Source organism: Planococcus citri, chromosome 1 (genome assembly GCF_950023065.1).
Source record: "Planococcus citri chromosome 1, ihPlaCitr1.1, whole genome shotgun sequence".
Lineage (NCBI taxonomy): Eukaryota > Metazoa > Arthropoda > Insecta > Hemiptera > Pseudococcidae > Planococcus > Planococcus citri.
This window is the reverse complement of record NC_088677.1, coordinates 46,490,803-46,612,698: the sequence shown is the minus strand read 5'-3', so window position 1 is coordinate 46,612,698 and position 121,896 is coordinate 46,490,803. Positions and strand designations below refer to the sequence as shown.

General features: G+C 35.7%; 1 protein-coding gene across 4 annotated transcripts; it reads right to left on the bottom strand.

The window, feature by feature from the left end:
- Positions 1-511: 511 nt before the first annotated feature.
- LOC135832321 (optomotor-blind protein-like) lies at positions 512-107,398 on the bottom strand. 4 transcript variants are annotated; one of them, XM_065345491.1, is made up of 9 exons: positions 106,194-107,398; positions 46,554-46,667; positions 44,333-44,486; positions 37,430-37,489; positions 9,362-9,508; positions 6,739-6,815; positions 2,846-3,009; positions 2,132-2,407; positions 512-2,030 (listed from the first exon to the last, which is right to left on the bottom strand). In XM_065345491.1, the coding sequence occupies exons 1-9, from the start codon at positions 106,685-106,687 to the stop codon at positions 1,348-1,350; spliced, it is 2,169 nt and encodes a 722-aa protein (XP_065201563.1). In that variant the 5' UTR covers positions 106,688-107,398; the 3' UTR covers positions 512-1,347. The 4 variants fall into 4 exon arrangements, with proteins under 4 accessions (XP_065201563.1, XP_065201562.1, XP_065201565.1 ...); XM_065345490.1 differs by lacking the exon at positions 46,554-46,667 and adding an exon at positions 46,378-46,491 and having other exon boundaries at positions 106,194-107,397; XM_065345493.1 differs by lacking the exon at positions 37,430-37,489 and having other exon boundaries at positions 106,194-107,397.
- Between the last annotated feature and the right edge of the window lie 14,498 nt (positions 107,399-121,896).

Genomic DNA, 121,896 nt, shown 5'->3' with positions numbered 1-121,896 from the left:
AATATCTATCACGTAACTTTAAAATACTTTCGCTTCTGCTTCCCCCCTCCCCTAAAAAAGTAAGTTCAAAATTGAAACCAAAATTAAGATTTGAACGCGCTGAAAACAGATTGAAGTAGGTACTATACTGCTCATTCCCAGAAGTCAGACGAAGGACGACACATTTTTTAAAAATTTATCTATTCACAATCAGTAGAGCTTATAATTACGAGTATCACTGCCGATCAGGCTTATTTTGAATATTGCTAAAATGTTGTACCATTTGAAAATAAAAACGAATATTTTTTTCTATGAGTAGGTATCTTTTGCTTCATTTTTGCGATATTTTTTAGGTTCAATTGAAGTAGACAGATTCTATCCTTTTATAAACAACATAGAGAACGTCTCATCCTCTTCGCAAGCGCAGCCATTCAACAAAATGACAGTAACATCATGAAAATGATGAAAATTCGTATATTTACGAACAAAAACAAAATAAACCAAAAAAAAAGGAAAAAATACACACTCTAAATAACGAATGAAAAGAATTAAAAAGAATTTATTACATTACGACAAATAACATCTTATTTACTACAGGGTAATCATCTAACGTGGTTTACAAATACATGTTATTGCTATAAAATTCTGTATCGTTTCATTGTATAATGAATCGGATTAAGGTACAAAAAAAACTATTGTACATGTACACAAACAAAAAAAAAACAAAAAAAGGAAAAAAATAAAGAAAAGAAAAAAATACAAAATACAACATTCAACGCGGCGAAATAAAAATTATTCGTTTATTTATTGCGTTATTTCGTAGCATTTTTTTGATTGTCTAAAAAAAACAAAAAAAAAACGCGTGATACAAAAAAACATGATTTTGAGTTTATTTTTTTCAAAAATATTTTCGATGGGAAAATAATCGCGATTGAAATTGCTTCAATTTCAATAAAACGTAGGTAGATAATTTTCTTTGAAAAAAGTTAATGTCGCAGGAAAATTCAATTTAGGCTAATTGACTAACACCAGTTTCGTAGAAACGGTGAATTTTTTCTTTTTAATATAAACGACGATTCATGATTAAAAGGAACTTTTTAAGCTTACACCACTATCTACTTAAAATATATGAAAAAAAGTATACAGTATTCAACGTAATTACACGAATTAAATTTAATATTTGCACTCGGCCGTTTTATTTACAATTTTCAAAAAAGAAATAAAACACGAAAAGAAAAAAAAAGAAAAATAAAGAGGGAGAAAGAAGGAAATAAAAATAAGATATTCAACATCGTGAGCGTAAACAGGCGCGCGAAAAATCGTGAATTATAAATACCTGACTAACGATTATTTCGCGTAGGTAAAATTCTACTTGCTGTTGCCATTGACGTCGTTGCTGCTCACGCTGTTTTCGTCCGAAGGTTTAAAATTAATGAAATTCGACTTGGATTCCAAACCGTTGACCATCTTCTCGATGCTTTTTAGCTCATTGAGAGGCGAATTATTGGACGCGGACGATGATAATTTAGGCGACATGAGTGATTTATCAGACTTGGGAGATACGGATGGAGATTTGACTTTATTGCTCGACTGCAAAGTCGGACTCGACGGACTAGATCCTCTATTCGACAAATTAGGCAGTACCGCGTCGAACGCCGAACCGATCGATGAATTACTGGTCAAGCCGGGCGGTACGATGGGTAGCGAGTAAGGCGCAAATCGATGAGCACCCGATGCCAGAGCGGCAGCTTTCAGATGATGATTCTGCTGCTGCTGGTGGCTGTTTAAGGCGTGGTAAGCGTGACTGAAGAACGGATTCTGAGATGCGAGTGCTAGTTGCGCATTAAATAGTAAACTAGGATTCATACCGGTTGCCGGATGCGTTCCGGCACCGGTTCCGAATAGAGGAGATGAAGAAAGTAAAGGATTAGCGGCGACGCCCGGATACAGTCCGTGCGGATACAGGTACGGTAATAAATTAGGCGGTGGATGTATAGGCGGTCCTACTGATATGTCGGGTGATGGGTAATCGCTCGATGAATGATGTTGACCTAAAGAAAGACAGCAATTGACATATGCACATTAGCGTCATTCGGCAAGCAGATACAATTTACTTACAACTTTAATTTCAACAGGGTAAAGTTGAACTTACCGGAAGGACCAGGGACGCTGGGTGATCGTTCCGGCGTTGCCGACGGAGACGAATGTTTGTAACCAGGATTAGAACTGCTACCGGGACCGGATTCCGAACAGCTACTATCAGGTTCGCTGTCCGGATCGGTGTGTTGTGCTCCGCTTCCCTGAGGAGGAAGTACGAACGGATGAAGTGGATGTTGCATAGCACCAATTCTTCGTCTTATTTCTTCGGCTACGAACGAATCGTTGGCTACTGCTGCCGCCGCCATTGCTGCTGGTAGCGGGAACCAACCTGCAACAATACAAAAAACAAACAACCTTTAATATCGATGTGTGACTAAGAACGATTTTTTTTTTAGGAAATGCCTCCTCTTTGAGGGCCTATTTCTCTCCTCGAAGGGCGCCTCTAAAGCTAAAAATGTTTTCTGGGGACCACTTTCAATTCAAAATGAAGATCTCCACTGAATACGGTCAAAATCCTTTGCTTTTTTTTGCGATCCACCCTAAAATTTCAACTGACAATGCGTTGATGAATTTTCAGGTTTTCTAACAAGCGGAATCTCCCACGGCGGAGTCCCGTAGAATAATTCCCAAAACCTCAAAAAACGAACATGCAGAGACGAAAGAGGAGATGGGGAGAAGAAAATTCAAAACGAAACATTCGCCCAGTATAAGCATAGAAAATCTATATGTATCTATAAGTAGGAATTGTCTTATTGCAAATAATTACCTGGATGTTGAGCTGCCAGATTGTTGGCTGAATGTAACGAATGCAGCGGAGATTCAGGGCTACCGACTACATCTAATAATTTATCATCGTCGTTATCAACGCCTCTCGCACTTTCTGGCCTTTTTTCGTCAGAACTATGCCTTTGGGCTGCTAGTAACGCTTGTCTGTAAATCACATATAAACACATCAATAAAATCCATCTTCTTGTACAACTCAAGTTAATCGAGAATAAGAACTATATCTAACACGAATCATACGAGTATGAACACATAACGTTTTCAGACTACCAATAGGTATCTACGAGCATCGACCGAAAGAACGAGTATAAAGGCACAAGAGAAGAAAAAACCGCCTAATTAACTCGACGCCGCGCCGTAAATACCCTATAGCATTAATAGTTTTCCTTATTTAAATATTCACATAGGTATAAAGGTAGGCAAGGTATACCTACCTACCTATCTAGTATAAATAAGTTACACACAGACACACGACTGATATCTACGGTGAAATTACGACTCTCCGGTATTATAATTTGAACCACCCAGCTAGCTTTTCTCCATGGTCTGGATCTACGGTACGAGTATTTATAAAAGCGAAAAGAAAAGGAAAAAAACTTAACCTAAACAATACGGAAACGTCGAAGACAGGCCAGAATCAATATGAATGTTAAATAGACAATTGAACGGCGGCGGCGTGACAATACAATCCACGTAATCGTGCATTATTACAGAGACAGCAAATTGAACGAGAAAGGTTAACTCTCAGCATTTTCTTATATTGGCCTATGCGACGACCCACAACATACTCGTATACATGCAGGCTGAGGCGATTCAGTATAGGTACGTAGAAGCTCGATCCTGGTATCTTAATTAAACATGAACTAGACGCGTGAATGCGTTAAAGAGCGATTTTTTATACTTAGATACATTATAAATATCGTGACCGCGTGTGCGAGGCTCGCGCCTAGCGCGAATTTCAGACGCGCCTTATAGCTCGAAAATTACTACCAACCGAGCCTGTCATCATTTCACTAACACTCAGTTACCTTACAAAATGTTAAACCGAAAATAAAACCACTGGCCTGTAAAGAACAAATTAAGTCGAGTGAACTCTTATTAAAGGCTTCTGACCTTTAGTAAAACGCCCTTTTTTATACGTCAACCCTTATTTTATCACTCGTCCGAGTCCGTGTTGTATCATTAGTGGCTTTTGGCGGTGAAAAAAAAAGATACAAAATTACCTCTCCGCTCTCGGTACCATTTTTACGAATAGTACACACTATATATACGTATTTTCTCCTTCTCAAGTAATTTATACCTAACTGTCAACACTCCCTCGTTCGCGAATAATTCGTTTAAGGGTTGTTTCTTTTCAACCTTTTTTCGCTTCTTCTTTTTTTTCGCCTCGCTATGTACGCTCGACGCGGCTCTGTACTGTTTTTGTACCACGTAATTATATTCTATCTTTATCTTTTTCGAATTACTAGCTGCAACTTGCTCGTGTGTTTTATGGACCAAGTAATTTCATTACATTGGGTGTTTTATATTGCACATATTACAAAAAGAAGGATCTGAACTGAAAACAACGTGTACCTATGTACTTACCTATACCTATCTATTTGGTAAATTAGCGAAACGATATAACAATTTCTCATACTGATTAGTTGATCTCTGAATGGTTTAAATCGATATTACGTAGTACCTACCTACTTATATAGTTATCTACATCTGAAGAGGAAAATATAAAAATGCTACCTCTCCAGCACTCCAGCAACGAGATTTCAAAATGACCGAGTAACCAGCATATGAAAAAAAGAATCATCCGTGTTTATTTTCTAATGGGCAACACATGAAAATTGAAGTTCGAAAACGAAAGAATTTGCGAGAAAAAGTAAAAAAAATTGAAACACCCAATGACGAAAGTGAGGAAAGACGAAAAAAAGGGAATTTTCATCAACTTGATCAAAAGGACCTGCCCTAACGTAACATAATCTGAGGAATGAAGAAGTTGAATTTTGACGGACAAGAAGTCGTAAAATGTCAGCATTCGATACAATAAAAATATACAAAAAAATAATAATAATAATTATAATAATAACAAACGTGAAAAAATGAATTTCACATCCACGTGTCTTTTGAAAGCGCAAATTTCTCTCAGAGGAGAGCTTAGTTTTTACTTAACTAAGTAAGATTGGGCAATTTTTCCCTGCCTCTTCGCTAACTATACGGATCGAATTTCAAATATTTTTATCGAAATGAAGAAAATTCCTATTTAAAACTCCAATTCTTTTGACTTTTCATTTCGTCACCTCGAAATTTCACTTCGATGATATTATCGATGTAATTTGATGTTTTTCCCGCCACTGAACTATCACAAATCACACTTTCTACAATATGAAACTCTCTCTCGTCAACTCAAGTCGATAAATAGGTACTTTAACAACACAAAGATAACCTAAATTTCCGCCTGTCACGATGACAAATTTTTAATTGTTGTCAAAATAAAATATGTTATATAGGTACCTATGCGAGTAATTTCTCCGAAAGCGATTTTTCACCAATTTCTCAGACGATATACGACCATAATGTATACTCATAAATGGGTAAGTATACCTATATTGTATTGATTAATCGCCATCAACGGAAGCTCCATCTGTGTGAGGAACCACTTAGGTATCCGTTGGTGTATAAATTCGTGCAAACGTTTAATTTAAAAATCATCGTAAAAAAATGAAAACACGCCGCCGTGCCGCGCCGCGCTGCACCGCCGCAGTAACTCGTTCCGAGCCTTCTATAAGTTTTACACTTATAATTAACATATCCGAATGTTTGACGTCCGCGAGTAAGTAATTAGTTGGGAGAACACATTCAGTCATTTACTTATGGGCACCTCACCTACGTAACGTACAATAACGTAGGTCTAGGTACCTAAGGTATATCTTGTTATGATATGGTATATAAAAGAGGTGGAGCAATATACCAATAAGATTAGACTCGAGCTCAAAGATGATGTGGCTAGACCACCCAATATAAAAATCAGAACCGCTTCGGCTTCGTGTTCGTGGCACTATATACACGATGGAATTTTTTTTCGGGGAAAAAGCACCGGTAATATTTCTATAAGTATACATGATCAATGAGAGAGAAGGCGCCATTATACGAGGAAAAATTAATTTTCGAGCACGTATCTATATGTATACTGAAGCTCGAGCGTGTAGAGGTAACCTATCGTCGAAAACTTCATTAATTTCGCGCCACGCCGTTTACATTCGACGTTGTTCGCGCCTTTGTATATGTATATTGGAAACCTTAAACAAGCTAAATCTTTCGTGAGTTGAATAATTTACACGGTTAAGTCAACTTTTGACTGTAAAACCAAACAATTTCTATGGTTGATTTACATTTTCACTTTGAACTTGGGTATACCTAATGGAGAGAGACGAGAGGTGTTTCTACGCTTACAAAGAACGAGATTTACTCGTCTATAGGTACGTACAATGTGTAGGCACAGTGGCCAACCAGTCGATCGCGTTACGTTATTTTTGTCAAGCGAATTAAAGCGTTATACGCTCCACCCAACACCATCCAATCCGACCAACAACCAACAGAAACCAATGAAATGAAAAGTAGATCACCTCCAATCGTATTTTCTATACAATTTATAAGCATAAATTGCATACCGTTGTATCTATTACACATATCCCACAGGTACCTATCAGTAGAGCAGAACCCATGCCATTGATATAAGCAATTTTACCAAATACCTATCTTGTAGATATCTGTCGTGTCTCGTGTTTTTAAATTTTTGAAATGTAAGAACAGAAAAAAATCAACTAAAAAACTTAATAGTATAGGTAAATTAAATTTAGATACGTAGATGATGTGTCAACTTACTTTTTCTCTCTTTTTCCAGCACCAGTGTCTCTGAAACCTTTGGCAAATGGATTATTGTCTATTTTTAGTTGCGTTATCTGTAACATAATTAAGAAAATCGATTAATATTACACCCGACGAAGATGTCTTTTGAATACAAATTCTGAGTATAATTTATCGTCGAGAGTAGATTAGTAGATACTTATAGTCTACAGACTCAACATGAGGAAGGGGGACTTCGGTCCGCTTAGTCTTATTCTTTAAAATGTAAAATGAAGAAGTTTCATGATTGCTGGTATTCATTTTTTTTTTAAATTTGAGTCTACTATTCAGGCATGGGGTTCATTTTCGCTCCCTTGTATTGTATACCATACTACCTATTATCTTCTATGGTCTATGGTCTTTAAATACTGATACATAACATTATCTTCCACACATATTAAATAGCTCTGATAATTCTCGAAAACGCATGAAGAATATAATCAAAATTCTGTGAGAACATTGAGAAGAATGCGAGACAGTTATGAGTGACTTCCCCCACATATAAACCATTAGAATGAAATGATCACATGCCTAAATTTCATTTCTCAAAAAATCGTCTTTTCAGGTTTACAAAACCCAGGCAAATTAATTCATTTTTCCATGTTTTAGTTTGGTAGGTATCTAATTGGAGCTTTGATCATTAGATTTTATTTTCTTTGTGAAGTTTTTCGAAATCTCGTCGAATTTTTCGGGGTTTGTCCCATATTCAGTCCATAATAAAATAATTAATTTAAGACTCAAAAAATTGATTAATTTCGCTTTTTACGTTTCATGTAGCCATTTCAAAGAAATTTTTATCCCTAAATTTACGGGGAAAAAACTCGCTCTTTATGGAGTTATAGATCAAAATTGCACATAGGTAAGTACTTGGACAACAGGCAATTATTCTCAGCAGAGTTGATTTTTTTCGTTAATTACTCAAGTAAGGGTAGAGGCATCCAAATATGGACCACTTTTTTTTGGAGGATTGCCATCTGAAAACTATAGGGGGTAGAAACCTCCACAAAGGCTTAAAATGAATTTCCATCCTTCCACTAACACTGTACAAAACTTCAGGGGCGAATAAGGTCAACATTAAGTATGTTTTTTTTTTTATTGTTGAGTGACGAGTGTCAAAATGACAGTTCGAAATTTTGGACGCCTAATATGGACCACCTATAAAATTTTGAAATAAACATACTTTTACATTTTTCAAAACGTCATATTTATTTGTAGAAATGAACAAAAAACGTATTTTAAGCAGTGCAGGTTAATTTTGAATATTTTTTTTAAATCGTTGAATGACGAGTGTCAAAATGACTGTTCAAAATATTTTGGACGCCTAGTCGCCTAATATGGACCACCTAAAGAATTTCAAAATAAATATATTTTTATGTTTTAAAACATCATATTATTTATTTGTAGAAATTAACAAAAAAAAAGTAGATATTTTAAGCATTCCTTTTTTCAGTGGCTGTAAGAAATGATGAAAATGAGTAAAAAAATTCAATATCACAGGTGGTCCATACTAGCGCACCCCATAAAAAAAACTTTTCACCAAAAATTTCTGTACATACCCTCATTTTTAACAAAAACTGATTACTCCAGCAGAAATTACGTCCTTTTTTGATATTATAAACGTCAATAACACTTAGAAAATTACACTACCTACATATATCTACATTTTAATAAAAGTTGAAAAACACTCTAAAAAAATTTTCTGTGTCTCAAAACAGTTTTTTGTAAATTTCTCAGCGAGTTTTGACTTTACAGTTGTAATTTTTGTCTCATTCGTTTTTTTTTTGGTGAAAAATACATCGGAAAACATTTTTTCCTGACAGATTGCACAAATTACCTAAGAGAACGGGTGCTGACTGCATGCTGGTCCATAATTGGTGCCCTTACCCTTATGGATACCTACCTACTTGATTTTTATTTTTCATTAAAAAAAAAATCCTATTAGGTGTACCGACTTATTTTTTAAATGCTTCTAATTTGACCAAATTCAAAGACAGTTATGTTCAATTTTGAAAAATAAAATTGATGTATACGTATCTACCGTTATTTTTTAGCACCTATACGTATAAGATTCCTATTTGTAAGGGGGAAAGGGGCACACATTTCAATAACGCTCAAGGCGATAACAGCTGGAGCTACATGGAGAAAAATTTACGTAGTATAAAGTGCTATAGTTGTAGTAAATCACCTTCATTTTTGGCATCATAGTTAAAAGAACTATACTTGTAGTTCCTGAAGTACTATACATGTAGTACTCCCAAATCATTTATAGTATTATTTACTATAAGTATATCATTTTTTACTACAAGTATAGTACTTTCAATCGCTACACTTATAGTAAGTTTGACTATAGTGTCACAAATGAAGATAAATTGCTACAATCTGTGGTGCTTTGTACTAGGTACTTATTTTTCTCAGTGTAGTTGATATAAGTATATTAATCATGATTCATGAGATATGAGACCATTTCACAGATTTCAGTAAAAAAACTTATGTTAGGTACGGTACCTCACGAAAAAATTATAAAAATAATTTTATAGCTAATTTACGTACTTATTGATAAATGGTAGGTTACGTTTACTTAATTGAAATAAGATATACAAACCTTTTCATTCTGATATGCAGTAACAGCTATAAATTCGGTTTCTTTAAAAACGTACGTCCTAAATGTAGAATATGGTAACTTTAAAATATCATTTGCTCTCACTAAATGAAATCTCGGTTGGTATTTGTGCATGGAATTTAATATAGTCTGAAACAGAGTAAAAAAAAATACGCGTACATTAAAAACCTTTCCAAATTAGGTCTCGGCATTACACAGTAAAGCAAACAACTAATCACAATATTCAATTTAACTATTACGCTAACTTGAAGCATAGGTAGGTATAATATTCTAAAGAAGAGACAATCAGAAATAAAAACCTAGGTATAAATACGCTTATTAACCTTTGATATCGATCAGACCTACACCATACGAGTACGATTGAGTATTACACGGTAATAAAAATGTGAAAATAGCCACGGTAAGATCGAATAGGTTATAGGACTGGGATGCTTTTAAAATACTACAGCTGTACTACACTCCTACTTACGAGTCCTAATAACGAGCATAAATTTCTCGATTTGAACTTGTCGAAAAATCCATTACAATCACATGTATACCGCGGTAGCAGCTTTAAATAGCTGGCGATTGTAAAATTCGATAATATTGACGCTGACGGTGAATCTTATAACCTGTCACCGGAGCTATATTTTACTTCGGCGAGTGAAACGATGGTTTTTTTTTTTTGAAGATACACGATAGGTAGGCTATATAGGTAGGTATATACATAGGTATAGTAAATACTGTTTAATTAAAAAAGATAAAAGAAATCGATGTCATTACAAACTTAGAAAAGTATATAGGAAACTGATTAATGGTACACCAGCAGTTCGCATCATCGGTCGATTTTTCAATCATTTCTGCACATTAAAAACAAAAAGGCCATAGAACTCCTACGGAGCACGGACTCGACGACAAAACTGGCGACAAAAGCGGTGAAGTTTTACGAGTAGGTATTTCGTATTTCTTTTGGTCAGCAGCTGAGCAGCTGGACCATTCGGTTCACCTGATAATGTTTTTAAATCCTCAACACGTGCCATTGGTATTTCCTCGCGAGACGCTTATCAGATTTAACTACGTCAACGGTCATTGAAAAAGACAACGCAACAGCACCCGCAGGTGTAGCACTGCTACTCTGTACCCTTTCCTATAAGCTCTTGGTGACTAGGTATAGGTAGGTATAAAAACAAAAACAAGACAAAATGATTATTCTGCGGCGTCACGGCACATTCGTCATATAATTTACGAGCTCGGTTTAGTACGTACGTACATACGAATGCGGCGTTAACTCGACGTTGTAAGCTTTAATGTCTTTGACACTTCATTTGCAAGTTAAGTGTCACCGTAAGCATGCGATCATGAGGCGAAAAATAAAAAATACCACCGTTTAGACCGCTATAAAACTCTTTTGCCGTAATTAACGTTTTGGAGAACGGATGTTACACTTTTCCAGCTGCCGATCGCGCCATTATCTGGTTATAGTATCGACTTTTTTTTTTTGGATTTGGATGTACACCTACATTTATGTGGATGAGCGAGAGCATAGGTAAAAAATTGAAAAAAATTGAACGTCGCTCAATCTCAGCTAACGTTATCGTAAAATATACAGTTTAGGTAATCGTCGCGAAGAAATCTTTATTAATGAATTTATAACTGTTCAACTTCACGGTGGGCGCTTCCCGAACCATTCAATGTTGACGAGAAATTAATACCGATTTAATAGCTACTGGTTTCCCTCATCACCGTCATCATCTCATCTCATCTACATTTCAGCACCGGTAGCATTGGGAAATTTTTTTATCAATGTGGTCGATATAAAAGAATTCGTAAATTACCGTTTAGCGGTATATTAAGTCTAAAAAAGCACGTAGGTATTTTTATTCAAAAAAAAAAAAAAAAAAAAAAAAAAGGCAAAACCGATCTTATCCCAAAACGCTGTGATCCTCATCGCACTCTATAATGTACATACAGTGTGACACGCAAATCAAACTCAATCAGAATAGTTATTAAACTAATGCGAGATAATGAGATCGTTTTATCTGTGTTGTGTTTCATACGCCGAGTGCCGAGAGCTTTCGAAATTAATCTCAACAATTCAGATTTTGGTAGGTATCATATATTGGGTGTTCACAAAACAATAAAATAAACCGGTAGAAATTTAGGAGGAAACTAAGTAGGTATTCATTTTGATTTGAAAAATGCAGTTTAAAGTACCGGTAAATTAAGTAAGAAATTATTCCTTGAATCTGGTTCAATGATACTCGACTATACGGTTTCCAATGACTTTTTGGAATGATCCCTCAAAATAAAATCGCAACACAGATACGATCAAATTTTAAGTTTTGTCCACTCGAAAAACAACCAGATAAACTTTTGAGTCACACTGTACCATACTACCATATACCATTTCTATACAAGCTACAGCTAATGATATGTAGGTACGTAACAGTGAATAAACACGTTCAACATTTGGTGTGTGTAGGGAAAATTTAAATGTGACGATTTGAAAAAAAACACGTGTTCGGATTCGAGTACCAATGAATTTTTCTAACACCAGTTCGAGAATTACGATCTATTGGAAATATTTTCTTCAAAAACCTTGATAGGTACCTATACAAAGATCCAATTCTCACAAAAACTGGAAAGTGTGCACGTGAAAAGATATTTGGTGCACAATGATTAGTCGATCAGTTTGTGTAGTCGTCGTACTAAGCAGCATTCCAGTGTAAGTTATCTCATTAAGGAACTAATATTGACTTTGAATATCTACGTATAAGCTTAGGCCTACATCTACGTTGAGAATGCTTCAACGTCGAATTCATTAATTAAAATCTACCAGTCGATATTTGTCATCAAAGACGCGGCAACAAGATCGTAGATTAAATTAGTTTCGTATGTACTTAATCCAATACTCGGTCGATAAATTCATCGTGAGGGAAGGTGCAGATGAATTTAGCACTTCGTTGATTTCAAAATTAGCAAAAAGTGTGAACGAAAAATTTTTATTCATGAGCCGAATGCAAATTAATATTATTCATTAACCTTCAAATTCAAACATAAGATAAAAGAAGGCTACATCTAGGCTTTTTATTATTTCGTTGACGATATTTTATTAGCTGAAATGTGCAAAATTTTCTTTCAAATACATACACCCAACAGTTCGGCAGCTATTGCCTGACATATCATTATAAATCATTATTAACTAGATAATTAAGTTTATCAACTTTCAACATCAAGCTTTCAACATATACAGATATCTCATTAACAGATATTCGATCTGATGTATTAATTACTTCCTTGTTTCCTAAAATTAGTATATACTTGGTAGGTATTACTAGGTACCTATCAATTCTAACATGTTATTTTTTTCGCATTCACTCATCAGCTGCAATACACAAAACACGATTGCAATATGTGCGATAATTCGCCGGTAGCTGATATACCCTTGGTCTTTACACATAGAGTATAGAAATAGGTACTTACGAGTAAACATGTGTTATGGTAGTAGGCGGAGATCTAATATTGTGGAAAGCTTCTGTGCGATATCTATCCACCTCCGCGCTTTTTCCCCTCTTAATTATACAAATCGCAATAATGTTATATGGAGCGGAAAAAGTCACATATAGTTGTTGAAACGTTTCAATATATGCCGAAGCCTTTTTTTTTGGTCTCGGTGCGGCCAAAGCAATTATATATGTAGAATGGGATGAGTATAAATTTCTACGAAAGTTTTCAGCATAGTATAGCTACTTGGAAGTGTTTTGGTGCTATTACAGAAGCACTTAATCTAATTATTCGAATTACAAAAAATTATACTCCTGTTTATTTTTTTTATGAACGTTTATCAGTATTAGTCATCATTAACACGAATGAAATATTGCTTGATTTCCTATTTTAAATTCCAGAGATCATAGGGGTATCAGAAAAGATCAACGCATAGAAATATATCTAGTAATTAAGTTACACATAAATTCAACATTATACTTAGTTCGATTAAATTATATTCGTGTAGATATCAAATATTTTGAATTTTGATCAAAGAATATATCTAAAAACTTCACAATAAAAGCCCCAAGAACAAATTTTACTCAAGATCAGCAATCCGCGTTCATTCTTTTAATGTTCTCATCTTCTAAGTATTTTTTTGGGGCAAATTTTACTCCAAAAAACGTACAGTTTAGTTTAGATAGTTTAAAAATGCACAACCTCATTTTCAAGATATTTAAAATTTCAAGAGATTCGTATTTTTCTTTTCCTCCCTTCCTTCACCTCTTGTGGTGGCTCCTTGATATTCTAAGCAGATGAAATCCCCAAATTTTGTTCTTTAAGCAACCTGAAATCTGCATTCGTTGAAACTATATGTAAGGTAATCCACCTCAGAAAGACAAAACTGGTGTGTTGGCTGTGTGAGCTTCGATATAATCCCAAAGGGTGGTGTCTAGACGTCTTATAAAGCACAACCTAGCAAACCTATTTCTACTCTCGTCTACTATAAATCTCACACCACACCAGCAGTTATCACCTTGTCAATTAAGTGCTACCACGGTGACCAGACAAGCATCTAAACAAAAAAAATTCCCCCAAAATTCAGCCGCACAATAAATCATTTTATGTCGGAAATAAAAATTTTATTCGGATGCGCCGCGCCGGGGTGCGCTGATGTCGAGATGGACGATCGTAAATTAAGCGCCGCCGTTTGCGTCGTAAAAAAGTTTAAGTATAACGATGGAAATCGATCACGATTCGCGATAATTAATCCGCACCTTCGTCCGTTCCAATAATCGTGATAAATTTACTAATTTTTTATCCAGCTTTTTATTAAGAAGACCGTGACGACAATGAGTATACACAGCAAAGAGCGAACATTGACTGTTATTACCGAGTAATTTATCGTTTAACGAATTAACGCTTTTATCGGCCAAAGAACTGGTTTTGTTTGGGATTCGGTCGATTTCATTTATATACCATCTCAAAACGTTCGAGATGACGCCACTTTAACAAATAAATAATAATAAAGAAAAGAAAAAAAACCTTTGGTCGAAGGAGAGAAAACCAATGTACGATGAATTGACATCGTGTTATCGTCTTTTTTGGCGAAGAAGGGGTTTCAGTTTCCTTAATAATGACCAATTAATTTCGTAGTCACTTGCTTGAATCGAAATTTGACGATCGTGAAAATTTATGACGCCAGGTGAACCTCGCGAGCTGGAATTGCGATGATTTTTTTCTGTTTTTTAAACCACAAAGTATCCTAGGTAGATTCTCACAAATCATTAAGAACGTTATTCAAACATAGAAAAGGTCAAAAGAATACCCATTTTATGGTAACTTACACAAGTAGGTACACACAATATGCATTGTTCGCTGAATTATAACAACCCATTGAGCTTTTTAATCGTCGAAATATGTAAAATAGAATAAATATTGCAGACATATTACGAAATATTACAGGTGTATAGGGTATCAGAATAGACAGGTAAGCATCTAATTAAAAATCGAGACGTGATTTACGTAAACGATTTCCTCCCAGTGTCCATTACACTTAGGATGCGTCAACTCGTATGTAAGTTAGGTATGCATTGTGTTGCAGTAATACTAAAGTACTTATACCTATACGTAAAATTCACGATGATCATTTCTTGAAATTACGGTTAATTGGTCCAAAAAACAGCGACAAGTCGTTTATTATCAACACATACGTGCCGAGGTACCAACCTAATTATCTTTACGCGCTCGTTTTATACTTATGGCTGCGTCTATATTAAAAGCTTATTACCATACCGCGCCAGCGCCAACGATTAAAAATGTAATTCCGAGAAACGTCTCTCGACGTGTCGCCGACATGGCACAAGGCTCAGTGGCGCATCCATCTCCGGCGTTAAGCTCTCATTACGTAAAAAAAAATCGACGCATAAAATCCTGGTAGGTGGTACTTTGCAAGGTAAGTACGTATTTACGTAAAATGCAACCGAGGAACTAAAACAAACAGCTCAGATTCGAGGAATTTTTTCGAGTTGAAATTTATACAAGATGTGCCATCAAATGTCAACGATTGAAGCCAGAAAGGGGCGGTAGTGTTATTGAAAGTCAAATGAACACGAAGCATTTTAAATTTGTGAAAATTATCTCAGAATTCCGAAATCTCACCCTAGGTAGGTAGATTACTTCTGTTATAGGACAGAAATTACTAGCTACGCTAATCAGCCCATTTTGTAGGTATCATTTCCTGCTACATTAAATTGGTACTGGCAACACTGGATTTGAAATTTTAATAGCTGCGAATAATCAGATAAGAATTTGTACTTCGATGAAAAAAATTGACAACGAAATTTTATTCACCCATTTCCCATTAACAAAATCCTTCTATAATTTCAGATCAATCGCAGTGCTTTTTTAATTTGAAAAAATTTGTATTTCTCTTTAAAACCCAACTAATCCTTCAAACCGGCAAGGTTGAAATCGATGGGTATTTCCTTTTGCAGTGAAATTGAAATCGAGGAAAAATACATAAGTGTATAAATGAACAGAGTAGTACATACATGTATCGGCAACTAGTTTTGGTATTAAAGTAATATTTTTAGTACCTACAAGCATATAAAATGTTTCGGCGGACAAACGTCATGCAAAATAAATATGAAATTAAAATGAAGAACCAGTTCAACATGGGCGTAATACCCTTTAATAAAAAATTCACCGAATACATAATATAATACAAACACAACACTCGTATTTTACGTTTGTAAAATTTTCCTAGCTCCGAAAAAAGGGCGGCGAGCTAACTTTGCTAATTAACCGCTCAAAAAAAATCTCACGACTGCACTTATTCTGATAAACCAATGAGAGAACTGGTTATTTAGCTGTAAGTATCGATAAAAAACCAAAATTTATCTTAATGTTCGCCAAGTATTGTGCTCACTGCTCATAATAATCAAACTGTCGCAGACTGATCCGTTATTCTTAATACTCGTGCAGATAAAATAACAAAAAGAAGAAGTGAAATAAACGAGAAAAAATTAACGAAAAACCATTTAAAACTGATGTAGGATGTGGGAGTGTGAAATGAGAAGCCCAGAATTGAGCTTATATACACGCATTTATAAACGAGCCGAATCTTCCATTGAAGAAGATCCAATTATCGTTATGATAGTTATCGTCGCCACCACCACCGCCGCTGCTGTCGAGCGAAGTGAAGAACGCGTGTCAACCACACGATATGGCAAGCTACCTGCTTCGATTAAGAAACGGTAATTATTGTATTAATTAATTAACCCGCGTATCGTGTATTAAATGAGTAAAACGTCGTTTTTGGCTGCCGAATCGATTATTTTATATCTACGTCAAATTAGGCGACGACGATGCGACCTAAGCGTGAATCGAGTGTCGTATACGTCTCTGAAAAAATGTTCGTACTAATTGAACCTCATATGTTGATAATTTTATGAGGTTGGGTAACCTGCAGGTATATGACGAGAGATTTTTTTTGGAGGCGTATTAACATGTACGATATAGTTTTTTAATTCCCTCGTTCCATTTGTGATTGTGATTGCAGTGTTACCAAGTTCGAAAATATGACGATGAGCGGAAATTCTTGTATAATTTTATTTTTTATCACCTGAAACTATACCAAAATAGAAGAAGAAACGCATTTCGTTCGAAATACAGTCGTGATATTCAAGTAGCAACCAGGTCACAAATAGTTACCCACCTATAGGTAGATGTGGGTTGTGGTTGTAATTCAACGCAGGCCAATTCAACGAAAATCGATGAGATATCTTTGCTGATAAAATGTTTTATTTGAAAAATTTGAACAATATTTTGTATCTGAGTGTTCAAACGAGAAAGACTACATTGAAATTGATTAGATTCAAAATATTATGCAAACGGTGTTTTTTCACTTTTCCACGTTCAAAAAAAAAAAAAAAATAACAGGGTCGCGATAAGTAAAATAATTTTTTAATCGCCAGCAGATCACCATTAAAAAAAATTGTCCTCCCCAAAACGTTCAAAAATAAAAATTAAAATTAAAAAAAAACCAATCGCAAAATTCGGATTAAATTCCATCATGTTTTCATTCGACAAAAATCATCAGTTGCGACGGAAGGTGAAACGAGCGGTACAATTTATAATACGCTACAACACGTTAATAAAATTGCATACCCTAAACGCCTCAAATCTGATACCAACGATATTCCGTAGACTGTGTCTGTCTGCGTACGAGCCCGTTAGTAAAGTTACCCACTCTCATCGATAGCACCTAACTTTACACCTCTCTCGCTGTTCTAGCTCGACAGATAGACGATTTAATTTAGCAGTTGTTGGATTAAAATATGAATTACATTCGGAAGCACTACATCTGCATACGTACACCCATGAGACGAAATATGCAGCGAAGTAAGAAAGTTACATATTTCTACTTATTACTTTGTAAGATTATGCCATCAGAGTGTCAAATGCTTCCTTAATAATTAACGATAATTGACGTTAACGGCTCTCGTATGGTAAACGATCGAAGTAAATCAACTTTTGTACGTGTATACTCGACACTCGCACTTGTACTTGCGCGCATACCACAAACCCGATTCTTTTCTACCACAAAAAAATTTCGAATAAGATATTTTTTTTTCTCGAAATGAAAAAAAAAATCAACGATATTAAACGTCAGCATGCGGTAAGTGTAATTATGTAAATTAATAATTAAATCGTTGACGAGCGATGCATTTGATTTGCATAATTATCAAGGCGTGCAAACTACACGCACTAATTTATAAAACATTTTATCGTCCGACGTCGCTCGTCGTCGTTCGCCAACACAACCGATTTCCTAACACGGCTGAGTATATAATTGCAATTAACAAAAGAAAAATAAATTAACGCTTTAATCAGTGCAGTTTCCGTATTAGATTCTGTCATCACTCTTAGTGCATATTCGTACACATAGTCGTGGTACGCTTATTAACGTCGATAAATTTTCTTACAACAAAAATTGAGTTTCCGTTTTCTCCTCGGATTCGGGTTGGTACTAAATCTTGTAATTTATTACGAAGCGAATAATTTGCCTAAAATTGACGCTGACGGATGGGAAATTGAGGGAAAATTCTCTCTTCATTCGGGTTTATGTTTGATAAGTGAACTACTTTTGACTTGACGTGGACTAAAATTACGAGTAACTCGAGCTTTTATATGGCGAGAAGAATATGTGAAAATGATTTCAGGACCATTAAAAGTGTTGAAATTCTCATTGAAAAATGGACCGGAGGAGGAAGGGATTACTATACTTACCTACAAACTAAATAAAGTAACCCAGCAATGCTATTCACATAAAAAAGTATTAGTCCACATTTTGAAGTCAAAAATAATTCCTTGGTTGATAAACCAATTTCGACCCATCGACCCTCCTCGCCATTTCCTTTTCTCGATCCAGAAGAATTTCACTTTTCTCCCGCCAATTTGAAACTGTAAATCTAGAGTACGCAAACCTATTATTTTTAGCAAGTAAAACCAGTCAGTCGTATTGGACATCCCATCAATTGATAAAATTCCCTTCCCCGAAAATTCAGCACTGTATGGGATTTAAAATGTTTATTTTTATTGCAGTTTTTTCTTTGAAGGACAATAACAATTTAATGAAGGCTATTGATTATGACGAAACCAACTACAATGTTTCTGAAAGCTCAAAATGATATATGTACTTAGTAGGTATAGGTTCAAATTTTAAGCTTTTTAGAGTTTAAGAACTCAAATAAAAATCACATCGATAGATAACTAGAAAGCTTTGATAAAAAAATTGAGGTTGTATAGAGGGTGAACACTGAACAGTAGATGTTTTTTCGTACCTGAAGCACTTATGGGCTCACACAATATTTTGTGCAATTTTAATTTGAAATTTTTTTTGAAAAATCAATTCTTCAAGCTTCGAGCTTTAATAACTCAAAAACTTGAATGAGCATAGGTATAGATCTTTGAGGTATGAAAAACAGTTCTCCAGGAAAAATTAAGAATTTGCACTCGTAATTTTTCTCCTAAAATTTTCTAGTCCCAACATCTTTACTCTTTTGTTCATTTTTAAAATTTCAAGTTCTGATTTTTTCGCTGCAAAACCTGGCTAGATGAAAACAATTATTAAATTTTATTGCGATTCTGCGTTTTGCCAGGGTTACGGTTTAAGGCAGGCCTGAAATTTCCAAAAGTTGAGCTAGATGATCGTTTTGCCGGTCGCTTTTCACACAACAACACAATGATGTATGTTAAACGGAAACGCTTATAAATAAAGACATATCGTAAAGATCAACGTATGGAAATAACGGTCTAGCTTTTGTTTCGTAACTGCCGATGCGTTCAGATAACTAAATACGCTTAAAATTGTCGGTTTTTCTGCATGGAAAAAAATACCGTGTAGATACATGATCGAGATAGGTGAGAGGTGCGAGGCGCTGCGAAGGTGTAGAACTGCGGAGGTCCGCTTCTGCTGCCGCTCGACGACTGCGAGAATAAAATACGACTACGTGAATGTGAATGTGGATGTGGATGTGGAAAACGATGGAAATGAAGTGGATGTCCGTCGACTGGATACTGGACGAATTCGAATTCGCCATCGAGTCTCGTAAATTATGCGTCGTATAGTCGAGGTATCCACAGAGGCGAGCATCGAGTCAGCAGCTGCATCGAATTAAATAATTTTAACCATCGCATCGTATGGTTTTCTTCAGTTGGTCTCCTCGGTGGCGACAGCGACAGCGAGCGGCGCGGCGCGGCGGCGGCGTTTTAGTAGTACCTCTACCTATATGTATAGTATTTTTCTAGACTCTCGCACATACAGTACGCTTGCACGCCTCATTCATCGTCTAAATCACGTTCTAGAGTCTCTAATACCTACGATTTGTTTACCGGAGATGTACGTGTTTAACTCGGTTAACAAGTTACAAACTTGTTTTCTCAAAGTGTCAACTATGTAGGCAAAATAGTATTAGAATAAGAAAAACGTACCTATGTAGTGCCTACCATACAGACCTACGCATAAGAACATACGTAACGTACATACTACATATGTATGTATACCATGTAGATAGTTATTACACATCGACTCGAGCCGAGCCATCTATGTAGGTACTTGGACGTATTTCGGGGTCGATGCGGCGTCTGAGAAAAGAAGATCGATGCGCCAGCGGAAATGTAAACAAAAACAAAAAAAAAAAGAACGCCTCGACCGACCAAACAGCCTAGCTGTCGAGTAAAAATGGTCACGAGCTTTTTAGCGATTACGTGAGAGCGTCTCATTAACGCAACTCGATCACGATGGATAGGCAACCAGCACGTCGCGCCGCGCCGTGTATACGGATATTTTTAGGGCGTACATTCTGCAACTTATTGTACGTCTTTGCGTATACGCGTTGTATTCGACATTTATTTAAAGGGGTTGTACTCGTACAATGGTTCTGCGCCACCACACATATACCTACGTGCATCATTCCGCAGACACGGCGACGAATATTAGGACAAAAGGTGCCTCCAACCTCAGCGTCGCGTCGCGTCGCGCTTCTGTCAAACTCGACAAATACGAGTATCCGCTGCTCAACCCTTTTCGACGTGTAATTTCGAATCGACCTCGTCCTTAATACGATATAATATTATATTTGGACGTATGCTTGACAACGAGATCGACGACGCGACGCTTTTACTCGTCGTAGTGCGGTAAACACACAAAAAAAATTGGATCGCATTGTCCACTAATGACAAGTGAATTAACCCGTGTCCAACGATGTCCGCGATTACCGAAGAGATAAATCCGCCCCGCGAAACGCGATGATACCTCGACGCTGCTCGCGACTCGATTTAATCAAATTGTACACCATATTATAACACGCCACCGCCGATGAAATTACCTCAAAATTACCAGCTACCCTTCGACTTGTTATGACGTTTTTATTTGTAAATAAATTACGCTGATCGTTGTACCGATCGCGACAGCTAAATCTATATGATACCGCGAGTGACGTTTCCGTCTACTCGTACGTTGCATATCTCTCATTTGACAAGTTTTCTCGCGTGTCATTTGAACAAATCGCACGGTTATTAATTTGTTTCACTGTCCGTGGGTATTCGAGCTACGAATTTCTTTCCAGCAGAGTTGAAGAAATTTGCAGATGATATCGGTGGCAAAATTTATGCGAAGCCTAATAAAAGTATTGCCGGGCGTTCTAAAAGAGAAAATTGCAAACATACTACCTACACTGGTCAAAAATATGCATTTTTCTGTTTTTGGTGAATTTTGAAAATCAAAATTTTCCCAAATCGACCAAGGAATTGTTTTAGAGCCTCCAGAAGTTTCATCAAAAATTTACTCAATGAAGTTGAAAAACTGAAATTTGCTATTCATGTACTCACCTTTTAATTTCAACATTCTGTTGCCTGTCCATATGAAGTCCAATTTCACTATATTCATTGGTCGGAGGGAGGCGCGGATCGTTCAAAAAACCAATTGAGGAGGGGTTGTAACGGAACGAAATTTTAGTACACTGAGGTAAACCTCAAACCCTCTATATGCGGACGTTCGTTGTACGAAGCTGTAAATTATTTTGCTCGAAATTCGCTATAGCATTTCCACTTCTAGGTACCTTACACGAGCTTCTCTTTTAGAATGGAGTGTGTGAGTTTCTCTCGATGTAAAAGTAGAGTATAATCGAAAACGTGCTCGCGATTGCAAGTTTTTGGTAAATTGATAAGATTCGTACACTATAGGTACGTCAATTTTATAGAGAGCATGGCATGTACTCGTATTCGTAATCGTATTTCGTACTCGTATGTGTACGCTGTACGTTGCCGGTAACATGACGTTTAAATTAGACGTTTCGTATTCGTATAGTACTATAATCGGTATCTCGCCTTTCTTCGGTGGAATTGTGATACTCGTACGTAAACGTATATATGTATAGGAGAGTAAGTTACAGTACACAGAGGCGGTGTGGTCTTTGAGAAGGCACCGATTCCCACGGTGTGTCCGTATGTCGCACAGCATTGAATCGTCTCTCTCCTTGGTACATTACACGACCGGACACGACCGTACTATCATAGAGTCGTCTTCTACGTGTTTTGCTTATCAATCAGTAGTGCACATTATTCCCATAGTTGAACGGTCGTTTAATTCAATCGCCGTGTCGTACTATTCATTACACATAATATGAGTTGGTAATTTGCTAAACGTGCAGGTTGGTATTCGGGACAAATTCGATAAAAGCTATGTGGCCATCCGAACACCCCGCCAGCGCCAGCAACCACTATAAGATGGCGGTCTTTAGGGTCTCTGTGAGTTGCACATTGTACACTGGTTAAGTACCTCTATAGGTAGAAGTGGGCACTGAGCAGGTAGGTGGGTAGAGGGATAGATATATTTTTGTAATTGTGTATGCAGAAAATTACATTTATTACCAGTATATTACCGCACGCACGCTTAGCCTTTCAAAACTGGATCGTATATGTAACGCGTTTACGACCCATTAATTAAATCTGCCACAAATGAGAATTTTTTTGCCATTTTTAACGCTTTTACAATGTACAGTGTAGAACCAGATGAATATATACCGACGCGGGCATTGTTAAGTACAGAGGTGCACTACCGGGGCATGGAATTGGTCTTATTGTACAGGTTTTACATAGACTGGCCAGTTTTAATAACAAATTAAGTATGCTCGGTCAACCAAAATGTGGTAACTGGTGAGGTAGTCGCCGCCATTATTTTTTAAAGGTTTTTTTATTCAAATTTATCCAACTGAAATAATCAACAATTTGAGGAACGAATCAGACAGACTCATTGGGACATTTTTTACTCAGCACAGCCGGACTGCTTTTTTGGAATGAACATTGAATAACATGCATGCAAACTTAATTCGAAAAATGCCATTAGTTACCTATTGCAGAATTAGTCCCTGAAAGACCATTTTTTTGTTCACGTTTCCATTGAGCTGAACGATCAATGAACGAAAACATCGGATAAAAAAAAAACACATTTGAATTCAGAAAAAAAAACATTCAAGTGAAAAAATTTGACGTATCGACCAACTCGACCAGAATTTTGATGAAAATAATTTAACGCTTACAATTTTGTAACACTGTACTATTTCAAAAAATGAAAGCAAAATTGCTACTTATTTTCACATTGGATTGCTTTTCGCGGCCAGATGCAGGACAATAATAATTTAACTACCCACCATAAGTAGGTAGGTAATAACTCTTATGTAAGCAGGTTTAATCTAGATACCACAGTAGTTTGATTTCATTTTGCTATACCATTCGTACCCTATAAATTTATTATACCTATGGCGAGAATTTGTACATAAATTTCGACCCGACGACCGACGAGAGGGTAACCCATAAGCAAATCGCAGTTCAACTTTGACGGCAGCGGGAAAAAAATAAAAAAAATAGGTATATACGTACACACGGCACCTAATAAATTTGCACCAACACCTAAAAATTTCAAACGCCTTAATTTCCATAGCTTGCGACAAGAGGTTCGTATACCTACGTTCTAACGCTATTATAACTGCTTAAAAATTATCATCAAATTTATGATATAACGCATACGGTTTCTAATTAAAAATTAATCACGCAACGTTGAAAATTTAATACTACCCTGAAAATATACGACCGCGTGAAAACAACAAGAAACACAAACCCTGTCAGGCGATGAAATTAAACGATACATAACACATAAAGTTTCGCTTTTAACACGAACTTATTATAAAAACGGAAATGTCGCCCAAAACAAAACCATAAAAGCCGTTTAAAGAATAAATTTTCCAAAGTAATGAACCGAAACTTTGCAGAGAAAAAAAAAGGAGGGGTTATCGGAAAAAAATCCCGCAGACACTCGCCATCATATAATTTAAGGTGCTGACTCTATGGTTGACCGCAAGCCGGGCGCATGCTTAAGCGACGCGCCCTTCCTGCTTCCGCGATCGTTCGACACATACGCGTCTTCTTCGCGTTCCGCGTTTTCACTCCGCTCCGCTCCACTCCACTCCATACCCTATACCCTGTCATCTGCATCGTGCGCCTTTTTTCCACCACAATATCATCAACCGAGCCGCCGATACGTCAAAATATCGAAATTTCGTTAACGCATACGCGCTCCCATCTCCGCAATCGAACTTACCTACAGGCTATTTCATATTTTTGCTGAGTGAGCTATAGTCACTCTATTCGCAGAAGAGATATTTTACGAACGTGCGTCGTCATCCGAGCTTTCATCCAACGATCGTAAAAAAATATAATCATTTTATACAGCTTTCACCGTTCACTCCGATTACTTATCCTATAGCTTTGGTTAAATCAAGTATACATAGGTATCTACATATACAGGGTGGACAGTGGACAGAAATATCGTGAATCCCAGAGAAAGTTTTTCATTAAAAATATAGGCTTGGCAACGTGAAATAGATGCATATGGTTGGTGGAAAATTATCACCTCAGTCCAACAACCATATCATTATGCTACCTATTATTATTATCATTCACTTTGACCAACCGAAATATCAAGCAGAAAACTTTTTTAGGGGTTCGCGATATTTTTGCCCACCCTGTAGGTACTACCTACCTACATATAGACATATAGGTAGTGGAATTATTTTCACATAATGTAGCAGTAGCTAGCAAAAAATTGATTTTTTCAACCATCAAAGTTCGTTAGGGTACCATATAGATACGATACTCCGAGCAATGGAAAACTTCATCGCGGATTTTATTCTTCGTATAGATTTTTTTTCAATTCTCTCTATCGCGAAAATGAAAACGCTACCTTAATTGGTGACATCGCGATATAAGGGGGGTTTTCTAAGTAGCTTATACGCAATTTGTAATTAATGATGGCGACGAGAATGAAAAGAATTCAGCTTTCGATGACAATTATGAAAGCCCGATGAAGCAGTCACAATTTTTCAGAGAGGCCTCAGACAGCCAATTTAAGGGTTTCTCGTGAAAAAAATTTTCAGTTGGCATTTTCAAAATTTCCGGTACTTATCTATTTTCACTATTCACACCCCCTTTTATAAATCAGTTCAAATCGTCTCTGGATGGTGTGTGACGTTTCAACTGGATATATATCAAAATAAAGAAAAATAAAATATTCCCAAATATAATTCACTAGGTAGTAAATTATTCAGAAAATTTAATACTTAACTACAACGAAAAATTAAAGAACTTTTCACAAAATAATGTCTTCCATGTACTTAGGTACCTATACTTATTGAGAAATTTCAATTTCCTAAAACTGGCTTCTTTCATTCATTTTCATAGTATGAGCTCAATAAAGTACTCTACGCACAAAATATCTTACCAATATGATTCTTTAGTTTATAATGCATATTTTTTTCATCTTACATCTTGATCTAGTACGTATTAGCTTAGCGCAAGGAAGAAGCTTTCCCATTTTAACAACCGTCTGACGGCCATGGTCTCCCATACCATATTCGCAAATGAATAAATAAGTAGACAGGCAGGTAATTTGGCCAAAATACACCTCTCGGTACAATGGTAAATCGCACGCACATTCAATAAACATACCCATGCTAATTCGAAGAAAAGCACAGCCGAAAATGATAAGTACAATAATGGCGGAATTTCGCTATACCGAAAAGACATCAGAGAGAAATCCTTCTTTATGAATATACAAAGTAAACTCGGTACACATAGCATGTATTGCGAGGTAATATAAACAAAAATTATTTTCAGCTAGTTAGAACAGTTGGTGGTACAGAGTTGGTAGGAATTTACCCTTGTATAGTTGGTAATGAGCCAATCAGCGCATTGTAAAGCGAGGACAAGTTGAAATAAAACAACATTTTAAATCAACCCCTTTACACCATTTCTATGTTACTCCATACATAGTGAATTATGAAGAAAGAGAAGAGAAAAAAACTCCACACACAGACACACATGCATATAAGCACTGCATGCAGAAAGAGAAATAAAAACCTAAATGAATGCTGCGAAATGAAATGGAGTTGATATTGCAATTTCAGCACAGTGTACGAATAGATGGAAGGGTAGGTAAGTAGGTACATGGAACTAAGAAATTATTCTTTTGCCATCTACAGCAGCACCATTCATATAAATACCGAGTGTCGGTTTAATTAGTATGCTTTCGAGAGGCTCGGGAAACTTTTCATATAACGAACGAGTTATCTATATACGCATGTCTGTTTAGCACACTCAAGTCTCTCTTTCATGTACCTACACAGGAGAAAAAAACGCACACCATTACTTCCCGCATTTAATTTATCGAAAATATCGCGGCCATCGCTGAATTTCCAATTTCACCTTCGTACCTCTGCATTGCACCAGTCTCTATGGTGTATAAAGTTTGTTTTCCAATCGCACGTTGCAATTAATCAAAAAAAAAAAAAAAAACTATATCATTTTAACTGGTGGATGACTCGAACATCGTCGTTAATTGGACGGAAGAACTATGTCGATATAATTACTGCCATCAGTTAGGTATTATGAGGTAGGTAAAGGTAAAATAAATGGTAGTTATATTATAGCGGTATACCGCAGAACTGTGGTAATTAATCATCACCATCTTTGCTGGTTAGAGACTTGGAGCTTGAAGAAGGTTGTTATTCTGTCACCAAATTTGTTAATTCATCAGAGAAGGAGAGCATCAGCTGTTGATAACCAGCGCCCTCCAGAAATTACGATGGAACCACCTCACGGTATTTTGACCACTTCTTACCAACTTGAGCTAGGTATGAATAATTTTTGGGAATTTTTTGAAAATCTCTAAAATTATTTTGAAGTTGAATACTGATCAAATTAAAGTTAACTGAGGTCTCCTGAAGGTTGAAGGGGGCTGACAGCTTGAAATCAAAGTTTGGCAAGTGAAGTGTTATTTTAAGGCACCTCCTGACCTTTTCTCGCTAAAAAATCAATTCACGAAAGAAACTTTGAAAAATGTAAAAACTGATCAATGAATTTATTTAAATGGAAAATTAAATCCCCCATAAGAAAAAAAATTGCACATTTTGAAAATTGTGTTCTCAATTTTTGGATTTTCAATTCTTAGCAATGCCAAAAAAGAATGCTTCAATTTTGACGATGGACAAAAAAACGTAGGTACAGAACTTAGGTATTTGTGGAATTTTTCTTCCTCAGCAAGATTCTGTAATCGATTTTTAAAATTTGAATGAAATTTAAATCGATTAGTTACATCCAGCCAAAGTAGGTATGATGATGCGTGCAGGATTCATGTTGTAAGTATGGCTTGCCTCAAGAAAAGCATACAACTTTAGGAAGGGAGAATTGAAAAAATTAGTTTGTAATTGAAAAGCTGCATGCATTTTTCGTTGGAAAAAGGATTTTCACAGCAGGTAATTTTAGCTAATTCGTCTCATCAGCATTTTTTTTTCAATTTGACCAACCATTACGTACTTACTACCTACTCATATTAGAATAAGAAAACATCGCATGAAATGTATAAAAGTGAAATCCAAACACTCATCTTTGAACAACCACGACGACCCGGCCAATCACCTTCGATCAAAGACACTCGTAGAAGCTCACTAAAAACCGACCAATTTGTGGCTGGACGCGGTGGCGGTCCACTTTGCCATATACAATAGGTTATACAATACGAACACAGCAAGCTAGAAGGTAACCAGACCATGAAAACACGAAGGTATATCTAAACCTATAGCTATATGTGAACTTCTGGAGACATTTAAATTAGCAGATTCCTTAATTATATCTACGTAAAACGCGTGTATCCGTAAGAAAAAAGGCCCACAATACAGACTTCGGTACGCGCTGTGTGTGTATGGTTGAGAAGAATTAGACTATAAGATAGATATATAGGTAGGTTTCGTTGTTGTGCTGAGTGTACGAGTGAGTGAATTCACCCTTTTGTTGATTTTTCCTTCGATTCGGCGCGATAACTCAACTGCAGTGGCTGCGCCGCCGCGATAATTTGGCTAAAAGGTTGAGATCTCGAGCCGCCGTCTGCTGTCGGCCCACTCCATTGATGTTCGGCCTTGCGCTAATATTGACAATAACACGCAGGGATTTCGGCCTTTTGACAACATATTATAAATATAATTCAAGGCAAAATGCGTACCTAGGCACTGCGGTGGTGGCGTTATATGTACTATACCTACCATACCCCTAAGTTACTTGTATGTATAGTGTTGGGTTTGCGATCGGTCTGCTACTACCTATGCATCGAAAAGTAAATGGAATATCAATTTACCAGGGAAAAAGTGAAAGAGTGAGATTACTGGGCGAGAAAACTTTTCGATAGATTTCGATATAAACAATGGGATTAGAATGGTATCGCGTACAAACTGCATCGTCGTCATATCGTTTAAGGAACTTCAACAGCTGTATCATCGCAAACTACCATGCCTATATGTATAGTATGTATCTATGCTATATAAGTATAGATTTTATGTGGAAAATAAACAATAAAGTTTCACATGTTTGGCGAACATTTCGGTATAGGAAGTTAGCTCGGTAATACGATATATTTATGTACTTTATACTTTATCCGGGACCCATTTTCCCATTTTAAAAGTATATTCAAATGTAAACACGGTTTCGCTATTTTCATCAAATATCAACGTTATGCTAGTTAATTTTTAATCTACGCTATAAAAATCGAAACAATATAGGTGAAAGTATCAACAGCTATCGGCTTCGAGACATTTACTTTTTGTATGTATAGCTAACATGAGTTTTAATTGAAGTTTTTTTTATTACCTTGAATTTTTCAATATTTTTCTACTTACAAGTAAAAGGGGAAAATGCGTTGGTTGCGGTAAACGATTGCATAGTAAATGGGTAGGTAGGATACGTTGCAGCATTTACGATTTACGTGCTTATACGAAATGTTTTTTTAATGATGTTTATACTTAATTACCTACGTTTTGATAAACTCAAAACATGTCCATAACGGATCGCACCAAAAAAAGAAACTTCAAATTAGTCGATTAACCATCTCTACCAATGTGTACCTACTTAGTTAGTAGATGGCCGCAAGCAAATTCTGAAACAAATCTGTATTAATTTGCCGCGATGTGATACGAATGCTGTCATATGTATTTGGAATTGCCTGTTGGCATCCATAAGCGTATAAAGCACGAGCATGGTGCCTTATCTGTACCTACATATGTACTTGATTAGGTGTTTGTATACAGGAAGGGGGGTCCTAAATAATTATGAAGTGGAACCTTTGAAATTACCCTTGATCGGATTCTGCTCAAGTTGGAAACTTGGAAGAAAAATGAAAAATTCATCGTTTACGAACGCATCAATGTGGAAAACTGAAATTTGTTTCAGAAGTTGATTTTTCAAAGCATTTTCAAGTATAGGATTTTTTAAGAAATAAGGAGTTCAAAAATCTAAAAATTCTCTGAGAGCTCTTGAATGGCTCAACTCAGGATGTCACGGTCTATTATTGGCTATATACGAAAATCGTGGAAGTCATAAAAAAAAAATCATGAAAATCATGAATTTTCATACTGACAATGAAAATCATTTATGATTGATCTTGATTTTTTTCATTGAAAAGTTTTCAATTTTATAAACATCATCCTACAAAATTTGGTTTTTGATTTTCTTACAGAAAAATTGACTTTTTTGACTTTAATTACAAATACTCGTTAGGGGTGTTCGAGCGCTTTCCAGCAAGTTACAGAAACCTGCAGCAATTACAGAAAACGTTGAAAAATTTTTACAGTTTTTTTTGTAAAATTGCATTGCGACAGTCTATTGTCCATTTTGAGTCTTTCATGAGCGCTCAAACCCCCTAATTTTTTACGTTTTCTGTAAATTCTGCAGCGTTCTGTAGAGCGCTCGAACACCCCTAATAATGTATAAGTATGCAAAATGAACAGCTCCAACTTCATAATTCTCAATCATTACAATCAATCTGGGTAAGTCAAAACTTGCGTTTTTTGTTTTTGCTTTTTATTCTTTGTTTGTTTGTTTTATTTTTCATTAGAAAATTCAATTTCAATGCTGTAAAACTAGCCAAGGATAAAAAAGTAAAATTCAGCACCCGAAATTTTGCTACGTCAGATTTTCTGAATGTTCTTCGACTTTTCTCGTTCCATTTTTCAATGGTAGGTATAAGCTTCAACTTTTTTTTTTTGCTAACAAAGGAACCTTCACAATTTACATAAATTTGACTGACTAAAAGCCATGTCATCCGCACCTCAGCACCAAATTTTGAGCTGCTCACATTAATTTTTCAATTTTTGTTGAATGTTTGAAAATGGTAGAAAAATTGTGCTCATTATTATGATTTTACCACGGGTGTTAGTTCTCAAAAAGAAATTTCGGTTTCGTTCTCAGTTTTTGAAAATGAAGGTTCTGGTTTCGGTTTTACACTACCTATAGACAAAAAAATAATAGGCCCTATGGTTTTTTTTTTGTATGTACATCTAAACACAAAATTCTGAAAATCGGTTTCCATGCTCAATCCAATCTCCCCCACCCGAGAACTGATTATTATACTAAGTATTTTCGCACCAATCTGAAACTTCCAGCAAAAGTTCACTTTTTTCAGCCTTTTAAGAGACAGAGAAATTCGAACGATTTTTGTGGAATACTTCAGATTGTTTTCCAACAGATGAGAAAATAAAATTATTTGTTATCCGCCGAAGTCGAACTTGTACATAACAAAGTTTCGGCTGCTGAAATTAATTGCAGCACCTTCTGGAGCAATTGCAATGTTCGGCAGAAAAATTCTAGCTTTACTTACTGAAGGCTATACCGATCTCGAAAATTAAGCCAGTGAATTTGCGGTGTAAGGAGGAGAAGGCGGGTGGGGTAAACTTTAGCATATAAATCAATTGTGGAATTTTCATTTCCACTTTTTGAATAATGAGAAAGTGCAGCGTCAGTGAGCTTTTCCGACTATTTTCAAAAATTCGTCAAAATTTGAAAAAACTATTTCTACTGCTCAAAATTTGCTTAGGTGAGTAGGTGGTGACATGCTCTTTCAGTGAGTCGAACTTCAGATCGACGGAGGCTGAAGGATTGTAAAAGCGTGTCTTGAGAGTACCTAAGATCTTGCAACTTGAATATCTTGAGCACAATAAATTCAAATCAGTATTTCCTTATTCTAGAGTCCAAATATGTATTTGAATGCTTGTATAGGTAACTACTTAGATACACTACCTATGTGGATATTTAGGTATAGGTAGGTATACATAATATATGATATCGCTTTTCGAAGTCACCAGTGATCCGTGTTTTTCGTAAATAAAAAACAACAACCATGAGTCATATGCCATCATTGTCAAAGGTAATTTGTTTTGTTCCATTTGGCAACGAACTAAATCTAAATTTTAATTTTTTTAGTTAAATTTTGTCACGTTTGAACAACCTGCACATGCATTCGAAACTCTGTTGATGACTCATCAAGGTATTCTCAATTCTCAACCGAAAAACCCCCCTTTGACGGTCAAATTACGCGATCGGGATCACGTTCGCAGATATATGAATGAATTCCCAGCACAGACGCAGTCGGCACTCAAGTATATCTGATATTTTGTATATTTACATAAAAAAGAAATTATAAGACGTAAAGCACGAAGACGCACGCTTTGAGCTGGAGCAGCAACGCAGGCGACGACGCTGGTCGCTGGGACAAGACATCTAAATACGGAGGCACAGGAGGCACAGGAGGCACAGGGCACAAATAAACGAAAACGTTTTTCTTTAAATTGTCCGCCAAATGTCCATTAAACGAAATGAAATTTTGGACACTTTGGGCGCGCCGCTACGTTTCACCGAAGACGTCGTTTTTTTTACACGGTTCAACAAGACGGACGTCTTACAGCCACGCCTTTAGGGCCAGTTAGGGTGTGGCTAAATCGTATTATCTTCGTGTTTTACGGCGCTCGTGTAACGACTCTTAATCTTTTTATATATACCGCTATAGGTACGCTTTTCTTTTATCAATTTTCCTCTACGACACACGTACAAAAATACTACATACGTAGCTTTCTCTCTTACCAATGTATTTCGGTGTAAAACTCTCCAAAATAATAGCGACCGCTGTCCCATTTCACGCGTGTAGCACTTTCGTTCTACCTTTTACGCCTATTTTCTTTTCTCAGTTCTAGGGTTCATGGGGGTTTTCTCTCTTAACTATAGCCTTATAGGTATATGTATACTCGTATACTGTGAGCTAAAGGCTACGTGATATGCGTGTTCGCCACACATAACATTTATTTACTTTTTACTGTTATTTTTTTTCGCGCAATTTTACCTTAAATATATGACGTGTGTCGTCTGCGGAACCGCACTAGCAACGTTTCGTATTGGTTTTTTATGACTTTTTTCTCTTTTTTGTGCGACTCTTATCGTAACAGGGTCCCCAGTCATTAGACATCGTGCACTATATGACGATAGGGGGTCGTTATTTTCCTATATATTTTTCACGTAAAATAGGCATATCTCTCGCTCAAGGTGTCGTATATATCTCTTTTGTGTTACGTATGCTTGTTTTTTTTCCTATTTTTATTTATATTACGCTAAATCCGTGAAATTGCCTAATGCGTGCCCTGGGCAGACCCGCACCCTAATGCGTGTATTCGATTAGGCAATAAGATAAACGTAATTCACACTGAAAAAATGTCAAACATTGGAAAATCTTTACATGGTCTATATGAGTTCTAAAAATTTTCAATTGTCTAAAATATATAATTTTTTTGCGTTACCTATGCCAAATTATGTTGGAATTAACATCGATGGTACGTATGCGCCAATCGACCATCTGTAGGCAAATATTTCACGATTGGCCAAGAAAATCCAAACACCGGGGGCTCAAAAAGTATTTGTGACCGACCAAACGGCCCCTGTGCTAGCGGAAAGCCACACAGGAAAATGCCGCGAACATTATTGTGAAATGTGCATTTAGGTTGTTTGAGGAAAAGGAGCGTTAAAAATAAAGACCACATCTTTTTTAAAAAATTCTTCATTTTTTTTTTTCTTTTACTTAGATTTGTTCAAGGTACTTACATAGGTAAAGGTATACCTACTTATTCAGTTTTAGGGAATTAAATTCAAATGAGTGAGTGCCGATATAGTTGGAAATAACCAATCTGAAATTTTGAAGAAAAAAAAAAATCAAATGCTGATTTCTTGGTCAGGTTGTTGAAACAACTCCAATTATCTACCACATTTTTCGCGATAAGTAATTTTGGTCGAATTCCCCAAATTTACTTTTTCTTTAGAAGTGATAGGTACTTACTAGGTAGGTAGTAGATACTCGAAATTCAAGGGTGTTTAGAACTTTTTTTGTCACTAGATCATTGTGTAGAGCAATTTTGTTGAAATAATTTTTACTTTAAGTAAGTAGATATAGGTATTTGATTTTCGGAGAAAAAATGAGAAAACCAGATTTTGGAGGGGCGGAGGGGGGTGTCACCCCCTACCCCTTCGCGGGTTTTGCCAGCATTTCAAAGTCGAAGAAAGAAATCAAGGAAGAGTTAAAACCCCTAAAGTCGAAAATTTCTGATGTTCAAGGAAACGAGGAGACTACAATCCTCTTCAGTCAATTACCTAAAAATTGATTCCCGACAAGTCATGCTTTTAGAATTCATCAAAGTCAAGTTTTTCGTAGTAATTTTTAAGTACAGGTAAATCGGTACTGTAGTTAAAAGTCACCTTTTCACTAATCGAGTTGCATTGTTGCAATTTGTTTTACAAATCCAAAACCTGAAATTTGGGTGATGATCGAAAATATACCTAACGACAATATTCTCTTCTATACCTACGTTGATACAAATGAAATAAAATCTCTTGAAAACATAAGAATAACATTTACCTATAATACAGATATGTTTCTAAATAAGCACATTTCGAAATACCAACACCCTTCAGCCTATATGTACTAAAAAATTCGAAATGAATTCGTATATTTTACGTAAGCAATTCCAATAGTTGAAAAATGTCTACGGTTGCGCGATATAAATCAATCCATATCATAAATTAGGAACGTACGCGTGCAATTTGAAATTTTATACGTGAATTTATAGCCTCGATCTTCAAAACAAACTTTTCCAATACGGCAATACATTAAAAAGTTTATATAAAGATGGAAAACATCAAGCTAAATGTCTAAAGATGCACAAATGTATAAATTTCAAACTTGAGGCAAAAAAATTTTCTTAAGGCTTATTCAATTTATTTATGCGAACACAAATATACATAAAATTAATATTTTCCATCTTTCTACGGTTCCGTTTGTCATATTTTTTGCATTTCGTCTTTTTTTTCAAAACTTAAGCATACAGTATAGCAATACATACATATACAAACCAATTTCTTTGATTTTTTTTCTGAAATTTATTTCGAATTTATTGTTAGTAAACAGATGAATATTCAAATGTTTGGAAAATTTTAAAAATTTTTCTCATCATTGGTAGGTATCAAAGCTTTTTTTGGATGAAAATATTCTAAATGGAGGACGTCTGCTGTTGCCACAATTTTGTCAAAATATTTGTATCCCATTGGGATAGATAATGTGTTAATTCGCATTTGGATAATTTTCACCTGTTGGTCAATTTTATTTCATTAGGTAACTAAGGCAAAAGACAAACGTCATGTCTGTATGTGTGAAAAAAACAAATAGAGAAGATTTTAAAATATTTTTTTCCTCAAAACTCGAAATCATTCTGAAATTTTTACACGACGCTTTCTTGTAGCCGTCCATATTGTAGGTATCTATGCAGGGTGGTCTATACATATATACAGTAAATAAGTCAATTTACTATAGAAAAATTCTTTCAATGAAGTACCAAAAGTTCAGTTTTCTAGCAGATGTTCCAAATACTTACTCGTATTTAAAGACAAAACCGTACAGAAAAAACATAACTTATCACACTTTAACTAATGGTGGGGAAAATTTCATATTCTGAGATTTTGTTCATCTATGTATGTACCTACTTGCATTTTTTTCTTAGGATCCTTAGTTTCTTTTTTAAAAAAATTTCCGATACGAAAAAATTGTTGAAAATTTTAAATTTCCATCATGAATGGGTTATCATACGTATATTTAATAACTTCTGCTCAAAATACATTTTAAAACTGATTAAAGCCTTTTAGGGGAAAAAATGAATCACAATATCTATTGGTAGCAAATTTTATTCTTCAGAATTTTGTTTCTCTTCAGTTTTTTCCTCAAATAATAGAAATTTGAAAAATCTTTTCAATTTTTCTTTAAGCTACCAAAAAATTGATTTTTAGTAAAAAAAAACTAACAGTTTAACGAAAAAAATGAAGAGAAACGAAATACCTAATAGAACATTACAATATGTACGTAGACGTACCTATTAATATATGTGCATTGACTTTTCCCAGAAAACTTTGTTCTAGACCTATTTCAAGCAAAAGTTGAAAAAGTTCATTTTTGAATCTTGCATATGTGACGCGACCAGCGATACCATACCATAAGTCGGAAAACTTTTTTTTGAGATAATCGCGTTTTCATGGAAAAAGTCAGAAAATATCAAAAAAAATTTTTTTTGTCGATTCATATACTATGAAGCCTATACTTTGGAATGGGTGTACCCACCGATCTCAAACACGTCGTTTTAGTGGTGAAAAACCGGTTTTACAAAAGTGCTTTTCATAAAAAAATGTCAAAAAAAAAAAAAAATATTATGATGTAAAACCATTAAAAGATGAAGAAAATCAAAAAAAAAAAAAAATACTGTTCACTGGTTTTTAAAAATGTTACAAAAATAACCCAAACTTTCAAAAACGTTTTTCTCAGAATTTTGGTTTTTGAATTTCAAAAAATATGCAACTTTGAAATTTTGCAAATTTGTTAGATTTTAATATTTTGAAAATCTGTTTGCACCATTGAAAAGAGGAAGAAAAACACTACCAGAAACCACAATAAAACGAAAAAAATGTTTGCCGACATATGGTATGGTATCGCTGGTCGCGTCACATATGGACTATACTTATCCTTTGTATTATGAACACCTCCCCCCCCCCCCCGAAAACCAACAGAAATTTGAACAATTCATAAATACGTAAGAATCTGACTTCACATTTCTTCCCATAACATGTGATTAATTTCACTGGTAGGTAGGTAGAGGTACAGGTATAGGTATATACCCAAAACCAAGGCAATCGAATGAGCAAACCCCTAGTTGAAAATTCTTCGTACCTACGCGAATAATTCGACGACTACGAACCTCGCACGTCTACTTCGAGGTAAACAATCCTAAGTAAACTTTAGCTCGTAAATTAACAGCAAGCACAATATAACTATAGCAATATAGTTTGAGAGAAGCAAGAGGTACACGTTAAGTTTTCCGGTTTCCTGATTCGCAGTGCCAAATAGAAGAGTCCATCTCTTTTTTTTCCTCCGCTTTTTTTCCTATACTGAAAACTTCAAATGCCATAAAAATAAGCCTGATAAAAGTTGTAGTGCAAAAGGTGGAGGGGTAGGAGGGGGCAGCAGCAGCGCGGAGCACGCTTACGGACTAGTGCGTTTAAGCTAGAAACTCTTTTTAAGTTAGCGAGTATATCAAAGGATGCCATTAAGTGAAGGATAGAATCCCTTTATCGAACTTAAGCACGGAATCCCTTCGGGAAATTATAACGAATACACATATCGCGGTATAACGTATTTGTTAGGGGATCCGATCACGATATAGCGAACGCCCCGGAGAATTGTACGTTACACGTTTAAAGATATATCCTAGCATTTTCTTTCGTCGTACTTCAAATTCCATACGTGTATTCGGCGGCGGCGGCGAAAAAAAAATACCTACTCCATTGCGCAAATTTACTCTCTCTTTTTCCCATTCTTTCATATCTAGATATAGGCTATACCGACGCGTGCATAAAACCTAAAATTAATCATCCGCACACCCCCGCGTATAAATAAAAATATACCTACGTAGTTAATATAGAAAGATAGATAGAAGCATTTCGATGTCCGAAATTAGATACCGTAGGTCTATATTTATAAATTTATAAACCCCTGTAACCTGTGCGATTTCTTTTATATACTTTTTAAAATCATAATATAAATATGTGATAAGAAGTGCAATTTACCGGAGATTCTGTTTCATTAATTCTACTCTTGGTCGGGTTAGATTGAGTCGCCATCGCATTCTGTGGAAAAAAAATCCAACAATTTTATATTCGCCATAATATCAACGATTTCAAAAAGTATAACGTTTAGATAAAAAAAATTTTACGCGATTAAACCCTAGGGTGGGAGAGGAGGATTGTGGCGGACGGAGGACAATTTTGGATATCATCTATCTACGCACGAAGATGGTATATACGAGTACCTATGCATAAAAATAAGTAGCAATGTTATTTCGATTGACAATGGGAGAAAAAAAGAAGAAAAAACCGAACCTCTAATGTAACATACGTATGAGTAGGTGTATTATGGTAACTGTAGTTACGCGTAGTAAAATATCGAGACCTACTAAGTGTTTCCTTTCGAAAAGAAGCTCTTTTCTTTTAATCAGATAAATAATAATCTTGTCTAGATAATGCAATTACTCGATGTCCGTACACGCGAAACAAGAACCAAAGAAAAGTGCATATATTGCGCGCACGTCACATTGGTTCACAACTTGCACACCACATCACATCACACACAACATGGCTCGTGTCTATAGGTACCTACTCTGCTATCTCGAAATAACCCGCACAGTAAATTATTGAATCTATATTATTCTCTTAGTGAAATTAATTTTCCAAAAATGTCGCACGAGTATCGCCTTGGGAGAAAATAAAGAAGCACCTCTAACAGGTACACGTGTAGGTAGTACTCGTACCTATCAGGTATAAATACATTAACAATACATAGTACGACCGAATCGGAATCTCCTTCGAGACAATAAATTAATCAAAATAATAACCCAACACGCACTTTTCGTGTATACGATAAAAATTACATACCTACATCGAATACAAGCTTTCTGAAATATTGATAATGATAACGAATGGTTCCCAAATTTAAAATTAATTTCTACCCCGTACATCTAACCACCTTCTTATAAGTACATAGCATTAGTAGGTAGGTATAGAGGTACATCACATCTTTTTGCAAAACCTATAACTATATATGTATAGTATACTTACATACTTTTTTCGCGAAAGAATATCTTTTTATTCGATATATAAGAAAGGAGATAAAAGGGTGAGAGGAGAGTCTGATGTTTGCATATACATCACAGGACTCGACGAGGCGAAAAAGAGAACATCGTTTAAATTTTAACGCTATGTAGTTAGGTACGTTATACCTACCTATTCGTTACATGAAGATATTTTAATCGTATTACATACTTAGCTTTTGATATTCTCTCTCGCGAGTACGTACGAGCAGCGCCGGGCACACAATTCTTGCTCGCGGTGTTACCCCAGCCTTTTCGATTTTTCCAGTAGCGTATATTCGCCTCGCGAGAGCAGAAGGTTAGGTACATAGGCTATTATAAGCTGCAGTATAGGCTCGATTTTTCGATCCCTCCTTCTAACCTTATACCACGAGAGATAGATAGATACTTATAAATCCGTCATTGATACCAAAATTTAACAGCTGTCTCCTCTGTGTGTCTATTATTTCAATCGCTTTCCCTAACCAATCTCTTGTAACAGTATCTGTGTGGTTGAGCGTTTTTCTATCATATTATAATTTCATTAGGTATTATGCAGTGTTACCATATTTGCCAAACTTTTATACTGAGGTTTGATTTGAGGTTTTAAGAGGGTGTTAGAAGAGAAAAGAAAATCAAAATTGAAAGATAGTAACTAAGCTATAGGGATCAGTCGAGTGACTTGAAATAATGCATTAATGTATATTTAGGATCCGTTTTCAGATCTATCAGAAAGGAAAAAATGAGTCTCGAAGGTGAACAAAAATATCTTCCATTTTGTGAAAAATTGACAGAAACATGAATAGAGAAGAAATATGACAGGTTGAGCTCATTTTTTTTAAAAAAGGGCCGCTTGCATTTTAGTGACCTTTACTTGTTTAGTTCGTCTCATTTTGATCTTATAAGTATGTACCAACTTTTGAAAAAAATCGAGCAGTCTCAACGCAACCCAAAACACTGAGAAAGTCCCACTCAACGAACTATTTAAAAAAAAATTTTCTTGTAATCAAAACCTTACAGAAAAATGGGAAAAATTAAACTCAAAAAATTTCAAATTTGAGCCCAAAAAATTTTGGACAGTCATAACCATAACTCTTAAAACATATAGCTGTTTTTGTTTTTGATGGCAAATATTTTTCAAATGATGCCAACCGCGAACATTTTTTAAACATATAGGTAGAGGTACTAAACACTTGAATTAAGTATGTAATATAGTTTTTTAGAAACACGATTTTTCTATTTGAGCTTGAAGTACCTACTTTTATTTTAGTAAATTTTACATTTTTTTGTGTTTTAATTTAAATTTAGAAAATAAACTGAAAATTTCTTCTTTGAGAATTCTTTTTATGATCAACGTTTGCGTTATTTTCACAATAAACTCTAATGTTATCTCAATGTTGGAAAATTGTTTGTTAAAATTTGAAATGCCTTCATACGCTCAAGCGAGAGAGCAAGCCAAAAATTTTTACGTCCTTAGATGGAGAGCACTCTCTCTAGCAAAATGTATTTTAGTTTCAAACACACCGGAAATAAAATACCAAAATGAGAACCTCTGTGATCCCCATTAAAATACATAGACATAAGGGTGAAGTCGCCCAAAACTGACCACTTTTTGTAAAACCGCCACCAATTGAAGACTATTTCACTTCAAAACGTGGTAAATGGCTTAAAATGTAGGTTGAACCTTCCCCTAACACATATCAAAATTTTGGCGTAAATGAATAATCCTTAATATGTTTTTTGAATTTTTTTCCAAAACAACTCAAAAACAATTTTTCAAAATTTGGTATCCTAATCCCAACCACCTCCAAAAAATTAGGTACCCTAATTGCGACCACATTTGAATGTGCAGCAACCAATAAAATATTATTTCACATGAAAATACAGTAAATGGCTTAAAAGATAGATTGAGCCTTCCCCCAACTCATATTAAAATTTTGGGGTTATAGAATAATTCTTTATGGCTTTTTGGAATTTTCTTCCGAGACACCTCAAAAATGACTGTTTGAATTTGGTACCCTAATCCCAACCACCCTGAATTTACATGATCTCATGGGTAGTCGGGATTAGGAGACCCATATTGTTTTACACTTTTGTAAACATTTTCTATACATACCTACGATTGATTACAAAAACGGCAATACCATCAAAATCTCACTTTTATCACGATCACAAATATTATTTACCACCACAAAATTAGTTATAACAAGTTGAAAATTTTAGGCGAAACAAAAGGTGAAAAACAATTTTTTGATCATGGAATTTCTTCAAATTCAATTTATTTTGCGAGTTTTGGCTTTACAGTGGCCGGGAATGTCTCAAATTAATTGTCTGTGATAGAGGAACACGTTTATATCACTTTTCAATAGGTAGCGCTAATAACAGACGAGATATACGTACATGGTGGTTGGTATTAGGCACTGGGCGGAATAGGGGTGTTTTACACTACCCATTATAAATTCATTTTCTCTTTTCTCCGACGTTCACGTCCTATATCTACACTGAATTTCTTTCAAAATTGTCAAATCAAAACTTACAGAGGCGAGTTTTTTTTTTTGCAAAATTAAACGTTGCTTATAAAGATGAAGAAAACGATTCAGAATTTGTAAAAGTTGGAGTAAGGAAACAAAAAAATAGTATACGCAGGCTGAGAATTTTGACTTAAATTGATTAATTTTCAATATTTTCCGGGCAAAATATTCTAAAATTTATTCAGGCGGTTCCGCTCATGCACCTGTAATTAACTATGTATAGCCTACGTTCTAACTATAGTCACCCTCTCGCCCCACTTCTAGTAACTAATAGAATAAGTACATGTTTAAAGCTCATAGTGTGCATTCTGGACTCTGTAGAAACAAACAGAAGTATTACCTACTTTTCCGTATCAAATATAAACCCACACTCATCCCTATCAAAATGACTGTAGCACCTACTTAGTTCAAAACTTGTCTTCATTTGGAGAGAGTAGAGAATGAGATCAAATAGCCTTTTTTACAACTCCAAAGTAAATTTTGAAAGATTTTATTTTACTATGTACATTTTTCAGATTTTTCCTGAATCAAAGAACCGTCATTTTATTTTTGTAAACGATATCTTGTACTCGCATGATTTAACAATTTCATTATTTTTCATGTACAACAAACTTTGAATCTCTTCTGAGGAAAATTACTGCTTAATCACATTACCTCCTCCTCCCTGGCTGACTTTTTTTTGGTACTACCGACTAATGGCCATAAATAGTCCGTATACTCAGGGAACTTTTATCTATATACTCGTAGATATCTGTAATAAGAATAGCTAAGCATGTCATAAAATGTACCCTTACGGCGTACATATCATTTTCAATGGAAAATTTCAACCATGTTGGCCTTGAAACGCATTAATTAGGTATCATTTCAAATAAAATGAACTTCCACTACCCAATAGGTAATACCTATACTTAATCTGAGATACATAGGTGCTACAACGTAACAAAATTCTCAAAAATGACCAATTTTTAAGCAATGTGCGCAGCTCTTGTACCGGAAATTTTTATAAATGATACGATCAACGAAAACCATCAATTACAAACGATTTTGGATGGAACCTTTGTCGAAATACGAGTAACAATTCATATCTTACAAGTCCAAACAAAACCAAGTACAGATACCTCGTATATGTACGAAGACTATAGCACACGATACGATGATGTAGGATGTTGGCAAAATGCAAATGAATTTTTTTCACCAATATTCGCCACTTCCTTAGAACAAACAAACAATACCTTGTATACGTAAGCGAATAGGTCGGAATGCTCATTAATTCGTTAACCCAACCTCCTTTGGCGTTAGTAGTTTTGTACTAGAAGACAAGATAACTTGTTCTTTGAACATTTTACATACTTGTGGCTGAGCATAGAGCGGCGGCGCTCAATAGTGATGGTGATGGTTTTGACGGATCGTAAGTACACAAGAGTATAAGTGTAGCTATACGATTATAGGATTGATGAACGCGATGGCGTGGCGTCAAATAGCTTTTTCTTGGGTGGGTTGATTCATTCAAATTCAAATATGCCAAATGTTAGTATGTACCTACCTACCTATATAGTAAATTGCACGAGACTAACGAACCAACTCACCAACGTGGAGGTGAAAAAAGAAAGGAAAGGTATAAAAAAATTCACTTGGAAGTACCTATACTAGATACTTACTTATGTACATATATACGTGAGTCGAGCATTTTATAGATTGATTCAATAAACAATATATATAGGTAGGGAGAGGTACGAGTAACACTGCTCTATAAATCTTACATGTGCAGTGTGCGTATTGCGTTTTATATGCGAAAGTAAACACGAAACTACCAGTCTTTCGATTTTACGTATGCGAAATTTAGGTGGACCCAAATACGATACTTTGAACTTACTCACTGGGCTGGGAAATCTGAGAAGGTACAATGTAATATTGCACCACCTGTTCATAATGACGCTACTGGTTAAGCATAGGTATAGTACCAAGGTATACATAAATAGGAAGTGCTATAGATTCACCTACCAGCCAGAAGCAGTTGAAGAAAAAGGGTAGCTAACAGTACAGCAATCAATGGAGTCTTTTTTTGCAACCACGAAATGCCTAGTTTAATAAATTGCCAATTTTCTGAACCGCTGTTTAAGTAGGTATATGAAATTTCTCCGAGATATGAGGTCGATTAACTAGCTCGTTGTCGATACAAATACGAAAGAAATTTGCTGATTCGACGTGTAATCTACTCGAAAATCTATATAGCGACTTTAGCGAGCAACCGACACGACAGAGTAAGCGGTTGCGGTATCTAATCGGCGTATTTTTTATCATCGTATGCGTACCTAATGAAAGAGACAGCAGGAAGGAATACAGACGCCTTGTTAAAGCACACATAAGTCGTTTTTTATTAGCCATTATAAGCAAAGTAAAACGTTTAATATTCTACGTTAATTGCCTGTTAAAAAAAATATTATGAATTATCTTCGCTTGTGAAAATTTTACGATCGTGTTAACTTATTGATATACGAGTACGCGATCATGACGATTATGGGGATACGAGAGACGAACAAAATGTTCAAATTAATATCCACCATTAGAGAGCTTGTAAGAGTGGATCAGAGACATACAAGCATCTTCGATATCGATACATGGAAACAATATACGAGTGTCAAGTACCATAAAGCGGATTCGACTATTGGTTACTTATAACGGTTCAAATCGATCACCAAAACGCGATTTACCTACGTATTTTTTGGCCGATATCTAACCTAGATTTTCCTCCACGAGACGATGGAAAAGCTGTCTCGAATCGAGAAAATTCACGTCATCGATACCGAATGTTGGGTCACAAAATGAAAAATAATGATCAACTGGACCGCAAACGCAAACAAAATGCTCGGGCTCGCGACGACGGACGATTATAAGAGCAGGGCACCGACGACGCGGTACGAGTGAAAGTGAAATGTTAACACGGACAGACACATCATGACGTACATCCCCCTCGTCCACTAGAATGTCGCCAGGGTGTAGGACAGAAATAAGTGGCTTTTGTCGCATCTTCTAAGACCTTCTTTCATCTGGACAATACGGTAGTTGAGTGTCTTGTCTATCTATTATGTTGGCGCCTATAACAGCGTTAACTACCCAGGGTTTCCCAAAACGGCGTGATATCCATATAAATGTATACTATGTATGTGGTTTAACTCGTATTCGGTATATGTACAGTACGTCAGGCGTTGGTGTAGGCTTAGAAAAGGCTTAAGAATACGTTTACAGTTTACACCTATCATGCAAGCGTTAGTTTTTCCATTAATTTAAAAGAAAACGAATAAAGAAATACTTACAAATCCGTGTTTATCCGAGATATTATTGGTTAATTTTAATTTATGAAATGAGACGACTTTCTGCATCCACTGTTCACCCGTTGATGGTGAATCCGGATGGATATACATTCTTTTTGGCATTTCTGGATCAGCTTTTCCCGCTACCATCCATCTACTGCTCCAACATAAATCGTAATGCATTAGTATATCTGGGTACCAGAATAATGACTTACTACAAGTAAATAAATTGATAATAAATAAGTAATCATTAAGTAAGCAAGATGAATTAAACTATTAGGTAATTATTCAAATTGCAGAAACATGGTCATCGAATCATGATATTTGATTGAAACATTGCTGGGTTTTGTAAAACTTCCAACAGTGCAGCCATCGTTAGCGAAAAATGGCCGGATCTGATCAAATCTGGACATTCCATGGATGGATCCAATTCGACCTGGCCAGATTTGATTACATCCAGGGGAGATCTGATTAGATCTGACCACATCTGAGTAGGGATATGCATTTGATCAGATCTAATCAGATCCGAACATTCGCTGGATCCCATCCCATTAGACTTGACCTGATCTAATTAGATCAGAGTTTTGACCAAATTAGATCAGCTCAGACCTGATCTGATCGAATCGTGTTCCTCAGTAAATCTTCGAATACTTTTACAATCAGATCAGTTTTAAATGTCAGTTTATCAAAAAAATGAATTTTAGCTAGGGGAAGAGGAATTGAAAGCAAGAATTCGGTAGGTACCAATTAAAAACATGGAATTTTCTGAATAAAACGATGATTCGCCCAATTTTAGGTCCCAATTTTCAAACTTTCAGGTAAGTAGGTACATGAAATTTTTCCCAATTGTACTTTGAATACAAGAAAGCATTTTAGTGTTGGAAGGAGGGGTGGAGGGTCAAAAAGTGAAAATTACCAATTAACTAAAGGTTCAAAACTTAAATTTTTCGAATAAAAAAATTTATTCCGCCAGTTTTACGGACTGACATAAAATCAATCGAACACGGTATGGGCACCTATAATTAACAAAAAGCATGTTAGCTTTCCTCAAAAGTGGGCAAAATGGAAGCCCAAAATTCGATGTTCATTTCTGCAAATAAATATTATGTATACCTCATACCTACTCGATATGTACGGTGTACCTACATTACTAAAATATACTGCAAACTAAGTAATAAAACAAATAAAATTGAACAATGCAATTTCTTTGAGAAAAAAAAACGCAAGAAAGATGTGAGCAGGTATCAGCGAATTTCATAATTTTTTTCAGCTGATACGTACATAACATCACTTTCTGAAAGAGAAATTCGCTCTCAAAGAAAAAAAAAAATGGAAAATCGTGAAGATACTCGATTGAATGAACGAATTTTTATTATAAATTTTTCAGTTCGCATAATTTAGAATTCAATTTCAAGTGATTTGATATTATTTTAGTACTGTAATTCAATTCATTCGAGAAAGAAAATTGTCCAATTTCGTTCATTAAAATAATTACTTAGATTTAGCTAAAACTAACTACATATATCTATCTAATAAAATTTGTTTCTCATAAGCTACAAGTAATTCAAGGCTGGCAAAAAAAAGATTTCCCACAGATCACGAACTCGTATCCGTTAAAACGTAATCGTGTTTGCCAACCCTGTACAACTTCGAGTCTGCAACATTATACACACGAGCATGGTTAAAATTTCGCAAAATTAGATGAAAACCCCGAATAAGTAAATCTACGAAATACGCAGTAGAAAAAAAATCAATTCAATTTAAAGGAACTAAGCAGAAAAAAAACAGCTCAATACATTACCGCATAAAACGTATAACGTTGCAGACTCTCGAAGTATAAATATTACAGGGCTTGCAAAAAGGCCATGAATTAGAAAAAAATTCACATACTGACGCGATTTATTCGCGCGAAACAAATTTACAACCCGATTTACACGGTACGACTAAGCCACTGAAAAGAAATTTTTCTCTGTTCAAATCCGAGAGGCCGAGAAACAAAATTATAATTTTACAAAATTTACCAGCTATAGAAAAATGAGACCAGGTACCTGTTGTGAAATTTATAGCGGCAGTCGTCAGCAGCTACGATGTCCATAAGGAGTATGTATTTGGCCTTTTTGTCAAGCCCCATAACCCGCACCTTGTAAGCGGGGAACATACGCCTAAAAGAACAAAACAGAAAACCAAAACTTAAAATAAAAATAAAACAAACATTTTATTGTACCTGTTGTGAAACTTATAACGAAAATCATCCGAGGCTACTATGTCCAATAACAGGATGTATTTCGCTTTCAGATCCAACCCAGATACTCGAAATTTCATTTGCGGAAACATTTGCCTGCGAAGTAAAAATAAAAATTCCTAAAATTTACTAGTTTCGTACCATTAAAAAACTTCCACGACAATTCGTCCATCGTCGATGCTATAAGTATGCCCAAGATGGACGTTTAAAGCCCCCGAAGTCATCGTGTTATCGAAGACTTAGGTAATTTCATAATTGAGGCGTCAAGGTATTCTCGTACTTGGGTATGAAAATTGTACACGAAAAAATTCCAACTCTCACGGTTACGCCCTTTTTATGTCATATCTAACGCTTCCAACGATTTAGTAGCCTAATCTACCATCTTAATGGTTTTCGCGCTATACATATATCTCAGGTAATGGTATAGGTATATGTACAAATTTACGAATAAGTAGTATCGAGGTTTATTCTTATGGTAAACCAGCTTTCAACTCGCAATAATTAAAATAACAGATTATAAGCGCGTCAAAGCTTACCTAAAATACGCTGGTCATTCTCATATAAACCCATAGAGTGCGCTGGCACAAAAAAAATAGACAGAAGAGAAGCTATAAAACAACCCTATCATTCCATAATCAGATACAATCCATCCCTTCAAGAACAGAATAGAATTAGGTAAGTTCAAGTACGTACAAAATATGTATTAACTAGGTAATTCTGTCGAATAGACCGTTTCCCTCGATAAATCACAACAGGGTCCGGTTTTGGTTTTTTATCAAACCTTTGGGGCGTTTGAAAATAACTTTATTAGGGACCTTAAATATCATGTTTTGGTTATACGTAGTTACAGTTCAAAAAGTTCCATCGATTCCAGGCTTATGCTTTGGTTTTAATTTCGCATTTAATCAAAACTTAAAATATTTTCACTTAGTCTCATTATCAGATTCAACAGCCCGAAAACAATGTCAGTTTTTCAACTTCATCATAGGTTTCAATTTCAAATGAAAATCAAAAGTTACAATCAAATGCTACTAACTATAAAAAATGAAACAAAACGAAAAAAAAACCGACTACTTATACGAAGATTTTGCGAACTCGTGCATATAATTTGTACACAGTATTTTGAAAATCTGATAACAGACCTGTCTACACTCCAGCAGCAGAACCACCAGCACGCATAAGTCACACAAAACCTTAATACGGCGTCTATTCTCTCATTCTCAACTAAAAAGCAAATCGTCCGGGTACACCAGATAACATCGAAAATATTTTTACACGGTTTTTTACCCCACCCCCTACCTGTGGAGGCTGTGGATATACCGCCAGGCGAACGAGGTGCGTAAATTAGAAAGAAATAAAGAATTAAAAACCTTGGTAGGTAAATCACGCGTATACCGCCAGCGCCACATACAGTGAACTGGTTTCGTGAATAGGCAATAGGCATTTCGGCATTCCTAGTTCACACCTAATACGCTTCAAAAAATAAATATTTTTTTCTCTTATTGCACAGCAGATTTCATTTTTGAGAACTGAGTTTTCACATAGATTTGGAAAGGAGGGGGGGGGGAGGGAAATGAATCTCTTTTGCGAACCCAAATTCATTTTTCAATTGGAAGCAGATGAGCAATGTCAACAGAATTCTCCCTGAAGTGGATATCAAAACAGCTTAAAATTTGAAAGAACGAATAAAAATTCGTGAAAATTTTGACGAGATCGATTTCATCTACATATTTCTAATCATCTTCGAATTTTGATATAAGTAGGTATTCGGATCCTTTTTACTCAATATTTCGATACATTTGTTTGTGTTTACCTTTTTCCTAACACGTAAGTCGCATAACTATAACATTATTATAATTTCAATTTGTATATCTACCTACTTTCCAGCTCAAATCAATAACATTAAATAAAAACATCACAAAGTTTCCCAGCTGAAAAACACAGTTAGGTCACCATACGTATACCCAGGTACCTCCTAATTAATAAAATGAGATACGTAATAAGTAAATAAGTATACCTATACCTAGTTCCTTTTAATTTCAATTTCAGTTTTTCTAAATTTTTCAAATTGTCTAGCGCTGATTTCAGTTTTAGTTTTCAAATAGGCAATCAACAGTTGTTAGATTTTTTTAGTGATTTATTTTTTAATTGCTTTTTGAAAATTTTAACAATAATTATGAAAGTTAGTTGTAATCAAAAACAAATTTTTTCGTTTTCTTTTCAATTGAAAATTTCAGTAAAATCCACTTTTATTTTTTATTTGTCTCAAAGTAGGCGAATAAATTTGAGAATAAATGACAACACCAAAATTATTGATACCTTTCTATCAAAGTTACCTACATTTCAAACAAAATTTCAAAAAAAAGCGTACCTATTGCTCCAATTTTATTTCCTTTTATTCATTTTTTAGTTTTAATTTTCGCTTATTGGTTATCTTACCTAACCTATAATTATTTTCAGCTTTGAAATTTCATTTTCATTCTGGTCATTTTTTTAAGAAGGCCTATTTTTGAGATAATATCAATTCATTCTCATAGATTTAACATCAATAAAATAATGAAAAAATAATAATAATGATAATGCCAAAACTACTGTATTAAATTAGACCTGCAGTTAATATTTTGTTCAATTTTTTTTAAAACAACTCAATTGCATTTTGATAGTTTTAGTAATTCTTTCAACAATCAATTTTAATTATTTTAGAAATTATTTTTCTAATGAATTTTTTGCTTTTTTCGATGTACAATTTTTGTCAATTTTCATTAGCTTTCATATAAGTATTATTAAAAGCGTTTTGCAAAAAATAAAAAACAAACAACCTAAAATAGTCTCATGTTTCAGTCCCCCCTTCATTTTCTGTATAATTTTCAGTTTCATGCAGTTTTCAACTGAAAGTTTTCAATTTTATTTTAAAAATTCTTCAATTTGAACCCTTATTCCTATAAATTATTTCAAGCTGAAAAGTTTTCCCCTATTTACCTACAATCAATTCCTAGGTTCTTGAACAAATTTGGATGCAGTGGAAATCAACATGAGATGATGTGCGGAGGGGGTGGGGTGAATGGGAAAGAAGCTAGACAAACCTTCACTGGATTAGCCGAATCACCACATTTTTGGCGAATTCCGCAACCAAAGTTTACTTACGGAAGCAATTTACCTCCAAGTAATTTTTTTTAGCCTTTGGAGCGAGAAAAAAGCAGCTGTCGATAAGACGACGAGTCGGCCATATTTAATCGGGCACGACAATAGAACGACGCGCGGAACGCGAACGCGTATATGATATATGGAAGTTTATTATTTCTGACTATGTGCGTATAGTACACATATACTCGTATATACGAGAGAGGGACGGATGTTAAACCGCGTTTAATATTGTACTTCAACTCGCCCAGCGAAAAACAACCCCTAACTTTACGGCGCGCAGGATACGACACCCTTTAAAATCAAAAATGGTATATCGTTGATATACTACGTACACTCGCACACAAATATACAATTTACAAAATATTTGTTGTATATACATACAACAACCACTACGATGATGACGATGACGATGACGATGATGATGACGACGATGATGACGACGACGACCACGACGACGACGACGTCGGTACAGCCACACAGCGTACAATACGAAGCGATGATGGCTTCGAGTATTAAGTACATACAGTTGACTGACGCTTTATTATATTCCAATGACCTCTACCTCTTTCTCAGTCCGCGTTAAAAATTCCAGTTTGTGCGCTCCCTTCGGTCCGAAGCTGCGAAGCTCGCGCCACCGTTGCGTTGCACCCACGCGCATTCTTGGCGCCATGCATGAACGATAATGTTCATTAACCATCATTCATATAATATCTGAAAACTCATTCATTTTATTTCGTGCTGAACGTGATCGTCGCCCTCATCCCGCTCTTCTCAGTGTCCTCATCCTCGCAGTCCGACGCTGGGTTCTTCGGCTGCTCCCATCCTATATCGACTATCGTCCATTCAAGAGCCACAATGCCACATCGCGACTATGGGAATTACTTCAGAAGGTGAAAGAACTTGTCATTCACTCGCCCCTTCATCCCCATCTTTAATTAGTAGCCTAAAAACTGATTTTTCAATTTTCATGAGAATTTTCCAAAATTCAAAATTTAAACTTCAAAGCCCACACTTTCCTCTTAAAATGGCTAAAACGAGTCACCTTGTCAGATTTGAATTTCATCTCCAAAAAAATTCCAAAAGGGGGTTAATTCAGCAGGTTTATCGTCTTCACAAATTTGAAGAAATTCAGCAGCAAATTATTCACATGAAAAATTTGAAAAAAGATACATTTTTCAAGATTACGAAGAAGGACGAGGAAAGAGGAGGGGGTTGACATTATTAACTCAATAGGTAATTACTTAGGCATCTATCTTAAAGATTTCAGATTAGTGTTGAGAAGGGGAGGGAGAGGGTGAATTCGAAACGTCACGCAACTTGAAAAAATAATGATTTTTGTGAGAATAGAAGTGACAAATGGTAGATAGGTGGTAGGTGCCTATGTAAAATTTTTCAATTTTTTGAAAATTTCCAATCACCTATAGATACAATATTTGAGATCAGATTCTTCAAAGAATCGAGGGCGTCCAGTCCAGGTTCAGTAATTATGAATTTATCAGTCTACTAAAAGTGGTTTTTCGTTACGATACAAACTAATTTTCCATTTGAAAATAGCTAAAAAAATTTTGACTCCACCGTCTTTTGATTTGCAAAGAACCAGCAAGTAAGTATCTTGATTTACAAAATTATCAAAAGATCAATTCAGGATAAGAAATAGAAAACAACACTTCATTACCTAATTCTATGATTTCATGATTTTTCCCTTACTTACGAGTACACGACGCAACTGCTTCAAATTTTCAAAAATTCGACAAAAACTGAAAACCCAATTTTAACGGGTCTACAGCTCGTTCACGAGGCGTTCCTGACTTGTTCTTCCACCTCTCGAAGTCTCGTTCAAATCTGAGCCGACCAGTTCCCATAATTGCCTCATTAACATCACCTTAACACTTTCAGTACGCGAATCAATTCGGCCTTAACCATCTCCAACACTTCAGGCGCGTCTTCTCTCACGTATAGCGCTACATCTATCCATCTATCCGTCTATCTATGTGTATCTATACGCGATCTATTCGAGCGTGAAAATTATAGTACAGATAATCGCGCGAATACGATGAGCTAAGATTTTCCCCAGGTGGCTAAACAGCCACGAATACACACTAAGAGCCAAGTTCTTGTAATCTAAATTACGCTGTTGTAGGCCTGCCACCGCGCACTAACAACATCGCCCATACAGCCAGCCAGGCCGGGGTAATATAGTCTATACATATAAGGCGGAACGTTATTAACACTCGTCAAGGGTAGCTTGTTTGTCGGCGTTGAAAACACCGGAGCTGTGTATTCTCATCACGCCGACCGACAGCATAGGTGACAATATTAACAGCTACTACAGATAATTCCTTAAAAGGGATAAGTTATCCTTTTCAACCATACACAAAAGTGTATAAGGCTACTAAACACCCCTTAAAAATTCAAACTGATGCTCGCAGTATCTCGATAATCCGCTCCTATCATTTACCTTTCAATAATAGGCACGACTAAAAACCCATAGTGCGAATCGCTCTTATAAGAGGCACAAAATCTACAATTTTTTGTTTATTTTCCACATAGGTGTTCGCTATTATACGGTAAAATGTATCCAGCGACCAGCAACGTCGTCAGATGAAAAAACTTCACTTCCAAGTACTTATAATGTATTGCGGAGGAGGCGAATAAGGTAAACATCCGGCGCGGAGAAAATTAGCGCGCTGATAGTTACCGTGAGATTTTTCTTCACAACATACGATAAAAAAAAAGGTTTCTTTTACTTAATAGATAGCGATAGCGGCATCTATTTTGTTGCGATAGAACGCCAAGTTAAGACCGAAAATAAAAACACAAATTAGCATTTCTTTCTACTCTCAAGATACCATATAGTTTGCGCTGACGCTGAGTCAGCTAGATTAAGTAGAATTTTGCAGGCACTGGTGCGCCACTATGTCGCCCTCGTGTCAAAATATTTATCGATAATCGATAATCATGCGCGATTAAAATACAACTAAGCGTGAAAATTCTTATAGCAACGATTCAGTTGTCCAACCTTATCTCGAATTCTCCAAATCACTTATCATATTTTCATTCGATAATTCACTTTCATATTTTGCGACAGCTGAAATGGTTTTTCAATGAAGCTAATTTATCAATGGCAAATTCCAGTGTCAATGAACAATTAAATCAGATACGTATGATAAGAGTTATATTGACCCCAAGATAAATATATCTACTGACAATTCAAATCTATAATATATTTTGAGGCGGAGATGGAGAAACATTTCCCTAAATGTTCTGAGTGAAATACCTCACGATACTGTAGGGGGAATGCGCGAGAAGGATGCTGTGAAAAGATACAAAAACTATACGTACGTATGTACGTACGTACGCATTTAGGCTCGCGATGACGATTTCTCTTTTTCACAGCATGCATTCTCTCGCATTCTCCCTCTATTTCGTAAGATGTACATTTTCTACCCTGGACTGGCTCGAATATAAATACTCGGACAGTCCAGTGTAAAAATTAGTCTGTGTTTAGAACTTGACGAAATAAACTTCTTTAAAGTACTCTTGTTCTGTTCGCGACTCTGTCTCCCTTGTTGGCTATTTAGTTAGCCGCCACAAGGAAGTCTGTACGACCATTTAGTTGGTCACGACAGAAGATAGGTTTCTGCAGCCTGTGCTCGGCCATTCAGTTGACCACCGCACAGAAGTCCGTACGGCCATTTAGTTGGCCACAACGGAGATAGGGACGCAGCCCGCGTACGGCCATTAAGTTAGCCACGACGCGGAAGCCTGTAAGGCTCTTGAGTGAGCCACAACAGGGACAGGGGTACAAAACATCACGGCCGCGAATACTTACGCGTATAATTTACGACCTAATAGGTGTATACGTAGGTCTACATCGCTCTCCCCTCCGCGACCTCGTACCAAACCTACAAAGTGGTGCCGAAACCCGGGAATTTTCAAAAAAATGACGCCCGGCGCAACGACCGCAACGACCGCGACTACCGCAACCGTAACCCCTTCTATCTCCACTATAGGCTTCACACAGTCAGGCCCACATCCAACCGCGAGTGGAATGGGCCCAATTTTCACTACAATGCCGCTAAATCGCGTCACCTTGTCCGAATTTTTGCCTGCAAATCCAACTTTATGGTTTATTTTAGCAGATAAACAATTTCGAACTAATAAAATAACCGATCCGGACGATATTCTCAGTATTTTATGTTCAAAATTGCCCCCTGACGTACTCGCTCGCGCCAGTGACATTTTAGAGTCAAATGACACTGCTGAAAATACTTTGAAAAAATTAAAAACTCGTATCATTTCTCTCTATTCCGTTTCTGACGAACAAAAGTTGGATGAATTATTAAAAAATGTCTCTATGGGTACTAAAAAACCCTCTGTCCTTCTCACTGAAATGAGGCTTTTAGCTGGGCCTTGCCAAAATGAAGATTTATTAAAACGACTTTGGCTCAGGCGTTTGCCCACTCGTATGCAGGAGCTCCTGGCGATTCAAACTGTCCCCCTGGACTCCTTAGCTACCATGGCTGATTCTGTACAAACTATTATGCCAATGGGATCAGTGGCGAGTATCACTCAGCCAAGTACCTCTTTGTCTTCTGAACCAACTTTTGAGCAACGTATGGAAGCTCGAATTGAAGCGCTGACTGCCCAAATTGCAGCCCTCAGCACTCAGCAATCCAGAGGACGACCTCGAGATCGCTCTGAATCCAGAGACAGGCGACCTCGCAGCCGAACACGTTCCCAAAATCGACCATATTGCTGGTATCATTTTCGTTTTGGTACAGATGCTCGGAAATGCGTTCCTCCCTGTACTTTCCCCTCTGTACCAGAGGGTACTAATAATACACAGGGAAACTAGTAAAAGGAACCGTGGCTGCGGCGCACGGCTCTCTGCACTCACCCTCTCGCCGCCTACATCTCCGAGACAAACAAAACAACCTCGAATTTTTGATTGATTCTGGCTCAGATTTTTCAGTCTTGCCACCTCGACGCTCTCGTTTTGGAACCAATAAACAGCTCAAGCCAATTTTTACTCTTCTTGGAGCTGACAACAGTCCCATAAATTCTTATGGTTACGAAACTTTGACTCTTGACCTCGGTTTTCCAGAAAAATTTTCTTGGACTTTCATAATTGCTGATGTAGATCGCCCTATTCTGGGTGCTGATTTTCTATATGAGCATGATTTAATGCCTGACCTTCGCCGTTTTCACCTTGTTAAAGGAAAGGACTCGTATGTGAAATGTACTGCTCGAAATTCAAAAACACCTTCGATTCATATGTTAGGCGATGCCAATGACAAATATGCTCAATTACTCAAATCTTACCCTGCACTTGTGCGACCTGCACCTTTCAAGGAAACACCGCAACATGCAGTGATCCACTACATTGAGACTAATGGTCCCCCAGTCTACTCGAAACCTCGCCGCCTTCATCCAGAATTGTATAAAAGAGCCAAAAAGGAATTTAATGAGATGTTACGTCTGGGTATTATACGTTACTCAAAATCACCATGGGCTTCTCCTTTGCTTCTTAGGAAAAAAGCTGATAACGAAATTCGTCCATGTGGAGACTACCGGATGTTGAATAAAATTACCACACCAGACCAGTACCCTTTACCAAATCTCAACGATGTTCCTCCAAAGCTCACCAACGCTAAAATTTTTTCTGTTGTTGATCTGGTGAAAGCTTTTCATCACCTTCCAGTCAACCCAGCAGATATTGAAAAAACTGCCATTACAACGCCATTCGGACTTTTTGAATATCTGAGGATGCCTTTTGGCTTAAAAAATGCTCCAAAAACTTATCAAAGATTTATGGATATGATTTTTCGTGATTTTGATTTCATAATCTGCTATCTTGATGATATTTTAATATTTTCTGAAAATGAGGAGCAGCACCTTCTTCACCTGAAGCAAGTTTTCGATAGATTATGCGAATATGGATTGACAATAAACCCTGCAAAATGCCAGTTAGGCCAATCTGAAGTCACTTTCTTAGGCCGCCAAATTTCCCAAAATGGCATTGTGCCAAAACAGCAGAATGTGGATCGAATTCTTTCACTCCCACTTCCTCAAAATGTGCACCAGTTACGTCAGACCATTGGATCATTTTCTTTCTACCATGATCACATTCCAGGAGCTGCAACTCTATTAGCACCTCTGAATGATATGATAAAAGGCCATCCAAAACGCCGAGACAAAACTCCTGTCGTTTGGAATGATGCAGCCCTTGAAGCATTTGATAAATGCAAAACTCTACTCGCAAATTCAGTCCGCCTCGCCATTCCTAACTTGTCCCTGCCCTTCACCTTGACCACTGATGCGTCTAACACAGGTATAGGGGCAGTTTTAGAACAACTCCGACCTGATGGGGTCATTGAACCTTTAGGTTTTTTCTCAAAAAAATTGGACGAGAGACAACAAAGATATCCAACTTATGACAGAGAGCTCCTGGCAATTTATGAAGGTCTGCAACACTTCCGGCACCTGGTGGAAGGTCATCCGAATTTTGTCATCTATACAGACCACCAGCCATTAACATTTGCCCTCTCTAAGCAGCCAGTGAGCCACAAACGATACAATGCTAGAAGAGCTGCTCACCTAGATGAAATTAGCCAGATTACAACAAATATCAAGCATGTATCTGGAAAGAGCAATATTGTGGCAGACATGTTAAGTAGGATTGATGCAATTTCGGCACCAGTCAACAAATTAGAAATTGCCCTCTCTCAAGCCAACTGCCCAGAGCTGGAAAAATGGAGACAGGAGACTGAAACCTCTCCATTCCCTCTCACTGGGTACTTACTCTCTGATGCTGAATCTCTCACAATATGGTGTTTTGATGAAAACCAGGAAAAACCTCGCCCCTACATACCTGAAAATCTCAGATTCTCAATTTTCAAACAAATTCATGATCTTTCCCATCCAGGCCCAAATGCTACACTTCGTTTACTAAAAAAACGCTACATTTGGCCAGGAATGAAAGAACAAATTCGCCAATGGACAAAAGCTTGTGACCTCTGCCAGAAAACTAAAATTTCAAGGCATACTCACTCTCAATATAAAAGTTTTCCACCTTCGGAAAAATTTGAAAAAGTCCATGTTGACATAGTAGGTCCTCTGCCTGAAAGCCATGGAAACAAATATCTACTCACTATGATTGATAGATACACTCGATGGATAGAAATTATTCCAATTTCGGATATGGCAGCAGAAACAGTTGCAAAAACTTTCTTTTTCAATTGGATTTCTAGATATGGTGTCCCTCAAGTAATTACAACAGATCGAGGTACCCAATTTACTTCCGAGTTGCACTCAAAATTAATCTCTCTGCTTGGTGCAAAGCATATCACAACTACTGCCTACCACCCTTCATCTAATGGAATAATCGAGAGAGTACATAGGCAACTTAAACAAGCTCTAACTTGTCATAAAGCCACCTGGACAGAAGCTTTACCTGTTGTTTTGCTTGGATTGAGATCTGTCTGTAGAGAAGATTTCCCATATTCGCCAGCTGAAGCAATTTTTGGCCAAACCTTAAGATTACCAGGTGAATTTTTTGATGAAACTGCTCCAGACACAGCAATCCCTCTTCCAAAGTACATAGACCAATTAAAAACTGCTTTCAAACACTTCCGCCCTGCTCCTTTCCAGCATAAAACCTCTCGTAATTTTTTCATTCATCCTAAACTAGAAAATGCTGAAAAAGTATATCTACGTACAGATAGGGTAAAGAGACCACTAGAGGTCTCCTACACTGGCCCATTCACTGTTTTAAAACGTAATTCAAAAGTATTTACGTTAGACGTAAATGGCAGGCCATATACTGTTTCAATAGACAGATTAAAACCAGCCTTCTATATAGAAGAACCTCTTCATAGTACCAAGCACCTTGAAAAACAACAACCCTCGCCACCACCCACGCTACCCTCCGAGAAAGCAGACAAAGAAACCTCCGAGAATTGGAAACAATTGCCATTCCAACATACATGTGACGAGCCTGTCCTTTCACCCTGTATAAAAACGCGTTCGGGAAGGATCAGCAGGAAACCAGACAGATACCTTGCATCAATAAAATGCAAATCAGTTACATGGGCTAAAAATCTGGAAACAATACAATTCATCTAACTGTTAGAATCACACATACCCTTTACTCTACAATGAAACTAAAGGCTATCTTGACCAGTTGATTTTTTCCCTCTTTATTTTTTTGTTCTTTTTTTTTCACACTTCTCCTTCTCTTATTTCACACATTCGAATTAATCACCCTAAATTTCCAATTCCTTCTCTTCTTGAAAATCTATTAGAAATCAGTCTTCTTTCAACACAAGTGTTACTAGTTGTCCGTGATGTTTAAATTAAATCAACTCAAACCTAGTGGAATGTCCATGGTTGATTACTTAGACTCTATACTAGGGTATATTTCCGAAGATGAGGAAGAAAATGAAAGACCAAAAACGCCAGATGTCAATTTGGATGAAATTCAGGCATGGGGTGAGGAACTGCCTCAGAAATCAATGGTTTCACCGACTCTGCCAACCAACGCCTCGCCTACTCCATCTCCAGCCAAAGAGCCATGCAAAAAATCGATCTTTTCACCTGTTTCATCTCCTAGTACCTCGCCATTGCCAACACCAGCACCAGCACCAGCACCATCTACTTCCGATTTCAAACCAGCAAAAATTGAGATCATTAGGGAACCACAACAGAAAAATATCCCAAAAAGATGGTTGGAAGTAATGATTAAACAAAACAGAGAAATCGAAAATTTAAATAGCCAATTGGAGGAAAAATCAAAAACAATCGATAATTTAAATCAAACGTTGGAGGACCAGGCTGCCAATATAAAAACCCTTAAAAATCGTCTTCGCCGCTCCCACCTGCCCTACAGTTTAAAGAAACCAGGAAAAGATAAGCAGTAAGATGTAAATAATTGACAATTTTTAATTTTCGCATGGTTTTTCTTTTTTACTGGGCATATTCCTGACTTGGGTCAATTAGTTTTGGCATTTTTAAAACATTTTTTTAAGCTGTACATAATTTTTGCTTTCAATTTTTCCATTAATTTTCCAATTTTTTCAAAATAATTTCCAATTTTTTTCAAATTTGGATATTTTATAGTTTTTTTCTCAATTATGACGTATTTTAATTTGTATTAATAATTTTTGCATGAGTTTCACAGGTTTTTTCTCAATTTTAATAATTTTGTTCAATTTTTAGAATTTTAGAATTTTTTTGTACATTTTTGAAATTTTGATATTTTTACATTTATTTGACTTGTTTTAATCATTTTTTAATCGGCTCCGCCTCTATGGGGGGAGTCTTGTAGGGGGAATGCGCGAGAAGGATGCTGTGAAAAGATACAAAAACTATACGTACGTATGTACGTACGTACGCATTTAGGCTCGCGATGACGATTTCTCTTTTTCACAGCATGCATTCTCTCGCATTCTCCCTCTATTTCGTAAGATGTACATTTTCTACCCTGGACTGGCTCGAATATAAATACTCGGACAGTCCAGTGTAAAAATTAGTCTGTGTTTAGAACTTGACGAAATAAACTTCTTTAAAGTACTCTTGTTCTGTTCGCGACTCTGTCTCCCTTGTTGGCTATTTAGTTAGCCGCCACAAGGAAGTCTGTACGACCATTTAGTTGGTCACGACAGAAGATAGGTTTCTGCAGCCTGTGCTCGGCCATTCAGTTGACCACCGCACAGAAGTCCGTACGGCCATTTAGTTGGCCACAACGGAGATAGGGACGCAGCCCGCGTACGGCCATTAAGTTAGCCACGACGCGGAAGCCTGTAAGGCTCTTGAGTGAGCCACAACAGGGACAGGGGTACAAAACATCACGGCCGCGAATACTTACGCGTATAATTTACGACCTAATAGGTGTATACGTAGGTCTACATCGCTCTCCCCTCCGCGACCTCGTACCAAACCTACAATACCAATTAGATGATGGGGAGAGAAGATGATCAGTGGTACATAGATTAAAATCGATTTTCGTTCATTGAAATTGAAAAATGAGCCAATCTATCAATGAATAGGCTACCTAAAGCAATAGATAATAAACAGGTTTTGCCTAGTTGCGATTATGAAGGGGAAACCCTCTTGCGGATTCGTGAATGATACCTAATGCGTGGTCTTGCATCCTGCTTTAAAACGCATAATCTGCTTGGAATTATTTGGTGGAGAAGAGGGAAGGCGGAAGAAGAATACAAGAAAGACTTTCATCTCAAATTTCAAACTGAAACCGAGAAATTGGGAGAAAATAATAATTTGAAAGCAACACTGCACTCATCAATAAAATATTTTTAAAAAAGATGCGTTTTTCTTTTTTTCTGTTTTTTCAAAAATAATTAGGGCAATAAAATTCTTTCAATTGATTTTTTTACAAAAAAATTGCTTTGCACGTTTAAGGTACTTATCTTTAAAACTGAAGGAGCTAAGCAAGCTTGAAAAGGGAAAAAGAATAAAAAATGTACCCTACTTTTTATTTTGACAATATTTTGAAATTTAGTATGCACCTACCGCCCAACCAAGATAGGAGGGGAGGGAAAGGTAGTACTATTTGATCAATAAAAATTTTGAGTACCTACATACCTACAAAAAATCCAGGGAAAGATAGAAGGGAAGGAAAAGGTTGTGCTGAAATTTGATCCATGAAAATTTTGAGTGGATGTAAAAAATCCTCACAATATTTCTGACATTTTTCATTCCTTTCCTCTCTGTTCTTCTTAATGCAATTATGCGAGGTGAGGTGAAAGGTGAACATTGGCAAAAAATGAAACATTAAACATTCACCGGATTTTAAAAATTAAAAATTTTCTATTCGCTATGAAACTTCAAAATTTTTTTACGTCAGTGAACTTGAGTAAATATCGAAAGTGACAAAAAAAGCGAATTTTTCAAAATTTTCATCTCAAAATTTTTTGATCATTTTCAGACTTTTGAGTTCTTTTTTTAAAAAATTAACAAGCTCTTTTCACTACTTCCATTATTTCCAGGAAGGTTGACCATTTTGAGAAGACACTGCCATGAATGATAAATTGAAAAATGTCGAAAAACTTAGGTATCTACAAACTACACATCACAGTCCACAGGCAAACAAGACCCAAGGGATGAGTCAGAGATGTGTCAAAGACTTGTCAATTGTCATAGATAGACATAGTTCCAAATACTGATCGGATAGGTAGGTATACTGAATGTGGGACATCATTTTATTGTTGATCTTTGACGTTCTTCAAATTGAGACTCCATACTTCGAGTCAGTCCAGTGTATTCAAACAAAATTAAGAAGGACTTTGGTTCAAAACAATATCTAGGTATTCACAGAACTTGAAGTACCTCTATACCTATAATAAGTATAAAACAGAACTTTTGAAAGTGATATTTTTCACCACCAATCAATAAAAAATTATACGTCGAAGCGGAATTTTCAGTTGGAAATCTGTCTTCCTTTATTCTCTCAACGTTACACATCAGAAACTATCTTTTTAATGATTAGATATCAGACTAGGGAGGCCTTGCTCTAAATAAGAATTCACGCTACCTATAGATTTAATTTGTCCATCTGACAAGCATGAAAAAAATCCAATTTTTCAACTTACCATTTTAATTTCTATTTTAAGATGGAACAACTTCAAAAACGTTTCCTCGCATTTAGATCAAATTTTTCGTCCTCGCGCGTATTCGAGAAAATTCTTATGCAATTAATTTTTTCATTTATCGATTCCTGGCGTAAGAAAAATATGTTTCCATTTTGGATAAATTTACATCATTTACTCGCAAATGAACCATAACTTACGGCGATTAGTTTACATGCTGATAAAAGTATTTTTAATTTTCAATTTCGATACAACCAACATGAGTTTTGTAGAATTTACGCAATCGATAATTAGTTGAGTATTTTTTTAACGATCACTTTCGATCTATCTAAGTATACTTACAAACACATCACGTCATCCGCAGGATGGATGAGATTTTATCAATAAATCAGTTCATCAGACAAGTAATAAGCGCGAAACTAATTTAAAATTGCGCGAAAATTAAACCCAGTAATAACTACGAATCGATAACCCGAGACATCCTTAAAGTATTAACTGCTTTCATCAGCTATTTCATCATTACTTCCTTACAATTAAATAGCTGTGAGAGATTTGTATTGCGTTTTAACCGCCTTTATAATGTAAGTTTTCCGCGACTAAATCGCGTTGGATACATGTTTGCGCTTTTTTCACGCTTTTGTATGGTTTCCTTTTTCTCAAAACAAGGTCTAGTGCTATGCAATGCATCAGCTTAAGGCCTTGTGTAGTGGAAGTGTACGTAACTCCCTCAATATGAGAATCTTTTCATTCGTGTCACTTTGATAACGACCTAAAATCGTGTTAATATTTTATAATTAAGTACTTATCCAATGGAAGAAAATTACAATCGTAAAATGTAGTACGAGATAGGTAAAACTATCGAAAATTTTTCTGTTTATCAGCTACAATATGAGTAGATACAACAGCACAGATAATCGAGCTATGTTTATCACTTGTAGAAAATACGTATACACATCACCCTACAGTAAAATTGGTCTTTTAAAACGTAATAACTTTTGACGTGTGATACGCCGAAATGGGTATCTATCATGAGAGGGAGGACAGGAAAGGAAAAAAGTTAAATTTCTAACCAGATATTAAAACAGTTTAAAAACATCTGATAAACACACGAGCTACACAACAATTGCATACGCCACGCCACGGTGGTGCATTCAACGTGGACGTTTTTATTTCCTAAAACCATCGTAAACATGGTATTTGATCTGAAATAAAAACTCGAAAGGTGGTTAGTTTTTTTTTCTGTGTCTATTACAACCCATTTACAAAGAATGAAAAACTGAATATAAATCAAAAGATGTAAAGTATCTTTTTAAAAAAAAGAGCTCTTCTTAAGGACATTATTTGACAGGGTGTTAACGTGTTTCAATAGTAACACATAACAGGTAGACGTTGTGTTACAAGTGTTCCTATATCAGGACCGGTTTACATATGGTGAGAAAATTGTAGCATTGCGGTACCAAAGGGGAGCCATCTCAGGTAATGTCGCGTGGCACCAGTTCGCCCAGTAGGTACGGGCGATAAATTCATCCTGTCTTTTGCTCAGGTATATGTACGTAAGGTTGCCAAAATTCGGAACATTGCTGGCACTTTCAAAGACCAAAAGCTGTATGATAAAAATCGTGTTATGGTGCGTGGAAAATTGACGTACGAATTAAAATTCATAAAAACAAAACCCCGACGACGACTGAGAGATCTAGATTCCGGCACCAACCTTTATAGATACCATCAACTCCTTAGGTACACTCACTCGTACTCGGACGCGTTAAAATATTGTACAATGCGAACAGGACTTAATGGCAGACAAGGAGAGAAGAACGGAACACGGCGATGAGGCCATAATTCATTTAAGTGCCGACCGACTGACGATTAACCTAAGACAATAGACAAACACTTAAAAGTCCTTTTATTTTTCTATTTTTTGCTCTCTCTCTCTCACACTTTTTATTATTGAAGATCAAGAATTGGCGCCACACGGTTACCGTGGTTCGTCCGATCGACGGGGGTCCATCTTTCTCGCTGTTGACCGAAAGCCTACATTTTAAACCCGATCTAAACGCAGCCCTGTTTTATAAGGGCTTCTCTCTCTCGGCTCGACTCGGCTGTCCGGGCATGGGCCGGCTTTACTTATTTCTTTCCGCTCTCGCTTCTCATCATCGTAGTACTAGGTACATATAATATCTGTATAGTAAACTTGTAACACACATAGAACCGCTCACTAAAAAGGCATTAATTTACGTCCTTGTAAACCTCAAGTTTTTCATACATCCGACATGGTATCTTTTTTTTTCTTCTTCTCCTTTCTCAGCTTTTATCTGATAAATCAACAATCTCGAAGGCGCTAAAATCAAGTATAGGTACATAGTTTCAACTCAACAAAAAAAAACATGGATACAAAGCAAACCAAACTTACCTGCATCTTGTTTGATTTATTAATAATTAAAAATATAAATCTTTATTTATTTTTATACCACTTTTTTTTATTCGGGGCTGAGGTACAAAATCATGTTATACGCACCTACCAATTTGGTAGCAGGTAGTTCATACATAATATACTCGTATTATAACAAGCCTTACTGGAAAATTTTGCTTACGTAGTTTGACGGACAATTTCCAAACCGTTTAATTGCATACTGACTACGGATCAAATTTATGCTGGAAACAACGTAAAATTTACCAATTGTCACCGAATTTGTTAACCAAAATAGTCGTCTGTAGAGGGTCGAATTAGCTACACCATTTTCGAGCTTATATCGTCGACTCATTTCCCGCAAGAATTGTCGTCGTCGGTCGTTTATTGGTCAATTCCAAATGAATCTGGATATTTCAAGAGCTTTGATAGAAAGTTACAATTTTGGAATCGGAGGGAATTCAAAATAAGGCAGAAAATTTTCCAATTAATTATACTGATTATACACTGTCACTGACGGAACCTATTAGCGATGTCCATCATTCATAAACTCCAATGCAAACAATTTAAATTAGTCACTTCAAAAAAATACATCATACGCAATTTGGTATTTTATCTAAGAAGGCAATAGAACCTTTGGAAATACTGAATCAAAAACAAAAGCTCAAGTAAGTATCTATATTCGAATTCAGCATTCCTGGAAACTTGAAAAACCATACGTTACACGATTTTTCCAACACTTTTTATGGAATGGGGAGGAGGCACGTGAGCGGGCGTTGAAGGATCAAAATCAAAACAATTAGCAGACATCTACATATTTGCATTCAGCGTTACCAAAAATCTATGAAACCATTATTAATGTCACATGACCTACCAAATTTTGGGGCTTCGTCCCTCCCCCCACATCCTCCAATGATTTTGCAGATCTCAACACGAAAAGTCCATTGTTTTAGATATCTTCTATAAAAATGTGTCCAAATTGAATTTTTTTTTTTCAATTTTTAAAATATAGTTCCAAAATTTGACATAAGCTTTTAAAAATTGAATACTCAGGTATATAGTTGTTCCAAAAAAGCTCAAGTTTGCACTTTCAAAATGTAGAATTAAAACTTTTGAAGATACACAAAGTGTTTCAAATTTCAAAGACTGAAATTCGATAGAAAATTTATGTAAAAATCAAATTGTTCAACAGGCAACAGAAGTGTATAGTGAAAGTACGATTTCGTGCGGGTAATTTATTTTTATTTTTTTTTGGGGGGGGGGGGTTAAGAATCAAAATAAGAATCCTCCTACAACTAACCCCCCCCCCACCTCAATTGGAAAGACCTCCAAACACCTTTTTACAAAACCTCTCACTTAAATAATGATTTTTTTTTAGAGGGGTTTATTTTCAAGATACTTGGCTTATTTTGAGCAAAACTTGAAAAGTTCATTAACATAAATATAAATCGAAGATTGGCGCAGAAAATTTTTAATTTTTTCAATTAATTAATTAATTTTTTTATTTTAAAGATTGTACCTATTTATTGAATATTTGGAAAACTAAAGGCCTTGCTAAGAAATAAAAGAGAAATGAAATTGTGCAGCATGAAATTTTCATCTGCAGTGTGTGATTTGATTTCTTCAAAAGGATTTGTTTTCAAAGTAATTCGACAAGACGAATTTTGAAAACTCAGCTTCATTGAAACCTGCACTGGTCACCGCGAATAAACTTAAAGAATAGGTAAGTAATTGAATGAAGTTTCATCATTTTTCAAAATTGTTCTCGCTTCGCCGGGTTTCAATCAAGTTTTCTATGATAGAAAATAATGAACTGACAACCAATGATCGATTTGAAACTGAGCTTGGAAATCGAAAACTGCAGAGTCGATCTAATTTATATGCCTCAAGAGAGTCCCATATATTGAAAATTGTCAAATCTATGACAATTTTGTAGCTGTAGTAAGGTATACATGGATGTTGAATCGAAATATGGTGGAAAATACAGGGAATTTCCCGTGACCTGAAATCGACGATCATCTGCCTCATCACAACCAAATAACAAAAGCAGTTCCTTATCGAAGTGCACCTACGAGTACTTCGGATTTTCACTTGGAAGAGGCAAAAAATGTTGAATGGAGAAGAGTTCGTGTTGAGCATTAGGTAACTGATGACAATTTTCAGTATCATATTCAAGAATTTCTCATTGAGATGGTGAAGAAAATTTCGTCAAACATTGTTTTTTTCAAGCTGTATTATTACTTCATAAAATTTTCAGAATACGGTTCCAAATTTTTTTTGGAAATCCATGTCAGAAAAGCAATTTTTACACAGTTTACCTTCGCAATCATTGTACTCGTAGGTATGTATACGTAGTGAGACACAATCATCACAACCTTTAAAAAAAACAAAAGATTCCAAAAGATCATCTAAGTGGACTTCAGTCTTGACCGTCAAAGCATTTCTTCAAAACCTTAAACGTTCTCACAAACACATATAGTATGTAAGTATATGTCTGCTGGCATTTAAGAACGTCGACGTAAACAAAATGCTTTCAAATAAAATTCTAAATTTAATAGCGATCACGCCGAGCTTGGTGTTTGTTTTAAACACTTTGTGAAAACGCACACCACACCACAGACAGAGAGTGAAAGACTATAAGCGCGTATAGGGTACCTAATACCTATAGCTAGATAGAGATTGGTTACGTGAATACAAGTTTTGACTTAATTGCTACCTCTATTTGCAAATTGATACCTAAAGCTATACGCTGATTGTTGGCAAGAAAGGTTTCACGATGGTGCTGTGCTGTACGCTATGCAGTCATCCTGCTCATGTCGCTAGCCCGAAGCGCTGTAAGGCGTTATTGGGCGCCAGCGATGGCAATCAGTAAAGCAAACAAACTCTAATTTCGCGCTTCATTCTGTTCAGTGTTCGCCTGCTACGTTCAGTGAATTTTCTCCAGCTGAAAGATGTTTTGTGCTGTACGACTACGAGGAAACTTTCATACTGCTGTATAGATTTTTATCACGAAAGAGATGCGTTACGATGGGCTTGATGACGACAACGACGACGACGTAACGCTCGATGAATAATAAAAATAAAAAAATCATAGGAAAAAATACCATAATCCTTAGTTACCCATACCAACGACCAAATCTTATTGCCATAGAACGGCACGAATTTGTTTGGGACTTTATGTTGGTATAAAAATTTTCCTAAATTACAATTCGAACGCCACACAGCGACAGCTTTTAGAAAAACGTACCGAAAATTTTATTCTTTTCCATAATATCTAAGTGTACAATTCGACAACCAATCAAAAAGCATCGTTTGATTAATGGCGACTGTGATTTTTTTTCTTTCACCCGAATAAACGCGTCCGCGCAACGTTGGCGCGTAAAAAGTAATGCCGCCATTTATTAATAACTATTAACGAACCGGTTACCGAAACATTAAAGAAAAGAGCATAAGTTAACGAGACGTAATAAACCCAATTACCAAAATTTTACGAATCTGTGATTAATATCTCCACATTATCTTACAAGAAAACATAATTCCGAATCGATGTCGAACATTAAACATCATGTTCCGTTAAAGCAACAACGTTCTCGTATAAAATACGAATACGAGAGATGATGCAGATCGAGAAGGCGAACATCGAACGCAACTTTTTTTTCGCAATCGAGGCAGAGTCGCGTTCATTTCCTCAATGGTAACCTTAACCTTGTTTATGCGGGTGGAGATGTATGAGTTGAGTATAATGTTACGAAATGCACGGGTGCATATAAACACTTCCTCTGCGTGCTCTAAGAAGTTTGCATGGTTATAGCTGCTGAGAAATTTGCCTATACGAGTACAACGTGTGTCTAAGTGAACTGGACAACATGAGCATAGTAAGTAGCTAAGTACCTATGTACATGAAAATCCTTCCTTGTGAAGTTATTTCATCGCATTAAAAGGAAAACGTCGATGAAAATGAAAGAGAATTACCGAAAGAAATCCCTCTTTCTAAGCGCGCTCAAATTCGCTTTGAAATCCAGTCACAAAATTTTTAAAAATCGTCAAAAAATACTCAAATCAAAAAGCCTTTGAATGTGCAGTAAATAAACAAACCTACGAGATACGTCAGGAATATTATAAACGTAGGGTATGGGCGCAGCAGGTCTGCACCCTTTAATTACCATCCCTCGAAAACCTCATTGAATTTAAATCTATCCAAATTTCACCTTCTATAAGAAAGACTTGAAATTACGTATTAAGCTTACGAATTCCAAATTCTCAACTTTTTCGGATTTTTGCACATTTTGATCACCTTTTATCTATTACCTAAGTATGTAGGTACGTTTAATCGTATCGTCGGCTATTCGACTCGAAAAAAAAGAATTTCACACAAAAAAGAGACCTGTGTTCTACAACTTTGACGTCAATTTGTTGTCGCGTCTTCAACTGTTCTATCCTGGCAGAACCTTCAAGTAGATATATATAACCATGTTATCTGCGAACCTCAGCCAGGCTCCACGTCTGATTTTTTTCCTGTCACCAAAGTCATAATGCTCTTGTTGTACAACCATTGCATCGCTGCATGTGATTGCGATATGTCAAGCTCCTCACTGTGATAGCAGCTATAACGAGACATGTCATTCGTACACAATATTTCGCTCATTCGATCGTTAAATTGACCGAGAAATTTGCCATAATTATGACATGCGCGTGATTTTTCTCATTTACATGTAAGTATACGAAGAATGGCGGAAGCTGATTGCTTATAATTGACATATACGAAATTGGGTGCACGAATCTTCGCTTTGGTAAGTGATATGACGAAGATAAATTTTTGTCATAAAATAATTTTATCAGCCTAAAATACCTACATATTGCGAATTTGTTTCATTTTGGAATTTTCCAAAACGATGGACAAGAGCCCCTCTCCTTCCATCACTAAGATGCAACATGGTGTGAAATCAGTAGAAATTATCAAGTTTTCAGCAACGGAGGCAATACTAATTGAAATTTCAAATTTTTAGCCTTAAAACCAGAAAAAAGGTTGTTGAACTGAAGTTCGTTTTGAAGCTGAACTTGCAGATTGAGACAATCAAACCGATTGGTAAGAGATGAGAAAGTATTTCAACGTTCAAAACTTTTCTTTGGTTTTTTCAACACCCTAAGCGCAATAAACATAATATCCGTGTAAAAACAGAAGATATCTACCCTGTTCCTGTCACCAGTCAATATTTCACTCCAACTGACGAATATTTCACCTAACTTTTTAGATCTAAAATGATATTTCTGAATAGGTGAGATGCAATTCAACTGGGAATCACCCACATTTTCATTTTCTTCTACACATACCTACTTATTTTGAGCTCAAATTTTTTAGTTCATAATTTTCCACAATCAAGTTATAGATAGGCCCATACACAAACACAAAATCATATAATTTTAGGACACCGTGTACGTACTATATCCACATCAAACATGGATAGGCTAACTAATCTCTGAGACTCGTACACAAGCATCTCATACACGCGATTCAAATGACAAATGAGAAATAACCCGTTACAATGTATTTGGTGTGAAATATAAGATTTTTTCATCACGTATAATATACCTACGTAAAACGCACGTCTCTTCTAGCATTATTATTAATTTTCTCGGCAACAATTTCTAGCGTCAAACTGGTATAAACATATTAAAAAATCCACATCCACGGTGGCTTCCAGCTACGTCGTAATGCTACTTGAAATAACGTGTAGTATCTATAGGTAGGTATAGTTAGGTATACTCGTGTATTCTCAATGAACCCTGCATATAATAATATTTTGACACTACTAATTTTTCTAGTCGTTGATCTGATTCGAAGAGCTGAAGGCGTGTCTACATTAGTGTCATCGCACATGTATACATAAATATATACATGATCGCTGAACCCTAACGGCCGGTATCCTAACTGTATCGAGTTGCTGCGAATTGTCGTCGCATCCATCTATGATACTAGACATACAATTCAACCACATTACTCTCTCCTATAAGTATATGTAGTATATAGTGGCATATCACACCATAGGTATAAATACTCCCTCAGTCTGCTGCTACAACGAGCCACCTCATGCGAGAATTTTCCACGAACTATGGAAAAAAAATTCGCACTGGGCAATTCTCATCCACACCACGTCTGGTATCCTGTTTACTGGATACGAGTAAGTTGAAAAAAAATCAAACCTCCAAGTGCGATATTTTCTCACATCATAACCGCGAATTATCGGCTTAATTACAAACATGGCCAATTAAATAGACACGATGGTTTGCCTGCGCGTCTCAGTTGAAAAATCATTATCGCTCCGTGTCCGCACGGTAGTGGCATGGCAAGGATCTATGTGTATGCGCTGACTAGTGGCTCTGGCTGGCGCTCACAGCTCCGGCATATCACGACTATGCGGCGAATTAACTCTCTCGGTAAACGAAACGAAAGAACCAGAGAGAAAAAAAAAACAAAACATTAGTTCATTCATTCGAGCCTGTAGTCTCACAGAATTTACTAACAACATTCATAAAGATAAAACTGGTTGTTTGTTATGGGGCCGCAGCCGCCGATATACGTGTATTAGACGGATAACCGGTGGATTTGAAATAATAGCCGCCTGTCAAAACCCCGTACACAGCTTCACACATACATATCTAGTACTATACGAATATTATTTCCAAAAGTGAATTTCGTTCATAATTTATTCGTTTCACAGATTTAACCCTTTCGGCTACGAGACAAACTGACGGATAAAACTTGAAGTGCTTTAAACTGAGTAAGGTCGGTTGCTGCCCAGAACTCAAAATTTGCTGGAAATCTCACATTCAGAAAGTATTCATGTCACAAATGGCAATAAACCTTAAATTGACTATTTTTCGATTCATGACACCGAATACCATTATAAATCAAAATCAAGCCTTCTGAGGCATCTGATATTTCAATATGAAAATATTGATAACAAGCATTTTTGAAAATAGAAAAAAAGACGAGCTAAAATGAAATAAGTTTGCGTAAAAAAAGAAATTTTTGAAGAAAAATAAGGCTTGCGACTTCAGATGGTTAGTCAAACTGCAAATGTTTGAAGGTGATTGCTTGTGGGAGGATTAAAATTGATGGAAAAATCTTTGTGTTATAGAGAGCATTTTTCGAAATTTTTAAAACCCATGTCACAATTCAACGCTAATTTTCAATGAAATTCTGAAAAAAATGATATCATTTTCATTTTGTGACACATACATCTCTCTTGAGGTGATTTGCTTGGGTGAGTAAGTCACCTCAGAAGATGACTAGGTGAACTTTTGCGAGCATTTGAATTTTATGATAGATACTGTGTCATAATACAGCCCTCAATCTATTTGGTCATAATGAGATGATAAAAATAAAATATGAATATCATGTTGTGAAATTACTGGAATTACTTTTTAGAAGTTATCTTACAGATAATGAATTCATTGAACGCAGTCTTTATGACACAGTATCCATCATAAAATTCAAATGCTTGCAAAAGGTCACCTAGTCATCTTCTGAGGTGACTTACTCACCCAAGCAAATCACCTCAAGAGAGATGTATGTGTCACAAAATGAAAATGATATCATTTTTTTCAGAATTTCATTGAAAATTAGCGTTGAATTGTGACATGGGTTTTAAAAATTTCGAAAAATGCTCTCTATAACACAAAGATTTTTACATCAATTTTAATCCTCCCACAAGCAATCACCTTCAAACATTTGCAGTTTGACTAACCATCTGAAGTCGCAAGCCTTATTTTTCTTCAAAAATTTCTTTTTTTACGCAAACTTATTTCATTTTAGCTCGTCTTTTTTTCTATTTTCAAAAATGCTTGTTATCAATATTTTCATATTGAAATATCAGATGCCTCAGAAGGCTTGATTTTGATTTATAATGGTATTCGGTGTCATGAATCGAAAAATAGTCAATTTAAGGTTTATTGCCATTTGTGACATGAATACTTTCTGAATGTGAGATTTCCAGCAAATTTTGAGTTCTAGGCAGCAACCGACCTTACTCAGTTTAAAGCACTTCAAGTTTTATCCGTCAGTTTGTCTCGTAGCCGAAAGGGTTAATATAGACGCCGGCCGGGTTTACCTCTACCATCCCTCCCCTCCCCTCATTCTTCATCGGCTTCTACTACGCTAATACCTATTTACTCTATTTTGAAACAATATCGTGCGGAGCACGACAAGCCCAAAAAATTTACACAACCAACAATCGTATACATGGCTGACTGCGAAGGTAGTTATAGTACAGCAGAATAGTACGTGTTACAAAAGCATCATTTTGTTGCTTCCTTGAGCTTGAAAAGAGGTGAAAATTAGCGAAAGAAAAACTGTGCTACGTTCCGGTGTGTACGAAAAATAAAAAAAGAAAGAAAAGAAAGAAAGAAAAAAGCGGTAATTTTTGCAACAATATACATTTTGACGAGCTTGGCGCTTTTTCGGTTAATATTTAAAATGTTTTCTTTTTAGTCGAGCTTATTTCGCTAATCCAGAAAGCATTATGGTAAGTGTTATTTTCGCGAAGACCTTTTAAAATTTCATTTGGTACTCGTTCTCGTGCGCCATCACCAAATGCGACTTTTTATTTCCTCTTTTACGCCTTCGTGGATTTTTCATTAAGTAAATTATACGTACACACGGCTTTTAACGAGAAATTTGTTCATGATACGAGTACCCGCGCGGCTGTGAAAAAGGTGAAAATTACACAATTCTGTACCGAACTATTCAAATGCAGAATTACCGATGGAAATTTGAATCCTTCGACCTACTGATTCGATTTCTCTCCCATCAAAGAGCTTATATTTAATTGCTGATACGAGCATGCGAAATGAACTACCTGTCATATATGTTGATGGAGACTAGAAAACCATAAAAGTTTGCATTTAAATCACCATAGTGAAGAGAAGAAGGGATAGATAGGTAAGGTATCTACTAGTACGCGAAATATGGATGATACGTTTACGTATACCTATACATTGAAACGTGGTAATATAATGCGCTATGTATATATATATCTAATGCAACGTACAATGTTACGCATTTTTAGCGCATCGTTATTGCAGTACTTTTTTTCAATCAAGTATTATTAGATATACTGTTCACTGTTAAAGGACTTTTCAAAAGAATTTACACGATTCACGCAATAAGACACGTTTATCCGAAAAATTTTGCAATTTATGTAGTTTGTACAATTTGAAGGAGGAAGACAGTTCATCAGTTTCATGTACCTGATTGTTCAAAAAAAAATTACTCATAACCAAATTCACGTATTTTATAGATTTTGAGAAAAATGACCACAATGATCCTTCCTCAGGACATCAAAAGGGACCTGTAAGTATATGTACTGATGTCTAATTTTCAGCTTGCTACCTCAATTCCTTATGACCCCCATTTTCAGGCTAATTCTCCTGAAGTAAATGCCGATGACAAAATCAAGTAAGTACCTGAAGCCCTTGAGTTGAGTTATTATGAAAGAAATTAGGTACTTAAATAGGAAATGAAGAGTTGGAGTATGAAAAAAGTTGTATTACTACTCCCTTCTCCAACCATCCACAATAGTCAGTATACGCGTAAAATTGAACAAGTTAGTGACCATGTCTCAAGACTTGCGCTAGTCGATGTCATTTCAAATTTGAAGATAGAAATGCCATTCAAGATCAGGGCAGTCCAGAGGTAGTAAGTAAAGGAACAAATTTGCCCCGGCCGACCAAAACTGATCAGATCAGGTCAAATCCGTAATCAGGTCTCTGTTATTGGATCTGATGAGGTCTGATCTAATCCGATCAATACATACTTTGATTGATCTAGTCATCTGTCAGATCAAATTAGATCCAAAATAATGTACGGATTTGATCAGATCTAATCATTTTCTGCAGGGCATTGGTAGATAATACCTATGCAGAACTTTCATACTAATGCAATGTGAAATTTTGGTCCCTACTATGAGCACACAATTTTTGGAATTGGAATTCTACGGAATTTCTTGTTTGATCATAGGTTTTCTTTTACCAAAAAGAGAAAGAAATGAAAAATGAAGAATTGTTAGTTTTTCACGAAAACACTTGAAAAATTGTTCAATTATCAAGGTTTCAACGGTAAGTTCATAATTTCAAATTTTTTGCTACACGACTTTATATATTGAAGTGGAGAGGGCAAAATTATAGATATTTATTCTGAGCCTGCTTTGCATCTCGACAGTCGGCCTTATCTATCATCATAACTTAATTCAGTCTTGAAAGAGAAAAATGTTGATCATGCAACAGAAACGAAATTAGGTACAATTTTTCATTTCCACGTTGATACTCACTCGATAGGTAAGAGAGGAAAAAATGGAGAATAATTCATAAATATGTACTATAGATAAGTATTGCTTCACTTGCATCAGTTATGGCGGAATTTTTTCATAAATCATGAAATTACTCACTTATTCTCACACAAGGGAACGATACATTAGTAATTTGATCATCTGTTCATTCTTATGGTGCAAATTCGTACTCACCTGAAACAAGAAAAATACAGAATGGGTTACTTGAAATCAATTAATTGTCTATATTGTCTCATTATTAAGTAAATTTACCATTTAATACACTAAATCTATACATATATATGTACGTATCTGAGTCTGAACTGGAACTCGGAGTAAAACAAAAATCAACGCTTAATTTTAATGTTCGTTTCTGACTTTACTTCTTTTGATTTCGGTTCGTCACTTTCCGCTCAAACTCTCCTTTCCCGAATGCAAATCAGTGAGGTTGCAAAGGTCAAATTCCTATTGTCTAACAGTCACCAAACAACTGCACAAAAAAATGTGTTCCAACTAAGCCTATTTCAGAAATTATGTGAACGTTTTTCAAAGACTGTAGAATTCCTTTTAGAATAATCTGCAGCGAGAAGTGATTCCAAAAAGGCCAGGTCATTTGCCTCGAACCAGGCTAAAAAACGTGCCAGGCTGTCGATATCATCTCGTCAACTGGACAATCAATAGGACGAGACCCCAGTTTGCAATTGGTCGACCGTTTGGTGTCCACCGGCGCACTAGTGTATCTTATTGTAAATAGCAATGCAGGAGATAGGAGACAGTGCATTTTTAAAAAGGATGACTTGTGTCTGGTGTCGATAATGTGGTTACCAAAAAGCATCTACCAACATTCGAAAAAAGAAAAAAAAACTTTGCTTTTGTTGATGTTTTTTTTTTTAATATACTAAGGGATGTTTTTGTGTAATAAATTCTTCAACAATAGGAACAAAATAGCGTTTAGCACTACACACGTTTGTACACCTCTTTGTTAATAATTCTTTTATCATCAGTTACTGAAAACTATGAAAGTATACCTACATATACGAAGCCGCCTGTGATAAAAAATTCATCTAAAGAAAGTCACAGTTGGACAAATTTGCACAGATGATGAGATGAACGCAGCATCCAGAGGATGTGGCGCGATAAGAGCATGAGCATCGGCATCAGCATCTGCAATGGCGGCGACGGGCCGACGACGAAGCGGTATATTTCAAAAGAAATCAAAATTTTATGAATTATATTCGGCATCTCGTACTTATTACTCGTTTATATGTACATATCTCGTAACCTATTCAAATTGTACGATCACAACTCTCTCAACTCACACGAGTAACCGGCAGAGTTTCAGACACGTTCGCCACAACTGACGCTTGCTTTTACACCACCGTGGGCGATTCATTCTTCATTTTGATGACGATCGCAAAGAGCTACAGCTAGCCTTATCAAATCTACAGAATTCGTTATCTTTCACGTGTGTATCGATCAAAAACGCCTATTTAGAGAAATAAAAACAACCATCAAATCAGTTTCCTGGATCTACAACGTTCTACGAGTTACTTTCATTCATAGAATTCACCATATCGCGATGATAATTGACGAGATGGCAATCTGTAGTGAAAGACCAACACTGAAACATACTCGTACTTCGTAGTATAGTATCAACCGCACCAGCTCAACATACGAAATTCACACACCAAAACCCGGATACCGCAAGTCTAATCACGTCTTGTAGTTTCCTACAGCGTACAAGGTACATGCAGCCTAGCAGAATGAGCCAAGCTTTGAAATTCCGTTCAAATATACAAGCCAGGCACCATAAAGTAAACACCTATAAACTCGGCTACGCACAGTTTAAACGTAAGCTAACCCTTTTGTTGGTTAAATTTTAGGCAACGTTGTTTAGGATGAGGACGATAGCGCCGAGAAGGAGAAAGATTCGCCAAACTCATATTTTCCATCTATTAACAAACGCAGCGCAATAGAATCGCCTACGGTGTTAAAACACCCTCCCTAATTACACCATACACGACGTAGTCAAAACAAATAAACCAACCGACCGCGAGAAGCATCGCAGACGAAGGGATCAGGGGTTTTTATATGTAAAATTCATACGTATAATATACGGCACGATCGACCCACCGACTAACTATAGCATGGATAGGTACTGAATGAAAAAAAAAATCCACGTCCATCTCATTGACGCGAGCGATAAATTCTTTACTCACGAAGGCACGCACATACGTATTAAAAACACGCGTTGAAAAAATAACAACAACAACGAGTCAGAGTGAGAGAAAAACCAATAATTGGTAAAAGATTAAAATTGATAATAATAGTCAACTTAACGCTGAAAGCGAGATGGGTATTTAGGCTGATTTTTATTTTCTTTTCACTAATAACAATTTACTTATGAAATTTTTTAACAAGCTTATCAACCGTAGCTAAAGTTATTATTATGTAGGCATGGCCCATCCGGTGCACGACTTGATAATCACGGCCTTTCCAGACCTATACCTATACTATCCTAGTGTTGTATCTATGGAAGATAAATCAGTGTACCTGGTTCAACAAAAATCGCCTCATTTTATCGCTATGTTATGTATGTACACATATACTTACGTATTCGTAGTTCTACGGGGTTACGTATGAATTGAAATAAGTATAGGTAGGTACGAATAAATTGGTGAATGTGTTCACACATTTGGAAATTTTCATGTGGTAAACTAAACTAAATTCACACAAAGCACATTAATTTTAGAATTTCGAGCTGTTGTAAGACGACGACGACGTCGTTGATCGCGTACATCTGTGATACCTTTCGCGAATACCAAAATGATAATAACGGGGTACTAAGGCTGCATTTTACACACCTAATTTTGTAGATATTTCTTCCCCCCCCGTCACCCACTGTATGTACCCTATTACCTGTACCTATATGTGTACGTATAGTACCATGCCCGGGGATATTTCGAACCACCCATATTGGTGGAATACTATAACCAGACGTGTTATTTTCTTTCACTTCTAATTCATAGTATCAGATAACTAAATTCATTCAATCTTTTTAGATTTAGTACGTCCTTCCCCAACCTTCCCCATACCAATATCTACGTTCGTTCTTATATACTCACTATCTTTAGTACATCATCGTGTATAACCAGAATTCACCTTAAATTCGAGCCCTGAATTGTTATTATGAAGTACACGGTACTTTACTACTTAATAATACCTTTACCAAATCATATAAAACAATTCACACTCTTCCATTACAACAACGCAGGCAGCCTGGTCGTCTTGGCAGCGTATACCAAGCCAATGGGCTTCGGATATCCGATGGAATTAACGCCGTTTCAACGACCACTATCTTATTCGCGCGTTAATCTTACTTTACCTTAACTATACCTACACTCGTACGTTAATTTTTTTTTTCATGCCTGAAAACCTCTCTCTTCGACTCTTGGCGTATTATCAGACACCAAAAATACACGCATTCCGTGTATAATCTATAGGTATATGTATATCTATACTTAGTACCTACATTAATTCACTACATAATTTTCAACACACCTATAACCTTGTTATTTCATCCAATTAAAAATATACCACTATCTTTAACTATATCGCCACCTAAAAATCACAAATTCTTAATCAAAACTCTCGGCTATAACAGCTGAGAAAAATTCTGTTTGAAAACCAGCGCCTTAATTTGTTCTAGATCCTCTTTTCAAAGCAGGTAAAAAGTTTGAAGCAGTTTTCTGTTAAACGTTAAAATTAGACGCTCAGAGTATACTCTGCAGTTTTCTACAATTTCAAGAAATCTTTTTGAATGTTTTGGAACCTTTTTTCCTACTTTTACCCTTCCAAAAAAATATGAACATTTTACTACAAAAAAACAAAAACAAAAAAACTACGTTTTCAAATTTGTATTGAGAACCAAGCCATTAAAGGTTTTTGACCCTCGGCCGAAATTTTAGCTTATCTAAGTACGTAATAATAAAGGCAAAAAATACTTATTAGAGATCACGTACAAAACAAAAAAATTGAACCAGGGGAGGGGTGTATGACTGTATGTGCATAATAATCTCATGGCCAAAATCAAATTTACGGCGTCCCTCCCAAGCATTTTCAAACAAAAAATTTCCATTCGAATAAATATGCAAAAAAAAAAACACGATAGAAGAATAAAAATTGGTAGAAGACCGAGAATTTTTCAATAGCATACTTACTACCTAATTTAGAAATTTTGGTCGACCAATTCTAAAACTTTAGTCTTCCAATTTGGCCCCAACCTCTCCACGAAACACTCAGCCCCTATATATTCTATAACAGAGTAGGTACTAACTCGTATAATTAAAACTAATTAAAATAAGGTTGCAATTGCAAACATTTATCTTGGATGGTAAATAAAATTTGCCAAGATGATGACTTCTCTCAGAAAATACCTACCTATACCTGATTGAAAAAAGTATCTATAATTTAAACCTTAACATAGGCTTACATAATAGGTAGAGTGCAACAAGTAGGATACACAACATACTATATCACATTGAGCAAAAAATTGTATCATTTCACTCGGTTTAGGGTGTTAACTGTAAGCCCACATATTTTCAGAAAAGAAAAAAGTTCACGCATCAACAAAAATTAAAATTATGTAGGATATTTACTTCGTATAGATGCCAATAACAGAACGATATCAATATCTTTGCAAGAAGCAAAACAGTAAACTCATGCCGTAAGTATCATGATCCACCATATACGGTACCTATCATTTTCATTGTCTTTATATTCGGATAAACGTAGGTAAGTATCAGAAGAAAAAAGTAAGAGAAATGAAATATAGAATGGCGTCGACGAACTAGCGTAAAAATATTTTTTTTATCGTATAAAAAGGCTGAATTGGAAAAGAGGCACTTTTTTGTCAGGTTGTAAGTAAACGTGTGAAGAGCCACACTTCAACGGAGCCGTTCAGACGACGTTTCTTGCGAGAGAAAGTAGCTAATCATGAAAATCACAACCCCCTTGCTGCGCATCGCCCTCCAACGTACTTTATTTCCCTCTTCAAGTATATAGCCTACGCTTTTCATATACACACGAAAGCAAAAAGTATCTTTACAGCAGTGATTCTAAAAAGGAAAAAACCTCGCTAATTTCTTTATGCAACTCGGTTTCGTTCTATCGTCGAATTTTATACACGCTTATGAATCTTATACTTGAGTATACAAAATAAAATATGCGAAACTAAGTTAACTTATATAGTACAAGTATATGTATCGCAAAATGGATGAGATTTTTTTCGCATCTCCAAGGTTTATTCAATGTACACGCACAGGGTGCGAAATCACCGAGCATGAAAATTCATTCCAAACGTACGTTTGCACAAGATATATCGATTTTATATACGCGCAAAATAACGTATTCCGTAGGCTATGCTGCCTACACGAGCATATAGCCGCATATTAACAACCACTGCAAATTTTTCTTTCGGTTAGCTTTCAAAATATGCTTGCATATTTTATAAAGACTACGCAAACTGAGCCAAGATGCGCCCTAATTTTCAAGAATCGTTTCTATCACAGTTTGCAGCCTTCATTCATAGGTATGTACTTAGGTATATACGTATAAGATGAGGCTATTACTTTGTATACGGTATTTTTCAATGGGTCCATTCATAGATGATATTGATAACAGCGGAAAATTTATCGATAGGTGGCAACATCTGAATAGGTAAATTACCCAAACTTTTTTTTTCAAATGTCAGATTTCCAAAGTCATCATTAAGTATGCTACCTACCTATTGGTCTAAGTACTTATATGTATAAGTTCTAAACATTTTCAATCGTCCGAAAAATTTTTTTTTTTGCTCATTCAATACCTAGATATACTGAATCATGCCAAAGTCGACGACCAGTATGACAAATATTTTATGATTGATCAAAAAAATCCCAATTACAGGGTGAGCGTCCTTCATGAAGGGGGCAGGCCCGGCATGGTGTCTATCGTATTTCGAATTTCTAAACGACATTTTAAAGCTTTTTTTTCGCAATTTTTCTCCAGCTGTTTTTTGGTAATTTTCAAAAAAAGTTGGTATTTTTTTCGATATTTGAAATTTTTTCTGCATTAGGGTGTCTCTGTTTATAGACACTAAAATTTTAAAAATGTGCATTTTTAGTTCTTTTTTCGCACTTTTAAAATAAAATTTCGTATCATACGCTTAGTCCCCCCCCCCCTCCACCTAAGAAAAATCATCAAATGTTCAGCGTGTCCACAGGTTTTTAAAATTACCTATTCGAAGTTTGTGAATTTTTTTGAGATATGTTTCCTCCACATATAGGCAATATAACATTAATCCCCTCTTCCCTTCCCTTCCTTCCCAAAAGAAGAGATGTCACAACTTTCTGAAAACTTTTCCGTTTTTTCAAAAAACCTACAGTAGTCAAACAAACGCACAGCGAGGACTTTTGAGACCCCGGTGTTAAATTTTTGTTGGCTAATCATGAAATATTTGTTTATACTTAGATCATTGACTGTGAGCAAAAGCAAAAAAAAAAATTTCGGATGGTTGGAAATTTTTAGAACTTACATAGTACATACCTAAACTAGCAAAGATATCTTTGGAAATCTGACATTTGAAAAAAAAAATATGTATGTACTTCTCCATTTTTACCAAAATTTTCCATTTTTTTTGCTGCGATTACATTATTTTGCGCGTTGACTAAATCGCGCAATTTCTCATTTTTAGTTGCTTAATGCGCGCAATTAGCAGCTCTTTTAAGACAATTCACGGATTTAGCGTAACATAATATATACTGTAGGTATACGCGAGATATACAGAAGGATAGATACTGATAGAATACACAATCATATAATAATGTTAGGCAGGCTCTATTCGATTTAACCAATAAGTTACCATATCTAATTCCAGAACCTGTACGGGTAAAACAAGCTTATCACATTACACCGTTGCCCTTTTTTTCTACCTTCAGCAGTCTGTGCATGCTTTCTCGACACACCCAGTTTCCATTGTCAAGGTACCATGCGTTTTGTATTCTTTAAACGGGCGACATTTTGAAACATTCGAATAGAGATGCCGATGCAGTGTTCGGGAGAGCCGACGCCAAAGGCGCCATCGTCTTTGAATTCGCAATCACGAAAAAAATTTTCGTCTGAAGTCGTCACCAAAAGAAAAAAAAACTAGTTCTGTATATATATACGAGAGAGAGAGAGAGAGAGAGAGAGAGAGAGACGCTGGAAGCTGCTGAATAGAAAACTATATAGCAACACTGGAAGAAAAAAATTTATAATGCATTGTAGCATAGGCTGGCCGGCCGCATTACACGCTCTGCTCTGTGAGATTGAATTACATTGGGCATATTTCTGAAATGGTAGGCACATTCTCGGTACAGAATTACGAATATGGAAGTATTCGGTTTACTTTTTCGTCACAAACACAAACGCGTTGTCGTTTATTTCGCAGAAAAATCATATCCCGTTTCTGTAAGTATAGGTTAGGTACACTGCATACAGTAGATATCTTGTTTTGACTAGTTTAACATCTAGTTGCTGTCAACTTTGGATGACATTGCGACCAACATAGTTTTAGAATACCAGCATCGTATCGTACGATGCCGGGGATGGAATCCAGCCCTACATTCGTCTATACAGATACCTATACCTACTACTTATTTTGCGGTTTAGCAGATCTACACTGAAACATAAAGCCAGATGAAATAATAATAATAAAAAAAACACACACACAATATGAAATTTTTCACGTCCACTACACTGAGATCTAAGTAGGTGCCTGCCTGCCTGCCTCTACGTATCAGTAATTTTTCACCATCCTCATACCTCGTACGTATTAGATTAATCGCAACCCATCACAGATTGACTGGAGACTCGAGTAACTTCACTGGCAACTTGAACAATTCAAAGGATCATTTAAAATAGAACATTTTTCAACATCGTTTCATCTCATTCTGTAGATATTTCATAAAAAAGATACACGAGAGGGAGAGAAAAAAGGTTAAATGTTTGTTGTTAACCTCTTTTCATATACCTGGACGTATGAAAAAAAATGACGAGATCGTATAGGTACGTTGAAAAAAAATTAGCTTACCTCTAAACGTCGATATTATAACAAGTACGATGATTTATTGATTGTTTGTTTTGAAAAAACCCCGCCCACTCCATGTGTATATCTTGATGAAATAATTAAGGCCTCCCATGTCGAACCCAAACACTCATCCGCATCGTTCTTCCAGCTATGGGTACTATATACCATGATTAAGGGATTCTCAACTACAGATAGGTACATTTTTTCCCTATCTTTATATTATACGGATATAAATTCTATATGAACTAATATTATAACGTCTGGCACGGTGGTATTTTTTTTCGCTGGATACGTGTCTTATATACCTGTTATCTTGTACCCATCCATTAACTATATGGCTGAGATGGTAGTAGACTACATAAGTATTTCTTAACAAGTAATTTTAAAAAGTTGTAATTTTTTTGAAAAAATAAAACCAATAAATGTCGAATTCAATTTTGCCAAATGGCAATTCAACTGAAGACTTTCGAATAAGAATCTACCTGCAAATGTAGTTACAATTATATCGGCAATGAATAAACATAGCGGTACCAGCACATCCTTATTATCCATACAGAGCTTTAAAACTAATCCAATCAACCATACTGATGGCCATGTATCAGGTAGATACCCACCTCATGGCATATTCATGTTCTCAATAATTAAAACCTGCCAATAAATTAATTACATACCTATACAGTACATTTTCAACAAAAGCCTAGTTTCGACTTCGAGTTGTAAGACGTACATAATTTTTGTTTAGAAATGAAGAGTTTTTTGTTAAATTAAGACAACGCTGGAAAATTCCGCCATTCATAAAATGTATGTACTTGGATTTCCGATTGGAAATGAAATTTTGATCTCACTATTTCAAGACCTTACCAACCACAGTTTACTTTGGATAAGTATAGCTGGGTTTAAAGTCCAACGACACCAACCAATTATGCATACGTACAACTTCTTTGATGGAGCTAAAAAGTTCAAAAATTGTCACATTCATAATCAACTTCAGAAAAATATAAACTCAGAATTCAAATTTCCTAAACTGAGGAAGGAAAAATATACTCTATCCCATACAATATGCTATCGAAACTATTATCAAGGGGAAGGAAGAGAGGCAAAAGCTTTGAATGATATTTCCATAGAAAATTCCTGAATTTATTTGTATGTACCATGAATAATGCCAATTGTGGTTCATTTTTTAAATTCATTTCTACAATTCTTAAGTAACTCTTTGAAATTTTTTCCTGAAACCCTGACACGTCCAAAATGATCAGACAACCATGTCTTCTATCTGGTACGTAGGTGTAGGTGTAGGTACCTATCTACACAGTTTGTTTTTATTCAAAATGAAATGAGGCTCGACTGCAATTTGAAAATTGAAGATACAATGTCAGATAAATTTGCCATCCATCAATTCAAAAAAAAAGTTCCTACTAGTGATTTTTACAAAATTTTCTGAACACTAATAAAACTACTACCTAAAACTAAATCTGCAAATGCAAAGGAATCTTAAATCCTCATTTCCATGACACAGGCTTCTGAGGCTTCTCAGTTATTTTTAAATACATAATAAATTTACCTGCACCCAGTTTTGAAACACTGAAATATGCAAAGGTATAATATATTATTAACCATTATTACCACGGCAAAGTAAATTGAAGATTTTGTCAAGTTGGTCTGGTCTACCTCCTCGTCTTCTTACATTGTAGGAACGTAAAAAATTGGTACGTATCTACATACTTTTCATTGTTGTTTTTTTTCATCGATGGATATAATATTTATAATAAATAAACGAAAAAATGTAGAATGCGAGTAAAATTCTTTCTTTCAATACACAACCGTATAATTATATCTACTTGTAATTCTTAGAACCCGAAGTAATTTATTTTCAATGTACAAACTATCAATTGCGCTTGGAATAAATTTCACGAGAAACGTCACACTTGTCACACATAACGTATCAAACAATTGAGGGCAAACTTGAAAAACAAATATTTAGAACGAACCTTTCTTCATAACGTAGCACGTTTACCAACATTTCAAAATAAACCATTCCAACTTTTAAATTTTTCAGGAAAATTCAAACTTTGTAGCTGTAATAAGCTTATTGTTTCGTTAGTTTGTATGCAGCAATGAAATAAAAACCGATGAAGGAGAGGGAAAAAACACGTCAAACAACGCTCAGGTATACGGGAAGCATATAGGTAGCTCGATTCGAAGTGACTAATGTGTTTAACTTGGACGAGCAACTGAATACCATTTAGAGGTGGAAATTTTATTCTTATATCACGCGAGATACATATACTTAGTACTTACCTATATAGCCACTTCTCGATATCTAAACGAGCTGTGTTCTATAATTTAATACAAACCATACATATAGCCCCGAATGATTAATTTTAAACTAATCAGTCCCCCGTTCCCCATTCGATAAATTTCCACTCGCGGAACTAGTTTGTGTAACTATTCGTAGGTATAGATCAGATAGGGAGGCGAAGGCGAGGAAATTCGCAGATCTGCTAATCGTTGGAAGATTGGAAAATAGAAGATTGGAAGCTACTAAACGACGAACTGGTTTATGAATTTCTCATTTAAAAAACTTTTGGTCTCGCTGAAACCCTATGATTATCGTAACAAAATTTCAAACCAGTATGAGTTATATGTACATCTGAATGCTATCCAGTGATGTAATTATTAGTTTGTTGCTGTATCGTACACCTCGCAAGTATATGTACATAAATGTATTACAGAAGGAAGACGATAATTATTTACGTGTTGGTTAAAAAAGAAAAAGAAAAAAATCGTTTTTATTATTATTATTTTTTTTTTGTCGAGACAATTACCACAGTTAAACAAGATATCACCATTTCTTAGAAGAAATAATACGTTATGGTAATAAGATGTTAAATAATTTTTTTCCACATATTAAATTATATTCGGAAGGATTAATCGATATAAAATAATTAACGCGTTTAATTTTATATATTTCTCAAGGAGCCGACAATGTCTTAATAAGATGAAAAAAAAAACACGTATAATTATTCTCTCGAACAGATGCACCACCATCCAGAGAGGCATCAACTTGACGCATCTGGTTTTTCTCGCTATAATCGAATTAGGTACAAACTACAGTTCAAATCTCTTTTCTACGCTACTGTGCGAAATGAAATGAAACGGTCATTTATTCGCTAGTTTTGTTTACATATTATGCAGAAACACCAACCGTATCCGTCGGATAATTAATAAATTCTCGCTAATACCGTAAGTAAGTATCGTAACACCGCCAAGTCGAGCCAGCTAGTCAAGTTGTTAATGAAATTTGCTATTTATGCAAATTATATCGGACAAGAATCATGAGTTATCTACATACGTAGGTATTCCTGGGTCTGATACACAACTATTTGAACATGTACCGATCACACGCGCCTCGTAGATTTTTTTGTGTTGGTACCTATACCTACATGAGATGGTGCTTTTGTTTCAAATTTTTTCCAAGGTCAAATGGATCAGTTCTCTTCATTCGTAAACCGTGATAAGAATATGTATAAGTAAGTATTACAACCGAGAGTTAAGAAAGGATATACTATGTATGTATAGGTGGCATATAACATGGAATTTAAAATTGACAGAAATAGTAGATATTAGTTAAAAATAGTCTACTTTGAAATGTTATGAGCTGAGGTGCCTTCAAATTTTATTCCAAATTGAAAAAATGAACCATTTCATCGAACATGAATTCTTCATACAAAATTGATCAAGTATAGACATGGTATATGATTTCTTAAATGTAAACTTTATAATTTATTAAAAGAGCTGGGAACAATGCTTTAAAAGTTTACACACTTCGTAGTGCATGGAAAGATCTGGATCCTTTTTTCCAAATCCACGGCCCCGTAGACCGAAAATTATTTCTGATAATGGGGATACCTTCCAAGATCATGAATCGTGAAAGTACATATCTAAAATTTCATTAAAATTGAAAAATCGACCTTTGATTCCAATAAAAGAGGATCATTTTTTAGATCCTAAAAATTAGAATCTTTTTCCAGAATAACCCCGATCACGGATCATCAGGAATTTTGGATGGATTGCGAAATAAGGATCCCAGTATTGGAAAAAAGGATGCATTCTGTTTCGGTGGATCACGTGGGAACCATACGTTTAAGAATCTAATACTGTCTGGGGTGTGAGGGGTCTATCTATACCTATAGTTTGATCACCTGAGCTCAAACGGGTGACAGCGATCCATGAAAGGAAGACGTGATCAAATCTGTCTCAAACTTGTGTACCATCCTCTCTGACACATTTGATCATATGTATCATATTTCACCTTTCATTCGATCATCACTTTCTGATTCCGAATCTTCACCTTGATCTCCTGTCTTTACCACCCTTTCCAATTCAAACATATTTTCGAAACTCCCAAATTTCTCCCATCAGCAAGTTAACAATCGGTATCTGCACAAGCTTATTAATGAGCATTTGATTTTAACACGCGAGTCGCTGGAACCGCGCGACAGGTAACGCTTATCACAGATTGCCATCAACTTCACCAGCAGAGCTAAACGGTTATTAGCTTTTTTTCACACGGTCACATTCTAAGAAGCTCATAAAAAAAAAGAAGCAGTAGAAATAGAGAAGCCGATGATAACGCAATTCGGTTAAACAGCGCACGGTAAACCGAACGATTCAATTTGGTCATTTTATGTCTTTACAAATGAGCCCTAGTCTGGTAAAGATTATCTACTGCACTCTCGAAACCGTGTATCTATCTATATAGGTACTAGGTAACTCGCCGCCTCTCATCGTCATCGCGATTACCTCCAACAAGAATTTCCTGTTACTGAACCTATTAAAATGCTACCACAGCTCGACGACCGCCAGCATTTCGATATCATTAGAAAAATATAAAACAAATACCATTAAATGGATTTTGGCTTTAATTAGACTATTCAAAAAACTATCGCATCGCGTAGCTATAGTAGTATATCTATGTAGTAAGGCTAGCTGTACAGATACGTGATTCGGTGTTGTTCTTGCGTGTTCTTTCACCATATCGATTACCGATTAATATCGATAATTTTGCCCGCACACGTTTTCGTTGGAAGTATCTAAACCTATACCTATACAAATGCATACCTACCCATAGTTCTATAATGCTGAGGCACTCTCTTTTTTTAAATACCTTCCCACACAGACTTCAAAGTGGAAATTTCGATTAGGTTACAATTAACATGCCTATACAGTGGTGCAAGTAAATAAAGGTAGGTAATGTAGATATGTACAATCAGTTTCCATGCTTATACCTATAACGCAAGTTCAATCTTCCAAGAATGAAATTTTCCTATTTGAAATATTAAATGAAATCCGTTCCTCCACTCTCTCCAGGAAAGTTCCATTACAAGCAGCAACAGCAACGATGATGAAGACAACGAAGTACTGTCTCTTTAATAATTTAAGAATTAGCTCGAAAACTTTTGTGGAATGAGCGCAGGTGGTATTTCGAGTTAAAATTTTCAAAGCCAAGAACACAGTAAAATTGCTTTTGAAACTTTAGAGCTTTTACGTTGTTATACTCGTGCATCCCCTCGCTTTCGTGGAAAGGTTGATCATTGTTAATGCACGCTTATGAGCAGTCGTTTGGTAAGTTTATCATAGGTTATATTTCTAGCTCAAGTGATATTTTATTGGAACCAAGGACTGAAGCTGAACATTCGCGCAAACTGAGAGAGATTATACAAAATAAGAACGTAGGAAATATTCTCAAAAAATGACGCCCAAAAATTTACAATTTTTAGATTTCAAGATCTGAAATGAAACATGACAGTGTTTTGAGTTTCCTATTAAGAAAAACAAGGGTCGCTATACCATGCCACGAGGATTGTTGACAGCACAACTCTAAATCAGCTTATAAAAGTTTTTCCCGTTTTGAGCATAGTATGTTTCTCACTTGATAGAAGCTCCTTGGCTCTTTTCTCTTCTGTTTCACAATGGCAAAGTGATAGCTTCACTTCGTAGAAAAACTATGGAAAAGGTGAAGATTTCCACAGTTTCCGACTTTGACTTGGGTACAAAAACTTGTATCCAAATTCGCGAGTTTCAAGCTTCTTTTCTTCAAAAATATTTCGATAGGTACTTATTCATAACGATCATTATTAGGTATACATACAGGGTGCCCAGAAATATCGAGCACCCCTAAGAAAGTTTTTCATTAAAAATATAGGTTGGCAACGTGAAATAGATGCATATGATTGGTGGAATGTTATCTCTCCAGTCCAACAAACAATCATGTGCTATCATTATTATCATTGACTGTGGCCAACCAAAGTATTTTAGTAAAAAACTTTCTTAGGGGTGCTCGATATTTCTGGGCACCCTGTATTTCTAAAAAGTAGGTACACCTGTGAAAGTCTCTCTCTCTCTCTATTTCTCTCTATGCCACCCTTTTCGTTTATCTGACGACAGATTTTCATCTACCTCTACCTACTCGTATGGTGTAATGATCCCGTGGATAGATTACATTTAGTGAGTAGACAGATAAGCGTCGTTTAAACGATCAAACCAACCGCTAATAATTAAGCAAAATCGAGTTAATTTTAAAGCATCGTTGTCGTCGCAACGACGGCGACGGCGACGGCGTAGGCTAGGTACGCTACGTAGCGTATGAAAACCCATAGCCTACTCCGATGGAAAGAGTATTAGGTAAGTAAGTGTACGCGCAAATCGAGGAAAACAATGGCGGTAAAAAAATGAAAAGGGCTCGGGGTGGAATATTGTAGACGGCAATATTTGAATGTTGCATGCGTATTTGTGCGTAGGACACGATGTACTACCATAAGCAGAGCAAATGAGAGAGAAAGAGAACAAGAAGCACAGTACACAAGCAGTATGGGTCTTGGTTGTTAGCCGCGTTTTCACTGATAAAGAAGAACACGACGAACAAGCAATTATTTACTGTACAAGCCGATAGCTATCTCTCTATATTTCGTCCGCCTCTGTCCTCTTTTTCCCGAGCACAGCGCACTATCACAATGTCATTTTGTATTATTGTCGTGTCTATATCGCGGCTTGCAATATAATGGAGGGTAACTGTGTTCGCACACGGATAATAACATTTCCGATGACGAATGTCGATAAAAAATAATTGCTCGCGAATAATCATTTAGCGTCGAACACGAATTTTATTTTACTGTAACGCGTGTATACCTGCCTTTTCTACCTTGAAGGCTTTATCTGCCGCCACCGCCGCCACCGCATCGTATAGCGTCGCGTCGTGTTCCCAGTGCAAGTTTTGAAATTTCGTATGACGTAATTTTGACCACCTAATACGAGGTAATGTGGACGGAATATGTACATGGCGATAAGTAATGAGTTTTTTGTGCTTTACCAGAAAAGCTTACGCAGTAAAAGTTATCATAGGTAATACCTTTTAATGGAAAGAACTGGAGATGACCCTGAGAAAAATTTTTCCTATATTCACCTGCTATTCTTTTTCAAATTCTCCCGCGCTCGCAGAACAAAGTTACCAATTTTGTAGATTTTGCCTCCAAGAATTCATGATTTCTCTGTTTCAAACTTCAATTTCGGCATTACATATTGATGGAGGAGGAGGAGGAGGAGGAGGACTGAAGAGGAGATGAGGAAGGAATAATGTACGCTTCAAAGACCTCCTGTTTCCCTTCCTTACACTGTTGATATTTCAGGAATCTATTAACTACTTAATCAATCAAATTTGACCGTTCCAATTGTTTCAGTTACACCGGGAAAATTCAATTTTTGAGGAAAGAAGAGACTAAACTCAACACAATATTGCATGGGGTTGGAATGGTGTATTAGAAATTAAGCCTCTGTCTTCCTCCCGCATAAATTGATAAAAATAAAAAAGAAGAAATTATCCTCAGGGTGCTCGAGCTATGTGATACGATGTACGATGATGTCTATTTCAAGCTTTTCGTATTTCCTAACTCGAATAAAATACAGAAAGTTCGACGCAGATATTTCATTTCAAAGATCAGATCATACCTTCGTACCTACAATTCGTTGAATTTTCTCTCTCAAATTTTACGAATATTTGCGAGATAGGTAAGTACACGGGTTTTGGAAAGCGTAACAAAATTACCCGTGAAAAAACCACAACAGTGAGAAAAAATTATTACGCGTTTGTATTTAAATGAAATAACTTACACCCTTTAGGGTAGAAAAAAAGCGCCTTTACCGTACAGTATTTCGCGTTTCTAACCGTTATTTTATAATGAAGATGAAGTGTAAAGTACTGGGTACTAGAAACAAAGTGCTGGCATTTTTTAACACGCTTCTCGGCTATGCATAGTTGCGGGTTACAGAGCCGCGAGAGGACCGGGACTGAGCGAGGCGACGACGTCGATGACGACGAGCCGATCGTGGACGTCGGAGGTGAGGTCGGAGGGACCAAGCACACCGAACCCGAACACGCTGCCACCTCTCGTGCTTTTGTTAGTAATCGTTAAGCTTCACACTAATTAATTCCTATACCCCCTTTTTAATCGGGCCGTTTCCTAAACAAGCTATCCTCCGTAGCACTGGTTCGCCTTCGCTTGCGCCTGCCTTGCCCTGTCTTGTAGCACCCGAAACCCTCTACCTATATAGTAATTAACGGCTAAATTAATTTAAGCCACCCGTTAAATTTAATTTCCTCGAGAAAACTTTCTATACTAATACGCACCTTCAATGCAGATTTCCTGCTCTTCTTCGCATCTCCCCTACCCGGCTACTTGCATTTAGAACAAACCAAAATAGCACGGATTGTGCACGGATTGCTACATTATTTTAATAGATACAGCGAAGTCCCGAAATCTGTTACATTTAACCCGTCACCGGTTCAGCGACGAATAACAAATACCTACCTGTATACCTACTACCATATTCGTCAAAACATACCACCATTTTTTTTTGTTTTTAGCATCTGATAAACGAAGGGATATTTCTTTCTTATCAGTCTACAAGTAGGTATGTGACAAGCCAAGGCGGCATTTTAGCTGTCGCCGTCACTGTCGCCTTCCAACTCTGGCATAAGTATCATCATTCATAAGGTACCGGCCTTTGGCCTCGGGTAGGTACAGGCCGGTATTTTTTTTTTCGTTTTCTTGCTAAGTCATCGCGCAGCTTGATGTTTATCAGAATTTGGCTACGGTGCGGTGTTTGTTTATGTAACGACGAGCTTAATTGCCTGACGTTTGTACACGTAAATCCAATGTACATCGTAACTCACACCTTTGATTGGGTGAGAATTAACTGTCAATCTAAAGAAAAATGTAAATCCATGGTGCACGTTCGAGTATAGATAATCGAGAGCACTGGATATTCTTTAGGCCATTTTATACGCAACATGTCACGTACCTATGTAGATGTACTCGTACATATCATATCTGAGAAACGTTCAGCATTAAATTACTTAAGTTTTGTGAAAAATTGCAGTGTTTTTCAAGATAAAAAATGATGAAAATGTTGGCCTTTTCTTTGACTACTCGTGGGCGATGACCATCAACGGAATCTAAATACTCCAATGATTTTAAATTCAGTGCTAAAGTCAGCGTTGCCAAGCTAGCTTTCTTTACCTGCCAGATTGTAGCGAACAATCAGCAGATTCTGCTGAACCAGCAAAAATATACCTACTGTGACAGAAGATACTTCATATTGATGGGCATTTGGTATAATTTTCAAGTAGAAGAAAAGAAGCCAATCTTTAGGAACAAATATAAATTTTTTTAAGTACCTATCTTATCTTCTCCCAAATCAATGACAATACAAAAAAATAATGTAACGAGTTCTGTTTGAGGAATTCTGGGAAACATAACAAATAGATGTCACCAACAATCATGAAACTTGAAAGATGGTACCCATATAGCCCAGTGGAAAATGATGAAATCCAAATCACCTATACCTAAACAACTCCATTCCAAGCACAAGATGTCTGTCTGTATAGGAAGTAAAAATGCATACATTTTGTGCGGTTTTATATCAAATGTTACGGCACATATTACAGTGGCATCTTCAAGGCATACAGTTATAGATAGAGATACCTATACGCAGTCCAACCACAAATCTCTAGTGGTCGACAGACAGTTTGCCATATTTCTCAATTTGGTCTTTGTTATAGGGAAATTGAGACTGCTCGTATTCTTTGCTGCGTAAGAATAAGATTCGATGAGACTTATTGTCTTTTTTTTCAAGAGTCTGCGTTATAGTCTTGGTGCCGATGCGATGGCGCTGTAAAACCAGTCTTACCACAAATGAGTAATATGAGACAGAGATGGCAAAAAGGTGGAAATTTTCAAGGGTTATAATGCGATTTTTTTCATCTCAAGTTGAACCTATCTATACCTTATGTAGGTATTTTGAAAGTTTTTTTATGCGCGTAAAATGAACGATTGAATGGAAATTGGATCTGAATTTCGTTTGGAAACGAATCTTTACCTATTTATTATAGATTGATTGGAATTTGTAAAAATATCAATAAATAATGACTTTAATGTCATTGACATCTAAGTACCTACTTACCCCCGTCTTGTATTTAACAGAATGGGGCTGAGAGTACCTACTTATCGAATTTACTTTTGATCCTAAAAAATCATCTTTGAATGTTTTCACCCTACCTACTCAATATTGAAACACGATTAATTTCAAATTATCAAAGAATCAAACAAATTACAGACGGAAAAACTGCCATCGCCACCGCAAGATCACGCGGATATGCTTACAATAGGTATTAGGCACCATATGTACATATGCACATACATTCATATAAATCCACAATAGGTATACATAGGTATATTATTTATCGTCTTGGCAGCATATTATCTTTTACTTGATGTACATCTTGAATACATGTAACCGATTGTAAATTGTATAAGAATACTACAACGTGTACTGCACTCACTCACTTTACCCAGCCATTAATCGAATTGTCATAATTTTGGCCGTGTGGCTTACATAATGTGTAATTATCGTTTATACCACTGTTTATCTACTTGTGTACATGGTACATGCACATATTGTATACTCATACATATTGGGCGAGGACCATATATGCAACGAAGAATGAACGTAGTGTTGTTTTCATAAACGATTGGTAGAGATTGGAACTTCGCCATAAGTTATAGGAGTTGAAAATTCGACACCGGAATAAATCAAACGTTGTTGTGATGATATAATTTCAACGCCGATTACATTAATTCGATAATTTACATCTAACGAAATACACACTCGATCGGGATTCTTATTTTCTATAGCGTCGTTTTTTTCTACGGTTAAAAATACGTGTACGTAAATTTTATGAGCTGACACATTGGTCCGAATGACAGCTGGGCGCAAGAAGCGGCGTGTAGAATTAGTACAAGATGCCGAAAGTAATGATAAGATATGAATAATTGGAACAAAATACTAAATAGCAATAAAAGATGCAGAAAAGCTATAAAATAGATGGAGCGAAATTTATACCTATACATATACGAGTATCTACGTATACTGTTGACGTTTTAATGCAATTTTTTTCTCTTTTTATTAGAGTAGGAGTGTTTTTTTGAACGAGATTATACAAAAAATTGATACCTACATGTTTTGATGTGATGCAGTTCAATGAGTTTCAAGATGACCTATCTGCAGGTTTTTACAGTTTTGTACATCCAGTCAATTTTATTCAAGTATAGATATGGAGGAGAGAAGACGAAGGCAAAACAATTTTTACAGCGAGTGATAGGCATGGGGAAAATTTAACTATTAATAACAGGAAGAAACTTAATTTTTGTGGTGGAATTTTTGTTACAATGATAAGCAGAAACCTCTCCTACACGTTGTTTCATGAATTGATCCGTGAAATTATTTTCTTTTTCATTTTGGACGGATATCGGTAAATGAAAATGAAAACTGCTGGAAATTTGACATTTTTGGTATCACTACTGGATCTGTAAGTATCTGCAACTATTTACGCACTCATCACGTGGTCCATTTTACTGCAGAGCTTCCCATTTCACTGCTTCCCTCCCCCACCTTTCAATACTAAAACAGCATAGAAAATTTTTTGTTTTTTTTTTTTTAAATCTCGCTTCAAATAATATCCATTAGTTAAACATCTATTAAATTTTCCTGATATCTGAAAATAAAATCGGAGCGAATCCTTTGCGGGGAAAAAAGGCCAAAGAATCCATTTATTTTTCCAATCAACGTGACATCGTGACATCGTATAATAGTTGATTCAAACAGGACACAATTTTAGGTACCTGCACATAATTTTTCATATAGACAAGAGAACAAAAGTCAGTCAAATGTGTCTAAAAGAAAAATATTGATAATCCGATGTCCCTGTCACGTAAATATCTAGGTATGTAACTACCTACATGAAAACTAAAAAAAAAAAAAAAAATCCAAACGTTACAAGGACATTAAATACTTACTTATACTTGGACTACATTTTACGGCGATTATTTTGCGACGATGACGAATAGTTAATTAATGAGGATAGATAAGTAAGTATTCAGGAAAAATGTAGGTAAACGTTTAATTTTTAAATTCGTAGGTATCAAGCTGTCGCCTTTTCCAAAGTTAAAAAATTTTCTCCTCGATAATTACAGGGTTTTGCTGTAGGTATACTTACAGGTGAACACGTAAGTGTTGAAATATCAAAAAGTTGATCATTTGGAAATTGTTTGGCGTTGTCATGAAAGCATTAATTTTTAATTCATCCTCGAGGAATTCCTCAATCCTGCGGACAAGCCTCCTACATATATATATAGCTTATATAGTAAATACGTACTCACTATATACGAAGAAACTCATCGGTTCAGTAGGTATAACTTTGAAAAGTTGAGGAGTTGTTGACAGAGATTGGGGACGACGACGAGTTTCTGCGTTCGAAAATTATTTTAAAATTTCATGGTTTTAAATACCATGTAATTATAAAGAAAAGCGTGCACGAGTCAATGAAATGGTTTTCAAACGTGTAAAAGCTCTAGTTGGCGATGTTTTCCTAATATTCGTGAGTTTTTCTCGTAGCTACGAACTAAACAACCCTCTTTTTTCTTTCTTCAAACTGCTAAAATACGTCGCTGAGTAAAATAAAGGGTTAGTTCATTGATTAGTCACTTATCACTTACCTAATAATATACTCCAGTTATAATAGGTACATATATACTAAGGACTTTTGTACCTATGAATAAAGCGAGGATAGATACCTATATATTTATTGAAAAATTTTGATTACGTATTGTACCTATAATTTATATACTAACATGATGAGAAGGAAAATCTTTCGAAAAGAAATGGAAATTTTAACAATTTTTTCATCCATTGAAGCGAGTTAAAAAAAATTGCAATATGGGAAGATATTTTGTATTTCCCTATCTCCGTTCTAGGGTAGGTAGCTAGGTACCTATTGAATTGGCTTACGAATGTGAGGAATTCGTCCTAAAGTATACAACAGAATTAAAATGAAAGGATACTCGATTATAATGAAGAACCTCCGTAAAAGGAAAAAAATAGGCAATGATACGCGACAACGTCGCATATACATATTAGACTATAATGTTAAACTGCACAAGTTAGTGCATTATGTAGAAAGGCCGGAAAGAAAAAGAGAATTCTAGGTGTACTTATTTGTAATTAGAGGGCGGAATTCGTTGTTAAAACCATTGCTAATAATGGGAACAACGATGGAATGCCATTATTCGCCTGTCTAATTTAGCGAGGGGTCGTGCAATTGAAAAAAAAAGTACTAAAGACGAACATAGCTTTTTTTCAAAAGCGATGTGTGGAAGAGAGAAAAAGGAACTACGAATGAAGAAATAAACGCAAAACGGGTGAAGCTGGGTATACAGACACGTTAACCTTTGGCAACCCCGCTTATTACGTTTATGACATATAATATAGGCTACAGGATGGGTATGCTATGCCATGTACGTATTACTACGTGCATATATACGCGATATATTTACACGGATGGATTGAGCAGTGTGAGGTACACACACTTCATATACTTATTTAACCGCGAAAGCGTATACAAGGTGTAAATTAACAGTGTTTGCGGTACTTGAACGATATATGCATATTACACAGATACGGAGGAGACTGAAGAGAAGCATTTGCAACAGCGCAGAGCGCAGCCGAAATGAATTTTTACCTTGTTGGCGTGTTCGTACAAAATTTACACCACATTTTAGTAGGTAGTAGATAGATACCTATTTGGTAACATCGTCGTTTATTTTTTCATCAAAAGATTGTATTCTTTTTCCTTTTTCACGGCATTTTTCCCATAATGTCGAATTAATCTTTTAATCGACCGGTAATGTCGTCTCTCATGTGTATACGGTAGATACACTTATTTATAAATACCTCTACAGTTCATTAAAATTTACAGCCTATTTTCGCCATGAATAGCGGACGAGTGTATCGTTAACGATTTGAATTTTTTATCGATGGTACGTGTGTGATGCTGTTTATAGTGTTTACTCTTACAGCAAGTACGAGTACATACGTCGAAATGGTGCGAAAATTTACGAAAGCTTTGAAGAGGGCAAGCTCTTTTGTTCGACGTGCTGGTTTCGCTGATTTCGTACTGTTCGGGATATTGATCTAGAGGTTTTTTTTTGAATACGTGTGCATTCACATTGTAAATGTGTGCCGAGTGTCATATACGATGTAGGTGCCTATTTTGTTGGTTTATGAATCCCTATATTGGGGATGTGTTAGTTTATAGTTGATCGAAGGTTTTGTTTTTGTGCTAGACGTGATGCTGATGGTGATGGTGATGGTGATGGTGTTGGGCCAAGTTAACAATGAGTTGACGCGATGTGATTTTTAGCGCGAGCATAATTATTATAAAGCGGGGTGAATTAGTCGTAAATTCTCGGTATAGAGATACTCAGCTACCTGTTTCGCGGCTACGGGTTTTATTTACTAGCATCATTCTAGTATCGGCTATAATTAGTATAGGTTTTTTTATTTTGCCATCGAAAAGAATTCGTCACAATTGAGTAACGCGCCAATGTGTTTGTAAACTTGACACGGTCGTGGTAATTACAGGTATAGTTATCTGCGTGTTTCTACTGCGGACATTAAGGTGTTTCATCATGGTCTGCGGAAAACTTTTCAATATTAATAGCACAGCCTTTAAAAAAATCAATATCTTCTCAAATCCACCAATCTCGAAGTTTCCTCACAATTCGATAACTCGTTCAATTAGTTTTACTTTGAATTCACGTTAATGTAGATGCAATTAAACCTGCATGTGTCTCCTCTGATTGAAATAAAACACGATAAAAATACATTCTAACCTCATCCCTATTCTTCTACATCAGACCTCACCTCGCATATATTATAAGAAGAGCGATGTGATTCGAATTTGGTAAAAAAAAATCAATTCAAATTAGGTGAATGCGACGAGGTACTTTAAATTGGTAGATATATATATGTACGTAAGACCTATAAGTTAAAGTACTGTCAGGAAAAGGGAAAAGCAAATTATAATAGGCGGCAATTTACGTTGACACAGAAAGGGCTGGCAGATATATTCAAATTAGATGGTACTGACGCACCAGTACCACCGCGACAGCTGCTGTCTCCTCACCTAAACGCTCAACCGATCAAAAGACCTTCCTTTTTCTAAATAAATGACAAACTTCATCATTGGGAATTGGGTTTGTCACGCAATTCGTATCGTATTTATATGTACGTGTGGAATTTCATCGCGGAAATTGGAATTTTGTACGGTGTGTTGGTACTGTACACCTATATCTAGGCATATTCTACTATAACCCTATCTATGTACATCAGGTACACATATGCACTACGCACATCTACACATCTACTTATGTATATTTGTGGAAAACATCCAATACCTCTCGTGTCGTACATTACAGGTGGAAAAATCGCGTTTATGAAAGGTACCTAATGTGATAAAAGGCCACGTGCATCATTTTATCGTTCCATTTATTATTTTAGGTGATGCTTGTCACTCACCTCTACATATAAGTGTATAGTCTTACCTATTCAAATATTGTTTTGCAGGGAATTACATGGCATTTAATGGCGTCACATCACAATGGTCGTAATTATTATCTAGCGATTTGTGGTATTTTGCTTGAATGTTGCTCTCATCCAAAATACCCAAATGCATCAGTCGTTTCAATTCCGTCCAAACCCAGGCGAAATACATATCAACCAAAAGTTCATTAACCATCGAGAATTACTTCAAAAATATCAAGTTGGACGGACTAATAGTTTTCACTTTTCAAGTCTATTTTGTAATCATTGGAATTTTATGCAAGAGAATTTTTTTCCCACATCACAAGACACAAACGATACATTTTTAATATGAATTTGCCAAGTCAGCAAAGTTAGTACCACTTAGATGAGAACTTTAATGCATAACTGAGACTGTTTTCCCATGACTTAGCAATTTGGCACCCCCCCTCCCACGAATTCACCTACGATAAAAACGTTTACCTTTTTCCAGACGTCTGCCCATCGCGACCAGAAAATTCCCATTTCATTTCACTGTACAGACATTATGGAGTTGCGAGGAAAAATTTATAAAGAGTAATGTGCTTGATTTGCGTAATTTGTTAGAAGGTATACCAGACTAAATGGCTAAGCGGAAATGTGAAAATTAAATTCAGCACCCACGAACTTGGTTTACCTACCATCTTTGTAACTCTTTCGATCGATTTTTACCCATTTTTTTGAGAATCTTTTAGTGCTGATTAAAATTCAAAACTGTCTCCATCAGCAATCATTTTCGAAAAAAAAAATTAAAAATTAAAATTTTTATTTTAGGTAAATATTTGAACCGACACGAGGGTTTTTGAAAATACATTTCTAAATTGATCAAACGAGTCACGCAAATTGCAAATCTGAGTTTATACGCGCTGAATTTCATCGTCATCCTACGTATTACAATGTTTTTTCAACAACTTAACAGACTCCGAGAATCCGCTGGAGGGTCCAGAACGGGTTGGAAGTATCATCAATCGAATATGATCAAATTTTGATTTTTTTTTTTTCAAGAGAGATGAGTCAAATTTGAATTTTTAAAAATTCAACAAAAATCGAAAAATCAATTTCTGCAGGGGGTGTATTTTAGGGTATTCTTTCGATTCACCTTAGTCCGGTTCAAAAATTATTGTGTCGGAAGGGATACTTCCCCATGTAAGAAGAAAAATGGTCACTTTGGTCTTTAATTTTGGAAATTGAGAGGTATGACCTGATGCTTTTCATAAAAATGCATCAGTTATGGAATAGGTGCGGATAAACAGGGAATGAATTCACCATAATGTAACGTATGGGCATTAGATAGGTAATTATTCTAATTCCATCAAAGTGGGACTTTATTAAAGATTACCTACTCTTTTGCAAAGAAATTCTATAGATCCGCAGAGACAGATTGAAGTGTCCGCTCACATGCACTTCAATCTGTCTTAGATCGTCCTCTGATTACCTACTGTTAAATTTTAGAAAATTTTCAAATTGTTTGAGACAAAAACTCAAAAATTGTCGAAAAATATAGGTATGAAATTTGTTCTCTTCTTCTCCAATGAAAATAAGCTGAAATTCGTTTCCTACGTGAAATTCACACCCTGGATCGATTCCTACATTTTCAAATCATTCTCAAGCCTTCATGCGGAAGTTTGATTTTTTTCGACAATTTTGCGAATTGTTTTGGAAGGCTCTTAAATCAATTTCAGCAGTTAAAAATTTGGTTTTTGAAGGTTCTCGACACAGGTTGTCTAACAAAACTCCCAGACAAAAAAATCGTAATTTTTTCATAACTTATGTTTCACATTCAAAAAAAAGTTGATTTATTTCATTTCAGGGGCTTTATAAAAAATGTTCAAGAGTGTTTTGAGCAAAATTCACGACTTTTTCATGAGTTTTCATGACTTTCATGACCATCTACCAAAATTCATGACCTTTTCATGACCGTTAGATACCCTGCGACATGATCCAAGTTTGGTTCGAATTAACGAAAATGAGAAGTTGTCTTATCGAATCAAATTGAAAATACAACTTATCGTGTATAGACTAAGTACACTTGAAATGAGTAGGTATAGGGCTATGTAATTAATTTTTCATCCAAATAAACAAGAGATAAATTCCTTTTCAAATCAAAATCTTCCTTTTGATACTTGTTACGATAAAAATAAACCGAATTTAGCACCATAATTAACATGAGTAGATAGACTTGCTATCTTCGACCATTTTCTAGCAACTCATATGTATCTACTATATCTAGGTACACATCTTTAGTGATCCACACATAGGATTAGAATCAGATAATGAAGCCTACACATATCATAATCTTCGATACGTCAACTTAAATCCTCTTATCAACGCAAGATTACTTCTAGTTGGCAAACGAAATTGAAGGAAATGATCGAAATAAACCATCCGATCTGACAATATCGACGCGACAAGACTCTTCGCATTCGCAGAGCATGCATTTAACCTTGTTTTTTCCACGAACACAGGGCAATAGCCCGATTTTTCATCTGACGCCGCGATCAAACGACTCGCATATAATATTCGATCATTAATTAAGCATAATAATTACCTATCCCATACCAATCAAACGTACAACACCTCGTACTAACGAACGTCTCAACGCGACTAATTAATAAATATCCGATAGGTGACTCGTTCTGCGATCGCGCGCAGCGTGCAAAATATGTTGTTTTTGTCGTAATTACGAGTCCCATCATCATTCTGTGCACTTCTCGCTTAAACCTCCTCTGAGAGCTTCAATAATCGCGATTGTTGTGTACAATATTCTCGTATACTTATTTTTTGATCGGCGAAAAAAGACGCGTTTAATAATACGCAGAGGCTACAGTCTCAGACGATCTTAGCGTCGTTTATTTTACAATTACCAGTTCCTTTCTTGCATTGCATCATTAGAAATTTTCCTAACTTATCTCTGTTTAGTGTTTATTATTGCACTCGCGTATACTCGTATTTCATCAATAATTCCCCACTCGAGGGAATTTTCTTCGCTTATACCTATTCGTCTAAAATCTATACCTCATCCTTTATATGTAGACCAGGTAAAACATATCGTTTTCCGAAAACGAACAAGTTTTTTGCGATTTGCAAGTGTCTCGTTCATCGTAGGATTCGTAAGACAAGTACGTAGGGGTACTCTCTTATACCTACATGTACATAGCTAGTTAGCTACATACCTACCTACCTATATGTACGAGCACCATATCCAAATAACGTAAGTACTGGTAAGGTAGTACTTCTTATGTACTTATAGATACATGGGATGTACTTATTTATATTTGGAAAGAAATGATCGCATTTTCGAGTTTTTCTAGTTTGTAAATAGTTTTTTCGTTTCCTAAATTACAAACTAGAGGCGATATTTCATTCCATAGCTTGCGAAGAAGTCTTAATACTCGTTATAGGACCAGGACAATTATAGTGGGTAAGGTAGGTATATAGAACCGAAGCTACACGAGTAAGTTTACGAATAAATACGTGTGTAGTTAGCACAGTGTCACGAGCTCTCAAAATACAGTACGTCTGGTTTATGTCTAACAAAACACCAAGCGTAATAACGTTACAAGAAATTTGACAGCTTTATTGTGCATCACTGGATAATTAAACGAAAATCTTTCAACCATTAATGTCTTTCTTTTTGGCGCGCGCTTTAAATCAAAAAGTGCCGCAGAAAAATGATGCGCGCGTACTCGGTCTTCTCTTTATTGGAAGCAATGTCCTTCTTTTCTCGCATCGTTCGTATCTATTCGACTGATAAGATAAGATAAACCTACTTATCGATAATTGCACTTAGTTGATCCATCAAGTTGAAGACGACTCAAAAAATAGGCACTTATCGAAGTTGCGATAAAAAAAATTATCAACAGCGTCAAAGTCAGAACAGAATTTTTCTCGTTTCTTCAATTCAATTCGGAATTTTTCACAAAATTTTCAAATTATTGAGAACAGTTTCCTCATTTCCTGATTTGTTCAGGGTCAGAAATAACTGCTTTGAGGACCTTCCAATTCAAACTTCAATTTGAGAGGATGAATTAACCTCCTGTCCCTCTCAATTTACTCAAGGGAAGAAAGAGCTTTGCGTGTTTTGCTCATTTTGTCATCTTTTTCGAATTTTTCTTATAAATTCTCTACAATACAACGAGAAAACTGCAGAAGTTTTTCTTTTTTCATGCCTAATTGTCAGCCATCCAAAATATTTTTTGAAATTAAAAAAAAATCAAATACTTCAGTAGGTAGGTAGAGGTACTTCAGCATTTCGTGAAATCATGACAACATGCATACAGGGTGTCCACTCATTTCTGGAAATCATTTTCCCTGACTTTTCCAGGTTTTCCAGACCAATTTTTCCATTTTTCCAGACCCTTTTTTTAAATTTTCTATGCTTACCCCACACTTTAATTAAAGAGGAATCGGGGGGGGGGGGTGTAATTTTATTTCGTAAGCTTATTCTCTTCGAACTGGGCACTTTTTTGAATATAAAAAACTGCGAAACGATTATCAACTTTTTAAATTAAAAATAAATAAATAAAACATGCATCAATTTTGGCCATATTGATACAATATTCATATGACTTTTGAAAATTTTTATTTCGAGATGCCTATAAAAACGAGGTTTTTTTTAATGCAGAGAGTTTATTTTTTGGTTTTTGAAATTCTGAAAATTTGCATTTTAAGAGGACTAAAAACGAGGTTATTTCATGTGAGGATAAGTAGTTTTTTTTGGCTTTTAAAATTTTAGAATTTGAATGATATTTTTTTCGAAGGAAGTTGATTTTGACAAAGAAAACAGAACAGGCAAAAACGAGGGCGAAAGCTCTTGTAAATTTGTATTTCGAGATGCATAAAAAAGATGTTTTTTTTTTTTTAGTGAGGAGTTCATTTTTTGGTTTTAAAACTTGATTTTTATCATCTAGAAATGTTCATCTTGCTGTGAAAAAGAAGAGAAAACAGGCCCGAGCGAAGCGAGGGCAAAAGCTTTTGAAAATTTGTCTTTCGAGTAGTAAAAAATAATGTTTTTCTTTAATCACAGGTCTTATTCAAAATTTACAATTGATAGTTTTTCCAAAATTTCAGGGATTTTGCGTGAAAGTTACGAAATTCCCTGACTTTTCCAGGTTTTCTAGGCTTGTGGACACCCTGACATATGAGAAAATTGTATTTCTGGATAAATAATTGACCCTGTCTTGAAAATTTTTTCTCGTTCAATTTTTATGTCTACCTACATCATGGCGATGTTTTTCATACAGGCAACTTATTAGTACTTCCACCTCTTAAAAAATTTCACAAATCCTTGGGAGAAAATCCCAAAACCTTATTCCCTCAAAACAGAATAAAATTAGTAAAAATTATAAAAAACTTTTGTTTACTTAAAGGTAATTTTTTCAATTTCTATACATCTGCAGTCAGCACGTATGCTTAAAAATACCTCAGTAGTACCTATGTTAGATTTTTGAATTTTAAGTTGTACCCCTAATTGAATTTGCAGTGTTGACAAAATTATTTCATTTTCGTGTGAACTATGAAATTACATGAGCTGTTTTTTTTCTCCAAGAAATGGATGATCAAAATGTTTAGGATTTTTATGCGCTAAAAAAACAGTTTTAAGCGCTTAAAAAAGCAGTTAAAATGGCCAAAAAAAGCAAAATTATGCGCCAAAAAATCTGAAAAAGCGAAAATAAGCAGTTTGTAAGTGCATCATGTGGCATATCAAAATGCAGGTATTTTTAAGCAGAATGCAAAAATCCTATTGGATTCCCTATCAAGTTTAAACTGAATTATTTAAATCAGAGAAATAGCAAAAATCATTTATTTCAGATTTAATTTTTGAACAAAAACATTAAATGTACCTACAAGTGTCAGATTAGAAGATTTAGGTAAATAAAAACTATAACTGATTCAAAATTTGAAACGTTCGTTTGCAAAATCAGAGATCAAAATCATCAAAATGTTTGTATTTTTTTTTTCAACTAAAATGGTTTGAAAGTGATTTTTTTTTGACAAAACAACGAAAATTCGAGTTTTTAGAACGATTTTTTGTCGTTTTTCTTCGAAATATGCGCTAAAGTACTTGAAAAAGCGGTTATCGGTCATTTTTTGCTGAAAATAAGCAGTTTTAAGCGTTTATGGTCTAAAAAAGCAAAATTATGCGCTAAAAAATTTTGCAATTCGGCTTAAAAATGCATGAATCGCAAAAGAAACATTGTTATGCGGTATCTACTGCAGTGCATTCAGACAAGCATTTGCATAAAAATCCTAGCCCTATAATCCTCCAACAGTTGGACATTATTTTCGGTGTTGTTGACAAATATAGGCAATAAAGCGAACAAGAGTAGATATAAATAGCGTATTAAATATTGATGAGCTTTGAAAATAAGACATTTACAAATCCTTTTGTGGTTATTTTTGTTTCAAAACAAAGAAAATTTTTAAAAATGGCTGATTTATTTTTTCTTAGGCATAATAATTTAGCTTGAATTTTCCACCTTCTTCTTCCAACTGTCATCTTAATTTCTTGAAAATTTACTATTATTAACCAGCCAACCAGCCTATTAATAGATTTTCGTCGATGACTCGGTTTTTTTTTTTTTTGAAGATGAGGATAAGGTTCTAAATTAATGAATATTAAGAGTTGACGTTATATCTTCCCACAGTAATCTTTAAATCTGAATCAACAGAATCGCAGTCAATGATCCAAGACAGAAAGTAAAAATAATGATATAAGTACGTAGGTATCTACTTAGCGAATTCTGATTTAGTAAGACTCTAAACTTTTCCACGATACCAAAATTTAAAAAAATGTTCAAGTTATAAACTTGAAAAAACTCGGAAGAGGTGAAAAATAATAACAATTAAGTAAGCATCCATCTAAGCTTTGAAATTCACTGCAAACAACTTTGTAAATTTTCATTTTGTTTCTTCTATAGATACCTATAAACAGTGAAGGTCAAACTGCACTTCTGCACACACGTTCAAAATACTATAATTAATTCAATTTATCGATGAGCTTAGGTATCTCACACCAGATTACAATTTTACTAATAACGAATCGTTCATTTTAACATCATGTAAGTAGTAGAGAGGAGACGTTTATTTCGTAATGCAAAATACAAACTGGGTGGTTTTAATATCCACGCAGAAGATAACTTTCAAGTTTCAACATTCAATCGCACTAAACATACAGATAAAATAATTATGTATTCAAGCTTTACGCTCGTTCTCGCTTATCTACGAGTACAACTACGATAACCATAGAACTTGGATAAAAAGATATAAGAAACCAATTTTGTTGATCAAAATGAACTTTTTTATAAATAGGCAATACCGATACCGTCCTATACGTAATTTACAGGGTGCCCAGAAATATCGAGCACCCCAAAGAAAGTTTTTCATTAAAAATATAGGTTGGCAACGTGACCAACCAAAGTATTTTAGTAGAAAACTTTTTTAGGGGTGCTCGATATTTCTGGGCACCCTGTACGTAGGTATTTGGCGGCATCGAGATGCTCGAAATCAAAGTGCTGGGAAAATCAGAATCCTTACAAAATCTTACTATTTTGAAGAAATAAATTTATGAAGAGGAGCACGGTACGAGAATATGATTGAATTGAGATAATGCCAAAATCTAGATAACAGATAGAGGTAGATAGGGCAAGATTTCCGAGCTATTCTGAAGTGATAAAACACATACGAAGATAGTCAAGTTATCGTATACATACGAGTTACCACAAATTAATAACGAACCTTACACAACTACTTTGACTACGCATAGTTACATGCAATCTGGAGCTTCAGAGTTCAGACAGTAAATTATATTTTTTCTGTCTTTTGGCTCGCTCGTGAAAAATGAAAACGTAAGTAACTATATCGATAGACATGCGAGTGTCACAATAGTTCCGTGCATGACGAACTGACGATGATGATAAATTGATAACAGAATAAGCTCATTGGAAGCACAAAATTCATCTACTGATAATGATAAATTTACGCATAGGTAGACACTAGACACGTGAAATAAAATCTTACCTTCCAGATTTCGTTATCACCATTTCGGTTCCTAATTTATGAAACTTTTCCCAAAGATCTTTTCCTTCGAGCGTAACCTTGGGATCATCCACGACACCGTCGTCTTCCGGCTGCAGCGCCCTTAACGGTCTAACCATACCGGGATGATGGTGATGATGTGCGGCCGCGGCTGCGGCTAGCACCTCTTCGGCTGTCGTATAGGGATGCGGAGGGGGCGGTAATTTGGGCAATAGTCCGGGATAACAACCCATCGGGGTGCCAGTTAACGAGAACGGATATGCCGGATGCGGTACAGTAGTCGGTCCGGTTGGGCCGTTCGGACCGTTGGCGCTAGCCGTCAACAAGGAACTCACGCTGAAATCGGTCGGTCTTTGCAGCAAAAACGGGTGAAATGATGACTGCATTTTATGGGGGGACCCCGGCGAAGTTTCGGGGGCCCCTCTTGGCGAGGGCGGCGTCCTGGAACACGTTACATCTCCTTGCTCGTACCTCATGGATGACAAAACCGAATGTTCTGCTCGTTTCTCGGTAACCAATAAATATAGCGTAAACTCGGTGGCGAGCTCATTTAATGATGCAGATCACCTTTTAGCATAGTTTCCTCGCAAATCACAAGTTTCACGATGATAAATTAACACAATAAAAACAAAGCAACGAGCGAGCCGGTACGCAAAAGTGGCAGAGACAGTCGAAAATATACAACGAACGAACTGTTCACTGGTATCAAAATTATATTTTCAAAAATACTTTTCGTTGAAAACAAAATACAACGAGATCGAACCAATAATAATAATACATAAACACCACTGGAGCAAAAATACAAAATTATATTCGAAACACGATCGTAAACTTGAAATTGAAGTGTGACCGGGTTGAATTTTGTTGTGTCTCGAAACAACAAATATACGTAGATACGATGGGAAAATTAACGCGACGTATTTTAATAAATGCACACAGGATCAACACCGATGTTCTTCTCGCGAGTATAATATTTAAATCCCTGTATTTGCGAACAAACGACAACGACGCAGGCAAAAACCCAACTAAAATAAAAAACCGGTGAAAAATAAAAGAAACCAGAAAAAAAAACAAATAAAATATTTAAATAACAACGAAGCAGAATGCGTTCGACACGGCGACGTTATTACGCGACTGACTAGCGCGATGAATGTGACAACACTGACGCCTCGTAGTTGACACCAGTCGTGGGAGACGTTGGGTGTTAATGAGCGTACCCGATTGGGCGTAAGGTCGACCAATAGAGAGGCGTTCGCTGTTCACGCTATGGTGTCCGCGCTAAGTGGGGGTGGGTGTACTTAACACTGGACACCGAAAGTGTCGTTTTGGTGGGGATAAAAGTCTCGGGAAAGTGGGGAAACCTTGGATAGGCGTTAAAAGGAGGTGACCGTCTTTGTCCATCGTCGCCGTCTAATCGGTTTTTACTGTATAACGTAGCGTATACAGGTAAGGACAGCCGACATCTTGCATCCAACCTTGAACACAACAACATTAGAATGCATCTGTATGCATATAACTTTCCATATAAAAAATGTAATTTTTTTGATTTTTCGCGAGTTCGGGTGAACTTTCATGTGGTCTCAAATTAAAGACGATGAAATTCCCTATCGATTGGTGTTAAATTTTTATCATTTCGCGTAAAAATGACGATTTTATGAATACTTTTATTTTACTGATTTTTGCATACTACGTACGTCATCTTTAAACTGAAAATACTCGAAATTTTCAGTGGACACATAGGTATTTTAATACAGCAAAATGTTCGTTATTTTATCCTCTAATGAGCTATTACCGAAAGCTCTACATGCAACCGTTCAAAAGTTTTCGAAGTTTTAAGTTGCGAAAACAAGTTGCGGATGGTAAGTATTGAACTTTGAACTAATATTACTCGAAATTTTCAGTGGACACATAGGTATTTTAATACATCAAAATGTTCGTAATTTTATCCTCTTTAAAATAGTTGTTTACCGAAAGCTCTACCTTCAACCGCTCAAAAGTTTTTGAAGTTCAAAGTTGCGGAAAGTGGTCAAATTGTGTTATTACAGTTATCATGTGTTATCAGTAAGTTATAGTTTTGATCAGTAACCACTTTTCGCAACTTTGATCTTCGAAAACTTTTGAACGGTTGAAGGTAGAGCTTTCGGTAAACAACCATTTTAAAGAGGATAAAATTACGAACATTTTGATGTATTAAAATACCTATGTGTCCACTGAAAATTTCGAGTAATATTAGTTCAAAGTTCAATACTTACCATCCGCAACTTGTTTTCGCAACTTAAAACTTCCAAAACTTTTGAACGGTTGCATGTACTTAGAGCTTTCGGTAATAACTCATTTTAAAGAGGATAAAATAACGAACATTTTGCTGTATTAAAATACCTATGTGTCCGCTGAAAATTTCGAGTATTTTCAGTTTAAAGATGACGTACGTAGTATGCAAAAATCAGTAAAATAAAAGTATTCATAAAATCGTTATTTTTACGCGAAATGATAAAAATTTAACACCAATCGATAGGGAATTTCATCGTCTTTAATTTGAGACCTCGTGAAAGTTCATCCGAACCCGCGAACAATCGAAAAAGTTGCATTTTATACACGAATAATTGTATGCATACCTACGTATGATAAGATAACATGTTTATCCATTTTTTGGATGTGCAATGGCGGCTGTCCTTACCCATAACGAAGTTTATAGTAGCCGGGTATTCTTTACACCTTTATCAGTAAGTGCGGTTTCTGGTTGCATACCAGTTTTTCCTTAACATATATGTTTACATTTGATGATTTACCTCGCGAACGACCAAAAATCACGAACTGCAGAGGTGCATTTCTTCTGTCTAGTTATTCATTCACAGTCAGACAATAGTGCATACGCAACCCACTTTTAACAATACCTACCCTCTTCACCCCATACTTGCATAGTTTTTTAAACTGTCACAGCTTCTTGTTGTATGTATGGGTCTAGTGTGATACATTCGAGAATGACTTTTACATTACCGTACTGTATACACCCTACCTACCCATACCTACACCCTGCTGTGTTGGTATTTTTATACTTCTTTTTCTCTCAGTTTGTTTTTTTTTTTTCTCGCAAGTGTTATATAGATAACTAGATGCAAAGACTACAGTAAGCTAAATTAGTAAAAGAAGAGAGGACATACTCATGCGAAATATTGAATTTTTGAGGGTGATTCTGATGGGACTTTTCACACTGTTCTCGAGAATGAGAAAATGATAAAAAAGTTCCACTTCATAAACATTTTCCGCAAAACCAATTTTCTGATTGAAAATTTTTTTCCATTTTTCATCGTTTTTGAGGGTGAAAAATGCTACACGATCAAAAAATGTTTTTTTTTTTTAAATTTTTGGGTCAATATTTTTTTTAGAAGAGCAAGGGGCTTCACATGTTTTTCAAATTTTGTTTCAAGTTACGTAATAAAGACCTATTGCATTTTTGCGAATTTTATTGATAAAATTTGAGAATAATGAGAGACATTTTTCAAAATTTCACTAAAGTTTGGCAACTTTTTGTCAGTGATCGTGTTCTAAGATGTCGCATTTTTGATGGAAGTGTGCTAAACCAAAATAGCTCAAACTAACAGGTTACAGGTGCCATTGAAAATCACCAAAACTGTCAAAACTGTGCAGTCCTCTGAAAACATTTCGAGAAAAAAAAAATTAAAATCTTACCAAATAGACCTAGAAAGCTGACTTTTGGAAAATACCCTATTTTTGACCTTCCAAATCGATTGAAAACTGTTTCAGACCGTTTAGAGTAGTTCTGGAGCCTCCAGAAGATTTTTGAAATGAAATTCTCACAAAATGTCATGAAATGGAGTTGGAAAGACGAAATTCATTCTGAAAACTAATTTCAATACGCTATGAAGTCGACTGCAGGTGGATTTCAAGTCATTTTAGAGTCTCCAGCGACTTTTTGAAAGTTACTAGAGCCTCCAGTAGATTTCTGAAACTTGAAATTTTGTATTTTCACAAAATTTCATTAAATGGAGATGAAAAGCAGAAATTTACTCTGCACTCTAATTTTAGCACTCTCCGAAGACGACTTCAGGACTCAGGTGGGTTCAAGTCATTTTGAAGCCTCTCCTGCGTCTTTTTTGAAACTTCCATTTTTTTAAAAATGCCACTTGTACTGTGCATAATAAATTTCGGTTTTCCAACTCCATTTGATGAAATTTTATTGAAATTTCAAGTTTCAAAAATCTGCTGGAGACTCTAGGAATAATTTTCAAAAAGTCTCAGGAGGCTCCAAAATGACTTGAACCCACCTGAAGTGGTCTTCGAAGAGTGCTAAAATTAGATTGCAGAGTAAATTTCCGCTTTTCATCTCTATTTGATGAATTTTTGTGAAAATTTCAATACTGTACACTGAAAAAAATATCATGTACCCAGTACGTGTAAAAAACGGTAGTGAATACCAGGAATCCGGGAAAATCGGGATATAACGCCATATCCGATAACTATTACCTTCTTGTCATGTAACTGGACGATTTGTGATGGAATGTAACCATTACTGTATATTATGTCGCAGTCGCAATCTATCAGGTACTCATTACATTGCATTATTAGTAGAGCACTACCCACCAGTAATGCATCCATTGCATGCTTTAAGGTATCTATTACATTACAATGGATACCTAAAGCATGCACTGAATGCATTACTGGTGGGAAGATGCAGCAATGGTTACATTCCATCACAAATCATCCAGTTACATGACAAGAAGGTAATAGTTATCGGATATGGCGTTATATCCCGATTTTCCCGGATTCCTGGTATTCACTACCGTTTTTTATAGGTACTTAGTACCCGATAATTTTTTAAGTAAGGGAATGATAGGTTTTTCTCAAAGTTCAATTTGAAAAAAAAAATACAGAAACCCAAGCCAAGTTTGAAGAAAAGCTTTCAAAAATTTGTATTTCGAGAAGGAAATTGTTATGAGCCGAATTTGAATACTTCGTAGGTAGTAATTAAAAAATGAAAATTTCAATTTTTTAATGAAAGACAAGCAAACAACCTCGAGCAAAGCGACGTACCGCACTTTGAAAATTAACCACTTCTTTGAAAAATACAAAGAAAATTGACCAAGACTCTTGAAACATTCACAGAAAATTGACCATGACTCTTGAAAAATTCACAGAAAATTGACCAAAACACTTGGAAAATTCGCATCACGTTGAAAATTGACCACAACACTTGAAAAATACAAAGAAAATTGACCAAGACTCTTGGAAAAATTCACAGAAAATCGACCAAAACACTTAAAAAATTCGCATTACGTCGAAAATTGACCACAACACTTGAAAAATTCACAGAAAATTGACCAAGACTCTTGAAAAATTCACAGACAATTGATCAAACAAAACCTTGAAAAATTCGCATTACGTTCAAAATTGACCACAACACTTGAAAAATTGACAGAAAATTGACTACAACACTTGAAAAATTCACATTACGTACTACACTTTGAAAATTGACCACAACACTTGAAAAATTCACAGAAAATTGACCAATACATTAAAAAAATTCATAGAAAATTGACCAAGACACTTGGAAAATTTACATTACAGTAAAAATCAACAAAAAATATACTCGTATATGCGTTAAAAATCACCAATTTTATTGAAAATCAACAAAAACAGAGGAAAGTGCTAAGTATTTTCAATAAGTAACACCATACGTAATATTGAAAACGTTAGCTTTGCACACAAGAGCACACAAGACTAACTTGTAGACTATGTTGATGGAAGCTGGAAATGCGTATTATTTGGGACTCAGTACATTACAAAATGTACTGAGTCCCAGATAATGCATTTTGTACATTTTTCTAATGTACTAAGCCCTTTATCTAAAATGATAATTGTACCCAATGCCTGACCAGCAATAGCACCCAGTATATTTCCCATTCTGATATGTAACGTTTACTGCATTAATTAGAGATCATGTACCTAATACATGACATTTCTTTTAAACAACAACCACTGCAGTAATTCGCAGTAATGACTGCATGAATTTCCAAGGGGGGAACCTATACATTACCATCAAGTACTCACTACATGAAACAATGCACTTGTTCTGCAAGTAACTTGGACCATTACATGACAGCGCAATATACCGCTTTGTACAGTACTCATTGCATTAATTCAGGTGATGAGTACATGATTTCAAAAATCATTTTTTTCAGTGTAGGCTCCAGTAACTTTCAAAAAGTCGCTGGAGACTCTAAAATGACTTGAAATCCACCTGAAGTCGACTTCGTAGCATATTGAAATTAGTTTGCAGAATGAATTTCGTTTTTCCAACACCATTTCATGAAATTTTGTGGGAATTTCAAGTTTTAAAAATCTTCTGGAGGCTCCAGAACTACTCGTAAACGGTCTAAAACAGTTTCCAAACGATTTGGCAGGTCAAAAATAGGGTACATTCAAAATGTCAGCTTTCTAGATCAATTTGGCGAGATTTTAATTTTTCCCCTCATTTTTGGCCTTTTGATTTTCAAAAATTCACCAAGAATCGAAAAAGGCACTAAGGCACTTGAAATTTTGTCAGTTCCTTAGGACTCCTCTTTTAAAAAAGTTGTCCCGGAGGATAGGCTGCTGGGTGCAATTGATCCTTATGCGGGTCCCCAACTAATATGTAAATCCTTTTTATACGACCAGCTTCGTGTTTTATTGCAATTGAATGTTCTTTTCAGACGTGCCAATTTTCCTCAGAGAGAGGAAATTTCTCAAAATATGCATTGTGATTTTTTACTTCTACTACTACCTCCACCTCTTTTCAAAAAGAACTGCCCCAGTTCTAAAAGATAGTATACTTGAGATTCTGCGTGGCGTCGATCAATGATCAAGGTCGTCATTGTCCTCAAAATCCAAAACCTCTTTCGGCTCTTTCAGAGTTCTACTGAGTGGTTAAAAATTCTAAAATTGCTTAGTTTTGGGTAAATTACGTAGTATTTTGAAAATTGTTTCTTCCCAAATATTTTAAAACATCGAAAGATATAATTTCTGAAACTGGGGGAATACTTTGGAATTCAGTTGTGTCAATTTTTCGATCATTATTGCCAATTTCATAAACTCGAATTTGTATCAATTTTAACCAATTTGTCATTAAACTGAAATACTAAATATTAGAAACTAGTACTCAAATAATTTCAATTTAGTTATTGATGAAAAAAAATGAAATTTTACCAAGTAGGTGTACACTAGGTACATGACATACGTTTCAAAAAAATTTCCATGGGTGAAACTCGAGTATTGTTGAAAAGAAAACCAAACAGGCCAATACGTGAATTGAGAGCTTAAGCTTTTAAAAATTGATAATTCAAGAAGTAAAAACATCATTTTTGACGATCAGAAAAGTCTATTTTTCAAAATTTGATACTTATTTTTAAAAAATTGAACAAGAACAAGCTTCTGAAATTTCATACTTTGAGAAGTAAAACAAAAGATTACTCCGCAAGTTTCAAGTTTTTGAAAAAAAAATTTTCACAGCATGGTTCAAAAAAATGAAATCTAGCCGAGTACGTCGCCACATTTTTGATATAAGCCTTCAGTTGCCTGCTTGGCTACTCGCAAATTACTGTGTTTTCAAAGCTTTTTTTTGAGAAAAAAAATTGATAATTTCGAAAAATCGCTACGTACTCGGCTAGATAAAAGAATAAACGTCATATTAAAACAAACTCCATTGAAATCGGTTAAAAATTCACGGAGTAATCAGGTGCATAAGTTGAGCATTTTTCTCGAGCTGAAACAACTGATAACTCGTGGTAAAGAATACCCTTAACGTAGCGCGTACCGTTTTCTATCTCACTTCGACGTATGCTACTTTTCTCATTTCCAAGTTCCGACGATGAGATATACTCTACACTACACGTACGTATGTACTACGTACCAACATTTATACACTGAAAGAGGTTACACCAAAAACAAGATAGGTATAGTTAGTTTTGAACTCGCCCATCGGCTGATGTGACGTCATCTGGAAGAAGCTAGAAAGTATAGGTAAGCCGCATGTCTGCACCACTTTTTGCATGACAGAAATTGCATTTTCCAATTTCTTTTGACAGTAGGTATACGAATGGGTTGGGGTGAAATTTTATGAGAACGTAATTTAAAAATGTTAAAATTTTACTACGGATTGGTAATTGAATTTTGTGCAATAATAATGATTTTATGATTATTTTTATTGACAGATTTTCACTGTACGCAAAGTTCAAATTGAAATTACTCAAAATTTTGAGTAAGCACATAAATATTTTGAAAACTAATCAAAAAAACATTTCCAAATTTTCAGCTGTTCAAGTTTATTTTTCGAGATATGTATATCTACCTAATCTAATGAGTAATGAATAATGATACATACCATCACTATTAGCCCTTCGGCCAGGATACAGAATTTGTTAAATATGCCATTTTTTCTCATATTTTCTGTGCATTCGAAAAGTGTCCGTTTCTCCTTACCATAATACCAACACTTGACTTGAGCAGCTAAAATTTTGGCCGAACAAGTCTATGCTCGATACCTAATTGACTAATACTATACTGTCGATCGGATCTACTTAATATGAGAAAAAAATAGTAACCTAACCTAAAAAATTCTGTGTCCTGGACGATTTCAAATTGGAAAATTGGGTATAAACAAACCATTAGCCAATCAGATTTTTTCGTTCTTTGAAACTGATTGGTCAATTCTTTGTTTACACCTAATTTCCCAATTTGAAATCGAGCAAGTAAGTATACCTGGGTACCTACTTATATATAGATAACTGGGTATACCTATACAGTATACATATACTCGATTTCGATAGCCAATAGTGAACGCAACCCAGGTATCTAGAATACCTACCGCCAAAATTTGAGCTCCCTGAAGTTTGAGTAAATTCCAAATCAAAGTGACATTTAGGTACCTATACTGCGCGCGACATGTTTTACAACTTTGAACTTCAATAACTTTCAAAGTTTCGAACAATTGGCTACCTAGCGCTTTTAAATGAAAAATCATATTAAAGAGCACAACTGCACACTGAACATTTTGGTTTTTTAAAACATCTACGTGCTTATTAAAAATTTCGAGTAGGTAATTTCAATTCAGAGTTGAATTTTACTGCCCAGGATGTGTTTTTACAACTTTGAACTTTTCATTACTTTTGAACGATAAGAGCTAGCGTATTAAATTAAAAAAAAAACTATATTGAAAATCAAAAAATTCCAAGCATTTTGGGATCTTAAAACACCTATGTAGGTATTCACTGAAAATTTTGAGTAATTTCAATTTAAACTTCGCATACCTACAATAGAAATCCGGAAATTAAAATATTTGTTAAATCGCCATTATCATACAAAACCAGATGAAATTTATACCAATCGATAGTAAATTTTAATATCTTTGATTATATGTTTTGATAAAATTTCCCCCAAACCCCTATATTTTGCCAAAAAAATCGAAAAACCTCAAAATATCATTCCGTTCACATTTTACAAAAGCGAGATCTTCTTACAAGTGACGTCACACGCCTGGTGCGGCAAGAGGACGTTGTCGCCCCGTTTTTTCACCTAAAACGGGTTTTGGTGTAACCTCTTTCAGTGTATAGATGTTGCGTACGTACACTTCGCCTTCGCCTTGGCTCGGCGCGCCGAACGTCGAACGCGATTCCCCTACGCCACTTTGCGGGCGCTAGGCGCGATTTTTTCCCTTTTAATCAGCGACAACGACGATAACGAAAACTCTCGTTCTTAACCACCACCACCCCGCCTTGCCAGCATCGCAGCCACCGACATCGTCGCCGCGTAGCGTCGAACGCGTACACCGATGCTTCCTATATTTTCACACCAACGTCAACGCAGCCTGCTGTCAGCAGATATTCTGAAAATGTTGTCTCTTCTCGGAATTTGCTCATAGTTTTGATATACAACTTTTACAAATTTTCAATATCGCACCACCTTCGCCTCGAATTCGTCATTTTTGTCACTTGTTTTTCCCGCACACGTTTCATCACCATGAGCCTGGTTTCCCATTTGTATTTGGTTGTAAGCGTGGTGTGGTGTTATTTTTTTTCTTAAATAAGATATTTTTATTCTTCTTCGATTTTACTCATTTTTCATGTGCACTTATGCACGTAGGTACTATGTTTTAGCTGCAGTTTATAGCTTATCATCAGATTTGAAGAATTCTTATGTGCATAGGAAGGTATAATTATTAAGTACATATACTCATAATTGATGTACTTGTGGCACCATTTTATATACTTTACACACGTTTAGGCACCAAAATAATGGTGCCACAGCGTGTTTTAATTAAAATCGTGTTGGAATGTCATCAGGGCACTGCCAGGGGTCGTTAGGCAAATTTTTGTAATGGTGCCACAACGACATTTAAAAATCCCTTTTAATATACCTACTGGTAAAATTATAGTCAACAGACGTTGTGGCACCATTTTCAGGTCTCATTGGTTTTCGATGTATTCTTTTGAATTCGTTGTAAAATGTTTCGATTAGATGGCGCTGTTGCTTATACCCTTAATCATCACTCTATACTCATATAATATAGAGGCACCAGTTGGTTTTTATTAATGAATAAACCGTTGCCAGAAAAACGCTCGCGTAAATGACTAAGTTTTCTTCACTTGCTACCTGGTGCCACAACGACGTTCAACTAAATGGTGCCATAACGTTACAAAAGTAGATATTGATAGGTATAGGTGTACGCAGCCTTATGGTTTATTCATTAAAATGAGTTTTTAATATGTAGCTACATTTTTCCCCTCACGAAATTAAATTATTGCGAAAATGCGTAAAACTTATCTCAATTGGGTATCAGATGCTGAGTTGATATGCCTTCATCGCTGTAAATACTTACCTATATATCTCTATCTATAAGTATATACTGCATTCAAAGTACAGAACAATATACGTTTACTTATTAAGTTGGCTTAACGAATTTTATTCCCAACAATTCCAACTATTAACACTCCGTCATCCAACTTAGGTATCATCTCAGATGAGCGATTCGTCTATCCGATAACATGCCTACTTGTATAAGTACTCTAATCAACACCATTACCTGTGTCAAACTTACGATAGATATGATACTTACCTATAGTGTTAAATATTCAGCTGTCAAAGTTGATTGCAGAACCATCCTAAAGCAATTTCCAATTTGCCGGAGAAAAATTAATTAGGTACTAATAGTTTTTGCCAAAGGCTTTAGATCGATTCGAAAATGGTTGCAACAATACCAGCTGACCAGAAATTGTAAATCACATGTCTATCTGAACTTAGTGCCAATAAGACATACCATCACCATATAAGTAGGTAAATAAATGTGATGAAAAAATAATTTCTATCCACTTGCAAAAATATTGGCAATGCTCAGAGACTCCCACGACTCCCACGAGAATGAAACTTCTACATATAACGTCAGTTTTTCATCGACCTTGTTATTTTTCGGTCATTCCCTTTAATTAGGCTAGCTGGTCAGCTCCTTATTTCTTATGGGCTTGTTGAGTATTTACGAGCAATAACATTACAAATTCTCAACAACTCATTCTCACTCAAATCGTCATCTACATATATACCTACAATATAATATTCATACATCTAAACATCTCTAATTATGACCTCCGTGTTCATATCATAATTAAGATCGTCGCAAATGGCACGAAAAATGCGACATTTACCGAGCATTATTTCACCACTTTGCATACAACTTAATCTTGATATTTCCACTCATTATTACGAATCCAATTAAAACATATATAGGGACCGCGTTGAAGCACCAATGAAAACGACGTTCGTAGTCGACCTTTTTTTCTGTTTATAATTTTCCAACAGCGATTATAATTTAAGGAAAAAAATAAAATTAAAAAATTATCTTACATAAAGTAACAAGTTTGCCTCGCGTTTTTCTTATCTCAACGTTGTGTAAACTTGACGCATGTTAAGACCAAAACTTCATAACGACACGCATTCGATACAATCAGGGAAATGAAAATTTGCTGCGCTGCGCTCTGCGTCTGCGGAGAAAACGCTGCAATTTCGACACCGCATAATTCCAGTAATACGGACTAATTAAAGCGAAGAAAAATGCATGAGAGAATCGAGTATACTTATGCAGACTTACCTACATCAAAAGGCAGAGTTAGTCGTATGCCTAGCATACATCGTTCCATCCCAACAGCTCTGTTCTTCATTATCATCAGAAACCATCAAGCACCCTTCGTTATAAGCTCTTATACCTAGGTACTTACATTCCTATATTTACCTACACATAATCTTACATCACCCATGAATTAAAATTTATTTTTTGAAATTTGGCCGGAAATTCTCTCTGCTGCAAATGCTGTCTCGAATAAATTAAATTTAATTCAGCGCGCATCTTAGTTTGATTTTTCTCAATGTCGCAGTGGTCATGTAGGAAACAAATACTTACATACCTAATATGTGCTTCAACGACAAAAATAACAGAAAATTCTTTCAATCAATTAAAATTACTACCCTACATATCGTTTTATATCGTTTACAATGAAAGAAAATAAAAATCATAAAATGGTAGCCGTATTGAAAAGGGTGTTATCTAAATAGCCAGCAGTTTTAAGGCGTATCGATATCGAAGGGTAGCTGACTACAGCTTTAAGAGGCCGCGGGTGCGAATCCCAGGTGTATTTGTGTTCATTTCTGTTGGTTTATTGTTAAAACCTAAAAATAGGCGTTCAAAACTACACTTTTTAATTTTATTGTATACCTTTCGTTCAGCATGATTACCTGCGTCGTAAGAAACGAGTGAGGGTTCCCGCAGTATTATCGATTGGTCGCATCGAACGTGGTGAATTTTTTTATAACTTGGCCAATTTCTTCGATATTTGTAGTTACTTATGTATACCTACCTACCTACCTAGCTACCTATACCTATACCTATACCTACCGAACTACGTGCTTATATCGAGTAAGTGGACTTAATTATAGATCGGATATAGATATAGACGTACTTAAAAGGCACATGCTACGAAGTACGTAAGTATAGTTAATTATAGCTTATATGGGTACTTACTTATACCAAAGGATTTTCACCATCAGTTTTTGCTGTCTTTATCCATATGCAACATTTTTCTTTTCTTTTTCATTTTCACCACGAGCGCATGTTCTATTTTCGATTTTAATTAAGAACTATTACAAAAAAAAAAAAAAAACTTTTAATTAAGCTTTAGATTATAAGCACTGATTGCGTAAAAGATAAATCATATTCCTAGGCGAGATCACCTGCGTTTAATATAACTAGGCGAATAAGTCTCTATACCTACTGTACCTTATTTATACTTATAGTGGTTTTTTTTTTCATGACTTTTCAACAGCATAATAGCCTATATTAGGTATACTACATACATCTATATTTAATATTTAAGTAATGGGTAATTGGGTATACCTATACATGCTTACGCAATCCGATCAATTAAGAAATCAAATGTTTCTCAAGTCTGATAGTGTGAGCATTAAGAATTTTGTATGTTTATAGTTCCCAAAGTACTTAAATAGAAAAGGGTTACCTAAGATGAATGTTCATCGCTAAGTTGCTCAAAAACGGAATTGACATTCAATAAACAAACAACAGGAACCTACCTATACAACTATAAAAAGAAAGCATAAAATACCTACCTACCTACCTACCTACACGAACAAACACCTGTTTTCAGAAAAAATTTCCGTTTTGTTTCGCTCATGTCATAGGGAAGGAGCGATGATAGAAAAGACTTTCGGGGAACAAATTAGCAAATTATAAAAACTTACAAGGAAGGTAGGTACATATCTTGAGTCTTTGTTTTTACCCCAAATTTTTGAAAGCTTTTACCCTCGCTTCGCTTGGGCCAATTCCTATCACCAAACTACAATTTTAAAAAATCCCTGTTTGACACTTCCATAAATCCAAGAAAATAACAATTTTTTAATACCTAAACCTTAGCTATAATCATACTTAATGTGAGTATTTCATCTTAAAAACTCGTCATTTTATTCGGAAAAATTGGTATTTTTCTCTCATACCAGTCTGCAAATTTTCAGTCTCCCCCCCCCCTCAATAAACAACCTTCTATTTTTTTCTTGTCGGTATGACTAATGTTCGCAAAATTGAATGAAAAAGCACAAAAAAATCAATTTTACAACTCGCATTCAAGTATCCAAACTTGAGAAAAGAAGAGGAGGAGAGATATCTGTGAGAGGGAGAGGGGTGACATTTTGAGGGCCCCATTCGGCGCATCCGCCTGGGGCTCCCAATCGACCCAGTCCGCGCCTGGCGTGCAGGTACCAAACTTCAACCTTTTTTTTTTTTTTTTAGATTTTTGTATCAAATTTTATTTATAAAAAACCACCGGAACCGGAAATGGAAAAATGCACTTCTCGAATACTTGAAATTTTGACAGATGATAGGAATATTTTTGTATGCTCTTTCCGATCCAGCTTTGTAGTGGTTCAAAGAACTTTACGTCAATCAGGCCAAATTTTAAACATTTGTTTATTTTTTTTTAATGCAAAATTTCAGAATTTGAATAATCAGTTTTTAAACATTTTAACTTTTAAAATGAAAATCAGACAGACCCGAATGAAGCGAAGGCAAAAGCTTGTTTCATGAAGTAAAAAAACAATTTTTTCAGGTGAATAAGTACTTGGTGCCTTTTTTGGTTTAAATATTTCACGAAAGTTTTCAAAAATTCGTATTTGGAGAGATAATTTTTTTTTTCATATATTTAATGCTTTTACTGTTAAAAAGAAAACATCTACAGCATAATATTAATGGTACAAAATTACTAAATTAATTCAAAGAATTTTTATAATGTTGTTTCTTGATGAGTCTATTTTTTTGTCACCATCAACTTCAGAATTTGAATATTAAATGATAAAAACTTGGGCAAAAGCTTGCGAAAATTCAGAAAGAGTGAAAATATGTACTCATAAGTATAGTATATTTTTGGTTTAAACATAGGGCCATGGGAGCCCCTTGGTGTCTCGGGGCCCCTATAGGCCAGTCCACCCCTGCTGCACACTATTTTGGACCCATGCCAAATCTAGATACAGAAACCAATTATATCTGTCCATTAAAAAAATGAATGTATGTGTGTTCTGTCAAATGGGTTACTAAATAAACACCAATCGATGTTATGTACCTACGTGCTGAAGTTACTTTGAGCAGTTTCTACGAAACGTTTTTGAAAATCTCGCATTTCCAAAATGCTGCTGGAGGCAAGAGGCTCCAGAATGGCTTGAAATCAACTCCAGTCGGCAATCGATTCAGTAGGTATGTTGAAATTAGAGTATAGCACTGTATACCTAAATGTAGGCAAATTTTAATTTTCCAACTTCATTGAGCAAAATCTAGTGGAAATTTCAACTTTCAAAACCCTGCTGGAGGCTCTAGAAGTATGTAGATAAGTAACTATACCTATACTCAAAACGGAACGAAAATGTTTTCTATCGATTCAAGGAAGAGAGAAGAGTTAAAAATACAGTAAGTAATACATACTAAATTCCAGCCCTTCAGAAGTTCTTACGGAGTTGTGACTTTTTCATTTTTTTACCCAAGATTTCCAAAAATTGACCAAAAAATAGGAAAATGCACATTAGCATCCCGCAAATTTTGGCTATAGTCATGTTCTATTAATTTTTGCATGCTCTTCAGACTAAGCTT

Excerpts from the sequence above, each read along its gene's own strand:
- LOC135832321 (XM_065345491.1), bottom strand. The coding sequence starts at position 106,687 with ATGAGGTACGAGCAAGGAGATGTAACGTGTTCCAGGACGCCGCCCTCG. Across the intron at positions 6,816-9,361 it reads CTGCATATCAGAATGAAAAG|ATAACGCAACTAAAAATAGA; the intron begins GTTTGTATATCT and ends ATTATGTTACAG. Across the intron at positions 3,010-6,738 it reads GCTGGAAAAAGAGAGAAAAA|ACAAGCGTTACTAGCAGCCC; the intron begins GTAAGTTGACAC and ends TGTGATTTACAG.